Below are 144,179 nucleotides of genomic sequence, written 5' to 3'. Positions count from 1 at the left end.
CACTTGGAGCGTTGTCTGCATTTCCGGTTCCCAAATATGGGGAGGATGTCATTACACTGGACAGGAGGCTTCAGGAGGATGTTACCAGGCCTGGGGGCTTGGGTTAAAAGCAGAGAGTGGATAAGATAGATAGATAGATAGATACTTTATTCATCCCCATGGGGAAATTCAACATTTTTTCCAATGTCTCATACACTTATTGTAGCAAAACTAATTACATACAATACTTAACTTAGTAAAAATATGATATGCATCTAAAATCACCCTCTCAAGAAGCATTAATAATAGCTTTTAAAAAGTTCTTAAGTAGTTTACTTAAATACATTGAGTCCTAACCCCGGCACTTTAACATATCTTACTCCTGGCAGTTGAATTGTAAAGCCAAATGGCATTGGGGAGTATTGACCTCTTCATCCTGTCTGAGGAGCATTGCATCGATAGTAACCTGTCACTGAAACTGCTTCTCTGTCTCTGGATGGTGGTATGTAGAGGATGTTCAGGGTTTTCCATAATTGACCGTAGCCTACTCAGCGCCCTTCGCTCTGCTACCGATGTTATACTCTCCAGTACTTTGCCCATGACAGAGCCCGCCGTCCTTACCAGCTTATTAAGACGTGAGGCGTCCCTCTTCTTAATGCTGACTCCCCAACACGCCACCACAAAGAAGAGGGCGCTCTCCACAACTGACCTATAGAACATCTTCAGCATCTCACTACAAACATTGAATGACGCCAACCTTCTAAGGAAGTACAGTCGACTCTGTGCCTTCCTGCACAAGGCATCTGTGTTGGCAGACCAGTCTAGCTTCTCATCTAACTGTACTCCCAGATATTTGTAGGTCTTAACCTGCTCCACACATTCTCCATTAATGATCACAGGCTCCATATGAGGCCTAGATCTCCTAAAGTCCACCACCATCTCCTTGGTCTTGGTGATATTGAGACGCAGGTAGTTTGAGTTGCACCATATCACAAAGTCCTGTATCAGTTTCCTATACTCTTCCTCCTGTCCATTCCTGACACACCCCACTATGACCGTGTCATCAGCGAACTTCTGCACATGGCAGGCTATTCAGCTGTACTGTAGGATGTTCAGGTGTGACCCGTTATCGAGGTAAATAATTCATAAGGAGCTTAAATAACGTTTGTTTTTCCAAGAAATGGGAGTACAGATCCAGAGGCCTCAGATTGAAAGTGAGATGGGAAATTTTTCTGAGTGGTCTATCGGGTAATATTCTCATGGAGAGGGAGGTTGGTAAATGGAATTTGACCTCAGACGCTGTAGAAACAGGTAAAAATAAAATATTTTAAAATAAATTTGGGCAGGTGCACAGAAGGGAAATAGTTAAAGGTTAAACACACACAAGAACTTTTTAAAAGCTATTATTAATACTTTTTGAGAGAGTGATTTAGATGCATATCATATTTTGACTGAGTTAAGTATTGGTTGTAATTAGTTTTGCTACAATAAGTGTATGGGACATTGGAAAAAAATGTTGAATTTCCCCATGGGGATGAATAAAGTATCTATCTATCTATCTATCTAAAAATGGGCCATGCTCAAGAAGACATCTTAGTCTTGCAGATTGATGAAGTGGGCCGTGAGTTCAACATCCATCAAACCCTCCCAGATCATCCTCCTGAGGAATCTCACCCCGGAGTCTGTCTGTGAAGTGTTGATGTGACGTCACGTCAGAGGGCAGCTCAGTGCCACAGAACAGACAGACTGGGTAAGGACGGCAGATTTCAATCCTAAATGGGAATTTGTGCCTGTTTCTGTGGCCGTGTGTCACTCTCTGATAGTATATTGTCTGTGTGTGTGTGTGTGTGTGTGTGTGTGTGTGTGTGTGTGTGTGTGTGTGTGTGTGTGTGTGTGTGTGTGTGTGTGTGTGTGTGTGTGTGTGTGTGTGTGTGTTGATTGTGGTAAATATTCGTCTGGTGTGTATACACATTGAAGGAGAGTGTGCATATTGAAGAATTTGTATGTTACAGTGTGTCATCACATGTCTGGTGTGTGTTGACAATGTGTCACATGTGATTGAGTTGTTTAAATGAATAAATGACTGTCTCTGAAGAGACTGGTTTCCAGGTTACTGAGGGAAATGACAACGTACATTGCTGAGGCTCTGACTACAATCTACCAGTCCTTCCTGTGTATGTGTGTGAGGGAGCTTTGCCAGGCCGGTTATGCTGTGTGTGCTTCTCCCGAGATGAAATCTTGACCCATGTCAATGCTTGTTGGTGTGTCCGAGCTCATTCTCACAATGCTTTGATGTAGTGGTCTGATCACCATAAGACATAGGAGCAGAATTAGGCCATTTGCCCATCGAGTCTGCTCCGCCATTCAATCATGGCTGATCCTTTTGTTCCCTCCTCAGCCCCACTCCCTTCTCCCCGAAACCTTTGATGCTGTGTCCAATCTAGAACCTATCAAGCTCTGCCTTAAATGCACACAATAAGTTCCACAAATTCACCAGCTGCTGGCTCAAAATTGTTCACATGTGCTTTAAATAGATGCCCCTCTAATTTTAGGCTGTGCCCTGTTGTCCTAAACTCCACCACCATGGGAAACATCCTTTCCACATCTACTTTGTCTAGGACTTTCAACATTCAAAATGTTTCAATGAGATCCCCCCTCATCTTTCTAAATTCTATCAAGTACAGACACAAAACTATCAAACGTTCCTCGTATGATAACCCTTTCATTCCCGGATACATCCTTATGAAATGAACCTTCTGCAATGCCAACACATCTTTTCTTAGAAAACTGTTCACAATACTCAAGGTGAGGCCTCACCAGTGCCTTATCAAGCCTCAGCATCACATCCCTGCTCTTGGATTGAATGCTATCTAAACCCCTTGAATTGAATACTAACGTTGGATTTGCCTTCCTCACCATTGACTCTACCTGCAAGTTAACCTATAGGGTGTTCTGCAGAATGACTGCTAAGTCCATTTTCATCTCAGCATTTTGGGTTTTCTCCCCATTTGAAAAAAAAATCCGCACATTATTTCTACGACCAAAGTGCATGACAATGCATTTTCCAACATTGTATATCATTTGCCACTTTCTTTCCCATTCTCCTCATTCAAGTCCTTGTCCAGCCTAACTGTTTCCTCAACACTACCGGCCCCTCCACCAATCTTTGTATCATATGCAAACTTGGAAACAAAGCCATCTACTCCAGGACAACAGGGTATGACTTCAGGATTGAAGGACTTCCTTTTAGAACTGAGATGCGGAGAAATTACTTTAGTCAGTGTGTGGAAAATCTGTGGAATTTGTTGCCACAGGTGGCTGTTAAGGCCAAGTCATATTTAAGTCAGAGAGGATAGGGTCTTGATTAGCCAGGGCATCAAAGGGTATAGGGTGAAAGCAGGGGAGTGGGGATGACTGGAAGAATTGGATCTGCCCATGACTGAATGGTGGAGCAGACTCGATGGGCTGAATGACCTACTTCTGCTCCTATATCTTATGGTCTATTTCATCTGCTAAATCTTGATATACAGCCTAAAATGAAGGTGTCCTAACACTGACCCCTGTGGAGCACAAGTCACTGGCAGCCAACCAGAAAAGAATCCCTTTACTCTCATTCGCTGTTTCCTACCAATCAGCCAATGTCCTAACCATGCCTGTAACTTTTCGGTAATACAATGGCCTCTTAACCTGGTTACCACCTTCATGTGTGGCACCTTGTCAAAGGCCTTCTGAGATTCCAAATATACAACATCCACTGCATCCCCTTTATCTATCCTGCTTGTAATCTCCTCAAAGAATCCAACAGGTTTGTCAAGCAGGATATTCCCTTAATGAAGCCATGCTGACTTGCCCTGTCTTGTCTAGTGTCACCAAGTATTCTATAACCTCATACTTAACAACTGATTCCAATTTCTTCCCAACCACAGAGGTGAGGCTAACTGGTCTGTAATTTCCTTTGTGTTACCTTCCCTCTTACTTAAAGAGTAATTTTCCAGCCCTCTGGCACCATGCCAGGGTCCAATAATTTTTGGGAGATCATTTCAAATGCCTCCACAATGTCAAAACCTCTTTCAGGACACTAGGGTGCAGTTCATCTGGTCCGGGTGACTTATGTACCTTTAGGTCTTTCAGCTTTTTGAGCACCTTCTCCCTTGTAACAGTAACTGCACTCACTTCTCTTCCCTCGCACCCTTCAACACCGGGCACAGTGCTAGTGTCTTCCACGGTGAAGACTGGTGCAAAATATTTGGTTTATCTGCCATCTCTTTATCCCGCGTTATTATATATCCGGCCTCATTTTCCAGCGGTCCTATATCCACTCTCATCTCTGTTTTATTTTTTTACAATACTTGAAAAACAATTTGGTATTGTTTGCTAACTTGTTTTACAAAGACAGGTGTGTAAAAAGGGCCTGAAGGATCATTGGAGACCAGAGTCACCCCAACCACAAACTGTACCAGTTGCTACCATCCGGGATACGGTACCACAGCATAAAAGCCAGGAGCAGCAGGCTCGGGGACAGCTTCTTCAACCAGGCCATCAGACTGATTAACTCGTGCTGACACAACTGTATTTCTATGTTATATTAACCAGCCTGTTATAGATATAATTCATCATAAATTACTATAAATTGCACATTGCATATTTAGATGGAGACGTAACGTAAAGATTTTAATCCTCATGTATATGAAGATGTAAGTAATAAAGTCAATTTAAATCAATTTCTTGTTTATTTTTCCCATCCAATCATCCTTTCAGTTCCTCTCTGTAGATATTTACAAGCTTCCCAATCCTCTGTCTTCCTACTAATTTTTGTTTAGTTGTATGCCCTCTCATTTGCCTTTACTATAACTTGTCTTCCCTTATCAGCCACGGTTTTACTATTTTGCCATTTGAGTATTTATTTATTTTTGGAATACATCTATCCTTCACCTCTCACATTCTCCCAGAAACTGACACCATTTCTGCTCTTCTCTCATCCCTGCCAGCATCTCCTTCCAATTTACTTTGGCCAACTCCTCTCTCAGACCACTGTAATTTCTTTCACTCCTCTGAAATACTACAATGTCAGACTTTACTTTCTCCGTACCAAATTTCAAGTTGAACTCTGTCATGTTGTGAGCATTGCTTCCTAAGGTTTCTTTTAACTACTCACCTCTGGTTCAATACATAACACCCAATCCAGTAGAGCTGTTCCTCGAGTAGGCTCAACGACAAACTGCTGTAGAAAGCCATCACATTGCATTCAACAAACTCACTCTCTTGAGATCCTTTACCAACCTGATTTTCCCAATTGACCTGCATGTTGAAATCTCCCATGATTATCATAACATTGTCCTTTTCATCAACCTTTTCTATTTCCAGTTGTAATCTGTGGGCCTCAACCCACTGACTGTTGGGAGGCCTGTATATGACTGCTGTCAGTGTCATTTTTACTTTTGCAGTTTCTTACCTCAATCCACAAAATTCAACATCTTCCAATCCTATGTCACATCTTGCTGCCGATTTACCAGCAGAGCCACGTCACCCCCTCACCCGACCTTCCTATACCACCGATACATTGTGTAACCTTGGACATTCAGCTCCCAACTACAACCATCCTTCAGCCACGATTCCGTGATACCTGACAATCGGTAATATTGCAACAAGATCATCCACCTTATTTCTCATACTCCATGCATTGAGATATAACACTTTGTGTACTGTATCTGCTACCCTTTTTAATTCTGCATCCCTAATGCACTGATACTCACCTTGCTGGCTGCAATTTTCTCCTCTCATCTGTCCGCCATATCTGACAGTCTGACTGCACGCTATCTTTGCATTTTTACCATCAGTCCTATCTCTTCACTCCAGTTCCCGAGCACCCCCGCCCCCACCAAATTAGTTTAAATCCTACCCAACAGCTCTATCAAACCTCTCTGTGAGAATATTGTTCTCCCTCGGGTCGAGGTGCAACCCATCACTTTTGAGCAGGTCATTCCTCCACCAGAACAGATCCCGATGATCCAAGAACCTGAATCCCTGTCCCCAGCACCACCTTCTCAGCCATGCTTATCTGTCAAATTATCCTGTTTCTACCCTCACCAGCACGTGGCACAGGCAGCAATCCAGAAATTACAACCCTGGGGGTACTGCTTCTGAGCTTTCTACCAAGCTAGCCAGATTCTTTTCAGGACCTCTTTGTTTTTACTTCCAATGTAATTGGTCCCAAAATGCAACAAGTTATCTGGCTGTTTTCCCTCCCTCTCTAAAATGCTGCAGACACGATCGGAGACATCCCTGACCTTGGCACATTCGGGTGTCCAATTCCCGTCCATACATTCTCCTGTCTGTCTCCTGACAATTGAGTCCCCTGTCCCTACTGCTCCCCTCTTCTGCCTCTAACAACAGTGAGAGTTGTGGTTCCAGAAGGGGGAAGACCTGTGTCAGTCAGAGTCTGCACTCACAGGGCACAGAGGACAATCCCTGTCACCACACTGATACTCGCTTTTATTCCCTACAATATCATCAAGTCAGTATTAAATTCCCAGCTCCTGTGGTAGATTCAAACTCATGTCCTGGTGTGTTAGTGCAGTGTGTCTGGGATCAGGACACAGTGGTTCATCTGCCAGTCCTGTGTATTGGTTGTATTGTGACCCTGTGCTGGTGTGTTCAGGGGTCTGACATCTCCAGCTGACCATGTGACAGTGATGCCTCCCAGTCGGTGGGGTTGATGTGGAATAAACTTCAGTTCCCCTTCAGTCCATTATCACAGCCAATCTTTGCTTCAGCTTATAAATTAATTGTGTTTCATGAATAAGTAAAAATGAATCTTTGTAAGTTTTACCTCGGTTAATGGCATCAAGTGTTTCTCTCAGCACTGTGTTCAACAAATAGAAGCGATCGAATTTTTCAACCGGTAGGGCCTCATCTGTCACTGACAATTCCTGGACATCGTCACTGATTCTGTAAATATTAAACTGCTGGTGATAAACTGGAATTTTGAAGTATTTTACAAAACCATACAGGGTTTCAGTAAAGAGCATGTCCTACCTCCTGTTCCGATGAGCTTCCTCCTGAAATAAATAAAAGCACAAATCTGATTAGACTTGGACTTAATGTCCACGTCCTGAATTTCATCCAAATCATTATAAGGTGTTGAAAATTCCCACTCCCACAGTCACAAACACACACCAGCAATACAGAACCATGGGGTAAATTACAGGGAAAGTTTCTGAAAGTTAGACAATTACTAAAAGGATGAATTTACAGGAAAGACAGGACAGGCTGAGCATTACCATCTGGATAAGATGTCAGAATGATAAAATGGAACAATTTAAGTTTAGTGATGGATTTGATTGTGTGCTGTTGGAAAATGTACCTCGATTTATGGCGAACACGAGAGGACACAGGTGCTTGGAAGTAGTACGGAGGAGATGTCGGGTAAGTGTTTTGGAATGGGTGGAATGAGCTGCCGGCAACGAAGGTGGAGGCGGATGCGATAGGGTCTCTCACGAGACTCCCACACAGGTACATGGAGCTTGGAAAAATAGAGAGCTATGGGTAACTCGAGGTAATTTCTAAAGTGAGTAGATGTTTGGCACAGCATTGTGGGCCAAGGAGACTGTATTGTGCTGTAGGTTTTCTTTGTTTCTATTTATAGGGAGACTTACACTCAAAGATAAAATGCCAGGTTCTTAATAAATCCCACAAGAAATTTAGTGATGAGAATGTGGAACTCAGTGCCACAGGAGTGGTTGAAATGGAACATCAGAATTGAATGTAATGGGGAGGCTGGATAAACACGTGAGGGACCAGGGACTTTGAGGCACTGTTGCTGGGTGCGGTGAGTAGGTGTCAGGAGGCTTGTGCAGAGGGGAAATTGATAGAAGATGTACCGAATGGCCTGCTCATGACGGAGAATGGGACACAATCCCATGTAAAACTTATCCGAAAAAGTAGAGCAGTAAAAGTTTCTGTAATCTGATAGAAACCGGATATGGAGGATAAGTCTGATGTGTGGGTCACATTCTTTGTTCTCACTGATTGACAGACAGACCCTCACACCCACCGCACCAGACACACTCACAGCCTGTGACTGGAAATGGGAGTTAATGTGAGTTTTAAAGGATATTTAATGCAGTAATTAAGGGAACAATCAGTAGCTCTGTGTTATGATCAGAGTAAATCATTTCAGAAAAGATTGCATTCTGTCCTGGGATGTACAGAAGTTGTGGAAATCCAGTTTTAGGACAACAACAACTCTGAATAGTTGCATCAATTGTCTGGTGAGAAACAGTTTACTGCTATTTGTAAATGCTGTGTGTAGGAGCAATACGTCTGTTTTCTGTCCGCATTGTATTCTGTGTTATGTGCTTATTACGATAAACAGTCACGTGAGTGGGGACCTGGTGAAAGCGAAGGGAATAAGTTACATATTCGTACTTTGTTCTGGGCTGTTTTGAGCCTGGGACTGGCAGATAACATATCTTTTGTTAACCGATTCATTGCAGTTTAATTTATGATTAATTATGCTGAAATTTCATCGCTTAAATATTGTATGTTGCTGATAAAGGATCAGATATATGTCTCCGACATTTTAGAATGTCATTAGCGGAGTGATTGGAGGTTTGTCATGCAAGGTGAACACTCTGTGTGAGGTCGCCAGCAGCGGCAATTGATTTGGTAGAATTGGCCGCTGTGCTGTGTTTATTTCAAATATACCACTGTTCATTTAGTTCAATTATACAGAAATAAATTGAAATATAATCCCTCACCTTGAGAAATATCACACCGTCTTTCTGATCCATCTGTTCCTTTAACTTAGGGATTTCCTCCTGAATAATCTTTATATTCTCTTGAAACTTAAGAAGATTTTTCTCCATTGGATTGAGAATCCTCTTCTCTTCTTCCCTGAGATCCCTGAGTAAGCTCTGCTCTTTCTCAGTGATAATCTGGCGCAGTTCAGCAAACTGGGATGTGATGTGGGATTGAAGGCTGTGTGACTGTTTCTGTCAAATGAAAGGTGAAGATTAGTTTACTGCATTGCTGTGTTGTATTTCCTGATGACATTAAGGTGACCATTCAGCCCACTGGTGTCCATACTACTTCTGAGACATTCACGTCAACCCCATTCCCTCACGTTTTCCTCAAACGTATTCTGCCTCATTGACCCATTAACTCCCACCTGATTCACATACACCCTCCCCCACATTCACAGGGTTAATTGTCATTAAACATTTATGTTCTTGAGATGTGTCTGTTCACAGGGAGAGCATGCAAACTCCACACAGACAGCAGCAGAAGTCAGGATCGAACCCAGGTCACTGGAGCTGCGATACTCGGCTATTCTGCATTAAATGGAGCAAAACTCGACAGTAATATCAGAAATTCCGCTCAGGAAGCCTCACCCGAACTCCGGAAATCTTCTCTTTCTGTTGCTGCTGCTTTTCCTGGAAGTCTGATTTCTTTTTTGTGAGAGTGTCTAAGGAAGATTTTAGCTGATCCTGGAAGTCAGAGAGTGAAGGAAATAGAAACAAAGATGCATCAAAAGAAACAGGTGATCAAACCCGATTATCACACAAAATGCCGGAGGAACTCAGTGAGTCAGGAAGCATTTATTCAGGGGAAATAAACAGTCGGTGTTTTGGGATGAGACCCTTCATTAGGACTGGGAAGGAATGGGACTGAAGCCAGAATAAAAAGGTTGGGGATGAGAACCAGCTGACAGGTGAGACAACGTGAGGGGGAACGTGGGGGAGGGTGATGAAGCTGGGAGGGGACAGGTGGAAGAGGTAAAGGTTTGGAGAAGAAGGAATCTAATTCAAGAGGACAATCGACCATGGAAGAAACGTGAGGAACTGGGCTGTTTGCAGCCCTGAATGGTGATGAGGGTGGAGGTTAGGAGTCAGGTGTAGCACTTGTCCCGTTTTCAGGTATCAGTGTCAGGAGGGAGATCAGTGGGGAGGAGCGGGTGGATCAGGGCGATACAGGACGTAAAGCGCGATCCATATCGAGAGCGGTGAGTTGCGGGGTGCGGAGGTGGGCTGTGGGATGGAGAGATGCTAGAATCCCAACGGAGATGACGGAAGTTGCAAAGAATGATGTGCTGGTTATGGAGGATCGTGTGATGGTATGTAGGAGAAAGGAAATGTGTTAAGTGTTAAATTAATGTTAGTTTTACCGTGTAGATTTTAACAGCTTCTTTAATCGGCTTGAAACGGTGCTCTCTGTGTTCCTGCGCGTCTCTACAGATCAGACAGATCAGTGTCTTGTCCGTTTCACAAAACAGCTTCAGTTCTTCCTCATGTTCCTCGCAGTGACGTTTACTTTCCTTCCCTTTCGGATTCAGGTTTAGGTTTCGAGCTTTTTCTGCCAGATTTGCTAAGGCCCGATTCACCCTGAGGGTGCGGTCAGCAAACACCGCTCTACATTCCGGGCAGGAGTTTCTCTGCTCCCTTTCCCAACACCGTGTGATACAAGAGCGACAGAAGCTGTGTCCACAGTCCTGTATAACCGGATCGGTGAAGAAATCCAGGCAGACGGGACAAATTACCTCCTCGGTCCAACTCTCGACCTGTCCTTTCGAAGCCATGTTAACTCCCGGCACTTCCTGATTCAGAATGCTTTCACTTTCGGCGAGCTGCTGATCCCCTGCAGTACCGAGATTGTCCACTACGCGCGCTGCAGTCTCAGGGAATGAACATCATGTTGCTGTCTGTGGGAAGGAATTGTGGTATCTATATCAATGAGGGATCAGAAACAGATTAAGCAGGTCAGAACAGAATGAAAACCGCCATGGACTGCCTAAGCCCGGCAATGAAAGGAGGAGTGTTGGGGATGTGGCTAGCAAACCCATCGTGTAAAAACCCAGTGTGACAGAAACGTCAACTGAATCTCCACAGGCCTCATTCCTGGGATCAGAAGGACCTTCCCCTGGAAGACGATTGAAGTCGTGTGGTGAAAGCAGAGGCCACAGGGCCGATCAACCCCCAGAGAGCTGCTGGTGGCCGCCTGTGTCCCGATCGGAGTGATGGGCTAAAGAAGAAGCAGAACAGAAATGAAGATGGAGAGAAGAGCCTGGTTCAGTCTGAGGCCGGACTGAAAGATAGATAGATAGATAGATAGATAGATAGATAGATACTTTATTCATCCCCATGGGGAAATTCAACCTTTTTTCCAATGTCCCATACACTTGTTGTAGCAAAAACTAATTACATACAATACTTAACTCAGTAATAATATGATATGCATCTAAATCACTAACTCAAAAAGCATTAATAATAGCATTAAAAAAAAGTTCTTAAGTCCTGGCAGTTGATTGTAAAGCCTAATGGCATTGGGGAGTATTGACCTCTGCATCCTGTCTGAGGAGCATTGCATCGATAGTAACCTGTCGCTGAAACTGCTTCTCTGTCTCTGGATGGTGCTATGTAGAGGATGTTCAGGGTTTTCCATAATTGACCGTAGCCTACTCAGCGCCCTTCGCTCAGCTACTGATGTTAAACTCCCCAGTACTTTGCCCACGACAGAGCCCGCCTTCCTTACCAGCTTATTAAGACGTGAGGCGTCCCTCTTCTTAATGCTTCCTCCCCAACACGCCACCACAAAGAAGAGGGCGCTCTCAACAACTGACCTATAGAACATCTTCAGCATCTCACTGCAGACATTGAATGACGCCAACCTCCTAAGGAAGTACAGTCGACTCTGTGCCTTCCTGCACAAGGCAGCTGTGTTGGCAGTCCAGTCTAGCTTCTCGTCTAACTGTACTCCCAGATACTTGTAGGTCTTAACCTGCTCCACACATTCTCCATTAATGATCACTGGCTCCATATGAGGCCTAGATCTCCTAAAGTCCACCACCATCTCCTTGGTCTTGGTGATATTGAGACGCAGGTAGTTTGAGTTGTACCATATCACAAAGTCCTGTATCAGTGTCCTATACTCCTCCTCCTGTCCATTCCTGATACACCCCACTATGGCCGTGTCATCAGCGAACTTCTGCACATGGCAGGACTCCGAGTTATATTGGAAGTCTGATGTGTACAGGGTGAACAGGACCGGAGAGATTACGGTTCCCTGCGGCGCTCCTGTGCTGCTGACCACCGTGTCAGACCTACAGTCTCCCAACCGCACATACTGAGGTCTATCTGTCAAGTAGTCCACTATCCAATCCACCATGTGAGAGTCTACTCCCATCTCCGTTAGTTTGTGCCTTAAGATCTTGGGCTGGATGGTGTTCTGAAAAGAGACTGCAGATGCTGGAATCTCGAGTAAGAAACATGAGGCTGGAAGAACTGAGTGGGTCCGGCAGCAACTGCGGAGAGAAATGTACAATCAACTTTCCGGGTCGAGATCCTTCATCTGGACTGTCTCAACCCGAAATGTGAATTTTCTATTTCCCTCCACAGACGCTGCCTGACGAGCTGTGTAACACCAGCAGCTCGTTTTTACTTTTCTCCAGGTATAAAGAGAGTCAGGCTGGGGGGTGACACGATTGTTCAGTAAATATTTAAAACGATTATTAAATTAGTTCATACCATGCGATTGGGGATGTGGAGGATATTGTGCAGTGAGGAGACAGATGCAGTGGTGCACTGAGATGCTCCCACAACGAATGCTCACACTGGGCCTGTCTCCGAATGAGAGAAATAAGAGACAGACACAGTCTCGCAGGGCTGGGCCTGGAATGATGATTCCTCCGGCTGGAGTGTGTAGCCAAGCGCCACAGACTCAAAACCCGACGTCATATTTGGGGGCTCGGCAGGAAAATAGTGATTCTGAGTGAATAACAGAATCAGAGTGAGGGGCCGAATGGCCACGTCAGCGCCTGCTGCTTATTTTCCAAATCACGAGTTGACCTTTGCGCCTTGTTCTCCCTTGGCCTTCAGCCTGTCGGATTGCACAGGGGAGCGGTGAGAGCTCCGGAGATCCATCAGCAGCCGCTGCGGTTATTTCATGCTCTTGTTATTTATCCTGTTTCTCCATATTTGCATTTCCACAGTTTGTTACCTTCAGCACTCTGGCTGATCTGTCATGACGCTGTTATAGTTACTACTCTACAGAATTATTTTTAGTATGTGCGCAGGAAAATGAATCTCGGTGCTGTATGCGGTGATTTATTTGTACTCCGATAATAAAATTTACTTTGAACTTTGAGCCTCGGGGAACTTGCTTTGATTCTGAGAACAAAACTGTGACTGACATCTCCAGCTCCCAGTAGCAGCCCGACCTCAGACAAACTCACAGCCAATCAGAGAACAGCGCTGGAACAAACATGCTCTCATTGGCGGAGCGTGTCAGTGGGCGGGACGCCGAGCACTCAGAATGGAAGCGGAAACGACTGGACCCGGTGAGAAGTCGGAGATCGGGAGCGGCACTTCGGGGAAAGTCTGCAACACCGGCCGGGGTCTTAATTCCTTCAGGTGGCAGAGGTGAGGAGACTGGGTGAGATTCCGAGAGATGTTTCAGCAACACGGAGGGTGCCTGGTCTTTCCCCGCCGTGGATCGGAGCCGGTTGTCCGAAGCTGCCTCCCAGACCCGTCCCCTGTTGCTGGGAGACGGGAGATGCCCCGCAGTGGCTGCCGATGGATCTCCGGAACTCTCACCGCGTCTCTGTGCAATCCGACAGGCTGAAGCCCAAAGGGAAAGACTGCACAGGTAAACTTGTGCTTTAGGAAATAAACATGATCGGTGTGGCCATTCGGCCCCTTGTGCCTTCTCTGCCCTTCATTCAGCGCCACTTTCCCGCAGTCTTTCCGTCACCGCTGTGGCCCTAAATTTGCCTTTTGAACTTAGAAACCTTGTGGAGAAAATTGCAAAAATTCACTGCAGTCTGGGTGGGGAAATTCGTGTGAGACTGTCTCAGTCAGACCACCTCTTATTTCTCTACTTTTGAGACAGTCCCAGCCTGTGTAATATCTCCGTGGACACAGCCACCCCCACCCCATCAGTCAATGTGGGAAACCTTCTCTTCATTCCCCGCATCCCAGAGGCTGACTCCGGGAGGGAGACCAGACCTGCACACAGTGTTCCATGTCCGCTCTCACCAGGACCCCATGTACAGTATCGTCAGCATCAATGACAGAATGAATGGCTTCCCGCTTGCAGAACAGGTGGAGCATCTCACTGTGGTGTGAACATGCTGATGTATCTTCAGGCTGGATGACTGAGTAGTTCCCCTCCCTCACACAGAGCAGGTGAATGGCCTCTCCCCACTGTGAACTCACTGGCCTGTCTGTGGGTAGGCTGTGAGTGAATCCCTTCCCACACTGAGAGAAGGAGAATGATATCTCCCCACGGTGAACTCACTGGTGTGTCTGTGGGTAGGCTGTGAGTGAATCCCTTCCCACACTGAGAGAAAGAGAATGGTATCTCACTGCGATCAATTCTCTGGCAATTCAGAAAGGTGAATAAGATAATGAGGGATAGAGGCTTTTTCCCAAGACTGAAATGGCTCACAGGAGGGGGCATAGTTTTAAGGTGCTTGGAGGTCGGTACGAGGGGGATGTCAGAGGTAAGTTTTTCACACAGAGTGGTGAGTGTGTGGAACACACTGCGAAGGTGGGAGAGGTGGATACAATAGGGTATTTCAAGAGACTCTCAGATAGATACATGGGGCTAGGATGAGTAGAGGGCGATGTGGTAGGGAAATTCTAGGCAGTTTCTCAGTTAGATTGCATGATCTGCACAACATTCTGGGATGAAGGGTGTGTAATGAAATGTAGATTTCTATGTTTCTGTATGAACTCCTCACCTTCTAACAAGGCAAGGATCAGGCATCTAGAGTGACCATCGAATTCTCTGACTGTATTCCTGTCTGCATGAAAATGGGCTATTTCTGCCTTCAATTAACCTGTGACTTGGCTCAGTTTGTTCTTTGGTGTCATTTCAGTTCTGGTCATGTCCCACAACACTGCAAAGAGCACTTGTTACTACATGTCTGATCCTGGAGATTTTCTGATTCCTTGGATTCCCTCCCCCCAGCTGATTGACAGTGATGAACCCCATTGATGGCAATGGCAATGACATGAAAGTAGTTATTCTCATTGGAATGTGGCACTTTTGTGATGTGAAAGCCATAACTCAGTTGGCATTCAGGACAAAGCTGTTTTGTATCCTTCTTTACCCAGAGAGAACTAAATCTGACGGAAGGATTTTTTTTGCCATACAGCACTAAATGACATTTTTACTGATTGGAAGGTAGACTTTTCATTCAAGATTAACTCGGAAATATATTTTTGTTCCGAGTTACTAATCCTTGCATTTATACAGCTGGGCCTCGGCAGTGTTTGAGAGGTACATTCGCTCACATTTCCTCCGACTGTACCGGGACAACGCTGGCAGAGTCAGGCATGGCTGCCTCTTTACCCAGAAGGCCGCACGAACGATGCGCATGCGCCGCAGAGATGGCGGCTCCAGCGCTCATCAGCTGAAAACTCCCCGGGGCCCGGGTACGGATCGTGGGGCTGAGAAAGAGGGAACGGACCGGGGCTGTCCTGAGACGCAGGACCAGTGCGGCAGGATCTCACAGTAATAACCCTTCAATCGCGTTTCAGACACCGGAGATTAATTCCCTCCCGGAGACCCTCCTACCTGCAGCCGGTCCTTGTGTGTCTCTCGTCTACTGAGCGCATGCGCGATATTCGGGACGACCTCCGACCCCCCGCGCATGCGCATGCGGGTAAACAGGAGATAAACTGCAGATGTGGAAATCCAAAGCAACGGACGGGAAATGCTGGAGGAAATTCAGAGGGGCCGGCAGCAACTATGCAGAGGAGAGAACAGTCGGCGTTTCAGACCGAGACCCTTCTTCGGGACTGGAAAGGAAGGGAGGTAGTAAGAATGTGAAGAGAGGTGAGATAATAGTATGAACAGAAACGTGGACAGGACAGTTCTTTGTGGGTCTCCAGTACCACTCATTACCACTTCCGGCAGAGAACCACCGGCAGTGCAAACTGGGGTCTGTCTGTCAGGAAGGCAGTAATCCAGGAGTCAGTGAGTTTGTCTACGCCCATCCTTTGCAGGTTGTTGCACTGAAGACGTGACTGGATTGTATTGAAGGCACTAGCAAAATAAAAAAAAAGCGATTTTCACAATGCCAATGGGAGTGAGCTCGCTGCAACAGGTAGATTATGTATCCACACCCTCATGAGGTTGGTAGGCAAACTCCAGAGCGTCTAGGGTAAGTCAGGACCAGCCTCTCGGTCACCTTCATCGCATGAGATGTGAGGGCAATTAGTCTGTTGTCATTAAGTTCAGATGGAGTCGCCTTATTGAGCAAAGGAACCAAGCAGGAAGTCTTCCACAGCACCGTATCTTTTCCCGACTCAGTCTCAGATTGTAAAGGTGAGACAAAATACCAGAGAGCAGGATCACACAGGCCTTCAGTGTCCTGGGGCTGATACCGACAGGGTCAGCAGATGTAGTCTCTCCGGCTGTCTCCTACCTTGACCAGCCACAGTCAGACGGGTCAGCAGATGTAGTCTCTCCGGCTGTCTCCTACCCTGACCAGTCACTGTCAGACAGGTCAGCAGATGTAGTCTCTCCGGCTGTCTCCTACCCTGACCTGCAGTCACTGTCAGACGGGACAGCAGATGTAGTCTCTCCGGCTGTCTCCTACCTTGACCAGCCACAGTCAGACGGGTCAGCAGATGTAGTCTCTCCGGCTGTCTCCTACCCTGACCTGCAGTCACTGTCAGACGGGACAGCAGATGTAGTCTCTCCGGCTGTCTCCTACCCTGACCTGCAGTCACTGTCAGACGGGTCAGCAGATGTAGTCTCTCCGGCTGTGTCCTACCCTGACCAGTCACTGTCAGACGGGACAGCAGATGTAGTCTCTCCGGCTGTGTCCTACCCTGACCTGCAGTCACTGTCAGACGGGACAGCAGATGTAGTCTCTCCGGCTGTCTCCTACCCTGACCTGCGGTCACTGTCAGACGGGACAGCAGATGTAGTCTCTCCGGCTGTCTCCTACCCTGACCTGCAGTCACTGTCAGACGGGTCAGCAGATGTAGTCTCTCCGGCTGTCTCCTACCCTGACCAGTCACTGTCAGACGGGTCAGCAGATGTAGTCTCTCCGGCTGTCTCCTACCCTGACCTGCGGTCACTGTCAGACGGGACACTCCCAGCTACTCACACTCTTAGATGATGCTGCGCTTGTGACAGCTTGTTGCTGCAGCTCCTACGTTTTGCCATTTTTTTCTGTGTTTTGTGTGTCATTCTGTATCACTGTTGTCAGGAGTGGACAATCCCATGTGCTGGAGCTTTCGGAAAGCATCTGTTGGATAAGTCACCGGCACCCAATGGGATGTACCCCAGGACATTGTGGGAAGTGAGGGAGGAGATTGCTGAGCCTCTGGCAATGATCTTTGCATCATCAATGGGGATGGGGGAAGTTCCAGAGGATTGGAGGATTGCTGTTCCCTTTTTCAAGAAAGAGAGTAGAGATAGCCCCGGAATATCAGAGGTTACAGTGGGACATTGATCGGATGCAAAACTGGGCTGAGTAGAGGCAGGTGGAGTTCATCCCAGATAAGTGTGAGGTAGTTCATCTGGTAGGTCAAATATGATAGCAGAACGTAGTATTAATGGCAAGACTCTAGGCAGTGTGGAGGATCAGAGGGATCTTAGGGTCTGAGTCCATAGGAAACTCAAAGCTGCTATGCAGGTTGAATTTGTGGTTAAGAATGCTCGCGGTGCATGAGTTTATGAGCTGAGAGGTAATGTTGCAGCTATATATGACCCTGGTCAGACCTCACTCTGATTACTGTGCTCATTTCTGGTCGCCTCACTACAGGAAGGACGCGGAAACCATAGAAAGCGTGCAGAGGAGATTTACAAGGATGCTGCCTGGATTGAGGAGCATGCCTTCTGAGAATCGGTTGAGTGAACCCGGCTTTTCTCCTTGGAACGACGGAGGATGGGAGGTGACCTGATAGAGGTGTACAAGATAATGACAGGCATTGATCATGTGGATAGTCAGAGGCTTTTCCCCAGGGCTGAACTGGCGAGCACGAGTGGAGATATTTTGCAGGTGCTTGGAAGTAGATACAGAGGAGATGTCAGGGGCCTGTGTTTTTTACGCAGAGTGTGGTGAGTGCGTGGAACGGGCTGCCGGCGACCGTGGTGGAGGTGAAAACGGTAGGGTCTTTTCAGAGACTCCTGGACAGGTACATGGAGCTGTGGGCAAGCCTAGGCAGTTCTACAATAAGGACATGTGGGGCTCAGCTTTGTGGGCCGGAGGGCCTGTGTTGTGCTGCAGATTTTCTTTGCTTCTGTGTTCTATCATCCAGCTGTTGCAGTGAGCTCACTCCCACCGGAATGATGCTGGTGGCATTGTGAGAATCATAATTTTAGATCGCTCTAGTCCCTTCAGTGCAATCCATCCGCGTCTTCTGAGCAAGAGATTGCAAAGAATGGGTGTAGACAAATCCACTCTCTCCTGGATCACTGCCTTCCTGACTGATAGAGCCCAGTTTGTACCGCTGGGTGGTTCTGTGCCTGAGGTGGAGGTGAGTGTCACTGGAGCCCCACCAGGGACTGTCCTGTCTCCGTTTCTGTTCACACTGTACACCTCAGACTTTCAATACCACTCTGAGTCTGGCCACTTGCAGAAGTTCTCTGATGACTCTGCGGTAGTTGGGTGCATCAGAGATGGGCAGGAGTCAGAGTGCAGAGTGCAGAGAACAGGTGGACAGGATTGTGGAATAGTGAGGGAGGAATCACCTGCTCCTGAATGTGGACGAAACCAGGGAAATGTGATTGATTTTAGGAGGAAGAGGACAGTGACGAGTCCTGTATACATTCTGGGAGAAGAAGTCACTGTGGTGGAGGAGTACAATTAGCTGGGTGTTCACCTCGGCAATAGATATGACTGGAAAAGCAACAGAAAGGTTGTTTTCAAGAAGGGGATGAGTAGACTCTATCTTCTATGAAGCCGAGATGCTTGAATGTGTGAGGCGGGTTGGTGCAGATCGTTTACCAGTCTGTTGTAGCGAGTGCGGTCTTCTTTGCTGCTTTCTGTTGGGGGAGCAGCATTGGTGCAAAAAGACAAAATAAACTCATCAGAAAACATGGATCCATCCTTTGACAGAACCCGGACTCTTTCGAGTTAGTGGTGGGGAGGGGGTCACTGAACAAACTGTTAGTGATTATGGACAATCTGTCATATCCTCTCCATGACCTACCCGACAGGCAGCAGAGTCCCCATCCCTCTTTCCAACAGACTCACTCATCCCCGCCGTCACAAGCGTAGTTACAGAGATTGTTTCTTACCAAATGCAAGAGTTCATCTTTCTGCGATAGGTGAACACACATCTTAGTTCAATAATCCCTGCATTATTAGTTTATTCAATATTATTCCACATTGGTACAGTATTACTGTATATATTATTATACTCTACTTTCTTATTAGTAAAGTCTGCACACTGCTAAGTGTGTTTCTAAATGTTGCTGCTGTAACGGAATGAATTTCCCACTCAGGATGAATAAAATATTATTATTCTCCAGCCCTTCATCTCTCTCATACATTAACTTCTCAGCTCTTTACACTCCCCGTCTGCCGGTTTACCCTATCACTTCATCTCCCCCCACATTCTTACTCCCTCCCTTCCTTTCCAGTCCTGAAGAAGGGTGTGGGTCTGAAACGCCGACTGTTCTCTCCTCTCCGTAGTTGCTTTCTGCCCCCCTGAGTTCCTCCAGGTGTTGCTTTGGATTTCCGCGTCTGCAGATCTTTTATCCTGTTTAAACCAATGCGCATGCGTGGACGGCACAGCCGATCGTGAACAATGCGCATGCGCTCAGCAGACGAGAGGCTCTCGGGGATCGGACGCAGGTAGGAGCGGGGCCGCGGGCGGGAACTTAATCACCGGCGTCTGAACCGCGATTAAAGGAAAATTACTATGAGCTCCGTCCACAGTGATCCCGCACATCAGGACAGTCCCAGTCCTTTCCGTCTCTCTCAGCCCCACGATTTACCCGAGCCACGGGGAGTTTACGGCGGTTGAGAACTGGCGGCGCCGCCATTTCTCCGGCGCATGCGCAGCGCTGGGTCCTTGGATGGCGGATAGACAGGTTTCTCCTCCGAGGTGTCTGCTGGGTAAGGTGGCAGCCATGGTTGACGCGCCAGCGTTGTCCCCATAGAGAATGTCCCTAACGCAGCGACCTCCAGCCATGTAAATCCGAGGATCAGTCCGTCGGAACAAAAATGTAGTGTCCAGTTACTCTCGGATGAAGTCTACCTCCCAGTCAGTGAAAATGTCAAATAGTACTGTATAGCATAAAAATATCTGCTGGTCAGCTTTAGTTCTTTCTGGGTAAATAACGATATGAAACACGTTTGTCCTCGATGACAGGTGACTTGTAGCTTTCACATCACAAAAGTGCCACACTCCAATGAGAATAACTACTGCCTACCCCTTCATAGTCATTGGCATTGCCATCGATGGGTTCATCACTGTCAATCAGCTGGGGGGAGCGGATCCCAGTAATTAGAAAATCTCCAGGATCAGACATGTAGTAACAAGTTCACTTTGTAGTGTTGTGGAACATGACCTGAACTTGAAATAATACCAAAGGACAGAGACAGATTGAGCCAAGTTACAGGTTGATTGAAGGCAGAAGCAGAGCCCCTTCTCATACAGACAAGAATACAGTCAGAGATTTTGTTGGTCAGTCAGGATGCCTGATCCGTGCCTTGTTAGAAGATGGGGAGTTCACATATAAACACAGAAACATAAGTCTGCAATTCATTACAGGATGACAACCTCATGCCGACCATATAACCTACTCTAGAATCTGCCTAGAGTTTCACTACCAAATAGCCCTCTATTATTCTAAGTTCCACGTAGCTGGCATTGCATTCCATGTTCCTGCCACTCTCTGTGTGAAAAACTTACCTCTGGTAGCCCCCTTGTACCTACTTCCAAGCACCTTAAAACTATGCCCCCTCATGTTAGCTAATTCAGCCCTGGGAAAAAAACCTCTGGCTATCCACACGATCAATGCCTCTCATCATCTTATACAACTCTCTCAGGTCACCTCTCATCCTCCATCGCTCTTACTCAGCCTATTATTGTAAGGCATGCTCTCCAATCCAAGCAACATCCTTGTCAATCTCCTCTGCACCCTATTTAAAGTATTTTTTCCTGTAGTGAGGTGATCAGAATTGAACACAGTGCTAAAAGTAGGGTCTAACGAAGGCCTTTTATATCTGTAGTAGTACCTCACCGCTTTGAAGGCCTTCTTAAAAACATTGTCCAGCTGCGTAGCAGCTCTGCATGAACTATTGACACAGATCCCAAGATCTCGCTGCTCCTCCAAACTGCCCAGAGTCCTATCATTAATATTGTATTCTGTCTTCAAATTGGACCTACCGAAATGAACCACCAGGTTGATCTCCATCTGCTTCCCACAGTCACCTGTGGTATATCTCAACTTGAGATGAACTGGGTGATATTCTGATGCCAGAGCTCACATTGAGAGAAGATCTTACAGAAACATGCAAAATTATGATTCAGATAGATAAGATAGAGGCAGGAAAGTTGTTTCCACTGGTAGGTGAGAGTAGAACTAGAGGACATCACTTTAACATTCGGGGCATTTGGGATGGAGAAGAAGATCTGCTTTACCCCGAGAGTTGGGAATTTGTAGATTTCTCTGCCCAATGAAGCAGTGGAGGCTACCTCAGTAAATGCATTTGAGACGAGGTTGGATAGATGTTTGCAAAGTAGGGGAATGAAGGGCGATGGGGAAAAGGCAGGTTGGTGGAGACGGGCCAGATGATTATCATTCTCACCACAGACTAAAATCTCACCTGAAAAACTGTCCTTCACCTATTGATGTCCTTTCAAATATTTTTACAGGTTTGAAATGGCAGAACACTTGTGCATGGGCTGTCTCTTTCCGGATATATAAGGATTGGCCAAATATTTTCTTTGCAAGACCGACACATCTGTTGTCAATCCTTGGAGATGAAGACTTATCTCATCCCAGCTGGAAATGTGTTTTGTGTCTGAAATGAAGTTTTCTATTGTAACTCAGTGTTATCCACAGGAACCGGGGTGCTGAGAACACACCAGCATTTGTTCACTGGAGATCAGTTCTTCAACTGCATTGATTGTACAAGGGATTCAAACATCTGACTTTCTGAATTGCCAGATGATTGATCGCAGTGAGATATCATTCTCCTTCTCTCAGTGTGGGAAGGGATTCACTCACAGCCTACCCACAGACAGGCCAGTGAGTTCACAGTGGGGAGAGGCCATTCACCTACTCTGTGTGAGGGAGGGGAACTAATCCGTCATCCAGTCTGAAGATACATCAGCAAGTTCACACCACAGTGAGATGCTCCACCTGTTCTGACAGCGGGAAGCAATTCATTCTCTCGTTGGTGCTAAATATACATCTGAAAATTCCCCAGTGAGAGGACGGTAACCTGTTTACATGGTGGGAAGGCATTCACACACTCAACCATGCCACAGTGACACCAACGAGTTCACACCGGGGAGAGGACAATCACCTGCTCTGTGTGGGAAAGGATTCACTCAATCATCTCAACTGAATGAACACCAGTGAGTTCACACTGAAAAGTTGCCGTTCACCTGCTTAGACTGTGGGAAGGGATTCACTCGTTCATCCACACTACAGAGACACCAGCGAGTTCACACCGGGGAGAGGCCATTCACTTGCTCTGAATGTGGGAAGGGATTCACTGACTCATCCAAACTTGTGAGGCACTACCGAGTCCACACTGGGGAGAGGCCGTTCACTTGCTCTAAATGTGGGAAAGGATTTGCTCGGTCATCTCAACTGACTGAACATCGGCGAGTTCACACTGGGGAGAAACCGTTCAGCTGCTTTCAATGTGGCAAGGGGTTCACTCAGTCATCTCATCTGAAAGTACATCAGCGAATTCACACTGGGGAGAAACCTTTCAGCTGCTCTGAATGTGGGAAGGGATTCGCTGATTCATACTCCCTTGTGAAGCACTGCCGAATTCACACTGGGGAGAAGCCATTCACGTGCTCTGAATGTGGGAGGGGATTCACTGACTCATCCCACCTTGTGAAGCACAGCCGAATTCACACTGGGGAGAAGCCATTCACATGCTCTGAATGTGGGAAGGGATTCACTCAGTCATCTCATCTGAATGTACATCAACTAATTCACACTGGGGAGAAACTGTTCAGCTGCTCTGAATGTGGGAAGGGATTCGCTGATTCATACTCCCTTGTGAAGCACTACCGAGTTCACACTAGGGAGAAGCCATTCATGTGCTCTGAATGTGGGAAGGGATTCACTGACTCATCCAACCTGGTGAGGCACAGCCGAATTCACACTGGGGAGAAGCTATTCACCTGCTCTGAATGTGGGAAGGGATTCACTGACTCATCCAACCTGGTGAGGCACAGCCGAATTCACACTGGGGAGAAGCTATTCACGTGCTGTGAATGTGGGAAGGGATTCACTGCGTCATCCAACCTGGTGAGGCACAGCCGAATTCACACTGGGGAGAAACCGTTCAGCTGCTCAGATTGTGGAAAGGGATTCACTCGGTCATCAGGCTTGAAAGTCCATCAGCGAGTTCACACTGGGTGATGCCAGTCACCTGTTCTGATTGTGGGAATGAATTCGCTCAGACATCTCAACTGACTGAACATCAACTGCTCAGACTGTGGGAAGGCATTCACACACTTATCCATGCTGCAGAGACAGTGGTGGATTCACCTGCTCAAACTGGGATGGGTTTCCATCAGTCATTCATCCTTGTGTCGCCATATCAAGCTTTGACCCATCGTGAATCGGAGACATCAGTAGCTTGAGAGGATGTAATTCACTCAGGTTCGCCAATGGAGTATTAAAGGCAGTGGTTCAGGGCAGGTTATTTTTGAGCTTTCAGCAGTGGCCACTCCACAGTCAGGATGGATTATCAAGAAAACCTTCATTAGCAGGAGCAAGTGGAGCGGTCGTTGTTGGAGTGGACAGAGTTGGAGCGGAGACTTTGAGGCTTTAATTCTTTGAGGTTTCAGTGGGGAGAGCAGTCAGTAAGAGAAGGCAAAATCATGATGGAGGTAGAATTTTTTTTGCCCCTCTTTACATTTTCTCAGTTGTAACAGTGGAGATGCCAGGCGGGATAGTGGAAAGCTCCTTTGCGGGATGTGGGAAGGCAGGGGACCCTCCTGTGTCCCTGATAACTACACCTGTGAGAAGGGCTTCCAGCTTCAGCTCCGAACAATCCACATTACGGAGTTGGAGCTGGAACTGGATGAACTCCAGATCATTCGGGAGGCTGAAGGGGTGATAGGTAGGACATTTGAGAGGTCGTTGCACCCGAGGTGCACGGCTCAGGGAACTGGGTGACTGTCAGGAAGGGGAAGGGGGAAACAGAGAGTGCAGTTTACCCCTGTGTCCATCCCTCTGAACAACACAGGTATCACTTTAGGTACAGTCGGGGATGGTGGGATGACCTGGCAAAGGAAAGTCACAGCAACAGGGTCTCTGGCACTTAGTCTGGCTCTGAGACTGAGAAGGGAAGGGTGGAGACGAGGTGAGCTGTGGTCAGAGTTGATTCAGCAACAGGGTCTCTGGCACTTAGTCTGGCTCCGAGACTGAGAGGGGAAGGGAGGAGACGAGGTGAGCTGTGGTCAGAGGTGATTCAGCAACAGGGTCTCTGGCACTTAGTCTGGCTCTGAGACTGAGAAGGGAAGGGAGGAGACGAGGTGAGCTGTGGTCAGAGGTGATTCAGCAACAGGGTCTCTGGCACTTAGTCTGGCTCTGAGACTGAGAAGGGAAGGGAGGAGACGAGGTGAGCTGTGGTCAGAGGTGATTCAGCAACAGGGTCTCTGGCACTTAGTCTGGCTCTGAGACTGAGAAGGGAAGGGAGGAGACGAGGTGAGCTGTGGTCAGAGGTGATTCAGCAACAGGGTCTCTGGCACTTAGTCTGGCTCCGAGACTGAGAAGGGAAGGGAGGAGACGAGGTGAGCTGTGGTCAGAGGTGATTCAGCAACAGGGTCTCTGGCACTTAGTCTGGCTCCGAGACTGAGAAGGGAAGGGAGGAGACGAGGTGAGCTGTGGTCAGAGGTGATTCAGCAACAGGGTCTCTGGCACTTAGTCTGGCTCTGAGACTGAGAAGGGAAGGGAGGAGACGAGGTGAGCTGTGGTCAGAGGTGATTCAGCAACAGGGTCTCTGGCACTTAGTCTGGCTCTGAGACTGAGAAGGGAAGGGAGGAGACGAGGTGAGCTGTGGTGATACGTGGCTTGTTAGCTCAGGGAACTGACAGGATGTTCAGTAGGTGAGAATGAAATTCCAGGATGGTGTGTTCCCTCCTGCATGCTGGCATCTGGGTCATCTCAGGTCGAGTGCTCAGCATTCTTCAGGAGGGTGGACAGTGAAGGTCGTGGTCCATGTGGGTGCCAATGATATGGGCTGGTAGAGTAACGAGGTTCTGTAAAGGGAGTTCAGGGAGTGAGGTGCTAATTTAAAGGGCAGCTCCTCCAGTCCTGTGATCTCAGGACTGCCATCTGTGTGATGTGGCAGGAATCAGAAGATTATACAGTTTAACATGTGGCTAAAGACTTGGTGCAGGAGGGAGGGTATAAGATTTTTGGATCATTGGAGCTGGTGAGGATTGCTGTGTAGAGAGGAATGTGAGTGTGTTGGTGGGGAGAGCACGTCGTTGATGCAGTGTGACTGGGCACACAGGTCTCTCTCTCACGCTGTCTCTCTTTTTCTCTGTCTCTCACACACACACAAACACATCAGTGGAGTGGGAGGGACGGGAGTGAGAAGGGAAAAGCGGAATGAAGAGGATGGAGTTAGGACTTCTTCACAAAGTCCCAGACTCACGCAACCCTCCCCCTCTGGAATTGGTCCCATTCCCTCCCCCAGGCTGGGGGTGAGCGTTAAGTTGCCTTGTCAACAAGAAAAGGAATTGTTCGATAACATCTGGTTAACACACTTTGATAATAAATTTACTTTGAACTTGAACATTGAAATGTACTGTTTGTGAAACGTGTACTGATGAGAAATGGTCTCAGTGAAGGTCCGAGAGTGGAAATCGAACCGGTGTTCAGTCCCACTGCTCCGTGCCAGACAAGAACCCCTATCGGAGTCTGTCTCATCTGTCTGTGCTTGACACGTCTCACTCTAATGTTTCCTTTTTCTGTACCTGTCCCAGTGTCTTTTATTTTTCTCCTCAACCCCATTCCCTGCCTTCTCCCCATGACCTTTGACACCTTTACTGATCAAGCACTGATCAGCCTCTGTTTTAAATAAACCCGATGACTTGGCCTCTGAGCCGTCCGTGGCAATGAATTCCACAGCTCCCTCATCTCTCCAAATGCATGCTGTCCGGGATTAGACATTGTAACGCAGAAGGTTAAAAATGGCACCTGTCTACTCTCTCTATCCCTCTTGTAATCTGATCCAGCTCTTTCCGGTCACACTGAGCCTCCTCCACTCCAGGGAAAACAGCCCAGGTTTGTCCGAACTCTCCTTACACAGTAGCTCAGACAACATCCTGGTGAACCTCTTCGTTGGTGCCCTGAACACCAGCGGAGTAACGGGCTTTGAGTAGTACATGGTGGGTTGTTGATTAGTAACAGTGTCGAAGCTGACGTGGAGAAAGCAGCAGTCTGGAGTTTAGAGGGAAATTCGAGTGGTGGAGAAGACTCAATGTACGGAATGAGTATTTCATTTCCTACGACGAGCGGTGTAGTGGTGAGATGGCGAAGCGATGCGGAGGAAGCTGCGGGTGCAGGTAAGAGTGAGTGTCCAGGTAGGAGATGGTGTTCAGCAGCTTTTCACTCCGTCTTCCAAACCAACAACAACTAACACCGAGTGGATCGATCATAAGCGCTTTTATATTTACTGGCAGAAGGGACGATGAGCAATGCACAAGAGCTGGTACTAGCTTTGTCCGAAAACAAAACACAGACAGTGCGGTCACCCCGATGGACACAAGTTCACGGACAGGGTGCACTCCGTTGTCTGCTGAATCACAGCTGCGGGTCTGAACTCAAGTGCTCAGGTACCATGTTGCACGAACATTATTAGCAAAGCTCTCTGACACAACACAGGTTCCAGCTGGTTACAGGCCATTTTGGTGCGACAAGTGAAGTACATTTCCACAGTAGTGGAGAAGCATACCTGAACCCCTCGCCCCCTGTGAAAACCCTTCCAACCCTCACACCACTCCCCATTTCTGTTAACACCCTCTGAAAACCATTCCAACCCTCACACCACTCCCTATTTCTGTTAACACCCTCTGTGAAAACCCTTCCAACCCCTACACCACTCCCCATTTCTGTTAACACCCTCTGTGAAAACCCTTCCAACCCTCACACCACTCCCCATTTCTGTTAACACCCTCTGTGAAAACCCTTCCAACCCCTACACTACTCCCCATTTCCATTAACACCCCCTGTGAAAACCCTTCCAACCCTCACACCACTCCCCATTTCTGTTAACACCCTCTGTGAAAACCCTTCCAACCCTCACACCACTCCCCATTTCTGTTAACACCCTCTGTGAAAACCCTTCCAACCCCTACACCACTCCCCATTTCTGTTAACACCCTCTGTGAAAACCCTTCCAACCCCTACACCACTCCCCATTTCTGTTAACATCATCTGTGAAAACCCTTCCAACCCTCACAACACTCCCCATTTCTGTTAACACCCTCTGTGAAAACCCTTCCAACCCTTACACCACTCCCCATTTCTGTTAACACCCTCTGTGAAAACCCTTCCAACCCCTACACCACTCCCCATTTCTGTTAACACCCTCTGTGAAAACCATTCCAACCCCTACACCACTCCCCATTTCTGTTAACACCCCCTGTGAAAACCCTTCCAACCCCTACACCACTCCCCATTTCTGTTAACACCCCCTGTGAAAACCCTTCCAACCCCTACACCACTCCCCATTTCTGTTAACATCCTCTGTGAAAACCATTCCAACCCTCACACCACTCCCTATTTCTGTTAACACCCTCTGTGAAAACCCTTCCAACCCCTACACCACTCCCCATTTCTGTTAACACCCTCTGTGAAAACCCTTCCAACCCCTACACCACTCCCCATTTCTGTTAACACACTCTGTGAAAACCCTTCCAACCCCTACACCACTCCCCATTTCCGTTAACACCCACTGTGAAAACCCTTCCAACCCCTACACCACTCCCCATTTCCGTTAACACCCACTGTGAAAACCCTTCCAACCCCTACACCACTCCCCATTTCCGTTAACACCCTCTGTGAAAACCCTTCCAACCCCTACACCACTCCCCATTTCTGTTAACACCCTCTGTGAAAACCCTTCCAACCCTCACACCACTCCCCATTTCTGTTAACACCCTCTGTGAAAACCCTTCCAACCCCTACACCACTCCCCATTTCCATTAACACCCCCTGTGAAAACCCTTCCAACCCTCACACCACTCCCCATTTCTGTTAACACCCTCTGTGAAAACCCTTCCAACCCCTACACCACTCCCCATTTCTGTTAACACCATCTGTGAAAACCCTTCCAACCCTCACAACACTCCCCATTTCTGTTAACACCCTCTGTGAAAACCCTTCCAACCCTTACACCACTCCCCATTTCTGTTAAAACCCTCTGTGAAAACGCTTCCAACCCCTACACCACTCCCCATTTCTGTTAACACCCCCTGTGAAAACCCTTCCAACCCCTACACCACTCCCCATTTCTGTTAACACCCCCTGTGAAAACCCTTCCAACCCCTACACCACTCCCCATTTCTGTTAACATCCTCTGTGAAAACCATTCCAACCCTCACACCACTCCCTATTTCTGTTAACACCCTCTGTGAAAACCCTTCCAACCCCTACACCACTCCCCATTTCTGTTAACACCCTCTGTGAAAAGCCTTCCAACCCCTACACCACTCCCCATTTCTGTTAACACACTCTGTGAAAACCATTCCAACTCCTACACCACTCCCCATGTCTGTTAACACCCCCTGTGAAAACCCTTCCAACCCCTACACCACTCCCCATTTCTGTTAACACCCTCTGTGAAAACCCTTCCAACACTCACACCACTCCCCATTTCTGTTAACACCCTCTGTGAAAACCCTTCCAACCCCTACACCATTCCCCATTTCCGTTAACACCCTCTGTGAAAATGCTTCAAACCCCTACACCACTCCCCATTGCTGTTAACACCCTCTGTGAAAACCCTTCCAACCCCTACACCACTCCCCATTTCTGTTAACACCCTCTGTGAAAACCCTTCCAACTCGTACACCACTCCCCATTTCTGATAACACCCTCTGTGAAAACCCTTCCAACCCTTACACCACTCCCCGTTTCTGTTAACACCCTCTGTGAAAACCCTTCCAACCCCTACACCACTCCCCATTTCTGTTGACACCCTCTGTGAAAACCCTTCCAACTCCTACACCACTCCCCATTTCTGTTAACACCCTCTGTGAAAACCCTTCCAACCCCTACACCACCCCCCATTTCTGTTAACACCCCCTGTGAAAACCCTTCCAATCCCTACACCACTCCCCATTTCTGTTAACACCCCCTGTGAAAACCCTTCCAACCCCTACACCACTCCCCATTTCTGTTAACACCCTCTGTGAAAACCCTTCCAACCCCTACACCACTCCCCATTTCCGTTAACACCCTCTGTGAAAACCCTTCCAACCCCTACACCACCCCCCATTTCTGTTAACACCCCCTGTGAAAACCCTTCCAACCCCTACACCACTCCCCATTTCTGTTAACACCCCCTGTGAAAACCCTTCCAACCCCTACACCACTCCCCATTTCTGTTAACACCCTCTGTGAAAACCCTTCCAACCCCTACACCACTCCCCATTTCTGTTACCACCCTCTGTGAAAACCCTTCGAACCCCTACACCACTCCCCATTGCTGTTAACACCCTCTGTGAAAACCCTTCCAACCGCTACACCACTCCCCATTTCTGTTAACACCCTCTGTGAAAACCGTTCCAACCCCGACACCACTCCCCATTTCTGTTAACACCTCCGATCCTTGCAGCCCTCACGATCTGTGAAAACCCTTCTGACCCTACACCCATCACCATTCTGTAAACCCGCCTCACCCCTCCGCCACTCGCCATCTCTGTAAAACCCTCCACCATCCACCCTGGTGCATTCAGGTGACAGCTGACCCGAGAAAGACACCGACTGTGGCAGGTGGCAGGGGATCACAAAACACATTCACACTGGCTGATTTAGTAAACCTACCGATTTGCATGGTGATCTTCACTAAACCTCTTCCTACCTTCCCATCTTTACTTTCCCCCTCCACTTTCTGCTTTCCACAAGGATTCCATTCGTCTCTTCCCACTAATCTCCCTACTGGAACATATCCTTGCAAGCGAGGGAAGTTCTACACACTCCCATTTTCTTTCCCTCTCAGCTCCATTCGTCCTTCCAGGTGAGTCAACACTTCACCTGTGAGTCTGTCAGGTTGATCTACTCTACCTGATACTGCTGGTTCAGCCTCCGCTATGTCAGTGAGGCCCAATGTAGATAGGGAGTCCACTTTGTCAATTACCTTTGCTCTGTCCACAACAAACGGAATTTCCCGGTCACAAACAGGCGAAAATCTGCAGATGCTGGAAATCCAAGAAACACAGGAGAAATTTTTTTGACGATTTCAATTTCCCTGGCTATGATCATCTTACTGTCACTGTGGATACCCCGTTCATGTACACCTCCCCCTCCCACCAGGAATGTCACAGAGCTCTCCGTTTCCTTCTGGACATCAGACCCAACGAGTTCCCCTCCACCACCACTGTCCTGCTCTTTGTTTCGCTTGTCTTCTTTGTTTGAGCTGAGCTCTACTCTCACTTCTTTCTGTCTCCTTGCAGTGAACTGGTGCTGGTCACGTGTGTGAATGATTTGGAGGGGAATGCAGATCGAACAATTAGTGAGATTGTGGATGACACCAGAACTGGTGTGTGGGGGAAATGGGGGTTGTCTGAGGTTACAGTGGGATGGAGACCAGCTGGGGAAGTGAGGGTTGTCTGAGGTTACAGTGGGATGGAGACCAGCTGGGGAAGTGGGCATAGGAGAGCAGCGGAACATTACTGTTACTCAAAAACAGGTCTTCAGGAGGTCAAAAAGACCATCATTCAGATGGAGAGACAGCTTCCCTTGGGGCTCTGGATTCACCAGACAAGACTGGTGCTGTGGTTCAGCTCATCAGGTTGGAGGGAACCAGGAATATAAGGTGTTGCTCCTCCCTCCTGAGCATCAGCTCATCAATTAGGGGAACAATTCGTGGAGCAGCTTCACACCATCCGTCCCAAGCAGAACCTCCCAGTGCCAAACATTTCAATACTGATTCCCATCCCTGTTCTGACATGTCGATCGATGGCCTCCTCTTGTGCCGGGATGAATTCCCCCGTCTGGGTGGAGATGCAACATTTTATATTCGGTCTGAGTACTCCAACCTGATGCGTGAATATTGATCTCGCCTTCTGATAGACCAAACCCACCCCCACCCCCGTCTTCCTCTATTCCACACTCTTACTTCTCACCTGCCTATTACATCCGCCGGGTCCCCTCCTCCTTCTCTCTCCCCTCTGGTGCACTCTCCTCACCTACCAGATTATTTCTTCTCCAACCCTTGACCTTTCCCATTCACCTGCCACCTTCCAGCTAGCCTCTTTCCCCTCCCCATATTTTATTCTGGCTTCTTCTGGGTACATCCAGCACCCAGGGCATGTCCTTTTCTTACTGTTACTATCAGGTAGGAGGTACAGGAGCCTGAAGGCACACACTAGGCGATTCAGGAACAGCTTCTTCCCCTCTGCCATCCGATTCCTGAATGGACATTACCTCACTTTTTTAATATAATGTATTTCTGTTTTTGCGTTTTTAAAATCTATTCAATATAAGCATATTGTAATTGGTTTATTTATTCATTACTATTATTTTTATTTCATTTATTATTATTACTTTAACAAAAAGAATGTTACTCCTCATGTATGAGAAGGATGTCAGAAATAAAGTCAATACATTCATCTGGATCGTGGGGCCGAGAGAGAGGGAAAGGACCCGGACTGTCCCGGGATGCGGATCCATGGTGTGTCGGCATCTCACAGTAATTGTCCCTCAGTCCCGGGAAATCTCCGCCCGTGGCGCCGCTCCGACATGCTGCCGTGTCAATGAGCCTTTCGTTTACCGAGCGCAGGCGTGATTTTCGGGAAGGTTTCGACCCTTACGCTTGCCTATGTGATCTCCTGGTCACGGCGAATCCTGGAGCGAACACGGGAGAGTCTGTGAATGTTGGAAATCCAAAGCCACTCACTCAAAACGCTGAAGGAACTCAGCAGCTCAGGCAGCATCTGTGCAAAAGAATAAACTGCCGGCGGTTCGGGACGAGTCCCTTCTTCAGCACTGAGAAGGACGGGGGAAACGCCAGAATCAAAAGGTGTGCAGTATAATCAGAGGGGAAAGGGATTAGCTAGAATGTGATAGTTGAAGCCAGGCGGGTGGGAAAGGTCAAGGGCTGGAGAAGGAAAATCTGATAGCAGCGGAGAGTGACCATAGAACATAGTAATCCACAGCACATTACAGGCGCTTCTGCCCACAATGTTGTGTCGACCATGGATCCTAATTCAGAATTTCCCTGCCGTATAGCCCTCTATTTTTAAGCTCCGTGTACGGTACCTATATAAGAGTCTCTTAACAGACCCTGTTGTATCCGCCTCTACCACCTTCACTGGAAATGCGTTCCATGCTCCCTTCTGTGTGTAAAACACACCTCTGACATCTCCCCTTGTACCTATTTCCAAGCACCTTAAAACGATGCCCCCTCGTGTTACCCATTTCAACACTGGGATAAAGCCTCTGGCTATCCACACTATCAAACCCCTCGGCATCTTATACACCTCTGTCAAGTAACCTCTCGTCCTCCGTCACTCCAAGAAGGAAAGGCCAAGTTCACTCAATCTATTCTCACAAGACATGCTCTCCAATGCAGGCAAGATCTTTGTAACGCTGCTCTGCACTCTCTCTGTAGTATCCACATCCTTCCTGTAGTGAGGCGACCAGAAATGAACAGAGTGCTCCAAGTGGTGTGGAACTAAGGGTTTATATCCCTGTAACATTGCCTCATGGCTCTTGAATTCAATCCCACAGTTGATGAAGTCCAACACACCATACGCCTTTCTAACAACACGGTCAACCTGCGGAGCAGCTTTGAGCTCCTATCGGACACAGATCCTCGACACTGCCAAGAGTTACACCATCGATATTTGGTTGGTCAAATTTGAAGACAGAATTTGCTAACTTGCAGTCCTCTGGTACTTCTCCCGTCCTGGTTGATAATGCAAAGATCATCGCCAGAGGCTCTGCAATTTTCTCCCTCTCTTCCCACAGTAGCCTGTGGTAGATCTCACCTGGCCCCAGTGACTGGTCTAACTTAATATCTTTCCAGTGCTCCAGCACGTCCTCCTTCTTAATGTCTATATACTCAAGCATTTCAATCCGCTGTAAGTCATCCCCACAATTGTGAAGGTCCCCTTCCCTGGTGAATACTGAAACAAACTATTCATTAAGTACCTCTGCTACCTGATCTAACTCAGGTATCGCACTCTATTGGTCCTATGATCACATTGCTCATCCTCTTGCTCTTCACAAACTTGGAGAATGCCTTGGTGTTTTCCTTAATCCTGCTCACCAAGGGCTTCTCATGGCCCCTTCTGGCTCTCCTAATTCACACTTACGCTCCTTCCAAGTAACCTCGTAATTCTCTAGAAATCCATCTGTACTCAGTTTATTGGAGCTTTCATAAGCTTTTCTGTTCTTCTCAACTAGATTTTCTACATCCTTTGTACACTATGGTACTTCTACCCCACCGTGTGCTCCCTGCCTCAATGGAACATACCTGTGCAGAACGCCATGCCAGTGTTCCCTGAACATTTGCGACATTTCTGCCGTGCATTTCCCTGAAAACACCTGCCCACAATGATTTGCAGGTAGTGATCCTGTGAAATTCATTGTCATGGCCGGCTCGGAGGCCGAGTCATCGGTTTGTCACGTACCCCGTCACCGGGTTACCGAACCAGCAGAAATGAAACACACTTTGGAGTCTGGTATTACTGTAGCTAATAGTGTTTATTAGTAAACTAAGCAATACAGTACTATAAAAATGCAAATATGTGAAACAGGTTAGCAATGATATGTACAGAAGTGTGGAAATAGGAATCAAAACCAAGCTCTTTCAAAGTCTAGGGGTAAATGGATAGTCTTACGATGGTGAAGAGTTCAGTTCAGTTTAGGTGGAGGGAGAGAGGGAGGGAGGGAGGGAGGGAGAGAGAGAGAGAGACACACACGTTACCATCGAACTGTCCGTTGGCTTCCTGTCCTGTTGTGGTCATCGACTATGACCATGTACGACCTTTCTTCAGTGGTGGACCTGTCACCCAGGCAAGGGTGGACACACAAACAAGCCCCCACCGGTCGCACCTTTCACACACTGTGAGCCCCTGATCCATCCTCCAAACCCCCACCTTCACATGGGTGCACAACGCTCTTTCAGTGTCCCGTGGTGTGTCTGCCTGCGTCTCAGCAGAGCTGCTTTTTATCATCACTTGCTGGACACCGGCTGTCCATCAAACCGGCTCCGCCTTGCTGACTGTGCAAGAATCTTACAAGCAGGCAAAAGTGTCCTTGGAGCAAAGGTAAACAATCAGCCAAGGAGCCATAATATTAAATCATGTCTCTCTGCCTCTCATCTGTGCCGGGCGCCTCCCCCCCCCCCCCTCTTCTCTCTCTCTCTCTCTCTCTCATTAGCAGCATAGTTCACAGGGGGGTCAACTTTCGACCCCATTTCAGCTTGGTTTGCTCATCACAGGTTTTATTTAAAACATAAGTTAATCAGTGCTTGATTATTAAGGATGTCAAAGGTTATGGGGAGAAGACAGGAGAAAGGGGTTGAAAAGGGAAATAAAATACTCTGGGACAAGTACAGAGAGAGGAAACATTAGAGGGAGATGTGTCAAGCACAGACAGATGGGACAGACTCAGATAGGGGTTCTTGTCCGGCACGGAGCAGTGGGGCTGAACACCGGTTCATTTTCCACTCTCGGACCTTCACTGAGACCATTTCTCATCAGTACATGTTTTACAAACAGTACATTTCAATAATCAAGCTCAACGTAAATCTATTATCAAAGTGTGTTAACCAGATGTTGTTGAACCATTCATTTTCTGGTTGGCAAGGCAACTCAATGCTCACCCCCAGCCTGGGGTACGGAATGGGACCAATTCCAGAGGGGGAGGGGTGGGTGAGTCTGGGTCTTTGAGAAGGAGACCTAACCTCATCCTCCTCATTCCCCTTCTCACTCTTCTCCCACTCAACCCGCTCTTCCTTACGCTCCATACCCACACTGCGTATGTTTGTGTGAGAGAGGGAGAGAACTGCCTGCTCCACCCTCCATCAACGATGCCACCCTCTCCCCCAATGCAGTCATATTATGCAACACCGCAAGCCTCGCTGGCTCAAATAATCTGAAAATCTTACACCTTCCCTCCTGCACCGATTCCTTAGTCTTCCTGTTTCTGGCACGTGGCACAGTGGCAATCCTAAGATTACAACCCTTGAACTTAGCACCCCACTCCCCGAACCCCTTTTGTTGAACCTCAATACTCCACCTGCCCATATCATTGGTAACCACATGGACCACCACGTTCACTGTTCCCCTTCCTTAAGAATGCTGAACACTCGACCAGAGATGTCCCGGACCCACGGCACAGGACCATCCTGAAATCTCGTTCTCACCCACAGAATCCAGTCCGTTTCCTTAATGGATGCATCACCTATCACACAGCTCGACTCTTCTCCCCTCTTCCCTTCTGAGTCACAGAGACAGAGACCCAGTGACTGTGACTTTCCCTGGCTGGATCACCCCCACACCCCGCAACCGTATCCAGAACGATACCCCAGTTGTTGAGGGGATGACCACAGGGGTACTCTGTATGGCTGTTTCACCCCTTTCCTTTCCCTGGCTGGATCACCCCCACACCCCGCAACAGTATCCAGAACGATACCCCAGTTGTTGAGGGGATGACCACAGGGGTACTCTGTATGGCTGTTTCACCCCTTTCCTTTCCCTGGCTGTCACCCAGTTTCCTGTGTCCTGCACTTTGGGTGTAACCACCTCTCTAAACATCCCATCTATCACCCCTGAAGCCTCCAGAATGATCTGGTGTTCATCCGGTTCCAGCCTCTTAATGCAGGTTGTTAGAAGCTGCAGCCGGATCCACTTCTCGAAGGTGTACTGATCGGGGGCACTGGAGGTGTCCCTGGTTTCCCACATCCCACAAGAGGAGCTTTCCACTACCCCGTCCGTAATCTCTATTGTTCTCATTGAGAAACTGAAAAGAAGGGGGCAAAAAATCTCTACCTTCAGCTTAACTATACCTTCTGTGACTGAAGGCTCCCATCACTGACAGCTAAAGCCTCAGAATCTCCACTCGGACTCCATTCACTCTGACACTGACCGCTCCACTCGGAATCCATTCACTCTGACACTGACCGCTCCACTCGGACTCCATTCACTCTGACACTGACCGCTCCACTCGGACTCCATTCACTCTGACACTGACCGCTCCACTCGGACTCCATTCACTCTGACACTGACCGCTCCACTCGGACTCCATTCACTCTGACACTGACCGCTCCACTCGGACTCCATTCACTCTGACACTGACCGCTCCACTCGGACTCCATTCACTCTGACACGGACCGCTCCACTCGGACTCCATTCACTCTGACACTGACCGCTCCACTCGGACTCCATTCACTCTGACACTGACCGCTCCACTCGGACTCCATCCACTCTGACACTGACCGCTCCACTCGGACTCCATTCACTCTGACACTGACCGCTCCACTCGGACTCCATTCACTCTGACACTGACCGCTCCACTCGGACTCCATTCACTCTGACACTGACCGCTCCACTCGGACTCCGTTCACTCTGACACTGACCGCTCCACTCGGACTCCGTTCACTCTGACACTGACCGCTCCACTCGGACTCCGTTCACTCTGACACTGACCGCTCCACTCGGACTCCATTCACTCTGACACTGACCGCTCCACTCGGACTCCATTCACTCTGACACTGACCGCTCCACTCGGACTCCATTCACTCTGACACTGACCGCTCCACTCGGACTCCATTCACTCTGACACTGACCGCTCCACTCGGACTCCATTCACTCTGACACTGACCGCTCCACTCGGACTCCATTCACTCTGACACTGACCGCTCCACTCGGACTCCATTCACTCTGACACTGACCGCTCCACTCGGACTCCATTCACTCTGACACTGACCGCTCCACTCGGACTCCATTCACTCTGACACTGACCGCTCCACTCGGACTCCATTCACTCTGACACGGACCGCTCCACTCGGACTCCATTCACTCTGACACTGACCGCTCCACTCGGACTCCATTCACTCTGACACTGACCGCTCCACTCGGACTCCATTCACTCTGACACTGACCGCTCCACTCGGACTCCATTCACTCTGACACTGACCGCTCCACTCGGACTCCATTCACTCTGACACTGACCGCTCCACTCGGACTCCATTCACTCTGACACTGACCGCTCCACTCGGACTCCATTCACTCTGACACTGACCGCTCCACTCGGACTCCATTCACTCTGACACTGACCGCTCCACTCGGACTCCATTCACTCTGACACTGACCGCTCCACTCGGACTCCATTCACTCTGACACTGACCGCTCCACTCGGACTCCATTCACTCTGACACTGACCGCTCCACTCGCTCCTGCCCAACTTTCAGTTCTTGCTGAGCAAACCCAAATGCTGACTGGCCGCTGCTCAAAGGTCCAACGGAAAAAAACTGCTGCAAGGCTCCGCCTTTAATCTTCGACTGAAGACCATATGCCATAGAAACATAGAAAACCTACAGCACAATACAGGCTGTGCCGAACATGCCCTTACCTCAGAAATTGCCTAGGGTTACCCATAGCCCTCTGTTTGTCTTCGAGCCTTCTATTGCTCTAACGTCAGCAAAGTTTCCTCAAGGGGAAATCTTGCCTGACAAATCTGTTGGCATTCTTGGAAGAAGCAACAAGCAGGATCGACAAAGGAGAATTTGTTTCCTCAAGTGAAACTCCTGCTGGAAAAGCAACCCGAATGAAGAAATAGATGTTGTATACTTGGATTTTCAGAAGGCCTTTGACAAGGTGCAACACACTAGGCTGCTGAATAAACCCACGGTATTACAGTGGAGACTCTAGCATGGATTAAACAGTGGCTGTGCCATAAGGTGGGCGTTGGGAACGGACCCAAATGCAAGACACAGACACTGAAGTACTAGGGAGAGGACTAGGTGTATCAGGAAAGTGGGGAAGAAACGACACTGGACATGACACAGGCCCTGGACAAGACTAGGTGACAGGGCATGGGCTAGGACTAGAGTAGGAAGGTGATACCTAGATGAGGAACTAAGAACTGGGAACTAGGAACCTGGACAAGGATTCCGAGCCGGAGACTGGACGGGGACCTGGAACCTGGGTCTTGACTCGGGCTCGGACTCCGGATCCAGACGAGGACTGGACGTGGCAAGGTAACAGGACTGGGACCCTCCTCGGAGCCTTGAACATGGACTGGAAACCTCCTCGGAGACTTTGACCTGGACTGGACTTGACTCGAAGCCTGAGACTTGGACTGGACTTGGACACGGAGCAACAAACAACGACAGTCCACTCGAGTAGCGGCAAACAGTCTTCCTACTGAGCCTTGGACTCGAGCATGGGAACACAGAACACAGAGCCAGGACCCCTCCTTGGAGCCAGGACGTAGGGCCGGGGCTTTACATAGAGTCAGGACCCCTCCTTGGAGATAGGATGTAGGGCTGGGGCTTTACATAGAGCCAGGACCCCTCCTTGGGGACAGGACGTAGGGCCGGGGCTTTACATAGAGTCAGGACCCCTCCTTGGGGACAGGACGTAGGGCCGGGACTCATACACGGACACTAAACACGGGGACACAAAGAGACAGTTCCAAGCTCCTAGATAGATAGTTTCTTCTGTTGGCGGGGCAAGGCTCCAGTCTCACTCCAGCGGTTAAACTTGACAGTGATAACAGGGGAGGACGCAGGTGAGGTTGCAGGCAAGGCTTCAGGCGTGGGTTGCTGATAGAAGGGGAAGGGAAGGGAACAGTCCAGCCTCAGGCCTGTCTTACCCAACGGAGGCAAGGCGAGCATACTGTCAAGACGAACCCCACAGAGGAGAGAACAGGATACTGACAAGATGAACCAGCAACCACACTTGAACCCAGGGCCACTTATATTCCAGCCCCAATTTGAGAATCAGGTGCCTGTGATTAAGCCCAAATGAAACAATGGACAGCCAGAAGACCCGGAGTCCAGAGTCCACGGACCGGACCGTGAACCGGAACGCAGACGTCACGGACTGGACCATGACAAGCTGAATGGTAGGAGGCAAAGACTGGGGATAAAGGGTGCCATCTCTGGTCGGCTGCCAGTTACTAGTGGCATTCCTCAGGGCTCTGTGTTCGGACTGGTGATTTGTGTTATATTCCAATAGTTTGGAAGACGGAATTGCTGGCTTTGTCACAAGGTTTGCAGACGATATGAAGACATGAGGAGGGGCAGGTAGTTTTCGGTAGAGAGGGTACAGAAGGACTGAGATAGATTTAGAGAATGGGAAAAAAACAGCAGATGGAATACAGTGCTGGGAAGTGTATGTTCATGCATTTTGGTAGAAGAAATGAAAGTGTTAACTTCTTCGAATTGGGCAGAAAATACCAAACAACTGAGGTGCAAAGGGACACGGGGAGTCCATGTTCAGGATTCCCTAACAGCTAATTTGCAGGTTGAGTCTGTGGTCTGGAAGGCAAATGCAACGTCAGCATTCATTTCCAGAGATCTACAATATATAAGCAAGGATGTAATTTGGGAAGTTGGTAATCACTGGTGAGGCCTCACTTGGAGTACAGGTTTGGGCCGCTTATCTTGGAAAGGATGTGCTGAAACTGGAGAAGGTTCAAAGTATGTTCACAAAAACAGATTCCAGGATTGAATGGATTGTCATATGAAGAGCGTTCAATGGGCCTGAGCCTGTATCAGCAGAGGAATCAGGGCTGATCTCATTGAAACTTATCAAACTGTGGAAGGGCTTGATCGAGTGGATGTGGAAAGGATGTTTCCTGTGGTGGAAGAGTCTACGACCAGGGAACAGAGCATCAGAATAGAGGGGTGTCCTTTCAGAACGGAGATGACAGAGAACGGACAGAGTGGTGAATCTGCGGAATTCCGTGCCACAGGCAGCTGTGTGTGGAGGCCAATTCTTTATGTACATTTAGGGCAGAGGTGGATAGAATCTTGATTGATCCGGGCATGAAGGGATACGGGGGCAAGACAGGTGATTGGAGCAGAGGGGAAATTTGGATCAGCCACGATAAAATGACAGAACAGACTCGATGGGGTAAACAGCCTCATTCTGGTCTTATATCTTATGGTCTGACGGTCTGTCCCCAGTGTGAACTCGCTGATGCAGCTTCAAGTCAGATGACCAAGTGAATCCCTTCCCACAATCTGAGAAAGTGAATGGTTTCTCCCCGGTATGAACTAACTGGTGTCTCTGCAGCTTGGATGACCGAGTGAATCCCTTCCCACATTCAGGGCAGGTGAATGGCCTCTCCCCAGTGTGGATTCGCTGATGTGTCAAAAGGGTGGATGAGTGAGCGAATGCCTTCCCACAATCTGAGCAGGTGAACGGCCTCTCCCCAGTGTGGATACGCTGATGTGACAAAAGGTTGGATGACTGAGTGAATCCCTTCCCACATTGAGAGCAGGTGAATGGCCTCTCCCCAGTGTGAACCAGCTGGTGTCTCTGTAGGGTGGATGAGTGAGTGAATCCCTTCCCACACACAGAGCAGGTGAACGGCCTCTCCCCAATGTGAACTCGCAGATGTATTTTCAAGTCCGATGACCCAGCAAACTCCTTCCCACAGTCTGAGCAGGTGAACGGCCTCTCCCCAGTGTGAACTCGCTGATGCACTTTCAAGCCAGATGATCGAGCGAACTCCTTTCCACAGTCTGAGCAGATGAACGGTTTCTCCCCAGTGTGAACTAACTGGTGCCTCAGTAGACGAAATGACAGAGTGAATCTTTTCCCACAGTCTGAGCAAATGAATGGTTTCTCCCCAGTGTGAAAGCACTGATGTGTGTTCAGTTCAGATGACCGAATGAATCGCTTCCCACAGTCCGAGCAGGTGAACTGCCTCTCCCCAGTATGAACTCGCTGATGTATTTTCATGTCAGATGACAGAGTGAATCTCTTCCCACATTCAGAGCAGCTGAATGGTTTCTCCCCAGTGTGAAATCGTTGATGTACGCTCAGCTGAGCTGCACGAGCGAACTCCTTCCCACAGTCTGAGCAAGTGAACGGTTTCTCCCCAGTGTGAATTCGCTGATGTTCCTTCAGTTGAGATGAACGTGTGAATCCTTTCTCACATACGGAGCAGGCAAACGGTTTCTCCCCGGTGTGAACCAGCCAGTGTGTCTGTAGTTTGGATGACTGAGTGAATCCCTTCCCACATTCAGAGCAGGTGAATGGCCTCTCCCCAGTGTGAACCAGCAAGTGTCTCTGTAGTTTGGATGAGTGAGTGAATCCTTTCCCACATTCAGAGCAGGTGAACGGACTCACCCCAGTATGAACTCGCTGATGTACCTTCAGGTCAGATGACCGAGTGAATCCCTTCCCACATTCTGAGCAGCTGAACGGTTTCTCCCCAGTGTGAACCAGCTGGTGTTCCTGTAGTTGAGATGACCGAGTGAATCCCTTCCCACATTCTGAGCAGATGAACGGTTTCTCCCCAGTGTGAACCAGCTGGTGTCTCAGTAGGTGAGATGACCGAGTGAATCGCTTCCCACATTCAAAGCAGGTGAACGGCCTCTCCCCAGTGTGAACTCGCCCGTGTACCTTCAGTTGAGATGACGAAGTGAACTCCTTCCCACAGTCTGAGCAGGTGAACGGCATCTTCTCAGTGTGAACTGGTGACGTTTGTTCAGTTGAGATGACTAAATGAATCCGTTTCGCCATTCAGAGGTGGGGAAAGGCCATGGCACCGTGTGAACTTGCTGGTGTCTCTGTAGTGTGGTTGATTGTGTCAGTGCCTTCCCACAGTCTGAGAAACGTCTCCTCACTGGTGAATTTTTGGATATATCTTCAGCATCGATGACAGAATGAATTGCTTCCCACAGTCAGAACAGGCAGAGCATCTCACTGTGGTGTGAACTTGCTGATGTATCTTCAGGCTGGATGACTGAGTAGTTCCCCTCCCTCAAACAGAGCAGGTGGATGGTCTCTCCCCACGGTGAACTCACTGGCGTGTCTGTGGGTAGGCTGTGAGTGAATCCCTTCCCACACTGAGAGAAGGAGAATGATATCCCACTACGATCAATCATCTGGCTATTCAGACAGTCAGACGTTTGAATCCCTTGTACACTCAATGCAGTTGAAGAACTGATCTCCAGTGAACAAATGCTGGTGTGTTCTCAGTACCCCGGTTCCTGTGGATAACACGGAGTTACAACAGAAAACTTCATTTCAGACACAGATACAATTCCAACTGGAATGAGGTTCATCTTTATCTCCTAAGATCAACAACAATGCAAAATACATCAATGGGTGAAGGAGAATATTTCAGGTGGGATTTTAGTCTGTGGTGAAAACACAGCCGGTCCAGCCTGCTCAGACATTTAATTAGATCATGGCAGATCTGGCCATGGACTCATCTCCATCGACCTGCCGTTTTGCCATAACCCTTAATTCCCCTACGATGCAAAAATCTATAAAACGTTGTCTCACATACATTTACTGAGGTCGCCTCCACTGCTTCATTAGGCAGAGAAACCCACAGACTCACCACTCTCTGGGAAAAACAGTTCCTCCTCCTCTCCATCCCACATCCCCCAATCTTGAGGCAATGTCCTCTTGTAATAGCCTCACCTACCAGTGGAAGCAACTTCCCTGCCTCTGGCTTATCTACCCCTTTCATAATTTTACATGTTTCTGTAAGATCTCCTGTCAATGTGAGCTGTGGCATCACAATTTTACCCAGATCAACTCAAGCTGGAGCAACTCAACCTGAGATATACCCCGGGCTACTGTGGGAAGCGAGGTAGGAGATTGCTGAGCCTCTGGCAATGACCTTTGTATTACCACTCAGGAAGGGAGATGTAGCAGAGGATTGGAAGACATTGTTCCCTTGTTAAGGGAATGGAGTAGAGGGAACCCAGAAATTATAGACCAGTGAGTGGAGAGTGCCCCAGTGGCCATCTCCCTCAGTAATCGTTACCTCGCTTTGGATGTGGTTGAGGGGGATGACCTGACAGAGGACGACCATGACGATCGGGTCTCTGGCACTGAGCCTGGTTCCGTGGTGTAGAAGGGAAAGAGGAAGATGAGGAATGCGGTAGTCACAGGATTCAATAGTGAGGGGAACGGACAGGAGGTTCTGCAAGCCTGACAGAGATACACGCATGGTGTGTTGCCTCCCAGGTGCCAGGGTACGGGATCTCTCAGATCGAGTGCAGTGTATTCTGAAGGGAGAGGGTGACCAACCAGAAGTCTCGGTACACGTTGGTATAAATGACACAGGTAGACAAAAGGAGGAGGGCGTGAGGAGAGAATTCAGGGAGTTCGGTAGGAAGCTGAAAGGCAGGACCTCTAGGGTAGTAACCTCGGGATTGCTGCCTGTGCCACGTGCTAGCGAGAGCAAGAATAGCATGATCAGGGGTATTAACGTGTGGCTGAGAGACTGGTGTAAGGGGCAGGGCTTCAAATTCCTGGATCACTGGGGCCTCTTCTGGGCGAGGTACGACCTGTACAAAGAGGACGGGTTACACCTGAACCCGAAGGGGTCCAATATCCTAGCCAGCACATTTAATAGAGCTGTTAGGGAGGGTTTAAACTGATTTGGCTTGGGGATGGGAATCGGAGTGATGGGGCTGAGGAAAAGGGAAACAGAAATAAATCGAAGATCGCGTACAACAGAGATTGTAGAAAGAACAGTCAGGAGATGAGGCTTAATCAAAGCCAGTGGCATGAGGAACAGGGCAATAGAGATGTGGGGCAGTTAAAACAGAAAGCAACAAATCCTGGGCTGAGAGTGTTATTTGAATGTACAGAGAATGAGGATTAAAATGGACGATCTTGAAATTCAGCTGCAGATTGGCAAATTGGACAATCTCTGAAACTTGGATAAAAGGTGGCTGCCGTTGGGAGTTGAACGTCCAAGATTACACGGTGTATCATAATGATAGGTTACTGGGCAGAGAGGGTGGTGTGGCTCTATGGATAAAAATAATATTAAATCATTGGAAAGAGATGACATAGGATTGTAAGGTGTAACCGTCTAACCATATAACAATTACAGCACGGAAACAGGCCATCTCAGCCCTTCTAGTCCATGCGGACGCTTACACTCACCTAGTCCCACCGTCCCACACTCAGCCCATAACCCTCCATTCCTTTCCTGTCCATGTACCTATCCAATTTTACTTTAAATGACAATACCAAACCTGCCTCTACCACTTCTACTGGATGCTCCTTTCACACAGCTACCATTCTCTGAGTAATGACATTCCCCCTCGTGTTACCCTTAAACTTTTGCCCCCTAACTCTCAACTCAGGTCCTCTTGTTTGAATCTCCCCTACTCTCAATGGAAAAAGTCTATCCACGTCAACTCGATCTATCCCCCTCATTATTCTAAATACCTCTATCAAGTTCCCCCTCAACCTTCTACGCTCCAAAGAATAAAGACCTAACTTGTTCAGCATTTCCCTGTAACTTACGTGCTGAAACCCAGGTAACATTCTGATAAATCTTCTCTGTACTCTCTATATTTTGTTGATATCTTTCCTAAAATTCGGTGACCAGAACTGTACACAATACTCCAAATTCGACCTCACCAATGCCTTGTACAGTTTTAACATTACATCCCAATTCCTGTACTCAATGCTCTGATTTATAAAGGCCAGCAGACCAAAAACTTTCCTCACCATCTTATCCACATGATAGGGTCATGAGTCTCTATGGGTTGAGTTAAATGGCAAGGGTAAAAGGACCCTAATGGCAGTTGTCTAAACAGCAGTCGGGATGTGGATTACAGGAGATAGAAAAGGCCTGTCAGAAAGGCAATGTCATGATAATCATTGGCGATTTTAACATGAAAGTGAATTAGGAGGACCTCAAGAGAAAGAATTTGTAGAATGTCTGAGGGATGGTTTTTAAGAACAGCTGGTTGTTGAGCCCACTAGGGGATAGGCTGTGCTGGACTGGGTCATGTGCAATGATCTGGAGGTGATAAGACAGCTTAAGGTTAAGGAACCCTTAGGGAACAGTGATCACAATATGATCAAATTCACGTTTAAAATTTGAGAGGGAAAAAATAAAATCCAATTTGTCAGTATTTCAGTGGAATAAAGGAAATTACAATGGACGAGAGGGGAACTGGCTGCAGTTGACTGAAAAGGGACATTTGCAGGAAGGACAGCACAGTAGAAATGGGTGGAGTCTCTGCGAAAAAGGAGGGAAATGCAAGGCAGATATATTCCAAATAAGAAGAAACTTTCAAAGGGAAGAAGGACACTACTGTGGCTGACAAGTGAAGTCAGAGCCAAAGTAAAAGCAAAAGAGGACATACAAGGAAGCTTGAGCTAATGGGAAGATAGAAGATAGGGAAGCTTTTAAAAACTTGCAGAAGAAAACAGAAGGTCATTCGGAAGGAAAAGATGAATTATGAGAAGAAGCTGGTGACTAATATAAAAGAAGATATGGAAAGCATTTTTTAAGTATATAAAGGGTAAAAGAAAGTCGAGGGTAGATATAGGACCAATACAAAATATCGCTGGAGTTACTGTAATGAGAGTTGCTGAGAAGTAAGAGGAACTGAATGCGTACCAGACATTCAAGAGTATCAGGGAAGTGAAGTTTGTGCAGTGCAAATTACGACTCAGAAGGTGCTCTGGAAGTTTAATGGTCTGAGGGTGGATAAATTTCCAGGACATGATGGAATGCACCCTCGGGTTCTGATGAAAATAGCTGGAGAGATTGCGGAGGCATTAACAACGATCTTTCAAGAATCGATAAATTTTGGCATTATACCAGATGACTGGAAAATCGCAAATGTTACTCCGCTATTTAAGAAGGGTCAGAGGCAACAGAAAGGGAACTATAGACCTGCTAGCATGACATCAATGGCTGGCAGTTGATGGAATCGATTGTTAGGGATGAGATTATGGAGTACCTGGAGGCGTATGACAAGATAGGCCAAAGCCAGCATGGTTTCCTGAAAGGAAAATCCTGCCTGACAAACCTACTGCAATTCTTTGAGGAAATTACAAGCAGGGTAGACAAAGGAGATGCAGTAGACGTGGTGTACTTGGATGTTCAGAAGGCCTTTGACAATGTGCTGCACACGAGGCTGCTTAGCAAGATAAAAGCCCATGGTATGACAGGGAAGTTATTAAAGTGGGTGGTGCATTGGCTGGTCGGCAGAAAACAGAGAGTGGGAATAAAGGATCCTATTCTGGCTGGCTTCCTGTTACCAGTGGAGTTCCACAGCGGTCAGAGTCGGGACCGCTGCTTTTTACGATACATGTCAATGATTTTGACTATGGTATTAAAGGATTTATGGCTACATTTCCTGATAGTGTTGAGGAAACAGAGAGCCTGCAAAGAGACTTAGATAGTTTAGGGGAATAACAAAGAAGGAGTAAGTGAAATACAATGTTGGAAAGTGTGTGGTCATGCACTTTGGTAGAAGAAATAAATGGGCAGACTATGATTTAGATGGGGAGAGAATTCAAAATGCAGAGATGCAAAGAGACTTGGGAGTCCTTGTGCTAGATACACTAAAGGTGAACCTCCAGGTTGAGCCGGTTGTGAATAAGGCAAAATTCTAGAGGTATAGAATATAAGAGCAGTGATGTGATGTTGTGGCTTTATAAGGCACTCGGGAGACCACACTTGGGAGTATTGCGTACAGGATTGGGCTCCTCATTTTGGAAAGGATATATTGACATTGGTGATGGCTCAGAGAAGATTCACGAGAATGATTCCAGGTATGAAATGGTTACTGCAATGAAATCTTAAGTTTTATTCATTATGGACTGTGCCTTTAAGAATCATGCCTGTAAGAGAGAGAGAGACGTACAGCGCAAGTAGAGGGAGAGGGTGGAGAGAGGGGGAGAGAGGGAGGAGAGAGGGGGAGGGAGGGAGGAGAGAGGGGAGGGAGGGGGAAGAGAGGGGGAGAGAGAGAGGGAGAGAGAGAGAGAGAGAGAGAGAGAGAAAGAACGAGAACGCTACATGATGGACAGCTGCTGTTCAGCACACCAGCATTTAAACAAGCGTCACTGTCTCTTTCGTGGGACACGCAGATGCACAAAGGCTGGTGGCGGAATTGCCACTGAACTTTTCAGTGCCCACAAGGGTGGGGCTGAGGATCGATTAAGAGGAATCGATCCATGACTATTAGGGCGTTTGAGGGCAACCCTGTGGAATCTACCGGTGTGTCTAACCCTTGCCTGGGTTGGTAGATTATCACTTGAAGATGGCGCTCTTAAGCTGGTCACGTTTGGCTAACTTAGAAGATTTGGAGGACATCGAGGAGGATTGACAACATCTGTTTACTTGGATTACACATCTCTCTCTCTCTCTCTCTCACTTCAATCCCGTGGACCGAATTGAATTTCCTTACCACACCATCGTAAGACTGTATCATTTACCACCTAAGCTTGAAGAAGTCCGGGGATTTATACATTTACACCTGTATATGCATAACAGCGTTAACTCTTGATTTACCTGGTTTAAGTTACTAAATGATGTGGTTACTAATAAAACAGTGTTTTGTTAACAGCAAAACCAGACTCCAGGCGTTCCACTGCTGCTGAGACTTTTGTGTTCGTAACAGTTACCGCATGAGGAACGTCCGGCAGCTCTTGAGCTGTAATCCCTGGAGTTCAGGAGAATGAGGGAGTTCTCACAGAAACACTCTGAACATTAAAAGGCCTGAACAGATTAGATATGGAAAAGTTATTTCCCATGGTAGGGGAGTCTAGGACAAGAGGGCACGACTTCAGCATTGAAGGACGACCTTTCAGAACTGAGATGCAGAGAAATTACTTTAGTCTGAGGGTTGTAAATCTGTGGAATTTGTTGCCACGAGCGGCTGTGGAGGCCAAGTCATTGGGTGTATTTAAGGCAGAGATAGATAGTTTCTTGATTAGCCAGGGCATCGAAGGGTATTGGGTGAAAGCAGGGGAATGCGGATGACTGGAAGAATTGGATCAGCCCATGATTGAGTGACGGTGCAGTCTCGATGGGCCAAATGGCCTACTTCTGCTCCTGTATCTTATGGTCTTATGGAGTCTTGCTTCAGTGGTGGGCAAGTGGTTGGAGAAGATCCTGGGAGGCAGGACTTGAGACAATTGGAGAGACATAATCTGATCAGGGATAGTCAGCATGGCTTTGTTAAGGGCAGGTCATGCCTTACGAACCAGATTGAATTCTTTGAAGATGCAACAAAGCACAGTGATGAAGGTAGAGCATTGGATGTAGTGGGCATGGCTTTCAGTAAGACTTTTGATAAGGTTCCTCAAGCAAAGCTCATTGAGAAATTAATGAGGCAAGGATCCAAGGTGACCTTGCTTTGTGGATCCAGAATTGGCTTGCCCACAGAAGGCAAAGGGTGGATGTAGATGCTGTATGAAGGACGGTGACCAGTGCTGTTCAGCAGGGATCTTTTCTGGGACCCCTCCTCTTTGTAATTTTTACAAATGACCTTGATGAGGAAGTAGTGTTTAAGATGATGAGAGGCATGATCATGTGGATAGTCAGAGGCTTTTTCCCAGGTCGGAAATGGTTGCCACAAGAGGACACAGGTTTCATGTGCTGGGGAGTAGGTACAGAGGAGATGTCAGTCGCAAGTCTTTTAATCAGAGAGTGGTGAGTGTGTGGGATGGGCTGCTGGCAACGGTGGTGGAGGCAAATATGATAGTGTCTTTGAAGAGACTTTTGGATAGGTACATGGAGCTTAGTAAAATAGAGGGCTAACTGGGCCGAAGGGCCTGTATCGTGCTGTAGGTTTCCTATGTTTCTAAAAGGGTGGGTTTGTAAGTTTGTCGATGACACAAATGTTGGGGTTGTTGTGGATAGTCTGGAGGTTACAGCCGGACATCAATAGGATGCAGAACTGGGCTGAGAAGTGACAGATGGGGTTCAATCCAGTGGTTCCTTTCAGTAGGTCACATTTGAAGAAAGAATACAACATTAATGTTAGGACTCTTGGCAGGGTGGAGGATCAGTGAGATCTTGGGGTCCGTGTCAATCGTGCACACAAAGCTGCTGGGCAGGTTGACAGTGTTGTTAAGAAGGCCTTCATCAACAATGGGACCTAGTTCAAATGCCAGAGGTAACTTTACAGATATAAGGCCTTCGTTAGACCTCACTTTTGGCACTGTGTTCAGTTCTGGTCCCCTCAATACAGGAAGGACGTGGATACTATATACAGAGGATAGAGGAGATTTACAGATATAAGGACTTAGTTAGACCTCTCTTTTGGTACTGTGTTCAGTTCTGGTCTCCTCAATACAGGAAGGTCGTGGATACTATAGACAGAGGGCAGAGGAGATTTACAGATATAAGGCCTTAGTTAGACCTCACTTTTGGTACTGTGTTCAGTTCTGGTCCCCTCAATACAGGAAGGACATGGATACTATCGACAGGGCAGAGGAGATTCACAGATATACGGCCTTAGTTAGACCTCACTTTTGGCACTGTGTTCAGTTCTGGTCCCCTCAATACAGGAAGGACGTGGATACTATAGACAGAGGGCAGAGGAGGTTTACAAGGATGTTGTATGGATTGGAGAGCATGCCTCATGTGAATAGGTTGAGTGAACGTCGGAGCGACGGAAGATGAGAGGCGACCTGATAGAGGCGAATAAGACGATGAGGGGCATTGATCGTGTGGATAGCAAGAGGCTTTTTCCCAAGATTGATATGGCTAACATGGGGGGGGGGGGAGGGAGGGTGGGCATAGTTTTATGGTGCTTGGAAGTAGGTACAAGGGTGATGTCAGAGGTATGTTTTTCACACAAAGGGTGGGTACAATAGGACCTTTTAAGAGACTTTTAGATAGGTACATGGAGCTTAGAAAAATAGAGGGCTATGTGGTAGAGAAATTGTAATTACACTGTGGATTTCCGTCTCTCTATGAACTCCTCATCTTCTAACAAGGCACGGATCAGTCATCCTGGCTGACCATCAAATTCTCTGACTGTATTCCTGTCTGGATGAGGATGTTTCTGCATTCAATCAACCTGTGACTTGGCTCAATTTGTCTCTGTCCTTTGGGATTATTTCAAGTTCTGGCCATGCTCCACAACACTACAAAGAGCAATTGTCACAACATATAGAATCCCGGAGATTTTCTAATTACTCGGATCCCCACCCCAGCTGATTGACAGTGATGAATCCATTAATGTCAATGCCAGCAATCTTGAATGGGAGGGCAGCAGTTATTCTCATTGGAGTGTGGCACTTTTGTGATGTGAAAGCCACAAGTCATTTGTCCTGGAGGATAAAGGAGTTATTTACCCAGCGGTAACTAAATCTGACGGAAGGATTTTTTTTTTTGCCATACAGCACTAATTGACAATTTAATTGATTGGAAGGTAGACTTTTCATCCAAGATTAACTAGGAAATACATTTTTGTTCCGAATTACTAATCCTTGCATGTATACAGCTGGACCTCGGCAGTGTTTGAGAGAGAGATTCGCTCACATTTCCTCCCGACTGTACCGGGACAACGCTGGCAGAGTCACGCATGGCTGCCTCTTTACCCAAAAGGCCGCACGAGCGAGAAACCTGTCTGTCAGCCACCGAACGATCTAGCGATGCGCATGCGCCACAGAAATGGCGGAGGCTCCAGCGCTCGTCAGCTGAAAGCTCCCCGGGGCCCGGGTACGGATCGTGGGGCAGAGGAAGAGGGAACCGACCGGGACTGTCCTGGGGTGCAGGACCAGTGCGGCAGGAGCTCACAGTAATAGCCCTTCAATCGCGTTTCAGACACCGGAGATTAATGCCCTCCCGGAGACCCTCCTACCTGCAGCCAGTCCTTGTGAGCCTCTCGTCTACTGAGCGCATGCGCAATAGTTCGGACCGCCTCAGACCTCTGCGCATGCGCATGTGAGCAAACGAGGAAAATCTGCAGATGCGGAAATCCAAAGCAACACACGGGAAATGCTGGAGGAAAATCAGAGGGGCCGGCAGCAACTATGGAGAGGAGACAACAGTCGGCGTTTAAGACCGAGACCCTTCTTCAGGACTGGATAGGAAGGGAGGGAGTAAGAATCTGGGGGAAGGTGAGGTGATAGGGTAAACGGAGACGGGGAGGAGTGAAGAGCTGAGAAGTTCATTGGTGAGAGTGATAAAGAGGTGGAGAATTATTATTATTAAATACTATTAATCCCGAGTGGGGAATTCTTTCGTTACAGCAGCAACATTTAAAAACATACTTAGCACTGTGCAGACTTTACTAAAAATAAAGATTAACAATATACACAATAATTATATATTAAATAATAACGCAGAGACTATTGAACTACTATGTGTGTTCTCCTGTGTCCTGGGGCTGATACCGACAGGGTCAGCAGATGTAGTCTGTCCGGCTGTCTCCTACCCTGACCAGTCACTGTCAGACGGGTCAGCAGATGTAGTCTCTCCGGCTGTCTCATACCCTGACCAGTCACTGTCAGACGGGTCAGCAGATGTAGTCTCTCCGGCTGTCTCCTACCCTGACCAGTCACTGTCAGACGGGTCAGCAGATGTAGTCTCTCCGGCTGTCTCCTACCCTGACCTGCGGTAACTGTCAGACGGGTCAGCAGATGTAGTCTCTCCGGCTGTGTCCTACGCTGACCTGCAGTCACTGTAAGACGGGTCAGCAGATGTAGTCTCTCCGGCTGTCTCCTACCCTGACCTGCACTCACAGTCAGATGGGTCAGCAGATGTAGTCTCTCCGGCTGTCTCCTACCCTGACCAGTCACTGTCAGACGGGACAGCAGATGTAGTCTCTCCGGCTGTCTCCTACCCTGACCAGTCACTGTCAGACGGGATAGCAGATGTAGTCTCTCCGGCTGTCTCCAACCCTGACCTGCGGTCACTGTCAGACGGGTCAGCAGATGTAGTCTCTCCGGCTGTCTCCTACCCTGACCTGCAGTCACTGTCAGACGGGTCAGCAGATGTAGTCTCTCCGGCTGTCTCCTACCCTGACCAGTCACTGTCAGACGGGACAGCAGATGTAGTCTCTCCGGCTGTCTCCTACCCTGACCAGTCACTGTCAGACGGGACAGCAGATGTAGTCTCTCCGGCTGTCTCCTACCCTGACCAGTCACTGTCAGACGGGTCAGCAGATGTAGTCTCTCCGGCTGTCTCCTACCCTGACCAGTCACTGTCAGACGGGTCAGCAGATGTAGTCTCTCCGGCTGTCTCCTACCCTGACCAGTCACTGTCAGACGGGACAGCAGATGTAGTCTCTCCGGCTGTCTCCTACCCTGACCAGTCACTGTCAGACGGGTCAGCAGATGTAGTCTCTCCGGCTGTCTCCTACCCTGACCAGTCACTGTCAGACGGGTCAGCAGATGTAGTCTCTCCGGCTGTCTCCTACCCTGACCAGTCACTGTCAGACGGGTCAGCATATGTAGTCTCTCCGGCTGTCTCCTACCCTGACCAGTCACTGTCAGACGGGTCAGCAGATGTAGTCTCTCCGGCTGTCTCCTACCCTGACCTGCGGTCACTGTCAGACGGGTCAGCAGATGTAGTCTCTCCGGCTGTCTCCTACCCTGACCTGCAGTCACTGTCAGACGGGACAGCAGATGTAGTCTCTCCGGCTGTCTCCTACCCTGACCAGTCACTGTCAGACGGATCAGCAGATGTAATCTGTCCGGCTGTCTCCGACCCTGCGGTCACTGTCAGACGGGACAGCAGATGTAGTCTCTCCGGATGTCTCCTACCCTGACCAGTCACTGTCAGACGGGACAGCAGATGTATTCTCTCCGGCTGTCTCCTACCCTGACCAGTCACTGTCAGACGGATCAGCAGATGTAATCTGTCCGGCTGTCTCCGACCCTGCGGTCACTGTCAGACGGGACAGCAGATGTAGTCTCTCCGGATGTCTCCTATCCTGACCAGTCACTGTCAGACGGGACAGCAGATGTAGTCTCTCCGGCTGTCTCCTACCCTGACCAGTCACTGTCAGACGGGACAGCAGATGTAGTCTCTCCGGCTGTCACCTACCCTGACCAGTCACTGTCAGACGGGACAGCAGATGTAGTCTCTCCGGCTGTCTCCTACCCTGACCAGTCACTGTCAGACGGCTCAGCAGATGTAGTCTCTCCGGCTGTCTCCTACCCTGACCTGCAGTCACTGTCAGACGGGACAGCAGATGTAGTCTCTCCGGCTGTCTCCTACCCTGACCTGCGGTCACTGTCAGACGAGTCAGCAGATGTAGTCTCTCCGGCTGTCTCCTACCCTGACCAGTCACTGTCAGACGGGTCAGCAGATGTAGTCTCTCCGGCTGTCTCCTACCCTGACCTGCAGTCACTGTCAGACGGGTCAGCAGATGTAGTCTCTCCGGCTGTCTCCTACCCTGACCAGTCACTGTCAGACGGATCAGCAGATGTAATCTGTCCGGCTGTCTCCGACCCTGCGGTCACTGTCAAACGGGACAACAGATGTAGTCTCTGCGGATGTCTCCTATTCTGACCAGTCACTGTCAGACGGGACAGCAGATGTAGTCTCTCCGGCTGTCTCCTATCCTGACCAGTCACTGTCAGACGGGACAGCAGATGCAGTCTCTCCGGCTGTCTGCTACCCTGACCTGCGGTCACTGTCAGACGGGACAGCAGATGTAGTCTCTCCGGCTGTCTCCTACCCTGACCAGTCACTGTCAGACGGGTCAGCAGATGTAGTCTCTCCGGCTGTCTCCTACCCTGACCAGTCACTGTCAGACGGGACAGCAGATGTAGTCTCTCCGGCTGTCTCCTACCCTGACCTGCAGTCACTGTCAGACGGGTCAGCAGATGTAGTCTCTCCGGCTGTCTCCGACCCTGCGGTCACTGTCAGACGGGACAGCAGATGTAGTCTCTCCGGCTGTCTCCTACCCTGACCTACAGTCACTGTCAGACGGGTCAGCAGATGTAGTCTCTCCCGCTGTCTCCTACCCTGACTAGTCACTGTCAGACGGGACAGCAGATGTAGTCTCTCCGGCTGTCTCCGACCCTGCGGTCACTGTCAGACGGGACAGCAGATGTAGTCTCTCCGGCTGTCTCCTACCCTGACCTGCGGTCACTGTCAGACGGGTCAGCAGATGTAGTCTCTCCGGCTGTCTCCTACCCTGACCAGTCACTGTCAGACGGGTCAGCAGATGTAATCTGTCCGGCTGTCTCCTACCCTGACCTGCAGTCACTGTCAGACGGGTCAGCAGATGTAGTCTCTCCGGCTGTCTCCTACCCTGACCGGTCACTGTCAGACGGGTCAGCAGATGTAGTCTCAACGGCTGTCTCCTACCCTGACCAGTCACTGTCAGACGGGTCAGCAGATGTAGTCTCTCCGGCTGTCTCCTTCCCTGACCTGCAGTCACTGTCAGACGGTTCAGCAGATGTAGTCTCTCCGGCTGTCTCCAACCCTGACCAGTCACTGTCAGACGGGTCAGCAGATGTAGTCTCTCCGGCTGTCTCCTACCCTGACCTGCGGTCAATGTCAGACGGGTCAGCAGATGTAGTCTCTCCGGCTGTCTCCTACCCTGACCAGTCACTGTCAGACGGGTCAGCAGATGTAGTCTCTCCGGCTGTCTCCTACCCTGACCAGTCACTGTCAGACGGGACAGCAGATGTAGTCTCTCCGGCTGTCTCCTACCCTTACCTGCGGTCACTGTCAGACGGGACACTCCCAGCTACTCACACTCTAAGATGGTGCTGTGCTTGTGACAGCTTGTTGCTGCAGCTCCTACGTTTTGCCGTTTTTTTCAGTGTTCTGTGTGTCATTCTGTATCACTCTGTGTCAGGAGTGGACAATCCCATGTGCTAGAGCTTTTGGAAAGCATCTGTTGGATAAGTCACCGGCACCCAATGGGATGTACCCCAGGACACTGTGGGAAGTGAGGGAGGAGATTGCTGAGCCTCTGGCGATGATCTTTGCATCATCAATGAGGACGGGAGAGGTTCCAGAGGATTGGATGGATGCAGATGCTGTTCCCTTTTTCAAGAGAGAGAGTAGAGAGAGCCCCGGAATATCAGAGGTTACAGCGGGACATTGATCGGATGCAAAACTGGGCTGAGAAGCGGCAGATGGAGTTCAACCCAGATAAGTGTGAGGTAGTTCATCTGGTAGGTCATATATGATAGCGGAACGTAGTATTAATGGCAAGACTCTAGGCAGTGTGGAGGATCAGAGGGATCTTAGGGTCTGGGTCCATAGGTCACTCAAAGCTGCTACGCAGGTTGAATTTGTGGTTAAGAAGGCACGCGGTGCATGAGTTTATGAGCTGAGAGGTAATGTTGCAGCTATATATGACCCTGGTCAGACCTCACTCTGATTACTCTGCTCATTTCTGGTCGCCTCACTACAGGAAGGACGTGGAAACCATAGAAAGGGTGCAGAGGAGATTTACAAGGATGCTGCCTGGATTGGGGGGAGCATGCCTTCTGAGAATCGGTTGAGTGAACCCGGCTTTTCACGATGGAGGATGAGAGGTGACCTGATGGAGGTGTACAAGATAATGAGAGGCATTGATCATGTGGGTAGTCAGAGGCTTTTCCCCAGGGCTGAACTGGCGAGCACGAGTGGAGATATTTTGCAGGTGCTTGGAAGTAGATACAGAGGAGATGTCAGGGGCCTGTGTTTTTTACGCAGAGAGTGGTGAGTGCGTGGAACGGGCTGCCGGCGACCGTGGTGGAAGTGGAAACGGTAGGGTCTTTTCAGAGACTCCTGGACAGGTACATGGAGCTGTGGGCAAGCCTAGGCAGTTCTACGATAAGGACATGTTGGGCTCAGCTTTGTGGGCCGGAGGGCCTGTGTTGTGCTGCAGATTTTCTTTGTTTCCGGGTTCTATCATCCACCTGTTGCAGTGAGCTCACTCCCACCGGAATGATGCTGGTGGCATTGTGAGAATCATAATTTTAGATCGCTCTAGTGCCTTCAGTGCAATCCATCCGCGTCTTCCGAGCAAGAAATTGCAAAGAATGGGTGTAGACAAATCCACGATCTCCTGAATCACTGCCTTCCTGACTGATAGAGCCCAGTTTGTACCGCTGGGTGGTTCTCTGCCTGAGGTGGAGGTGAGTGTCACTGGAGCCCCATAAGGGACTGTCCTGTCTCCGTTTCTGTTCACACTGTACACCTCAGACTTTCAGTACAACTCTGAGTCTGGCCACTTGCAGAAGTTCTCTGATGACTCTGCGGTAGTTGGTTGCATCAGAGATGGGCAGGAGTCGGGGTACAGAGGACTGGTGGGCAGGGTTGTGGAATAGTGAGGGAGGAATCACCTGCTCCTGAATGTGGCCGAAACCAGGGAAATGGTGATTGATTTTAGGAGGAAGAGGACATTGATGAGTCCTGTATACATTCTGGGAGAAGAGGTTACTGTGGTGGAGGAGTACAATTAGCTGGGTGTTTACCTCGGCAATAGATATGACTGGAAAACCAACAGAAAGGTTGTTTTCAAGAAGGGGATGAGTAGACTCTATCTTCTATGAAGCCGAGATGCTTGAATGTGTGAGGCGGGTTGGTGCAGATTGTTTACCAGTCTGTTGTAGCGAGTGCGGTCTTCTTTGCTGCTTTCTGTTGGGGGAGCAGCATCGGTGCAAAACGACAAAATAAACTCACCAGAAAACATGGATCCATCCTTGGACAGAACCGGACTCTTTCGAGTTAGTGGTGGGGAGGGGGTCACTGAACAAACTGTTAGCGATTATGGACAATCTGTCATATCCTCTCCATGACCTACCCGACAGGCAGCAGAGTCCCCATCCCTCTTTCCAACATCCCCGCCGTCTCAAGCATTGTTACACAGATTGTTTCTTACCAAATGCAAGAGTTCATCTTTCTGCGATAGGTGAACACACATCTTAGTTCAATAACCCCTGCATTATTATTTCATGCAATATTATTCCACATTGGTACAGTATTACTGTATATATTATTATTGTCTACTTTCTTTTTAGTAAAGTCTGCACACTGCTAAGTGTGTTTTTAAATGTTGCTGCTGTAACGGAATGAATTTCCCACTCAGGATCAATAAAATATTATTATTCTCCAGCCGTTTATCTTTCTCACTTATTAACTTCTCAGCTCTTAACTCTCCCCGTCTCCCGGTTTACCCTATCACCTCATCTCCCCCCACATTCTTACTCCCTCCCTTCCTTTCCAGTCCTGAAGAAGGGTGTGGGTCTGAAACGCCGACTGTTCTCTCCTCTCCATTGTTGCTTTCTGCCCCCCCGAGTTCCTCCAGCATTTTGTGGGTGTTGCTTTGGATTTCCGCGTCTGCAGATTTTTTTAAATCCTGTTTTATCCAATGCACATGCGTGGGCGGCACAGCCAATCGTGAACATTGCGCATGCGCTCAGCAGACGAGAGGCTCTCGGTGATCGGACGCAGGTAGGAGCGGGGCCGCGGGTGGGAACTTAATCACCGGCGTCTGAACCGCGATTAAAGGAAAATTACTATGAGCTCCGTCCACACTGCTCCCGCACCTCAGGACAGTCCCAGTCCTTTCCGTCTCTCTCAGCCCCACGATTTACCCGAGCCACGGGGAGTTTGCGGCGCCGCCATTTCTCCGGCGCATACGCATCGCTGTTTCCTTTGATGGCGGATAGACAGGTTTCTCCACCGTGGTGTCTTCTGGGTAAGGAGGCAGCCATGGTTGACGCGCCAGCGTTGTCCCCATAGAGAATGTCCCTAACGCAGCGACCTCCAGCCATGTAAATCCGAGGATCAGTACGTCGGAACAAAAATGTAGTGTCCAGTTATTCTCGGATGAAGTCTACCTCCCAGTCAGTGAAAATGTCAATTAGTACTGTATAGCATAAAAAAATCTGCCGGTCAGCTTTAGTTTTCTGGGTAAATAACGATATGAAACACCTTTGTCCTCGATGACAGGTGACTTGTAGCTTTCACATCACAAAAGTGCCACACTCCAATGAGAATAACTACTGCTTACCCCTTCGTAGTCATTGGCATTGCCATCGATGGGTTCATCACTCAATCAGCTGGGGGGGGAGGGAATCCCAGTAATTAGAAAATCTCAAGGATCAGACATGTAGTAACAAGTTCACTTTGTGGAACATGACCTGAACTTGAAATATACCAAAGGACAGAGACAGATTGAGCCAAGTCACAGGTTGATTGAAGGCTGAAATAGCCCATTCTCATACAGACAGGAATACAGTCAGAGATTTTGTTGGTCAGTCAGGATGCCTGATCCGTGCCTTGTTAGAAGATGGGGAGTTCACATATAATCACAGAAACATAAGTCTGCAATTCATTACAGGCCCTTCGGACAACATCATGCCGACCATATAACCTACTCTAGAATCTGCCTAGAGTTTCACTACCAAATAGCCCTCTATTATTCCCAGCTCCACGTACGTACCTAACAGTGTCTGAAAAGACCCTTATTGTATCCACCTTTACCACCGTCGCTGGCAGTACCTGCCACTCTCTGTGTGAAAAACATACCTCTGGTAGCCCCCTTGTACCTACTTCCAAGCACCTTAAAACTATGCCCCCTCATGTTGGCTAGTTCAGCCCTGGGAAAAAACCTCTGCCTATCCACACGATCAATGCCTCTCATCATCTTATACAGCTCTCTCAGGTCACCTCTCATCTTCCATCGCTCCAAAGTTTACTCAACCTACTCTTGTAAGGCATGCTCTCCAATCCAAGCAACATCCTTGTCAATCTCCTCTGCACCCTATTTAGAGTATTTTTTCCTGTAGTGAGTTGATCAGAATTGAACACAGTGCTAAAAGTAGGGTCTAACAAAGGCCTTTTATATCTGTAATAGTACCTCACCGCTTTTGAACTCAGTCCCGTGGCTGATGAAGGCCTTCTTAAAAACATTGTCCAGCTGCATAGCAGCTCTGCATGAACTATTGACACAGATCCCAAGATCTCACTGATCCTCCAAACTGCCAAGAGTCCTATCATTAATATTGTATTCTGTCTTCAAATTGGACCTACCAAAATGAACCACCAGGTTGAACTCCATCTGCTTCCCACAGTCACCTGTGGTATATCACAACTTGAGATGAACTGGGTGATATTCTGATGCCAGAGCTCACATTGAGAGAAGATCTTATAGAAACATGCAAAATTATGATTCAGATAGATAAGATAGAGGCAGGAAAGTTGTTTCCACTGGTAGGTGAGAGTAGAACTAGAGGACATCACTTTAACATTCAGGGCATTTGGGATGGAGATGAAGAACTGCTTTACCCCGAGAGTTGGGAATCTGTAGATTTTTCTGCCCAATGAAGCAGTGGAGGCTACCTCAGTAAATGCATTTGAGACGAGGTTGGATAGATGTTTGCAAAGTAGGGGAATGAAGGGCGATGGGGAAAAGGCAGGTTGGTGGAGACGGGCCAGGTGATGTTCTCCTACTCCTCTTTTTTTATGTTCTCATCACAGACTAAAATCTCACCTGAAAAACTGTCCTTCACCTATTGATGTCCTTTCAAATATTTGTACAGGTTTGAAATGCCAGAACACTTGTGCATGGGCTGTCTCTTTCCGGATATATAAGGAGTGGCCAAATATTTTCTTTGCAACACCGAAGCATCTGTTGTCAATCCTTGGAGATGAAGACTTATCTCATCCCAGCTGGAAATGTGTTTTGTGTCTGAAATGAAGTTTTCTGTTGTAACTCAGTGTTATCCACAGGAACCGGGTGCTGAGAACACACCAGCATTTGTTCACTGGAGATCAGTTCTTCAACTGCATTGATTGTACAAGGGATTCAAACATCTGACTTTCTGAATTGCCAGATGATTGATTGCAGTGAGATATCATTCTCCTTCTCTCAGTGTGGGAAGGGATTCACTCACAGGCTACCCACAGACACACCAGTGCGTTCACAGTGGGGAGAGGCCATTCACCTGCTCTGTGTGAGGGAGGGGAACCACTCAGTCATCCAGTCTGAAGATACATCAGCAAGTTCACACCACAGTGAGATGTTCCACCTGTTCTGACAGCGGGAAGTAATTCATTCTGTCGTCGGTGCTAAATACACATCTGAAAATTCCCCAGTGAGAAGACAGTAACCTGTTTACATGGTGGGAAGGCATTCACACACTCAACCATGCCACAGTGACACCAGCAAGTTCACACCGGGGAGAGGCCAATCACCTGCTCTGTGTGGGAAAGGATTCACTCAATCATCTCAACTGAATGAACACCAGTGAGTTCACACTGAAAAGATGCCGTTCACCTGCTTAGTCTGTGGGAAGGGATTCACTCGTTCATCCACACTACAGAGACACCAGCGAGTTCACACCGGGGAGAGGCCATTCACTTGCTCTGAATGTGGGAAGGGATTCACTGACTCATCCAAACTTGTGAGGCACTACCGAGTTCACACTGGGGAGAGGCCGTTCACTTGCTCTGAATGTGGGAAAGGATTTGCTCGGTCATCTCAACTGACTGAACATCGGCGAGTTCACACTGGGGAGAAACCGTTCAGCTGCTTTCAATGTGGCAAGGGGTTCACTCAGTCATCTCATCTGAAAGTACATCAGCGAATTCACACTGGGGAGAAACCGTTCAGCTGCTCTGAATGTGGGAAGGGATTCGCTGATTCATACTCCCTTGTGAAGCACAGCCGAATTCACACTGGGGAGAAGCCATTCACATGCTGTGAATGTGGGAAGGGATTCACTCAGTCATCTCATCTGAATGTACATCAACTAATTCACACTGGGGAGAAACCGTTCAGCTGCTCTGAATGTGGGAAGGGATTCACTGATTCATACTCCCTTGTGAAGCACAGCCGAATTCACACTGGGGAGAAGCCATTCACATGCTCTGAATGTGGGAAGGGATTCACTGACTCATCCCACCTTGTGAAGCACAGCCGAATTCACACTGGGGAGAAGCCATTCACGTGCTCTGAATGTGGGAAGGGATTCACTGCGTCATCCAACCTGGTGAGGCACAGCCGAATTCACACTGGGGAGAAACCGTTCACCTGCTCAGATTGTGGAAAGGGATTCACTCGGTCATCAGGCTCGAAAGTTCATCAGCGAGTTCACACTGGGCGATGCCAGTCACCTGTTCTGATTGTGGGAATGAATTCACTCAGACATCTCAACTGACTGAACATCAACTGCTGAGATGGAAACGAATTCACTCAGACATCACTGAGCGAACATCAGCGAGTTCACGCTGTATAGAAGCTGTTCATCTGCTCTGACTGTGGGAATTAATGCATACATTCATCTCGGCTGACGACACACCGGACTGATTTCAGCAGTGAGAGGATGTTGACCTGCTCAGACTGTGGGAAGGCATTCACACACTGATCCACACTGCAGAGACAGTGGTGGGTTCACACTGTGGGGAGGGTGGTCACCTGCTCAGATTGTGGGAAGGCATTCACACACTGATCCACACTGCAGAGACAGTGGTGGGGTCACACTGTGGGGAGGGTGGTCACCTGCACAGACTGTGGGAAGGCATTCACACACTGATCCACACTGCAGAGACGGTGGTGGGTTCACACTGTGGGGAGGGTGGTCACCTGCTCAGACTGTGGGAAGGCATTCACACACTGATCCACACTGCAGAGACGGTGGTGGGTTCACACTGTGGGGAGGGTGGTCACCTGCTCAGTCTGTGGGAAGGGATTCACACACTGATCCACACTGCAGAGACAGTGGTGGGTTCACACTGTGGGGAGGGTGGTCACCTGCTCAGACTTTGGGAAGGGATTCACACACTGATCCACACTGCAGAGTCAGTGGTGGGATCATACTGTGGGGAGGGTGGTCACCTGCTCAGACTGTGGGAAGGCATTCACACACTGATCCACACTGCAGAGACAGTGGTGGGTTCACACTGTGGGGAGGGTGGTCACCTGCTCTGAATGTGGGATGGGTTTCAATCAGTCCTTCATCCTTGTGTCCCCCTACCGAGCTTTGATCCATCGTGAATCGGAGAGGTCAGTAGCTTGAGAGGACGTAATTCACTCAGGTTCGCCAATGGGGTATTAAAGGCAGTGGTTCAGGGCAGGTTATTTTTGAGCTTTCAGCAGTGGCCACTCCACAGTCAGGATGGATTATCAAGAAAAACTTCATTAGCAGGAGAAAGTGGAGTGGTCGTTGTTGGAGTGGACAGAGTTGGAGCGGAGACTTTGAGGCTTTAATTCTTTGAGGTTTCAGTGGGGAGAGCAGTCAGTCAGAGAAGGCAAATCCTGATGGAGGTAGAATTTTTTTTGCCCCTTCTTTACATTTTCTCAGTTAGAACAATGGAGATGTCAGGCAGGATAGTGGAGAGCTGCTTTGCGGGATGTGGGAAGGCAGGGGACCCTCCTGTGGCCCTGATAACTACACCTGTGAGAAGGGCATCCAGCTTCAGCTCCGAACAATCCACATTACGGAGTTGGAGCTGGAACTGGATGAACTCCAGATCATTCGGGAGGCTGAAGGGGTGATAGGTAGGACATTTGAGAGGTCGTTGCACCCAAGGGGCACGGCACAGGAAACTGGGTGACAGTGAGGAAGGAGAAAGGTGGAAATAGAGAGTGCAGTTTATCCCTGTGTTCATCTCCCTGAGCATCACATATATCACTTCAGATACTGTCTGTCATGGTCTGGTCCGTTAAGTCCGCATTCCGGATCACAGTCTGGTCCATGCTCCTTATTCCAGGTTTTCCGGGTTTCCCCAGTTTCTATTGAGGCAGTTGATTCTGGTTTGGCTGGTCTCATAAATAGCGTGAGGATTCAGCCTCTGGCTGCTGGATTGTTCCTGTCCAAACCCCCGTCTGTATCCCTTCCCTTCACCTTCCTCCTGGAACCTAGCCTAGCCTAGCTTTGCCTTGCCTCACCTCTGTCTGGAGCCTTGCCTCGCCTCATCTCTGCCTAGGGCCTTGCCTCGCCTCTGCCTAGTGCATCGCCTCGTCTCTGCCTAGGGCCTTGCCTCGCCTCTGCCTAGTGCCTCGACTCGCCTCTGCCTGAAATCTTGCCTTGCCTCTGCCTGAAGCTATGCCTCGCCTGAGCTGTCTCGTCGTGTTCAGCGTTCTGTGTTATGAGTCCCGGCCCTACGTTCTGTACCCAAGGAGGGGTCCCAGCATTGTGTTCTGCGTTCCTGTCCTTCCCCAACTTAGGCTGTGGGTTCTCGTTATGTCCATGTGCCTTGCCCAGTACAGGAGTACCTTGTCCAGCCCGGTGCTGGGATTCCCTTGTCCTGCGCTGGGGTTCCCTCGTCCAGGACACTCACGTCCAGTCCTGTTGGCTCTCCCTCGACTAAGGCTCTGGGTTCTCGTCATGTCCCAGTGCCTCGCCCAGCAGAGGAATACCTTGTCCAGCCCGGTGCTGGGATTCCCTCGTCCTGTGCTGGGGTTTCCTTGTCCCGTCCAGGAGTCTCTCGTTCCATCCTGTGCCTTTCCTCGTCCTGTAGACTCGTCTTGTCCTCGCCTGGTTCTTGAGTCCGAGCCCGAGTCAAGACCCAGGTTCTGGGTCCTTGTCCAGTCTCTGGCTCGGAGTCCAAGCCCAGGCTTCTAGTTCCCAGTTCCATGTCCTGGTTCCGCTGTCCTGGTCAATTCCTAGCCCAGACCCAGAATACTTGTCTTGTCCAGGGCCAGTGTCATGTCCAATGTCCTTTCTTCCCCATTTTCGTTGCTTCCTTCGCATGCCTAGTTCTGTTCCTGGTAGTTCAGTGTCTGTGTCTTGCTTTTGGGTCCACTCCCAACGCTCTTATGACACTGTCCGGGATGGTGGGATGACCTGGCAAAGAAAAGTCACAGCACCAGGGTCTCTGGCACTTAGTCTGGCTCCGAGACTGAGAAGGGAAGGGAGGAGACGAGGTGAGCTGTGGTCAGAGGTGATTCAGCAACAGGGTCTCTGGCACTTAGTCTGGCTCTGAGACTGAGAAGGGAAGGGAGGAGACGAGGTGAGCTGTGGTCAGAGGTGATTCAGCAACAGGGTCTCTGGCACTTAGTCTGGCTCCGAGACTGAGAAGGGAAGGGAGGAGACGAGGTGAGCTGTGGTCAGAGGTGATTCAGCAACAGGGTCTCTGGCACTTAGTCTGGCTCTGAGACTGAGAAGGGAAGGGAGGAGACGAGCTGAGCTGTGATCAGAGGTGATTCAGCAACAGGGTCTCTGGCACTTAGTGTGGCTCCGAGACTGAGAAGGGAAGGGAGGAGACGAGGTGAGCTGTGGTCAGAGGTGATTCAGCAACAGGGTCTCTGGCACTTAGTCTGGCTCTGAGACTGAGAAGGGAAGGGAGGAGACGAGGTGAGCTGTGATCAGAGGTGATTCAGCAACAGGGTCTCTGGCACTTAGTGTGGCTCCGAGACTGAGAAGGGAAGGGAGGAGACGAGGTGAGCTGTGGTCAGAGGTGATTCAGCAACAGGGTCTCTGGCACTTAGTCTGGCTCCGAGACTGAGAAGGGAAGGGAGGCGACGAGGTGAGCTGTGGTCAGAGGTGATTCAGCAACAGGGTCTCTGGCACTTAGTCTGGCTCTGAGACTGAGAAGGGAAGGGAGGAGACGAGGTGAGCTGTGGTCAGAGGTGATTCAGCAACAGGGTCTCTGGCACTTAGTCTGGCTCTGAGACTGAGAAGGGAAGGGAGGAGACGAGGTGAGCTGTGGTCAGAGGTGATTCAGCAACAGGGTCTCTGGCACTTAGTCTGGCTCTGAGACTGAGAAGGGAAGGGAGGAGACGAGGTGAGCTGTGGTCAGAGGTGATTCAGCAACAGGGTCTCTGGCACTTAGTCTGGCTCTGAGACTGAGAAGGGAAGGGAGGAGACGAGGTGAGCTGTGGTCAGAGGTGATTCAGCAACAGGGTCTCTGGCACTTAGTCTGGCTCCGAGACTGAGAAGGGAAGGGAGGAGACGAGGTGAGCTGTGGTCAGAGGTGATTCAGCAACAGGGTCTCTGGCACTTAGTCTGGCTCTGAGACTGAGAAGGGAAGGGAGGAGACGAGGTGAGCTGTGGTCAGAGGTGATTCAGCAACAGGGTCTCTGGCACTTAGTGTGGCTCCGAGACTGAGAAGGGAAGGGAGGAGACGAGGTGAGCTGTGGTCAGAGGTGATTCAGCAACAGGGTCTCTGGCACTTAGTCTGGCTCCGAGACTGAGAAGGGAAGGGAGGAGACGAGGTGAGCTGTGGTCAGAGGTGATTCAGCAACAGGGTCTCTGGCACTTAGTGTGGCTCCGAGACTGAGAAGGGAAGGGAGGAGACGAGGTGAGCTGTGGTCAGAGGTGATTCAGCAACAGGGTCTCTGGCACTTAGTCTGGCTCCGAGACTGAGAAGGGAAGGGAGGAGACGAGGTGAGCTGTGGTCAGAGGTGATTCAGCAACAGGGTCTCTGGCACTTAGTCTGGCTCCGAGACTGAGAAGGGAAAAGAGGAGACGAGGTGAGCTGTGGTCAGAGGTGATTCAGCAACGGGGTCTCTGGCACTTAGTCTGGCTCCGAGACTGAGAAGGGAAGGGAGGAGACTAGGTGAGCTGTGGTCAGAGGTGATTCAGCAACAGGGTCTCTGGCACTTAGTCTGGCTTCGAGACTGAGAAGGGAAGGGAGGAGACGAGGTGAGCTGTGGTCAGAGGTGATTCAGCAACAGGGTCTCTGGCACTTAGTGTGGCTCCGAGACTGAGAAGGGAAGGGAGGAGACGAGGTGAGCTGTGGTCAGAGGTGATTCAGCAACAGGGTCTCTGGCACTTAGTCTGGCTCTGAGACTGAGAAGGGAAGGGAGGAGACGAGGTGAGCTGTGGTCAGAGGTGATTCAGCAACAGGGTCTCTGGCACTTAGTGTGGCTCCGAGACTGAGAAGGGAAGGGAGGAGACGAGGTGAGCTGTGGTCAGAGGTGATTCAGCAACAGGGTCTCTGGCACTTAGTCTGGCTCTGAGACTGAGAAGGGAAGGGAGGAGACGAGGTGAGCTGTGGTCAGAGGTGATTCAGCAACAGGGTCTCTGGCACTTAGTGTGGCTCCGAGACTGAGAAGGGAAGGGAGGAGACGAGGTGAGCTGTGGTCAGAGGTGATTCAGCAACAGGGTCTCTGGCACTTAGTCTGGCTCCGAGACTGAGAAGGGAAGGGAGGAGACGAGGTGAGCTGTGGTCAGAGGTGATTCAGCAACAGGGTCTCTGGCACTTAGTCTGGCTCTGAGACTGAGAAGGGAAGGGTGGAGACGAGGTGAGCTGTGGTCAGAGGTGATTCAGCAACAGGGTCTCTGGCACTTAGTCTGGCTCTGAGACTGAGAAGGGAAGGGAGGAGACGAGGTGAGCTGTGGTCAGAGGTGATTCAGCAACAGGGTCTCTGGCACTTAGTCTGGCTCCGAGACTGAGAAGGGAAGGGAGGAGACGAGGTGAGCTGTGGTCAGAGGTGATTCAGCAACAGGGTCTCTGGCACTTAGTCTGGCTCTGAGACTGAGAAGGGAAGGGAGGAGACGAGGTGAGCTGTGGTCAGAGGTGATTCAGCAACACGGTCTCTGGCACTTAGTCTGGCTCTGAGACTGAGAAGGGAAGGGAGGAGACGAGGTGAGCTGTGGTCAGAGGTGATTCAGCAACAGGGTCTCTGGCACTTAGTCTGGCTCTGAGACTGAGAAGGGAAGGGAGGAGACGAGGTGAGCTGTGGTCAGAGGTGATTCAGCAACAGGGTCTCTGGCACTTAGTCTGGCTCTGAGACTGAGAAGGGAAGGGAGGAGACGAGGTGAGCTGTGGTCAGAGGTGATTCAGCAACAGGGTCTCATTCACTTAGTCTGGCTCCGAGACTGAGAAGGGAAGGGAGGAGACGAGGTGAGCTGTGATCAGAGGTGATTCAGCAACAGGGTCTCTGGCACTTAGTCTGGCTCTGAGACTGAGAAGGGAAGGGTGGAGACGAGGTGAGCTGTGGTCAGAGGTGATTCAGCAACAGGGTCTCTGGCACTTAGTCTGGCTCTGAGACTGAGAAGGGAAGGGGGGAGACGAGGTGAGCTGTGGTCAGAGGTGATTCAGCAACAGGGTCTCTGGCACTTAGTCTGGCTCCGAGACTGAGAAGGGAAGGGAGGAGACGAGGTGAGCTGTGGTCAGAGGTGATTCAGCAACAGGGTCTCTGGCACTTAGTCTGGCTCCGAGACTGAGAAGGGAAGGGAGGAGACGAGGTGAGCTGTGGTCAGAGGTGATTCAGCAACAGGGTCTCTGGCACTTAGTCTGGCTCTGAGACTGAGAAGGGAAGGGAGGAGACGAGGTGAGCTGTGGTCAGAGGTGATTCAGCAACAGGGTCTCGGGCACTTAGTCTGGCTCCGAGACTGAGAAGGGAAGGGAGGAGACGAGGTGAGCTGTGGTCAGAGGTGATTCAGCAACAGGGTCTCTGGCACTTAGTCTGGCTCTGAGACTGAGACGGGAAGGTCGGAGACGAGGTGAGCTGTGGTCAGAGGTGATTCAGCAACAGGGTCTCTGGCACTTAGTCTGGCTCTGAGACTGAGAAGGGAAGGGAGGAGACGAGGTGAGCTGTGGTCAGAGGTGATTCAGCAACAGGGTCTCTGGCACTTAGTCTGGCTCTGAGACTGAGAAGGGAAGGGAGGAGACGAGGTGAGCTGTGGTGATACGTGGCTTGTTAGCTCAGGGAACTGACAGGATGTTCTGTAGGTGAGAATGAAATTCCAGGATGGTGTGTTCCCTCCTGCATGCTGGCATCTGGGTCATCTCAGGTCGAGTGCTCAGCATTCCTCAGGAGGGTGGACAGTGAAGGTCGTGGTCCATGTGGGTAACAATGAGATGGGCTGGTAGAGTGACGAGGTTCTGTAAAGGGAGTTCAGGGAGTGAGGTGCTAATTGAAAGGGCATCTCCTCCAGTCCTGTGATCTCAGGACTGTCATCTGTGCCGCGGGCCAGGATAATAGGAAGATTACACAGTTTAACACGTGGCTAAGGAGTTGGTGCAGGAGGGAGCGTATAAGATTTTTGGATCGTTTGAGCTGGTGAGGATTGCTATGTACAGAGGAGTGTGAGTGTGTTGGCGGAGACACATCGTTAATGGAGTGTGAATAGGCAGACAGGGCTCTCTCTCTCTCACTCTCACACACACACACACACACACACACACACACACATAGACACACACACAGATGCAGTGGGATGTGAGGGAGGGGAATGAGAAGGGAAAAGGGGAATGAGGAGGATGGAGTTAGGGCTCCTTCAGTAAGTCCGAGACTGCCTACCCTCCCCCTCTGGAATTGGTCCCATTCCCTACCCCTACTTCTTGCCTTTTCAAAAAGAAAAGGAATTGTTTGATAGCATCTGGTTAACACACTTTGATAATAAATTCATGCTGAACTTCAACATTGAAATTCATTGTTTGTAAAACATGTACTGATGAGAAATGGTCTGAGTGAAGGTCCGAGAGTGGTAAACGAACCGGTGTTCGGCCCCACTGCTCCGTGCCGGACAGGAACCCCTATCGGAGTCTGCCCCATCTGTCTGAGCTTGATACGTCGCACTGTTGTTTCCTCTTTCCGTACCTGTCCCAGTGTCTTTTATTTCCCTTCTCAACCCCATTCCCTGCCTTCTCCCCATGATCTTTGATACCTTTATTAATCAAGCACTGATCAGCCTCTGTTTTAAATACACCCGATGACTTGGCCTCTGAGCTGTGGCAATGAATTTCACAGTTCCTCATCTCTCTAAATGCATGCTCTCTGCTATTGGACATCTTGACGCACAATGTTAAAAGCGGCAGCTATCTACTTTGTCTATACCTGTCGTAATCTGGTCAAGCTCTTTTAGGTCACCCTGAGCCTCCTGCACTGCAGATAAAGCAGCCCAAGTTTGTCCGAACTCTCCTTACACAGTAGCTCATATCCCTATTCCAGACAACATCCCGGTGAACCTCTTCGTTGCTGCCCTAAACACCAGAGGCGTAACGGGCTTTAAGTAGTAAATAGTGGATTGTTAATTAATAAGTGTGTGAAAGGTGACGGGTAGAAAGCAGCAGTATGGAGTTTTAAGGGAAAATCTTATTACCAACAATTAACTCAGAGTGGATCAATCATAAGGGCGTTTATTTTTACTTGTGGCAAGGGAAGACTAGCACTGCACAAGAGCTGGTAATAGCTGTTCTCCAAAAAGAAACACAAGCCAGCAGGTTCACTCCTTCAGACACAAATTCAAGGACAGGGTGCATTATGTTTGTCTGCTGAATCGGTATATTTGGCATTCTTTCACACAGTGTCACGTGGTCCGTGGATTCCTGATTCCAGTTATTTCTAGGTAGAGGAGAAAATGGCGGTGCGACGCAGCGCGCGCGGCCTCTCCGGAGAATGGATATCCGTTACGTGTTAAGTAGGGATCCGTGCACAATCCTGATTTGATGGAGACAGACGTGAGAGCGTGGAGGAACATCTGGAGAAACGTCTGAAATGCCCGCTTCGCTGCCGCTGCTGTTGTGCGGTCCGGAATCTCCGGAGGAGAAGGCCTCCGAGACCTCGGCTTTGATTATTTTGGCGGCCGGGACGAGGTCGAGGGCGCTTGGCAGAGGATGGCGCTCGGGAGGCAGCCCGGTTGGAGGCTCGAATTTTTCGGAGGGACTCGGAGTCTGCTGTCGTCCTGTACTTCCGAGGCATTAGTAGTCAGTCCCTGGAACTTTATGGCAGAGAGAGATTCTCCTTTTGCTGCCTGATGTCGAGACTATTGGAGTCGATCGGGACTTGAGACTTTTTTTTAAACCATGCCCATGGACTGCCTTCATCAAATTATGGTAATGCTTTGCACTGCTGTAACTATATGCTATAATTATGTGGTTTGTCAGTGTGAGTCTTTGGTTTGTCCTTTTTAAATTTTGTGACATCACTCTGGAGGAACATTGTATCATTTCTTAATGCATGCATTTCTAAATGACAATAAACGAGGACTGAGTGTCCTCATATTCTAATCTAATCTAATCTATAATACACTCGATTGAATGGGGTAAGAAAAACACACTTTTGAATCCTAACAAGTTTTGAGCGCATGTTGTTACATGAAGTACAATAGCATTGGTAAAGCAGTGGCTGATTTGCAGGAATCAAAGAGCAGGAACACAGGGAGAATTTCTGGCTGATGCCGACAGGGGTTTGTGTTGGGATCGTTTCTTTTTACATTATATGTCAATAATGTGGCTGAAGTCACTGATGGCTTTGTGACCAAGTAGGGAGACTTTAGAAAGATAGAAGGAGGACCAGGTAAGTTTGAGGAAGCAGAAAGCCGCAGAAGGACGGATACCGATGAGGAGAATGGACAAAGAAGTGACGGATGAAATATATTGTTGGGAAGTGTATGGTCAAAAAAAACCCAACAACATCGGAGGTGTTGAGGGACTTGGAAGTCCGAGTGCAGGATTCTCTAAAGCAGTGGTTCCCAACCTTTTTTTGTCCATGCCCCACCTAATCACCTCTAAAATCCTGATGCCCCCTATGGTGATATATAATTCTTATTTTTCAAAAAGTGAACTCCTATTCACCTGGAGGAAGCCTAAAAGACCATTAACTTGGTTTAAACAAGCTTCCAAAGAACATGGCATTCATGAAAGAGAAAAATAAAAGAACCAAAGGACTGTTAAAGTTCTGAGGAAGAAATTACTAAGAAATTGTAAAAAAAAGAACATTGGTATAAATAATAATAATAATAATAATAATAATAATAATAATAATAATAATAATAAATAAAACAATGCCGATTCGTTTCTACAGCATACAAAGACAGATACACCGTTTAAAAGAGATGACGCAATGTACACACCTTCACACCACCAAGAACCGAAAGCTACTGCAAAAAGCAGCATTGGCGCGACCTCGTACGAGTTTCTTACGCGTTTGGACTTGTTCATTCGTTCCTTCCTACATCAGTCAATTCATTAATTTAATTCTGAAAGCCATTTGATGGTTGTAATTATGGTGATACACTATATATACAGTACATACGCAATTACACATGTACATACCCACAAGTATTTTTATGTATGCATACTGTATATACACATATGTATTAACTCGCACACACACTCATACTCACACAGACTTACTAGAAAAAAAATCACTGTTAATAACTCATTCTCGAATTGCCCCCCTTAAAAATCAAATTACCCCCCTGTGGGGCTTACGCCCCACGTTGGGAACCAGTGCTCTAAAGCTTTGTTGCAGGTTGATTCAGTCGTGACGATGGCAAACGCGATGCTTCCATTAATTTCAGGAGGACTAGAATATAAAAGCAATAATTTAATGTGGAGGCTTTATAAAACACTGCTGAGATTTCACGTCAAGCGTTGTGAACCGTTTCGATCCAGTCAACTCCGAAAGGTTGTGCTGAAACAGGAGAAAGTTCAAAGGCCATTCCCGAAAATGATTCCGGGACTGAATGACTTGTCATATGAAGAGCTGGATGGCAATGTCAGTGGGGAAAAGGTTGCAATGGATATTTGGTGGTTGTTGGCAGGGTAATTGGATGGGTGAAGACGGGGCAGATGGAAGAGAACGGACGAAAATGTGAGATCATCCATTCCGGGCAGATAAGTGGAAAAGAAGTGCACATTTAACATGTCAGAGTGAAAAGTTCAGAGAGACCTGGGTGTCCTTGTGAACACATCGCTGCGATTTAACATCTGTTATCGATACAGACCACCTCGTGTCCACCAACATTTCACATTGCAGGATGCCTAATGAACGTCTTGAGTACATCCGGGGATGAGCAGCACTGTCAACAGAGGCAGCCGTCAGCCGTTTGTATGACCACACAGACTAATCCCCTCAGCACATAACTTCCTCTGCCTTGCCTATTCAAGCTTCCGTTTGGAAAGGCTCGTAATCACCCTCTGATATCTGGTTTAACCATATCCACTGGCAGCAAATGCCGGATATTATCCACTGAAGGAAAGCACCCTGCAGGAAATCATCTACTCCAGAAGATCTAATTGAAGTTTAAACATAGGGAGAGCGAAATGTTTACGTTCTATGCCTGTCAGACACGCAAATATTTCGGGCAGGATGCTCGCCCCTGGAAGCGTAAAGGTTGGGCAGAATTTCCAGTACTGCGCGGTGCTGTTCTATAAGTGGTCTATACTCTATTTGGGGCCTACAACTGCTCAGACCACTCTAAATGCGGTTATGTTTCAGAAAAGCTGTTGCATCGAGAACAGAGAATGCAGTCAAGTGCACATAACCTCTCTGGAGATCTCTGACTTGCATTGAGACATGGGTAATTCTGTCATCACGAAGGGTCTCGGCCCGAAACTCCCACTGTTTTCTTTTTTTCCGCAGATTCTGCCCGGCTGCTGAGTTCCTGCAGCAGTTTCTGTGTGTTGCATTGGATTTACAGCATCTGCATATTCTCTTGTATCGTGTGTGTGGGCGCAATTCTAGGTTTGTGGATCATACAAATGTTGGTGTTATAGTGGATGGTTTAGACAAAATACAGCAGGATATATTCCTTTGTGAGAAGAGCATCACCAGATGGAGTCTAATCAAGACAGGTATCCATCATTGCAACTTGGAGAGCAAAGGATGCGGAATACAACACTGCCAATGAGACGGCTCTGAAAAGATGGACGGAGAGAGAAACCCAGGGGTCCATGTCTGTAGGAAAGCTGAGGAAAGAGCTGAGGAAACAGGAAACAGGAAACAGTCATGCAACTGCTTCATAAATCTCTGTGAGGTTGTATCAGAAATATTATAACCGGTTCTGGGCGCCCGATATAGCACAGACGCTATATCGGGTTTGGTGAGGGTGCAGCAGTGGTTTGATAGGATGCTGCGGGATGAGAGGGGATGTGCTCATTTGTTAAACCGGTTTATTACTGTCACAGCCACTGATGTACCCTGAAGGAACTTGACTGTTTTCACTGGAGCAGTGAAGACTGAGGAAGATAACCGATCCGTTTGTAAGATTATGTGAGTCACAGATAGGGTCGCGAACAGCTGACATTTTCCGAGGACTAAGAGGCATAATATCAGAGGGTATGAGATTAAGGTTAGAGGGGTAAAGTAAAAGGACATGTGTGGGGCTCAAATGGAGCCCTAGGGAAAAGAAAATACGCCGCTGCAGCCACTCTGTTGCATTTGTCTTTCCATGCACTGCCTACTTCATGTTCCCGTACCTCTTGTCAGCATTTGGGAGGCCTCTAGTCAAAGTCATGACTTACGGCTCATTAAGCCGCTGTCACTTAGCGAAGGAATGAACATCCTCCATCTTTGTCTGACCTTGCTCGTACACAGGGAAGAAGGAATCTTAATCACTGTGTCCCTATTTTTGACCAGTCATGGTTCTTAGCCCTGAGGTGAACACCTAAGGCAGGAGAACCGCTGGACCACACTTAGTCTGGTCTCCACCGTTTGGCCTGTTTAGCATTGAAGCGCGCAAGCCTCCAGAGCCGAGAACATGGTTGTGTTCCTCTTGAAGGATCACAGACATTGTATCCTCCCTATCTCTAAACACCCAGGATGGGACCAACACCTGGGCTGGATCATCCTGATGCGGGTTTCGGACGAAACATTTCCTATTTATGCCTCTCCATAGAACTGCGTGAACCTGCTGAACAGCTCCAACTTTATCCGTCTGTTCCGTTCCGTATTCAAGTGCTCCACCTCACCGTGCCTCATTGTATGAACCATCCAACCTGTTCACAGCAGCGCACAGGAGGCCACGAATGATCCCTGTTGCGCTCCACAAGCTACATCTCTCCAGCTGGATAATTTGTTCCAATTCTCTTCTTTTCGAAAGTAGGATCGGTTTCAATCGATGCTAAAACACAAGCGATTTATTTGGCTGTTTATTATAACCATGTGGAGACTGTCATGTGGAGTCTCGAGATATGCCTTTGTTGTGAACTTGATGTGATGTCGGAGGTTCCACTTTATGAGGCCTCTCCGTATATCCTAAAATACACAAAGTGGGAGTGAGATGATCGCTCGTATCGATGAATTGCAGTCCAGCGTCTGTGCTTTTCCTACAATTTCCTATCATTGAAGCGCTGGAGATGTACCCGGTTGCAACTGTGCACTACATTGCTGAGTGCGAGCAGGTCTGAGTGCTCGCTGCAGATTGCGTTCAGTTATGCACAGTCTGTGTGTGTCCCATTCGTGCAGGACTGGCTTAGTACAGCACATTTCCCTAATGGGGAGCACCTGACTAGTTCTACACAGCGTCGTGTGTGTCCCTCGGGGATGGGGGTGGTTGCGGTGGGGAGGTTTAGGTGCTGGGGTGTTGGGGGCGCTGGTAGTAGGGGCTGGCCTCGAGATTATAGCTGAGATATATCTGCAAAATCCGCAGCTTATTGATGTTGTGGAAGTCTGTGTCCCCGCAACACCGTGTTTGCTGTCTGCATGTCCATTTCCTGCTGCGTGTTGGAATTGTGCTGGGCCGAGTCTGTGCATCCAAGATCTGGTTTGTGCAGCAGTGCCTTCCTCGTGTTGAAACGGGCTAGCGAAGCTCCCTGTCTACACCGGACTGAGTGTGGTCATTTTTGGGCTGCGACTTCACAATGTGGATTGGTTTCTCTATGTCTTATCTGTACAGCGGTGTGTTTGATTTTGTAACTCCACTCTGTGCTCTATCACGTCATCAGTCAATTAATATTACATCGTCTCTGTCCCACCATTGTCCTTGCCAGAACGGGACTTCCTTTCAACATTGCTCGACCTTCCCCCTACCGTCCGTGGAATGATATCTGCTGATTCCCACCATCATGCCACATGATTTAAAACTCTCCCAGGCACTGCCAGAGAAACAACGTTATCTTAGGTGTAGCCTGTTGCCATGACACCGGTCTTACCTGCCAGTGAAGGGAGCTCAATGATCCCGACATCTGAAACTACCCCGCTGCACCAACTGCTTCGCTGCAAGTTTAACTGTACTGCCTTCACAGTTCTTAGCCAGGTTGCACGTGGCACAGGACGTAAGCCTGAAATCAACATAATAAAGGGCCTTCCACTGACTGTGCATCATATAGACCTAGTTCATTATTAAATGTGGATGCTAAAATTCTTTGAAAAATAATGGCTAATCGGCTGGAGAATTTTGAAGCTAAAATTCTCTCTCAAGACCAAACAGTTTTTGTAAAAGGCTGTTATTCCTTCTCTAATGTTCGGAGACTGTTAAATGTTATATATTCATCCTTTCCTAACACTCCCCAATGTGTTGTCTTTCTCGATGCTGAACAGGCATTTGACAGAGTTTAATGGAAACACTTTTTTAAATGTTTTAGAGAAATTCGGCTTTGGTATTAATTTTAAGAAGTGGATCAGAATGATATATAAAACTCTACTGCTACTGTTATTTCTAATAATTGCAGATCTCCCTTTTTTCGGCTTTCTCAGGGTACGAGACAAGAATGGCCATTAAGTCCCTTGTTATTTAATTTGGTGCTGGGAACCTTGGCTATTGCACTTCGTGAAGCTAAAGATATTCATTGAATTTTCATAAATGGGGCTATTCATAAGATCTGCCTTTATGCTGACGATCTCTTAGTTTATATTTCGAATCCTGAAGAATCCATTCCTAGTTTATTGAAACTATTAAACAAATTTGGCAAGTTTTCTGGATATAAACTAAACCTTCATAAAAGTGGATTATTTTCCCTAAATGATTCTGCTTCTATATATGATCACATTCCTTTTAGAGTTACGGACTCATTTAAATATTTAGGTATTAATATTACTAAAAATCATAAAGACATTTATTAAGCTAATTTGATTCCTTTAGTGGATTTTATGAAGCAATTACTTTGTAGATGGTATCCACTTACACTTTCATTAGCCGGCCGAATTCATGCAGTTAAAATGAAGAGTTTACCAAAAATTTTATAGGTATTTCAAAATATCCCTGTTTTTTAACTAAGAATTTTTTTTGATCAAGTTGACTCTGTTATTTCATCTTTTGTTTGGAATAATACAAGACCAAGAATATCATTTACAAAAATTAAAAAAGGATGGAGCTCCGAATTTAAGAATGTATTATTGGGCTGTTAATAGACGTCATATGTGTTTTTGTTTATATTGGGCTGATAAATTGAACGACCACCTTGGGCTGATTTGGAATTGAATGCTGTGAAACACCTTTACGTAACCTCTTTACTAGGAGCTTCTCTACCTGTACAACTGGACAAAACTACTAATTTAAATTTATACCCTGTGATTAAGCAGTCATTACGAATTTGATTCCAGCTTCGTATTTGTTTTTAATCTTAAAAAGATTAAAGTTTGTGGTTTAAGTTATCGAAATTATTTATTTAAACCTTCATTAAGTGATCCTACCTTTCTTCTTTGGAGGAATAAAGGAGTTTATTTCTTTATTGGTCTGTTCATGACTTTTTGTCGATGTAATTATATACTAAGCTCATTATAATGTAAGGCAATAAAATAAACTATTTTAAAGAAACTTAATTACGACATATCATCTGATTTTAAAGCCAACCTCTCCATTACCTGTGACGTCTCCGTAAGATGCCAGCCTATTCGGGCCAACACTTCATAACCTCGGGGGACGTCACGTGATGACGTAGGGTCGAGACGCTGGAACCTAGCTCTCCCGTAAAAAGTTAATAAATTAATGTCTAAATGAAGAAAAGTTAGTCAGTACCTTCTAAAAGTTACTTATAAACTACTCCGGATTGTGTCAAGCTATGCCTCAAAGAAGGAAGATGAAGAAAACAAATACCGGGAAGATTACGCAAGTTGAAACAAGAGGAACTTGTCTGCCGAGGAACCGCGGTCTCAGGTACGTGATGCCACCGGCGAGGCGGAACAAGAGACCGCGGCAACAATGGCCATTCCTAAAGGGAAGGGTCATCGTGAATTGCACAAACGCGAAGGACGGAGCATGCGCAAACGGGAGCAACAAGAACTACAAAGCCCAGCTACCACTGCAACTGAAAGTGATAGTGAATCGGAGGGAGAGTCAAGTGTCCCGGAAGGATCAGATGAAGAGGGAGTTAAAAGTCCTTCTAGAAATATAGAAAAGACTTTGAGGCAAATAATGCGTAAATTAGACACATTAAAAATAATTTAAAATAATCAAAAAATACTCGAAAAAAATGACCAAAATGGAGATTATGCTTGATAAAATGACAAAGAGACAGGAAAAAATGGAAAAAAAGAATTACGGACTTGGAAACTACAACGGAGGACATGGTTGAAAGAATGGACAAAATAGAAAATGAAAATGCTGCTTGGGCATCAGAAAGAAAACAATTTATGGAACAAATTGATAAGCTTGAAAATTTCAGTAGACGAAATAATATTAAAATTGTTGGACTTAAAGAAGATATAGAAGGAGAAGATCCAACAAATTTTTTTCAAAAATGGATCCCTGAAAAGTTGGAAATGGAAGTTCAAATCTCAATTGAGATCGAAAGGGCTCATAGATCCTTAAGGCGAAGACCTCGTGCTGATCAAAACCCACGATCAATTTTGATAAAATGCTTACGATACCAAGACAAAGAAAAGATCCTGAAGGCCGCTGCCCAAAGTGCCAAAAATAGAAACGGGCCATTGATGATAGCAGGAAAACCAGTTCTCTTTTATCCTGATATAAGTTACAACCTGTTGAAGAGAAAGAAGGAATTTAACCCAGTGAAAAAAGCCTTATGGGTAAAGGGTTACAAATTTACAATGCGTCATCCAGCAACACTGATAATTTTTTTGGAGGAAGGAAAAATTTTTTTTCCCGATTATGGAAAAGCGGAGCGATTAACTTCCATCTACTCGCTAATTACGCATAGAGACTTCCAAACGTAATGGATTAAAGATGAAGATAGACCCAACGAACAGAAGTGATGGACATTTATGGATATTATAGAAGAGAAAAGCAAAATTTTAGAAATACTAAATGAGAATGGTATTTCTTTTCTTTTTCTCTTCTTATACATATACGTTTTTGTGTTGCGGGGGGGCTGGGGAGCTTTGGATCGGTTACTGCGGGATTCACGTGTGTAATCATGGCGGTTGCCATGACCCGTACAGCAGAGGGGGGTAATGTTGTGTTTTTTTTCCACAACATTATTAGGGGGGTATTTTGTTTTTTTCTTTATATTTTAATTTTCTTCTATCTTTTAGCCTGGATGATTGGTGGGGACACACATAGCAACACGGAGATTTTTATAAAGATTTCCCAAGATACCACGAAAGTGGAAAGATTAGGTATTATTATAGATTGGAATAATATAATAAAAAAAATAATGACTAATCTACTAAACTTTTTAAGTTTTAATGTTAATGGGCTTAATGGGCCAGTAAAAAGAAAAAGAATTTTAACATATATTAAAAAAATGAAAACAGATATAGCTTTTTTACAAGAAACTCATTTAACAGACATAGAACATCAGAAATTAAAAAGAGACTGGGTTGGAAATGTTATTGCAGCTTCATTTAATTCAAAGGCGAGAGGAGTTGCAATTTTGGTTAACAAAAATCTACCAATTAAAATACAAAACGTATTAATTGATTCGGCGGGGAGATATCTAATTATACACTGTCAATTTTTTTCAGAACTATGGACCCTTATGAACATTTATGTACCAAATGAAAATGATGTAAAATTCATACAGGAGGTCTTTTTGAATTTGGCCAACGCACATGATAAAATATTAATAGGTGGAGATTTTAATTTTTGTCTAGATCCAGCTTTAGATAGATCAACAAAGGTTGTTACAAAATCAAAAGCAGTAAAATTAACTCTATCATTGATGAAAGACTTAAATCTGATTGATACATGGAGAAGAATTAATCCAAAAGAAAGAGATTATTCATTTTATTCAAATAGACATAAAACATATTCAAGGATAGACTTTTTCCTATTATCAACAAATATTCAAGATAGAGTGAAAAATGTGGAATATAAAGCAAGAATATTGTCAGATCATTCGCCTTTAATAATGACAATGATAATGATAGATAAAGAGGAATCAGTTTATAGGTAGAGATTTAATTCAATATTATTAAAACGTCAAGACTTTTGTGATTTTATGAAAAAACAGATTCAGTTCTTTTTAGATATAAATTCACATTCAGTTGATGATAAATTTATAGTGTGGGAAGCAATGAAGGCATACTTGAGAGGTCAGATAATAAGTTATACTTCTAAAATTAAGAAGGAATATATGATAGAAATAGATCAATTGGAAAAAGAGATTACAAAATTAGAAAAAGAATCCCAAAGAAATATGACAGAAGAAAAACAAAGACAACTTATTAACAAGAAGTTACAATATAATACGCTCCAAACATATCGAACGGAAAAAAGCAATTATGAGAACTAAACAAAGATATTATGAACTAGGTGAAAGATCACATAAAGTTCTTGCATGGCAGCTAAAAACAGACCAGACTTCTAAAACAATAAATGCAATTCGAACAAGAGTAAATAAAATTACTTATAAACCTTTAGAAATTAATGAAGCTTTTAAGAATTTTTACTCTGAGTTGTACAAATCAGAATCACAAAATGACAATGTCAAGATAGAAAGGTTTCTATCACAAATAACTCTTCCAAAATTAAATACGGAAGAACAGAAGGGATTAGATATGCCTTTTACATTGAAAGAGGTCGAAGAAGCCCTAGGATCACGTCAAAGTAATAAATCTCCAGGAGAAGATGGTTTTCCGCCTGAATTCTATAAAAAGTTTAAAGATTTATCAATTCCTCCTCTTATGGAGTTAATACGCCAAGCGGAAAGAACGCATAAACTTCCAGAATCCTTTTCGACAGCCATTTTAATAGTATTGCCAAAAAAAGATAGAGATCCTTTAAAGCCATCATCATATAGACCGATTTCTTTATTAAATACTGATTATAAAATAATAGCAAAAACCTTATCTAATAGATTATCTAAATGCTTACCAAAATTAGTACATATGGATCAAACAGGATTTATTAAAAATAGACAATCAGCAGATAATGTAACTCGCTTATTTAGTATAATTCATTTAGCACAGAAGAGGGACGAAATGAGCGTGGCAGTTGCTTTAGATGCAGAAAAAGCATTTGATAGATTGGAGTGGGATTTTTTATTTAAGGTATTGGAAAAATACGGATTAGGAGTATCTTTTATAAAATGGATCAAAACCTTAAATACTAATCCCAAAGCTAAAGTAGTGACAAATGGTCAAATTTCAACACCATTTCAGTTAACAAGGTCAACTAAGCAAGGTTGTCCATTATCACCTGCTTTATTTGTATTGGCGATAGAGCCATTAGCTGAATTGATCAGAATGGACCCAGATATTAAGGGTTTTAGAGTTAACCAGGAAGAATACAAGATTAACTTATTTGCTGATGATGTTCTACTTTATCTAACAAACCCATTGCAATCGTTGCGTAAATTATCCTATAGATTAGAAGAATATGGGAAAGTATCAGGTTACAAAATAAATTGGGATAAAAGTGAAATTTTACCTCTTACTAAAGGAGACTATAATCAATGTCGATCAATAACCCAATTTAGATGGCCGGCAAATGGTATAAAATATTTAGGTATAAGAGTCGATAATGATATAAAGAACATATACAAATTAAATTATTTACCACTCTTGAAAAAAATTCAAGAAGATCTTCATAAATGGATGGTATTACCAATAACATTAGTAGGTAGAGTAAATACCATAAAAATGAATATATTCCCTAGATTAAAATACTTATTTCAATCACTACCAATACAATTACCCCAGAAGTTTTTTCAAGAGCTGTATAAATATGTGAGGAAGTTTCTTTGGAAAGGTAAGATGTCAAGAATATCGCTGGAAAAATTGACATGGAAATTTGAGTTAGGAGGGTTACAACTTCCAAATTTTAAGAATTATTATAAAGCAAATCAACTTAGATTTATTGCATCCTTTTTTGAGAAAGACAAACCGGCATGGATCAGAATAGAACTAGATAAAATAGAAGAAAATATACCAGAAGACTTTATATATAAATGGGAATCTAAATGGATACGGGAAAAGAAAGAATCTCCTATATTAAAACATTTGATTGATTTATGGAATAAGATAAATGTTGACGATGAGACAAAGAAATCCTTATTAGCAAAGAGATCTTTAATCCAAAATAGACTTATTCCTTTTACAATGGATAATCAACTTTTATACAATTGGTTTCAAAAAGGGATTAGATATATAGGAGATTGTTTTGAAGGAGGTATATTAATGTCATTTGATCAATTAAAGAATAAATATAAAGTATCAAACAACACTCTTTTTTGTTACTTTCAACTAAGGGCTTATTTAAGAGAAAAGCTAGGTCAAACAATGTTACTACCGAAACCCAATGAAATAGAAACTTTAATTCAAAAAGGAAAGATTAAAAAATTTATCTCTTGTATGTATAATTTGATTCAAAAACAGGCAATTAAACAAGGAGTCCATAAGTCAAGACAAAAATGGGAAAGTGATTTGAATATCAAAATTGAAGAAAAAAACTGGTCAAGACTATGTCTTGAGAGTATGACAAATACAATAAACTGTGGCGACCCAATTACTAGCACACTCGAGCCGGCTGACAATTAGCCAGAGCCAGAGACAAAGATACATAGCCTCAGGGAGTTTCTCTCCAAGTATCACGTCGGGGTCACCAATGTAGCGGCGGGCTACGCGCAGCACTGAAATTACGACACGGAGTCGGTAAACTGCAACCACGGAATGAGTTTATTTCACAAACACAGTCTTGCTTAAAAGCCTGTCTCCCCCCACTGCGGCGGACACCTCGTCCCAGGTAATGTCCTTGCCCGGACCGGACAGCAAGGCGAACAGGGGGCGCATGATCCGGGCAGCTGAAGGGAGGAAGCGGTGGTAGAAATTGACCATACCTACGAATTCCTGGAGGCCTTTGACCGTGGTGGGTCGGGGGAAATGACGGACCGCATCTACCTTAGCGGGCAGAGGGGTTGCCCCGTTTTCATTCAAACGAAGGATGCCTTGGCGAATGCCACGATGCTAGTGCACCCCAGAATGGACGTCCCTACCGCCCTCACGGTGGACGCCTCTAACACGGCAGTCGGTGGGGTACTGGAGCAGCTCATCGCGGACCGCTGGCAACCCCTGGCGTTTTTCAGCAAACACCTGCGGCCACCCGAGCTCAAGTACAGTGCTTTCGACCGGGAGCTGTTGGCGCTATACCTGGCAATCCGGCATTTCAGGTACTTCTTAGAAGGTAGGCCCTTCACCGCGTTCACGGACCACAAACCGCTTACCTTTACATTCACAAAGGTGTCCGATCCCTGGTCGTCCCGCCAGCAGCGCCATCTGTCCTACATCTCTGAATACACGACGGACGTCCGGCACGTCTCGGGTAAGGACAATGTCGTGGCGGATGCGCTCTCTCGCCCTAACATTCACGCCCTTTCCCAAGGGGTAGACTTTGAGGCACTGGCTGAGGCACAGTTGGCTGATGAGGAGATCCCGTATTACAGAACCGCAGTCTCCGGTTTGCAGCTCCAGGACCTCCCCGTAGGCCCAGGTGAGAGGACCCTACTCTGTGAAGTCGCCACCGGCCAGCCCCGTCCCGTCGTCCCAGAACCTTGGCGACGACGCGTGTTCGACTCCATTCATAACTTGGCCCACCCCTCCATCCGCACTACCGTCTGGATGGTCTCCAGCAGGTTCGTTTGGCACGGACTCCGCAAGCAGGTCCGTGACTGGGCCAGAACGTGCCTGCACTGCCAGACGGCCAAGGTGCAGCGACACACCAAGGCCCCGCCGCAGCAGTTCCACCCCACCCACCGGCGTTTCGACCACATTCATGTGGATATTGTGGGCCCCCTGCCTGTGTCACGCGGGGCGCGGCACCTCCTGACTATCGTGGACAGGTTCACAAGATGGCCAGGGGCGGTCCCGCTCACCGACACCACCTCCGAATCTTGCGCCCGGGCGCTGATCGCCACCTGGGTGTCCCGCTTTGGTGTCCCGGCCCACATTACCTCCGACAGAGGCGCCCAGTTCACCTCCAGCCTCTGGTCAGCGATGGCCAACCTGTTGGGGACTCAGCTGCACCACACCACTGCCTACCACCCACAGTCGAACGGACTGGTGGAGCGTTTCCACCGCCACCTGAAGTCGGCTCTCATGGCCCGCCTGCGAGGAGCTAACTGGGCGGACGAGCTTCCCTGGGTCCTGCTCGGCGTCCGCACGGCGCCCAAAGACGATCTGCACGCTTCGTCAGCCGAGTTGGTGTACGGCGCGCCCCTGGTCGTTCCTGGGGAGTTCATACCAGCCCCAAGGGGGTGAGAGGAAGAACCCGCAGCGGTCCTGGGCAGACTACGCGAGAGACTCGGTGCCCTGGCCCCCATACCCACTTCGCAGCATGGACAGCACCCGACCTGCGTACCCAAAGATCTGCAGAACTGTAAGTTTGTGTTTGTACGCCGGGGCGGGCATCGGCCACCGCTGCAACGGCCCTACGAGGGGCCGTTTACGGTGATCAGAAACGACGGGTCCACGTTCGTGCTGGACGTTGGGGGGAGAGAGGAGGTTTTCACGGTGGACCGACTCAAACCGGCCCACGTGGACTTGGCGCAACCGGTCGAGTTTCCGGCACCGCGGCGCAGAGGCCGACCTCCCAAACAGGGCCCGGCCCAGACTGTGGACATTGGGGGGTGTACCGCCGGTTCTGGGGGGGGGGGTTATGTGGCGACCCAATTACTAGCACACTCGAACCGGCTGACAATTAGCCAGAGCCAGAGACAAAGATACATAGCCTCAGGGAGTTTCAGTTACGTGCCTCTCCAAGTTTCGAGTGGGGGGAGACAGGCTTTTAAGCAAGACTGTGTTTGTGAAATAAACTTATTCCGTGGTTGCAGTTTACCGACTCCGTGTCGTAATTTCAGCGCTGCGCGTAGCACACCGCTACAATACTATCATTGCTACAGCTGACTTCCAGCACATCAGGATATTCACTGAAAAACATATCCCGACAATGTTTAACTTCTTCGCTTAAATTATCCTGATTATGAATCTCAGCAAATGACCCAGCCAGTAACACAATCTTCCCTGTTTTAGTAACAATCATTTTGCCCACATTAATCAACACTGGAATATGATGATCCCCACAAATCCCCCCATTTTCTAAATCATATCCCGAACAATTCCAAGTTTGATATCCCTTCCAATATTATATCCATTAAATCTCCAGTAAATCACCTACTTCCTCTCCACAGCCTTTGCACTTTTATTGTTAATAATGTAACTCGGAGACTGATGCACCATCACATAAAAACTCACATTTCTCCCAATTTGCTTCCTGTCCCGTTATAAATCCAAATCCAAACTCATAAAGACAGGAAGTCTGACTGACATTCACATAAACTAATCACCCTCCGAGTTCCCATTTGAGCGACATGTACTACAGCCAATGACAGCAGGGGTCAGTGTTACGTCTGAGCTACGATAGGCTGGAGGAAATCGGCCCATGATGAGACCCTCCTCTTCCGCTCCATCGCCATGGAGGAGATCAGCGATGCGCTTCTGTCGGTGTCGCCGGCCTCGGCGCCCACAAGGACGGGTGTGATTCCCCTTCGCGCCTCGGTGGGTCTGTTTCGGTGACGTCTGTGGTGGCTGACGAAAGAAGCCTTGACAGGGAGCGAGCGAGGACCAATGACTGCAACTCCCAGAATCCCCCACTGATGACGTTGTGGTGTTGTTTAGGGGTCAGGTATCAAAGCAAAATGGAGGAAAATGTAATGCATTACGTTTTCTGTACTGTGTTGTGCCTTGAATGAAAAATTAAATTAAAAGAGAGATTCCAGCGAGAAATAGATAGAACATAGGACAATACAGCACAGTACAGGCCCTTCGGCCCACAATGTTGTGCCGACCCTTAAACTCTGCCTCCCTAAGGTTAAATTCCATCATATATCTGTCTAGTAGACTCTTAAACTTCACTAGTGGATCTGCCTCCACCACTGACTCGGGCAGTGTATTCCACGCACCTACCACTCTCCAAGTATAAAATCTTCCTCTAATATCCCCTTGATCTTCCCTCCCCTTACCTTAAAGCCATGTTCTCTTGTATTGAGCAGTGGTGCCCTGGGGAAGAGGCGCTCGATGTTCACTCTATCTATTCCCCTTAATATCAACTATACTTCTATCATTTCTTCTCTCAGCATCCTTCTCTCCAGAGAGTAAAGCCCTAGCTCCCTTAATCTCTGATCATAATCCATACTCTCTAAACCTGGCAGCATTCTGGTAAATCTCCTCTGTACCCTTTCCAATGCTTCCACGTCCTTCTTATAGTGAGGTGACCAGAACTGGACAGAGTACTCCCAAGTCTGGCCCAACCAGAGTTTTATAGAGCTGCATCATTACATTGCGACTCTTAAACTCTATCCCTCGACTTATGAAAGCTAACACCCCATAAGCTTTCTTAACTACTCTGTTTACCAGTGAGACAACTTTCAGGGATCTGTGGACATGTAGCCCCAGATCCCTCTGCTTCTCCACACTTCCAAGTATCCTGCCATTTACTTTGTACTCTGCCTTGGAGTTTGTCCTTCCAAAGTGTACCACCTCACACTTCTCCAGGTTGAACTCCTTCTGTCACTTCTCAGCCCACTTCTGCATCCTATCAATGTCTCTCTGCAATCTTTGACAGTCCTCTGCACTATCCACAACACCACCAACCTTTGTGTCTTCTGCAAACTTGCCAACCCATCCTTCTACCCCCACATCCAGGTCGTTAATAAAAATAACGAGAAGTATGGGTCCCAGAACTGATCCTTGTGGGACACCGCTAGACACAACCCTCCAATCCGAATGTACTCCCTCCACCACAACTCTCTGCTTTCTGCAGGCAAACCAATACTGAATCCACCTGGTCAAACATCCCTGGATCCCATGCCTACTGACTTTCTGAATAAGCCTACCGTGTGGAACCTTATCAAATGCATTACTAAAATCCATGTAGATCACATCCACTGCACAACCCTCATCTATATGCCTGGTCACCTCCTACGAGAACTCCATCAGGCTTGTTAGATATGATCTGCCCTTCAGAAAGCCATGCTGACTGTCACTGATCAGACCATGATTCTCTAAATGCCAATAGATCCTATCTTTGTGAATCTTTTCCAACAGCTTTCCCACCACAGATGTAAGGCTCAATGGTCTATAATTATCCGGACTATCCCTACTACCCTTTTTTAACAAGGGGGCAACATTCGCCTCCCTCCAATCCTCCGGGACCATTCCCGTGGACAATGAGGACATAATGATCCTAGCCAGAGGCTCAGCAATCTATTTCCTTGCCTCGTATGCAGAACTGGGAAGTGGCAGATGGAGTTCAACACAAATGAAGAGATTAATTTCTGCAGGTCAAATTTGAACACAGAATATAATATTAATGGTAAGACTCTTGGCAGTGTGGAGGGTCAGAGAGATCTTGGGGTCCATGTCCATACGACATTCAAAGCTGCTGTGGAAGTTGGCAGTGTTGTTAGGAAGGCGTCTGGTATGATGGCCTTCATCAACCGTGGGATTGAGTTCAAGAGCTGTGAGGTGATGGTGAAGCTATATTTCTCCTAACCTGTACATAAGTAATTGTACCCCAACACGGCAGGGTTGTGGGCTTAGTTGGACCCCACTTGGGAGTCCTGTGTTCAGTTGTGGTGATCTCACTACAGGAAGGATGTGGATGCAATCGAGAGTGTAGAGTAGATTTACAAGGATGTTGCTCTTGGATTGGAGAGCATGCCTAATGAGAAAAGATTGAGTGAACTTGGCCTTTCCTTCCTGGAGCGACGGAGGATGAGAGGTGACCTGATGGACCTTATAGAGGTGTATAAGATGATGAGAGGCTTTGACCATGCGGATAGCCAGAGGCATTTTCCCAGGCTTGAAGTGACTAACACGAGGGGACGTAGTTTTAAGCTGCTTGGAAGTCCGTACTGAGGGAATGTCAGGGGTAAGTTTCTTACACAGAGCGTGGTGGGTGCATGGAATGTACTGCCTGCAGCGATGGTGGAGGTGGATACAATAGGATATTTTAAGAGATTCTTAGATAGGTTCATGGAGCTTAGAAACATAGAGGGATATAGGATCAGGAAATCCTAGGCAGTCTCTAGAGTAGGTTACATGGTCGGTACAACATTGTGGGCTGAAGAGCCTGTAATGTGCTGTAGATTTCTGTGTGCTGTGTCAAAGACAGGCAGAGGGATTAGTTTAAATGGACAGGAGGACAGCGTGGAAAGGTTGGGCCGAAGGGCCTGTGTTAGTGCCGTAAGGGAGGGGTTCTGTCCCAACCATCGACTCTATTCCCCTCAACAGATGCTGCCTGACTTGACAACGTTATTGAAAAGTTGCATTCTGTTCCGCTTAGCATTCTGTACAAAGGATGTTTTGTGCTGGAAGAGTGCAGAGGAGATTCATCATGATTGACGGGGCTTGTTTTCATAAATCCATAAGGCATAGGAACAGAATTAGGCCACTCAGCCCATTGAGTCAGCCACCTTTCCATCATGGCTGATCCCAGATCGCACTCAATTCCAGATATCTGACCTCCCGCCATACCCTTTGATGCCCTGACTGATCAGGAAACGATCAACTTCCGCCTTGAATATACCCACACACTCGGCCTCCACCGCAGTCTCCGGCAGAGCATTCCACAGATCCAATACACCTTGGCTAATAAAAAAAAATAAGCTGCTTACCTCTGTTTGAAAAGGTGGCCCCTCAACTTTGTGGCTGTGCCCCACCACAGGAAATACCTTCTCCACATCCACCTTATCCAGTCCTTTCAACATTCGGTAGGTTTCAATGAGATGCCCCACATTTTTCTGAGTCCCAGTGGGCACAGGGTCAAAGCTGCCAAGTGCTCCTCATATTTTAACCCCTTCATTCCCGAAATCGTCTTTCTGAACCTCCTCTGGACTCTCTCCAATGACAACACATCCTGTCTGAGATGTGGGGCCCAACACTGTTGAAAATACTCCAAGTGCGGCCTGACTAGTGTCTTATAAAGCCTCAGCATTATCTCGTTGCTGTTGTATTCATGGGGCGAGATTGGACTGTGTTGATCTACAGGGGGATCTTGGAATCCGAGTTCATAACTCCCAGATAGTGGTTCCATTGTCAGGCAGTTATGTTGCAGTTGTATAAATCTCTAGTTTAACCACATCTGGAGAATTGCATTCGAATGCAGGAATAATGCAGAGGTCTTGGATGGTGAGTGGAAGAGGCTTAACAGGATGCTGCCTGGATAAAGTGAGACTGGACAATGTTGGGGAATTTTCTCTGGAGTGGCAGAGGCTGAGGGAGGTCTGACAGATGTTTACAGGAATGTGAGAGACACAGACAGAGTGGACAGCGGGATTTTTTCTGTTAAGCAGGAAATCTCTAATGCGAAAGGGCATGCACTTCAGGAGAAAGGGGGAACACATCCTCATTGGTCCTTTTTGCACTATTGAAGTATTTTGTAATTTAGTGCATTTTGTACCTTTTCTCTGCATAGCTGCTGTTGAAAAACAAAACAATTATTAAAAGACAGTGATGTTAAAAACCTGACTCAGGATGTTTAAAGGAGATTTGCATTTCAAGTTTTGTTTTTCATTCCCATCGTGGTGGGTGTCTGGAGTGAATATCGGGTGGTGGTGGAGGCAGATGCGAAAGAGGCTATTAGATACCACGTGGATGTGAGGAGAATGGAGGGATGTGTTCCTTGTGTAGGCAGAAGGGATTGGTTTAGTAAGGCATGAAGTGACGAGTTTGATTGGTTCAGAACAACCCAGTGAGCAGAAGGGCCTGTTCAAGGACAAGTACAGCAAGCAGAGCAGGTAAACTGGATAAAGTGATCCCAGTCAGAGAACAGACTGTGAGATCAGTGGATATATGTCATCATCACAGTTCTCTCACCAAAGATACTTCACTGCTGGATAAAATGAAGTTTGTGATGTTTATAACCGATGTGGTGAATTGTACTGCTCAGATATCTCATCTTGCTGAGGAAATTAAAATTATTGTGAAAGCTGCAGAAAGGTATCTTGGTGTAACTGGTGTTTTGTGGGAAGCCTTAAATGAAGTTTTGTTGGGTGGGGTATCTGTATCCCAGTCTACTTGTGAACATACATAATAGTATTAAAATATTGCAATGAAATGCGAGAACTCTGATTTATAATGATCAAGACTTTAAGAAGTTCATTTCTGATTTTCAGTTTCTTCGGATGTTATATCTATTCAGGAAACCTGCACATTTTAGGTTATTTTTCCTGTACTGGAATATATTGTCGTTAGGCTTGACAGGTAAGTTGGTAGAGGGGTGGTGTGGCCAGTTTTATAAGGAAAGGGGCAGGGTATAGAGTTGTGAATGGGTGTAAAATGTATGACGCACTTGTAGTAGAAATTCTTGATTCAACAGGTATGTATATAATTTTCTTGTGTGCAAATATTAACGTTTTGAAGCATATTTGGAGGTTTGGCCATGCACTTTGCTCATGGAAAATGGTTGTTGTAGTATCCATTCTAATACCTGGAGCTCCCTGTCTGATCCTCCTTGTTATAGGTCAATATCATTGACGTCTCATTTATGTAAAGTTCTGGAATGTATGGTAATCAAGCATTTGAATTATATTTTCTATAAAAGAGGTGATTTCACATTTTATCAGATGGGAATTCAGAAGGGTAGAATAACATTTGAATCAGTTTTGGGTTTGGAAGATCATATTAGGAAAGTACCATTAAATAAAGACGCTGTAATGGCATTATTTTTTGATATTGAAGGATGGACTTTTGATTAATTTTGGAAATGCAATTGAGGGGGCTATTGTGCAAATTTTTCTGACTGTTTTTACTTGGACAAGACGTAAAGGTATGGGTGGGCAAGTATGACATTGGATCAATTTTTATGTTTGGAAGATGATATTAGGAAAGCACAGTTAAATATAGATGTTGTAACAGCAGTACTTTTACTATTCAAAAAGGCAGATGGTATTTATAGAAGGAAAGAATTTTTAAGAAATTGTGGAAATGAGGATGGAGGGGGTGATTTTCGAACTTACCCTGAGATTTTTTTTTAATTGGACGTATTGTGTCAGTATGAGTGTGCAAGTTATAGTCAGGTCGTTATGAGATAGAGATTTGGATCCCACGTGGCAGTATTTATTCCTGCATATTATAAGTAATGATACTTTTTCTGAAATAGGTTTTGGAGTGTGTTAATCACTAGGTGCAGATGATGGTTTATGGATTAGAGATAGAAATTTTGTTTTTGCTGTCCTTGTATAAAGGATGTATTCTGTTATGTACATGTGGGTATCTGGTACTTGTCACGTGACAGTGGTGTTGAAGATATGCTGGACCTAAGGTAGTGGTCATGTGATGGTGGAGTGACGTCATTTTCCCGCCAGTAGAGGTCATGTGACAGTTTATTTTTTACGGGGTATAAAAGGAGGACCCCTCCCTGTGAGGAGGGTCAGTTCGTGGCTGTATTTGCCACTTTGATTCCATGCCACTGCATGGTCCAATATTATGACACAGTTTGGTTGAAAGGTGGAGTTTTATTTAATGCCTAAAGTTTAAAAGGTCATTGCTGGAAGTTTCTTTATAATACTGCCAGTTAAAAATCTGTGGAGAGTAAAGATTGGAGTTCGGGAGCTAAAAGATTGAGGAAAGTCGAATTCAACGGTGAAACAGGTTCAACTGTGTTTGATCCCCATTTGGAAGGAATTCGTTGGCTGTGCCCGTGTTAACCCCTGCAAATAATAGCAAAAAGGGTTGGGTGACTGGAAATAATCTGGTCAAGCTCCTTAAAAGGTGTCGGTGGTAAGATTTCCAGGCATGTGGATGGATAATAAGCTGACATGGAAGCACCCGATCAGAAAATAATTGATAAATATAAAGAAACATTAAATATTCTCGGTTATCTCTGTGGGTATTCTGGGGTGTTACATGAAAATATTTGTTGACCAATCTCGTTTGTTTAATTGGATCTGTTCTTGATTATGGTTGTGGTTTATAGATCAGCTTCAGCTTCAACTTTATTGTGTTTGGGTGTGATACAAGTACAGGCTTTGAGATTGTGTTGTGGTGCAGTCAGGTCGTCCCGTTTCAGCTTTACTGGTTTAAATTGTGGAGTTTAAATTTAATGTTAACATACTGGATTAATTTAAGGGGGAAGAGATGATTAATCTGTTCAAGGTGTGTTGGAGGACTGTTGGGAACTTCACAAGAAGAGTGTTTTTAGTTTTGTGTGCCTGGGTTTTTATCACACTGGGAATATGGGTTGGTTCACTATATATTAAGGAAGTTACTGAGATAGTAAAGTAAAGTTGTCATTTGTTCAGATTCCCTTTCGGTTTTCAAAAGTCTCAAAACAGGTCATTCTCACAGCAAGTGAGATTTACTCATCAAACATTATTTCACATACAGAGGATTGGACTCGGGGTTTGAGGGACTACAGAAGGACTTAGACAGCTTCGGAGACTGAACAATGAAGTGGCAGATGGAACACACTGTCGGGAAATGTACGCTCATGCTCTTTGGTCTCAGAAATAAAAGGGTTGGTTATTTTCTAAATGGAGAAAAATGCAGAAACTGAGATGCAAAGGGAAGTGGGAGTCCGTGTGCAGGGTGAGTTTGCAGGAGTGGGGAAAGCAAATGTGATCTCACTATTCATTAGAAGAGGATGAGAATATAAAGACACAGATGTAATGCTGAGTCTTTATAAAGCATTGGTGAAGCCTCACCTGGAGTACTGAAGCAGTGTTGGGCCCTTATCCTGGAAAGATGTGCTGAAACTGGAAAGGGTTCTATGGCTCATGAAAATGATTCCAGGATTAAACGGCTTGTAATGTGAAGATCGTCTGATGGCTCTGGGCCAGTTTTCACTGGAACTCAGAAGACTGACGGGTAACCTAATTGAATGTTGAAAGACCCTGACAGAGTGGATGTGGAGAGGATGTTTTCTCTGGTGAGCGGGTCTAAGATCAGAGAACATAGCCTCAGAATAGAGGGTTCTCCGTTTGGAACCGAAATGAGGAGGAATTTCTGTGGCAGAGAGGACTGAATCTGTGGAAATTGTTGCCCCAGGCAGCTATGGAGGCCAAGTCATTATGTATATTTAAGACAGAGGTGGATAAGACCCTTGATCGGTCAGGGCATGAAGGGATATGGGGCGGTGTGGAGGGGGTGAGGCAGGAGACTGCGAAAGAGGGGTAAAATGGATCAGCCACGATGAAATGACGGATCAGACGTGATCGGCAAAATGGTCCTACGGTGTCTAATACAAGAATGACGAACTCCTCTGAAGTTATCCGGGGTCCTGGTGAGAGAGTACACAGGTCTGCTCTCCTCTCAGAGTCAGTCTGTGGGATAAAAGGAATGAAGAGGTTTCCCAGATTGATTCCGGGGTTGTGCTGGTGTCCTCAAGAGAGATTACACTGACTGGGCCTGTCTCAAAATGAGAGAAATAAGAGGTGGTCAGATTGAGACAGACACAGTCTCACAGGGTACTGACAGGGTCGGGGCAGGAATGATGTTTCCCCTGGCTGGGATGTGGAACCAGGGGTCACAGACTCAAAATTCGAGGCCAGCTCATCAGGATGAGGGGAATTTTTCTCACCCAGAGTGTGGTGAATCTTTGGAATTTTCTCCACTAGGTTTATGAATTTAAAGAAAAATTTAGGGGCCCAGCGATTATGGGAACGTTGCAGGAAAGTGCAGTTGATGTCAAAGATCGGGCGTAATCGCAGGAAAGGACAGAACAAGCACAAAGGCCGAATGGCCACGACTACTCCTGTTTCTTATTTTCTAAAGCACGGGTTTACCTTTGCGCTTTGTTCTCCCTTGGTTTTCAGCCATTCGGATTGCACAGGGGAGCGGTGAGAGCTCCGGAGATCCATCGGCAGCCGCTGCGGGGCAGCTCTCGTCTCCCAGCAGGAAGGGACGGGTCTGGGAGACAACTGCAGACAGCAGGCCCCGATCCTCGGCGGGGAAAGGCCGGGCGCCCTCCGTGTAGCTGAAACATCTCAGGATCTCTTCACCTCTGCTATCGGAAGGATTCAAATCCCCGGCCGGTGTTCAGCCTTTACCCGAGATACAACTCGCGATCTGCCGCCTCTCCCCGGATCCACTCGCTCCCGGTTCCATGTTCGGCCCGCTCTGAGCTCAAGGTCCCGCCCACCTACACTCCTCCGCCAATCAGAACATGCGTATCCCAGAGTTCAGCGTCCCGCCCACCTACTATCCTCCGCCAATGAGAACATACCTGTCTCAGCGCTCAGCTTGCCGCCCACCTGCACGCCCCCGCCAATGCGTCTCCCAATTCTGTTCACTGATTGGCTGAGAGTGTGTCTGATGACGCTTCGTGAGCTGGAGATATCAGTCTCCGTTTGTTTTCAGAATACTCAGAAAATCCATAGAATGGTGACTATAACAGCATCAGTGAAATATCAACCAGAAGACAGCAAACTGTGCAAATGCAAATATAAATAAATGGCAATAAATAACGGGAGATGAAATAACAAGATATAAATTCGCTAAAGTGCGATCATTGGTTGTGGGAGCATCTCAATGGATGGACAAGGCAGTGTAATTATCCTCTGTTGTTCACGATCCTGATCACTGGGGAAGGCCGCTGTCCCTGAACTTGGTGGTGCGAGTCCCGAGGTTCTTGTACCGTCCATGTGATTGCAGCAGAGAGACAAGAGCTTGGACATCGATGGGTTCACCACCGTCAGTCAGCTGGAGTGGGTGGGTCAGAGTAATTGGAAAGTCTCCGGGATTAGCCATGTAATATCACGGGCTCTTTGTGGCGTTGTGGAACATGGCCACTGATCTGGGCAGGAATCTTTCTGCATGGCCTGAACACTGCACGGCACTTCCAATGAAAGGAAATTCCATCAGCGCCGCACCGACTGCGATCTACGTGGGAGTGTTTCAGATACTGTGCAACCGCGCACACGCGCAGCACAGCGACAACAGGGAGTAACACCAATGAGAGAATGAAATTGTGTTACGTCACAGGCTGACGTTTACGGTCAGTCCAGAGGCCACAAATCCCACAGATTCGCGACTCTCTTGGTAAAGAAATTCCTCCTTATCTCCACTCTAAAAGGACGTCGCTCTATTCTGAGCCTCTGTCCTCTGGGTCACCACAGGAAACATCCTCTCCACATCGATTCTATCGAGACATTTCAACACCTGATAGGTTTTCAATGAGGTCCGCCTCATTCTTCGGAATTCCAGTGAGGGAGGCCCAGAGTCATCGAATCTCCTCATATGACAAGACTTTCATTCCCGGAATCATTTTTGTGACCAACACACACAAAATGCCGGAGGAACTCAGCAGGCCAGGAAGCATCTGTGGAGAAAAAGAACTGTCGACCTTTCGGGTCGAAACCCTTCGGCAGGACTGGAGATTAAAAAAAATCTCAGAATAGATTGAAGGAGCGGAGAGCGAAACGGCGTGTACAGTATTACCAGCTCCCGTTTCATTAACTGTGAGTGTCCCTTAAGACATTGGACTGAGTGACGTCAAAAAAGGCGGAGCTGGGTTCTGAGTGACACCCAGGAAGGGAGAGAGAGAGAATATAGGAACTGTTTGTGCTCGAAAAGCCAGTGTGACTTGTGAGGGGCGGGGTAACTGGAAGAAGCCAGACATGAAGACTGGCTGAAGACTCCCCTGAAGACTGTTACCATCTTAAAAAGCATCGCACCACGAGCTGGCACGGCTCGTTGCAAAATACGGACAACTTTGATAATTCTCCCTGCCCGGAGAATTACTGAAACAGCGACGCAGTGCCTGTGGCTAAAGTAACTGTCACGTTGATTCATCCATGTGTGGGTCTCTGAAGTATTGGTGCCGATCGCATTTTCGTTTCCCTTGTACAAGGAGTCGAGGGGTGTTGTCACGACCACTCGTGTCAAACGATACTGCTCTGGATACACTTCTGCGTGGATTCGTGGGATTCCGACGACTTCAAACGGCGGTGCCTGTCACTCAGTTACTCAGTCTTACAATCCTCTCGTAAATACTTCTCCGCGTTGTCTTACAAGTTGACGTTTCGACACTGGATTCCAGAGACTGATTTGGGGAAAAGACTTTTCAGACCTGTTCCTAAGCTTAATTGATTGGGACACACACACACACACACACACACACACACACACACACACACACACACACACACACACACACACACACACACACACACACTCGCACTCGCACTCGCACACGCACACACACACAACACACACATACACACGCACGCACACACACACACACACACACACACTTTTGTTTGCTGTGACTAATGCCTTACATTATAAGTAGTTACTAATAAAAACAGTGGATTTAGAATGTCTGCTGTGATCCGCAGTTGCTGGTATTTTGTTAAGATCGTAACAAGTGATCGGTGAAATCGGGAGGGGGGGGGGATGAAGGAATACACTCAGAAGTTGATTGGTGAAGACGATGGGAGAAAAAAATCGGGAGTGGAGCACCAGAGGGAGGCAAGGAGGTAACATGCGAGAGGAAAAAGGGAATGGGAAATGGTGAATGAGGGACATTACCGGAACTTTGAGTTCCGTTGTTAAATCGTTGTTCATGCCATCAGGTTGCAGTCTGTCCAAACGGAATATAAGGTGTTGGTTCTCCAATGTAAATGTGGCGGGGTTATGACAGTGGAGGAGACCATAGATGGACACATCAGAATGGGAATGGGAAGTGAAATTAAAATGGGTGGCTACTGGGAGATCCCACGTTTTCTGGCGGCCGGAGCTTAGATGCTTGTCGAAGCGGTCTCTCAATCTAACTCGGATCTCACCGATATACAGGAGGCCACAGCGGGAACACTGGACACAGACTCACAGGTGCCGCCTCATCTGAAAGGATTGTTTAGGGACCTGAATGGTAGTGAGGGAGGAGGTGTACGGGCAGCCACCCATTTTAATTTGTTCCACTTGCCAGGATAATTGCCAGGAGGGATATCAGTGGGGAGGGATGAATGGACAACGGGGTTGCGTAAGGATCCCTGCAGAAAGCACACATTTGGGAGTGGGGGATTGTGCGGGGGAGGGAATGATGTGCTTGGAGGTGGGAAACCGTTGGAGGTGCCAGAAGTGTCGGAGATTTATCTGGGGTGGTAGGTGAGGACAAAATGAATCCTATCCCAGGTAAGGTTGCGGGAATACGGGGTAGGAGCAGATGTGCGTGAAGTGGTAGAGATGCGGTTGAGGGCAACGTTGATGGTGGGGGAAGGAAAGTCCCTTTCTTTGAAAAAGGAGGACATCTCCTTCGTTCTAGAAAGGAAAGCCTCATCTTGAGAGCAGATGCGGCGGAGACGGGGGAGTTGAGAAGTGGGGTGGCGCTTTTACAAGCAGCACGGTGAGACGAGATCTCGTCCAGAGAGATACGAGAGTCCGTGGATTTGCAATGGACACAGGTGGATAAGCTGTCTCTGGTGATAGGGTCATTGAGATGGAGAAAGGGAAGGGAAGTGTCAGAAATGGACCAGGTGAATTTGAGGGCAGGGTGGAAGTTTGAGGCGAAGTAGATGAAGTTGACGAGTTGCAGGAAGCAGCACCAATTCGGTCATCGATGTAGCGTAAGAAAAGTGCGGGACGCTCACCAGTGTGGGCTTAGAATACAGACTGTTCCACGTAGCCGACAAACAGGCAGGCTCAGCTGGGACCCATGCGAGTGCCCGTGGCTACCTTCCTGTTTGAAGGAAGCGGGAGAAGCCAAAGGAGAAATTATTGTGAGTGAGGACAAGTTACGCGAGGCGGAGGAGAGTGGAAGGGAAATGGTTGGGTCTGGTGTCCAGAAATAAACGAGAGCTTTGAGAGCTTCCTGGTGGGGGTGGGGTGGAGATGTGTATGGACTGGACATCCATAGTACTAATAAGGTGATGGGGCAGGGAACCTGAAGTCCTTGAACAGATTTACAGCGGGTGACTTGTCAAGGATGTAGGTAGGGAGGGACTGAACCATGGGGGATAAAACAGAGTCGTGGTATGCTATATGTTAAGTGGGGGGAACAAGCTGAAACAATGGGTCTACCTGGACAAGATTTAGCGGAGGAGGTAGAAACAGGAGCCGCGGGGTCCGGGAAGTTTGAGGTTGGTGGTGGTGTTGGGAGATCCCCAGAGTCAGAATGGTTGGTGATGGTGTGGGAGACGATGTCCTGGTGTTGCTTACTGGGGTCCTGTTCGAGGGGTAAGTAAGAGGAGGTGTCCGAGATTTGGCGATAGGCCTCAGCAAGGTAGGGGTCAGTCCGACAGACTACTACAGCACCTCCCCTATCTGCGGGTTTGATGGTGAGGTTAGGATTAATGCAGTGGGAGTGGAGAGCTCGACGTTCGGAAGGAGTGAGTCTGGAATTGGAGAGAGGACTGTTAAAGTCTAGACGGTCAGTGTCCCGTCAGCAGACTCAGTGGGGTCTTGTTCAAATTCCTGATGCTCCTTTGAGCCCCTTCCGAGGTCAGCACATCTTTTCTTGGATATGGGGCCGGAAACTGCTCACAATGCTCCAAGTGAGGCCTCTTTGTAAAGCCTCACCAATGCATCCTTGCTTTTATGTTGTCGTCCTCTCGAATTGATTGCCAACATCACATTGGACTTCCTCACCATCGACTCAATCATCGATACTTCCTCACCATCGACTCAATCATCGACTCAATCATCGATACTTCCTCATCATCAACTCAATCATCGACACTTCCTCATTATCGACTCAATCATCGATACTTTCTCATCATCGACATCCTTCAGGGAATCCTACACGATGATTCAGAATACCCTTCATTTTTTTTTGTTTTTTATTTTTTTTTCCCAGTTACAAAATAGTCTGCCGTTACATTTCTTCCATCAAAGTACATGACCATGCCGTCTCCGAAATTTCAATTCACATGCCGGTGATAATAAACCTGATTCTGACTGCACTGGTGTTGCCTTCTGCACCAAAGCTAAGCAAGTCGACTTCATCAATTTTGCCTGTAAGTTTCTCTCTGACCTCAAATTCACCTTGTCCATTACTCCCTTCCCCTTCCCCATTTCACTGTCTCTGGCTCTGGTGACAGTTTATCCACTAATGTCCATTTCAAACCTACTGAACTGGACTCTACCTCTTTTACAAGTTGTTACTTATAAAATTGCCATCCCCTTCTCTCAATTCCTCCGTCTCCGCCGCATCTGCTCTCCGGATGCTGCTTTTCATTACAGAACGAAGGCGATGCTTTCCTTCCTCAAAGTGAGGGGCTTCCCTTCCTCCATCATCAACGCTGCCCTCAACCGCATCTCTCCCATCTTGCACACATCTGCCCTCACCCCATCCTCATACTACCCCACCAGGGATACAGATAGAGGATTCCTCATCTTCACCTACCACCCCACTATCATCTGTGTCCAGCACATAATTCTCTGCAACATCCGCCATCTCAGGCAGGACCCAGAATCAAGCACACTTGTAAATCAGCAAGAAGAACAATTGGAGTCAACATGTTGGACATCTGTTCCACTGCTACAACTGTACATGTAAGGAAGCTCCCGGGTACCCGCCATATTATCTCATGTTTGGGCGCGAGGCGATGTGACCCATGACCTTTATTCTGGGACTGAGGAGAAGGACCGGCCACCGAACACTGATCTAAAGTGTGTGTCTGATATGAGAAGGGAGCCGGGAAAAGTCTTCCGAACCAGCAGAATCAAGGAAATAAGAGGAGCTGTGATCAAAACGTTAGGATCTCCCAACTCATGCCGGGAGACAGACTCCTATCAGGAATTTGGGGCTACCTGGGAAGAATAATTTGTCTGGACACTGGGTGGCTACGCCCTGTGTAGTGGAGAGTCAGATGCCAAACGTACCAGTTTTCCGGGTGAAACCAGAGGATGGGAACGGGCCTGTCAAGATTTTCCATCGGAACCACCTTCTGCCTCTGGGACAAGAGGAGCAGGTTGACCCGGAGCCCGAACTGGAACCGACACCTAGTGAGAGGATTCCGTGGCGACGTGGAGCGACTGGAGGAGAGATTATACCGGCCCGTCCCTGAATGGGACACTGATCCGACAAGGGCCGGGGTGATATAAGGAGGAGCAGCGAGGGGAAACCGGGATCTCCAACTTGTGCACATTCGACTGTCTCATTAATACAGGCCCTTTTTTCTTTTGCTTTGTCTTTACTAACCCTTTAGTCACATGTAGAATTACACAGCTCAGTCGTTTCATTGTGTCTGGTGTACAGTCTGTTGTTTCGTGGGATTGATTTGTATCAGGGAAACAAATCACGCAGCATCCACTCAAACCGGGGGTCTCGGGTGAGCTCACACCTCAATCTCACACGTTTGGTGGGGCCAGAGATGCTCTTCCCTAGACTTAGGTAGCCGAACAGAACCTGGGTGTTCCACTATCATCTACCTATTACAGCGAGCTCACTCCGACCTGGGTGTTCCACTATCATCTACCTATTGCAACGTGCTCACTCCGACCTGGGTGTTCCACTATCATCTACCTATCGCAGCGTGCTCACTCCGACCTGGGTGTTCCACTATCATCTACCTATCGCAGCGAGCTCACTCCGACCTGGGTGTTCCACTATCATCTACCTATCGCAGCGAGCTCACTCCGACCTGGGTGTTCCACTATCATCTACCTATCGCAGCGAGCTCACTCCGACCTGGGTGTTCCACTATCATCTACCTATCGCAGCGAGCTCACTCCGACCTGGGTGTTCCACTATCATCTACCTATTGCAGCGAGCTCACTCCGACCTGGGTGTTCCACTATCATCTACCTATCGCAGCGAACTCACTCCAACCTGGGTGTTCCACTATCATCTACCTATCGCAGCGAGATCACTCCGACCTGGGTGTTCCACTATCATCTACCTATCGCAGCGAGCTCACTCCGACCTGGGTGTTCCACTATCGTCTACCTATCGCAGCGAGCTCACTCCGACCTGGGTGTTCCACTATCATCTACCTATTGCAGCGAGCTCACTCCGACCTGGGTGTTCCACTATCATCTACCTATCGCAGCGAACTCACTCCAACCTGGGTGTTCCACTATCATCTACCTATCGCAGCGAGATCACTCCGACCTGGGTGTTCCACTATCATCTACCTATCGCAGCGAGCTCACTCCGACCTGGGTGTTCCACTATCGTCTACCTATCGCAGCGAGCTCACTCCGACCTGGGTGTTCCACTATCATCTACCTATCGCAGCGAGCTCACTCCGACCTGCGTGTTCCACTATCATCTAGCTATCGCAGCGAGCTCACTCCGACCTGGGTGTTCCACTATCATCTACCTATTGCAGCGAGCTCACTCCGACCTGGGTGTTCCACTATCATCTACCTATCGCAGCGAGCTCACTCCGACCTGGGTGTTCCACTATCATCTACCTATCGCAGCGAGCTCACTCCGAACTGGGTGTTCCACTATCATCTACCTATTGCAGCGAGCTCACTCCGACCTGGGTGTTCCACTGTCATCTACCTATCGCAGCGAGCTCACTCCGACCTGGGTGTTCCACTATCATCTACCTATCGCAGCGAGCTCACTCCGACCTGGGTGTTCCACTATCATCTACCTATTACAGCGAGCTCACTCCGACCTGGGTGTTCCACTATCATCTACCTATCGCAGCGAGCTCACTCCGACCTGGGTGTTCCACTGTCATCTACCTATTGCAGCGAGATCACTCCGACCTGGGTGTTCCACTATCATCTACCTATCGCAGCGAGCTCACTCCGACCTGGGTGTTCCACTATCATCTACCTATCGCAGCGAACCACTCCGACCTGGGTGTTCCACTATCATCTACCTATTGCAGCGAGCTCACTCCGACCTGGGTGTTCCACTATCATCTACCTATCGCAGCGAGCTCACTCCGACCTGGGTGTTCCACTATCATCTACCTATCGCAGCGAGCTCACTCCGACCTGGGTGTTCCACTATCATCTACCTATCGCAGCGAGCTCACTCCGACCTGGGTGTTCCACTATCATCTACCTATCGCAGCGAGCTCACTCCGACCTGGGTGTTCCACTATCATCTACCTATCGCAGCGAGCTCACTCCGACCTGTGTGTTCCACTGTCATCTACCTATCGCAGCGAGCTCACTCCGACCTGGGTGTTCCACTATCATCTACCTATCGCAGCGTGCTCACTCCGACCTGGGTGTTCCACTATCATCTACCTATCGCAGCGAGCTCACTCCGACCTGGGTGTTCCACTATCATCTACCTATCGCAGCGAGCTCACTCCGACCTGGGTTTTCCACTATCATCTACCTATCGCAGCGAGCTCACTCCGACCTGGGTGTTCCACTATCATCTACCTATCGCAGCGTGCTCACTCCGACCTGGGTGTTCCACTATCATCTACCTATCGCAGCGTGCTCACTCCGACCTGGGTGTTCCACTATCATCTACCTATCGCAGCGAGCTCACTCCGACCTGGGTGTTCCACTATCATCTACCTATCGCAGCGAGCTCACTCCGACCTGGGTGTTCCACTATCATCTACCTATTGCAGCGAGCTCACTCCGACCTGGGTGTTCCACTATCATCTACCTATCGCAGCGAGCTCACTCCGACCTGGGTGTTCCACTATCATCTACCTATCGCAGCGAGCTCACTCCGACCTGGCTGTTCCACTATCATCTACCTATTGCATCGTGCTCACTCCGACCTGGGTGTTCCACTATCATCTACCTATCGCAGCGTGCTCACTCCGACCTGGGTGTTCCACTATCATCTACCTATCGCAGCGAGCTCACTCCGACCTGGGTGTTCCACTATCATCTACCTATCGCAGCGAGCACACTCCGACCTGGGTGTTGAACTATCATCTACCTATCGCAGCTAGCTCACTCCGACCTGGGTGTTCCACTATCATCTACCTATCGCAGCGAGCTCACTCCGACCTGGGTGTTCCACTCTCATCTACCTATCGCAGCGAGCTCACTCCGACCTGGGTGTTCCACTATCATGTACCTATTGCAGCGTGCTCACTCCGACCTGGGTGTTCCACTATCATCTACCTATCGCAGCGTGCTCACTCCGACCTGGGTGTTCCACTGTCATCTACCTATCGCAGCGAGCTCACTCCGACCTGGGTGTTCCACTATCATCTACCTATCGCAGCGAGCTCACTCCGACCTGGGTGTTCCACTATCATGTACCTATTGCAGCGTGCTCACTCCGACCTGGGTGTTCCACTATCATCTACCTATCGCAGCGAGCTCACTCCGACCTGGGTGTTCCACTATCATCTACCTATCGCAGCGAGCTCACTCCGACCTGGGTGTTCCACTATCATCTACCTATCGCAGCGAGCTCACTCCGACCTGGGTGTTCCACTATCATCTACCTATCGCAGCGTGCTCACTCCGACCTGGGTGTTCCACTATCATCTACCTATCGCAGCGTGCTCACTCCGACCTGGGTGTTCCACTATCATCTACCTATCGCAGCGAGCTCACTCCGACCTGGGTGTTCCACTATCATCTACCTATCGCAGCGAGCTCACTCCGACCTGGGTGTTCCACTATCATCTACCTATCGCAGCGAGCTCACTCCGACCTGGGTGTTCCACTATCATCTACCTATCGCAGCGAGCTCACTCCGACCTGGGTGTTCCACTATCATCTACCTATTGCAGCGAGCTCACTCCGACCTGGGTGTTCCACTATCATCTACCTATCGCAGCGAGCTCACTCCGACCTGGGTGTTCCACTATCATCTACCTATCGCAGCGAGCTCACTCCGACCTGGCTGTTCCACTATCATCTACCTATTGCATCGTGCTCACTCCGACCTGGGTGTTCCACTATCATCTACCTATCGCAGCGAGCTCACTCCGACCTGGGTGTTCCACTATCATCTACCTATCGCAGCGAGCTCACTCCGACCTGGGTGTTCCACTATCATCTACCTATCGCAGCGAGCTCACTCCGACCTGGGTGTTCCACTATCATCTACCTATCGCAGCGAGCTCACTCCGACCTGGGTGTTCCACTATCATCTACCTATTGCAGCGTGCTCACTCCGACCTGGGTGTTCCACTATCATCTACCTATCGCAGCGTGCTCACTCCGACCTGGGTGTTCCACTGTCATCTACCTATCGCAGCGAGCTCACTCCGACCTGGGTGTTCCACTATCATCTACCTATTGCAGCGAGCTCACTCCGACCTGGGTGTTCCACTATCATCTACCTATCGCAGCGTGCTCACTCCGACCTGGGTGTTCCACTATCATCTACCTATCGCAGCGAGGTCACTCCGACCTGGGTGTTCCACTATCATCTACCTATCGCAGCGAGCTCACTCCGACCTGGGTGTTCCACTATCATCTACCTATCGCAGCGTGCTCACTCCGACCTGGGTGTTCCACTATCATCTACCTATCGCAGCGAGGTCACTCCGACCTGGGTGTTCCACTATCATCTACCTATCGCAGCGAGCTCACTCCGACCTGGGTGTTCCACTATCATCTACCTATCGCAGCGAGCTCACTCCGACCTGGGTGTTCCACTATCATCTACCTATTGCAGCGAGCTCACTCCGACCTGGGTGTTCCACTATCATCTACCGATTGCAGCGAGCTCACTCCGACCTGGGTGTTCCACTATCATCTACCTATCGCAGCGAGCTCACTCTGACCTGGGTGTTCCACTATCATCTACCTATTGCAGCGAGCTCACTCCGACCTGGGTGTTCCACTATCATCTACCGATTGCAGCGAGCTCACTCCGACCTGGGTGTTCCACTATCATCTAGCTATCGCAGCGAGCTCACTCCGACCTGGGTGTTCCACTATCATCTACCTATTGCAGCGAGCTCACTCCGACCTGGGTGTTCCACTATCATCTACCTATCGCAGCGAGCTCACTCCGACCTGGGTGTTCCACTATCATCTACCTATCGCAGCGAGCTCACTCCGACCTGGGTGTTCCACTATCATCTACCTATCGCAGCGAGCTCACTCCGACCTGGGTGTTCCACTATCATCTACCTATCGCAGCGAGCTCACTCCGACCTGGGTGTTCCACTATCATCTACCTATCGCAGCGAGCTCACTCCGACCTGGGTGTTCCACTATCATCTACCTATCGCAGCGAGCTCACTCCGACCTGGGTGTTCCACTATCATCTACCTATCGCAGCGAGCTCACTCCGACCTGGGTGTTCCACTATCATCTACCTATCGCAGCGAGCTCACTCCGACCTGGGTGTTCCACTATCATCTACCTATCGCAGCGAGCTCACTCCGACCTGGGTGTTCCACTATCATCTACCTATCGCAGCGAGCTCACTCCGACCTGGATGTTCCACTATCATCTACCTATCGCAGCGAGCTCACTCCGACCTGGGTGTTTCACTATCATCTACCTATCGCAGCGAGCTCACTCCGACCTGGGTGTTCCACTATCATCTACCTATCGCAGCGAGCTCACTCCGACCTGGGTGTTCCACTATCATCTACCTATTGCAGCGAGCTCACTCCGACCTGGGTGTTCCACTATCATCTACCTATCGCAGCGAGCTCACTCCGACCTGGGTGTTCCACTATCATCTGTCTATCACTGCGAGCTCACTCCGACCTGGGTGTTCCACTATCATCTACCTATTGCAGCGAGCTCACTCCGACCTGGGTGTTCCACTATCATCTACCTATCGCAGCGAGCTCACTCCGACCTGGGTGTTTCACTATCATCTACCTATCGCAGCGAGCTCACTCCGACCTGGGTGTTCCACTATCATCTACCTATCGCAGCGAGCTCACTCCGACCTGGGTGTTCCACTATCATCTACCTATTGCAGCGAGCTCACTCCGACCTGGGTGTTCCACTATCATCTACCTATCGCAGCGAGCTCACTCCGACCTGGGTGTTCCACTATCATCTGCCTATCACTGCGAGCTCACTCCGACATGGGTGTTCCACTATCATCTACCTATTGCAGCGAGCTCACTCCGACCTGGGTGTTCCACTATCATCTACCTATTGCAGCGTGCTCACTCCGACCTGGGTGTTCCACTATCATCTACCTATTGCAGCGTGCTCACTCCGACCTGGGTGTTCCACTATCATCTACCTATCGCAGCGAGCTCACTCCGACCTGGGTGATGGTGGTGGCATTCTGAGAATCACAGTTGTTTTTATTTCTCTATTGCCTTCAGTTCAATCCAGCCACGTCATCTGAGCAGGAAGCTGCAAAGGATGGGCGTAGACAAATCCACTCTCTCCTGGATCACTGCCTTCCTGACTGATAGAGCCCAGTTTGTACCGCTGGGTGGTTCTGTGCCTGAGGTGGAGGTGAGTGTCACTGGAGCCCCACAAGGGACTGTCCTGTCTCCGTTTCTGTTCACACTGTGCACCTCAGACTTTCAGTACAACTCTGAGTCAGGCCACTTGCAGAAGTTCTCTGATGACTCTGCGGTAGTTGGGTGCATCAGAGATGGGCAGGAGTCGGGGTACAGAGGACTGGTGGACAGGATTGTGGAATAGTGAGGGAGGAATCACCTGCTCCTGAATGTGGCCGAAACCAGGGAAATGTTGATTGATTTAGGAAGAAGAGGTCATGACGAGTCCTGTACACGTTCTGGAGAAGCCGTTCGGAGGTTGAGGAATACAAATACTTGGGGGTTCACCTCGGCAATAGACATGACTGGAAAACCAACAGTAATGTTGTTTACAAGAAGGGAATGAGCGGGCTCCATTTTCTAAGTAAGCCGAGACGCATGAATGTGTGAGGCAGGATTGCGGCTTTACGTTGGGGGAGCAGCATCGATGCAAAGTAAACTCATCAGAAAGGTTGGAACCGTCCTTGGCCACAACCGGGGCTCTTTCGAGTGAGTGGTGGAGAGGAGTGGTGTCACTGAACAAATGGACACCCATTACGGACAATCGGGCACATCCTCTCCATGACCGACTGCATAGGCAGCGGAGCACCCTTTCGAACAGACTCACTCAGCACCGCTGTCACAAGGATCGTTACAGAAGCTCTTTCCTATCAGATGTAATAACCACATACAACAGTCCATCTGCTAACCGGCCACCCACAGCTCCAATCTCTTCATTAAATTTGCCGACAGCACCACATTGATTGGCCTAATCTCAAACAATAATGAGGTGGCCTGCAAGGAAGAAGTCATCTCTCTGACACAATGGTGTCGAGAAAACAACCTCTCCTTCAATGTCGGAAAATCAAGGGAGCTGGTTGTGGATTACAGGAGGAATGGAGACGGGCTAACCCCTATTGACAACAATGGATCTGGGGTTGAGAGGGTAAACAGCTTTATGTTCCTCGGGATCCTCATCACTGAGGACCTCACGTGGTCTGTACACAGCGCCTCTTTCACCTCAGACCGTTGAGGAAGTTTGGTATGGGCCCCCCAGATCCTAAGGACTTTCTACAGGGCCACAACTGAGAGCATCCTGACTGGCTGCATCACTGCCTGGTATGGGATCTTTACCTACTTTAATCGAAGGATTCTGCAGAGAGTGGTGCGGACAGCCCTGTGCATCTGTAGTTGTGAACTTCCCATGATTCAGGAAATTTTTAGAGACAGGTGTGTAAAAAGGGTCCGCAGGATCATGGGGCACCCGAGTCACGGTAATCATGATCTATTCCAGCTGCTACCATCGGGGCAACGCTACCGCAGCAGAAAAGCCAGGACCAACAGGCTCCGGGACAGCTTCTTCCACCAGGAATCAGACTGCTTCACTCCCGCTGATTTGAGTGCATTTCTATGTTACCTTGACTGTTCTGTTTATTATAAATTACTATGAAATACTACGATTGCACATTGCACATTTAGACGGAGGCATAACGTAAACAGTTTTACTCCACATGTATGGGAAGGATGTAAAAAATAAAGTCAATTCAATACATCTTTCTGCGACAGATCATAGTTCAATAGTCTCTGCAATATTGTTTCATACATTATTATTGCACATTGGTACAGTAATACTGTGTATGTTATTATTCTCTATTTTTAGTAAAGTCTTCACACTGCTAAGTGCGATTTTAAATATTGCTGCTGTAACGAAAGAATTGAACTTGGGATCAATAAAGTATTATTATTATTATTATTATTATTATTATTATTATTATTATTATTATTATTCTCCAGCCCTATATCTCTTTCAGCGACTTCACCGCTCTTGACTTTACGCCTCCCCCTTTCCCGTTTTCACCTATCACCTCATGTCGCCCCACAATCTGACTCCCTCCCTTCCTTTCCAGTCCTGAAGAAGTGTCTCGGTCTGAAACGCCGACTGTTCACTCCTCTCCATAGTCGCCGCCTGCCCCCCTGAGTTCCTCCAGCATCTTGTCTGTGTTGCTTTGGGTTTCCGTATCTGCACATTCTCGCCTGATAAATCATTGCGCATGCGTGGTCGGGGCACCAATCCCGAGTATCGCGCATGCGCTGAGTAGCCCGGAGGCCGAAAACGAGCGGACAAAGGTAAGAGCGGGTTCCGGGCGGGTTCTAATTCACCGGCGTCTGAAACGCGACCGAAGGACAATTACTGTGATTTCCAGCAACACTGGTGCTGCACCCCACGGCGGTCCTGGTCCTCTTCCCTCTCTCTCAGCCCCATGATCCGTACCCGGCCCCAGATCCTGCGTACCGGCGCATGCGCATTCTCGGGCCTTTCGATGCGACCAGGGAGGTCTCTCTCTCCCTCTCCCTCTCCCCCTCCCTCTCCCCCTCCCCCTCCCCCTCCCCTCCCTCTCCCTCTTCCCCTCCCCCCCTCTCTCCCCCTCCCTCTCTTGTTTTACAGCGGTTGGCACCCAGCTTAATGGTGCATTATCGTCACCTTCTGCTCCGGAGTATGCGATGGACTCACATTCTAAATCCCTTCATCCAATCGGACACATACACATAACCTAACCTGCACTTTATCCTCCCCATCCTAGTACCCTATTTCTGTTTATCCATCATATCCTATAAAAAAACCCTGTACCCCTTAAGAAAGCTAAAAATACCCTGACCTGTGTTCTCTCACCCATGCCCAGCAACTCTTTTAATGTGAATTCCTGCACCCCCAATTCCCTTAGATTAATTCTCATCACCTCTCTCTGTATCCCATACTTCCTGCAACTCAGAACTACATGCTCTATTGACTCCTCTTCCTGACATTCCTCACACGGTCCTGTCTGGTGTTTCCCTATCAATTTCAGTGTTTGGTTTAGTGCACAGTGCCCCAGCCTTAACCTAGTCCACACAATTTCCTCTATTCTGTATCTACTTCCTACCCTAGTACCTGCAACACTTTTTTGTATTTGATATAAATGCCTTCCTTTCCCCTCCCTGTCCCATCTTTCTTGCCACATTTGGTTATTTGTTCCCCCAGATTACACACTTAACATCTGCTTTACTAATACTAATGTGCATTTCTATATTTTCTTTCTTTACTGCCCTCTTTGCCAACTCATCCACCCTTTCATTGCCCTTCACCCCTACATGAGGTGGAACCCATAGAAATTTAACCTGACCTCCCTGATTTGCAACTCTTGTGACTGACTGAAGGACTTCATGAAGTACATCTTGCCGGCTGTTTGAGTGAGAAGACCTTAAACTTGCTAGTACTGAAGATGAATCTGAGCATATCAACACTTTGACTAGTTTAGTTTTCTCCACCCAACGCAACACAACCAACACTGCCATCATCTCCACTGTACACACCGCTAACTTATCAGATGTTCTTCTGCTGATTGCAATTGCTTTTGCTGGTATTGCCACCCTAAACCTTGTCACTCCTGTCTCAGGTTCCTTAGCACCATCTGTATAGACCTGAGTATAATCACTATACATTTCCATCACATAACAGTTAAATGCACTTACCAAATCAGTTTTATACTTTCCTTTCCTTTTTACCTCTATCAAATGCCAGGCTACGTCAGGCCATACCAGCTTCCATGGAGCTACAACCAGATAAACTACTGAAGGACTTATCCTTAGATCAAACACTCCACATGATCTAGCAATATCATTCCCTACCCGACTAAAGTTTTCCCTCTGAAACCTCCCATTTTCCCAGGACTCCTGCAACACTCCTTTAGCAGGGTGGGAATCATTGTGTCCCTGCAAATTAACCCAGTAGTTTGTCATCAATTGCATCCTTCTTAATTCCAAAGGCATTGTACCCATTTCTACCTGCAGGGCTGATACTGGTGATGTTTTAAAAGCCCCACTGCACACTCTCAAAACCTGAGCCTGAATCACATCCAGTTTCCTTATAAGAGACCTAGCTGCTGATCCATATGCTACACTTCCATAATCCAACACAGATCTTACTAAAGCCACATACATTCTCTTTAATGCTGAACAACTTGCTCCCATTACCTACCAGTCAAATATCTCATCACGTTTATTACTTTTTTACATTTCTCCTCAACTTTCCTGATATGGTCTGCCCATGTTAATTGTGAATCAAATATAACTCCCAGAAATTTAAATGATCCAACCCTTTCTAAATCAATCCCATACATCCTTAACTTCTTCCCTACTTCAATTCTTTTCCTAGTGGAAAATACAGTTTGAGTTTTTTCCACTGAAAATCTACATCCCCAATCATAACCCCACTCTACCACTTCATCAATTGCTCCTTGTAGTTTCCTGATTATATGCTCCGTGTTCCTGCCTCTTTTCCACAAGGCCCCATCATCCGCAAACAGTGACCTACCTATATCCACTGGTACCTTTATGAAGACATCATTGATCATAATGATGAAAAGTAAGGGGCTAATCACACTACCCTGAGGTGTGCCATATCCCACTATGTACTGTTTTGATAATTCTGATCCAATCCGAACTTGAATTTGTCTACCAAACAAAAAATCTTTAATCCAATTAAAAACTCTCCCCCCAACCCCCATCTTGTGCAGTTTAATTAATAATCCTTCCTTCCACATCATATCATAGGCTTTTTCAATTTTCATAGGCTACTGCTTCTATATTTGCCTGGGCCTTTCTTATTTCAGTCTCTAACCTTATCACTGAGTCCATGGAATTCCTTCCCTTCCTAAAACCACTCTGATAACTTGCCAGCATTCCTCTCTTCTCAAGATCATATGATAACCTTTCAGTTATCATCCTTTCCATTACCTTACATATATTTGATGTTAGTGCTATTGGCCTATAGCTAGTGGGTTTTGACGGATCCTTTCCAGGTTTCCTTATTGGAATTACTACTGCTTCTTTCCATGCACTTGGCAATCTTCCCTCCTCTCACACTGTTGTAAAAATGCAGTAACTTCAAGAGCGCTCCTTCTCCTGGATTTTTTAGCATAAAGTAGCATATTAGATCTTTCCCTGGTCTCGATCTCTTTATTGCTCTCACCATTTCTGCCAAAGTAAATGGATCATCAATTATATCATATGTTTCTTCCCTCCTGTTTAACACACCTGGGTATTGACTCATTGTTCTTTCCCTTCTCCTTCTCCCTTCTTCAGACAAATTTTCTGAACTATATATCTTTACAAATGACTTGGCCATGATCTCAGCCTTTTCCCTGCTGGAAACTGCTGTTTCCTCCTCAGACATCATTATTGGATACTCCCAATCCTTTCTATCTCCCCGCATCCTCTTAATCATTCCCCATACCTCTCCCACAGGCGTTGTTCTTCCTATTTTGTTGCAAAAACTCCTCCAACTTGCCCTTTTAGCTTGACGTATAGTTCTTCTCACCACTGCCTGTGCCTTCTCATATTGAATCAAATGCTGCATATTATGGGTTCTTTTAACTAGCCTGATTGCTCTATTTCTGGTTTTTACAGCCTGACAACATTCCTCTGACCACCATGGCACTATTTTTCTATTCATCCTATTTTTACTCCTGGGTATAGATCCTTCTGCTGCCATAATAATTGCTGAAGTCACCTGACTGTTTAATTCATCTGAATCTTCAGAAATGTCAATCTTTGTCAATGCTTCATCACTTAACTTCTGGAACTTACCCCAATCTGCTTTTCCAAACACCCACTTTGGGACTCCCGCACCTGGTCTTATTTCAACTCTTTCACCCACTGAACATAAAACTGGGTAGTGATCACTGCCTACTGTTGAAGCAGTCCAAACTCCCCAGTTACTGATGCCAGCCAAGACATTAGACACTAACGTAATATCTAATACCGACTCAGTTCCTGTTGTTATGTTTATCCTTGTTCCTCTACCATCACTCATACATACCAAATCCCTTTCTTCCATCAAATCTTCAATTACCGTTCCATTTGAATCTGTAATCGGATGCCCCCATATTGTGCTGTGAGCTTTGAAATCTGAACACCACACTACTTTGTGTCTATTTTGTCCTTGTATCCTTAGTAGGCTGTCCAAATCCAACCTTTTACATGGATTGTAGTAGTTAATTATAACCACTCCCTTCCCTCTCTCCCATATTTCCACCACTATGTATTCCTGATCGACTCCTTTTTCCAGTACTCTATACGGTGTACTTTGCTTGATTAACATAGCACAACCTCCTCCTCCCCCTAGATTTCTATCTTTCCTTATCATTGTATACCCATGTACCACAAAGTCTAAAACTGGTTTCAATCAAGTTTCCTGAATACACACTACATCCGGTTTTACAACCATTTCCTTAATAAATTCCTTCAATTCCTGGCCATTGGCCAGTAAACTCCTTGCATTCCATTGCAAAAGAATCACCATAATGAGTACTAACAAACCTATGACACTTCCTGGCTTGACTGATTAGTGAGGTTCTCCCTCACTTCTTCCCATGTCAGTCCTGCTAACCCTAAATGGTTTACTGCTGCTTTGACCACCAGCTGAATTTTGTCACTTTTTGACTTTACCTGCCGTACTAATAATGACTCCTGCAATGAATGTTACTACAGCTTTTTTTTCCACATAAATCCTGTCATTTACTCTTCGCTGCATCTCTTGCATCCGAATTGCTCTCTGATCATTAGGAGCATTTTTCTGTTCTCTTGACATTCTTACAGCTTCTGCATAACGGATCTTTCTTTTCACTCTTATTTCTTGAATTTTATTCTCCCGTCTCATAACCTCACACCCACTATACGCCACATTATGAGCTCCTCCACAATTACAGCATTTTGGTTGCACTCTTGTTCCGCACTTTCCATATTCATGATCATCCCCACATCTAGCACATCTCCTCTGCCTTTTACAGTTTTTAGCTAAGTGTCCAAACCTTTGACAATTATAGCACCTCAATGGCTTTGGCACATACACCCTTACTTGGTAACTCATGAAACCCAGGAAAACTTTCCTTGGCACTCTTTCTTCTTCAAATTCAATCAATACTGTTTCACTTTCCTTTCTCATTCCCTCCTTTGTTGTTTTCAGTCTTAGAACATTAATTACTTTCCCCCCTTTGATATTCCTCTTCAACTCCTCCATGTTTATACTCATTGGTACCCCGTGATCACTCTTTTACAACCGCCATTTCATTCTCCCACCCTCCCTGTATATTCCACCTTGCATTTTCCTATCTCTTTTTAGCTTGAGTGCTTTCTCAAGTTGTTCCTCATTCGCACATCTTACTAATAGATTGCCATCATTAAGAACTTTTGCAAATACTATTTCCCCTATCTTATTTGCCAGAGTTGTTGTTAGCACAAACGGGTTAATTTTCTTCATGTGTCCTTGCGCCTTCTCATTAAACCTAATTATGACAACACCTCCTCTCTGAACTTCTTCATCTTCCTCACTTTCAGAACTCTCTCCACTGTCATTTCTTATTCTTTTATTCCCTTTGTCTCGGTTTTCATTCATCCATCCCCTCACTATCTCCTTATTCCCTTTATTTCTCCCTTCACAATAATCCATTTCTCCCCAGCTGCCTACCTCTGATCCCAAATCCCTGTCCCGCTCCTTCTCCACTCTTTCCCTCAGCCCCTCCTCTCACCTTGTCTGCCATTACCAGACCCAGGCAACCCCCTCCCAGCAATTCCTGCTCCTTCCCCACTCTCTTTCCCTCAACAAGTTCCAAACCACATTCACACATGCACCACCACCTTTCAAACTCTCAGCCCAGCCCACGACCAGCCCAACAATACCGGGAGGTTTCTCTTCGTGAGGGTTTCTGGGTAAGGAGGCAGCCATGGGTGGTAGTACCGGTGTTGTTCCGTACAGTCGAAGGAAGTGAGAGCGGATGTATCTCCCAAACATTGCCGAGCTCCACTATGTAAATCCGAGCATTATGAATCAGAATGAAAATATAATTCCCAGTTAAGCTCGGTTGAAGAGTTTACCCTCCAGTCAGTGAAAATGTCAATTAGTGCTGTATGGAAATAAAACCTTCCATCAGATTTAGTTCTCTCCGGGTTAATAACGATATGAAACAGCTTTGCCTCGATGACAAGTGACTTCTGGCTTTCACATCAAAAAGGTGCCGCACTCCAATGAGAATAACCACTGCCCTCCATTGGCCTTGCCATCCATGGGTTCATCACTGTCAATCAGCAGATGGGGGGCGATCCAAGTAATTGGTAAATCTCCAGGATCGTACATGCAGTAACAAGTGATCTTTGTAGTATTGTGGAACATGACCAGAACTTGAAATAATACCAAAGGACAGAGACAGATTGAGCCAAGTCACAGGTTGATTGAAGTCAGAAACAGCCCATTCTCATAAAGACAGGGATATAGTCAGATAATTTGATGGTCAGTCAGAATGTCTGATCCGTGCCTTGTTAGAAGATGAGTGCATATGGAAAAATAGAAATCTACAATATAGTACAGGCCCTTCGGCCCACAGTGTTGTGACGTCCATGTAACCTATTCTAGAAACTGCCTCGTATTTCCCAACTGCATTGCACTCGGTGTATTCTAAGCTCCATGAAATTATTTGAGTCTCTCAAAAGACTGTATGGTATCTGCCTGTACTGTCATCGCTGGCTGTGTATTCCATACACCTGCTGCTCTCTGTGTCAGAAACCTACCTCTGACATCCCCATCGACCCTACTTCCAGGCACCTTAAAACAATGCCCCTTGTGTTTGCCAATTCAGCCCCAGGAAAAAGCCTCTGGCTGTCCACACGATCAATGCCTCTCATCATCTTATACACATCTATCAGGTCACCTCTCATCCTCCGTCACTCTAAAGTTCACTCAACCTATTCTCATAAGGCATGTTCTCCAATCCATGCAACATCCTTGTAAATCTCCTCTGCACTCTTTCTATAGTATCCACATCCTTCCTGTAATGAGGTAATAGAATGCTCTAAGTGGGGTATAAATCAGGTCTTATATAGCTGCAACATTACCTCACCACTCTTGGACTCAGTTCCATGGTTGATGAAGGCCTTCTTAACAACAATGTCAATCAGTGCTGCAGCTTTAAGTGTAAAATTGACATGGACCCCAAGATCTAGCTGATCCTCCACACTGCCAAGAGTCCTAACATAATATTACATTCTGTCTTCAAATCTGATGTACTGAAATAAACCACAGCACACTTATCTGGGTTGAACTCCATCTGCCAGTTCTGCATCCTATCGATGTCCTGCTGTAACCTCTGGAGAACTGTCCAGACTGCTCACAACACCCTCAGCTTTTGTGTCATCAGCAAACTTACTGACTCACCCTTCTACTTCCTCATCAAGATCATTTATAAAGATCACAAAGAGAAGGAGTCTCAGAACACATCCCTGTGGAACACCACTGGTCACCGTCCTCCATGCAGAATACGAACCATCTACAGCCACCTTTTGGCTTCTGTGGGCAAGCCAATTCTGGATCCACAAAGCAAGGTGTACTTGGATCCTTGCCTCATTACTTTCTGAATGAGCCTTGCATGAGGAATCTTATCAAAAGTCTCACTGAAAGCCATGCATACTACATCCAATGCTCTACCTTCATCGGTGTGTTTTGTTACATCCTCAAAGAAATCAATCAGGTTCATATGGCACGATCTGCCCTAGACAGAGCCACGCTGACTATCCCACATCAGATTATGCTTCTCCAAATGCTCAGAAATGCTGCCTCTCAGGAGCTTCTCCAACAGCGTGCCCTCCTCTGAAGTAAGAACCACTGGTCTGTAATTTCCTGGCTTATCTGACATACCTGAAAAGGGAACATTGTCTCCTCATCCTCTGGTACCTTTCCCCTCCCTACTGATGGTGCAAAGATCATCACCAGACGTCCAGCATTTTCCTCCCTCACTTCCCACGGTAGCCTGGGGTATATCTCAAGATGAGTACCCCCAACTTGAGTTGAAATTGGTAAAATTGTGATGCCAGAGCTCTCATTCAAAGGAGAACATATCGAAGCGTGTAAAATTATGAAAGGAATAGATAAGATAGAGGTAGGAAAGTTGTTTCCACTGGTGGATGAGGCTAGAACTAGAGGATGTCGCCTCAAGATTTGGGCGAAATTGGGATGGAGATGAGGAGGAACTGTTTTTCCCAGAGGGTGGTGAATCTGTGGATTTCTCTGCTCAATGAAGGAGTGGAGACTACCTCAGTGAATATATTTAAGACCAGGTTGGATAGATTTTGGCATAGTAGGGGAATTAAGGGTTATGGGGAAAAGGCAGGTAGGTGGAGATGTCCATCGCCAGATCAGCCATGTTCTCATTAAATGGCAGAGCAGGCTCCTATTTCTTATGTTCTTATGTTCTCACCACAGACTATAATCTCTCCTGAAATACTGTCCTTCACCCATTGATGTATTTTGCAAATATTTTTACAGGTTTGAAATGACAGCACACTTGTGCATGGGAATCTCAAACACAACAACACATCAGTTTTGCTGACTCTGGATATTTAAGGAGTGACCAAATATTTTCTTTGCATCACCAACACATCTGTTGTCAATCCATGGAGATGAAGCATTATCTCATACCATCTGGTACCATCTCATACCATCTGGTAATGTGTTTTGTCTCTGAAATCAAGTTTTCTGTTGTAACTCAGTGAAATCCACTGGAACCGGGGTGCTGTGAACACACCAGCATTTGTTCACTGGATATCAGTTCTTCAACTGCATTCAAAACTTCAAAACTACAAGGGATTCAAAACTTCTGACTTTCTGAATTGCCAGAGAATTGATCGTAGTCAGGTATCATTCTCCTTCTCTCAGTGTGGTAAGGGATTCACTCACAGCCTCCCCGCAAACACGCCAGTGAGTTCACCGTGGGGAGATATCATTCTCCTTCTCTCAGTGTGGGAAGGGATTCACTCACAGCCTACCCACAGACACACCAGTGAGTTCACCGTGGGGAGAGGCCATTCACCTGCTCTGTGTGAGGGAGGGGAACTACTCAGTCATCCAGCCTGAAGATACATCAGCAAGTTCACACCAGAGTGAGATGCTCCACCTATTCTGCAAGTGGGAAGCAATTCGTTCCATTGTCGATGCTGAAGATATATCCTAAAGTTCACCAGTGAGAGGACATTGACCTGCTTGGATGGTGGGAAGACATTCACACGCTCAAACAGACCACAGTGACACCAATGAGTTCACACCAGGGAGAAGCCATTCACCTGCTCCGAATAGGGGAACGGGTTCACTCAATCATCTCAACTGAATGAACAGCAGCGAGTTCACACTGAGAAGAGGCCGTTCACCTGCTCAGACTGTGGGAAGAGATTCACTCACTCGTCCACACTACATAGACACCAGCGAGTTCACACTGGGGAGAGGCCATTCACCTGCTCAGACTGTGGGAAGAGATTCACTCACTCGTCCAATCTACATAGACACCAGCGAGTTCACACTGGGGAGAGGCCATTCACCTGCTCAGACTGTGGGAAGGGATTCACTCACTCATCCAACCTACATAGACACCAGCGAGTTCACACTGGGGAGAGGCCATTCACCTGCTCAGACTGTGGGAAGGCATTCACTCAGTCAAATCACCTGCTGCAACATCAGTTAGTTCACACTAGGGAGATGCCATTCACAAGCTCAGACTGTGAGAAGGGATTCACCCAGTCATCTCAACTGAAGTCACATCAGCGAGTCCACACTGGGGAGAAGCTGTTCAGTTGCTCTGAATGTGTGAAAGGATTCGCTCGGTCATCTGTACTGAAGGTACATCAGCGAGTTCACACTGGGGGGAGGCCGTTCACCTGCTCAGACTGTGGGAAGGGATTTGCTCACTCGTCCAACCTGCACAGACACCGGCGAATTCACACTGGGGAGAAGCCGTTCACTTGCTCTGAATGTGGGAAGGTATTTGCTCAGTCATCTGAACTGAAGTCTCATCAGCGAGTTCATACTGGGGAGAAGCCGTTCACCTGCTCTGAATGTGGGAAAGGATTCGTTCGGTCATTTGAACTGAAGTTACATCAGCGAGTTCACACTAGTGAGAGGCCGTGCACCTGCTCTGAGTGTGGGAAGGGATTCACTCACTTGTCCAACCTACACAGACACCAGCGAGTCCACACTGGGGAGAAGCCGTTCACTTGCTCTGAATGTGGGAAAGGATTTGCTCGGTCATCTCAATTGAAGTCACATCAGCGAGTTCATACTGGGGAGAAGCCATTCACCTGCTCTGAATGTGGGAAAGGATTTGTTCGGTCATCTGAACTGAAGGTACATCAGCGAGTTCACACTGGGGAGAGGCCGTTCACCTGCTCTGAGTGTGGGAAGGGATTTGTTCGGTCATCTGAACTGAAGTCCCATCAGCGAGTTCATACTGGGGAGAAGCCGTTCACCTGCTCTGAATGTGGGAAAGGATTTGTTCGGTCATCTGAACTGAAGGTACATCAGCGAGTTCACACTGGGGAGAGGCCGTTCACCTGCTCTGACTGTGGGAAGGGATTCACTCACTCGTCCAACCTACACAGCCACCAGCGAATTCACACTGGGGAGAAGCCGTTCACATGCTCTGAATGTGGGAAACGATTCGCCCAGTCAGCTCAACTGAAGGAGCATCAGCGAATCCACACTGGAGAGAAGCCGTTCACATGCTCTGAATGTGGGAAAGGATTCACCCAGTCAGCTCAACTGAAGTTACATCAGAGAGTCCACACCGGGGAGAAGCCGTTCACTTGCTCAGAATGTGGGAAAGGATTCATTCGTTCATCTCAACTCCTGAGACACCAGCAAATTCACACTGGGGAGAAACCATTCACTTGCTCAGAATGTGGGAAAGGATTCATTCGTTCATCTCAACTCCTGAGACACCAGCAAATTCACACTGGGGAGAAACCATTCATCTGCTCAGAATGTGGGAAGGGATTCACTCACTCGTCCAACCTACACAGCCACCAGCGAGTTCACACTGGGGAGAAGCCGTTCACATGCTCTGAATGTGGGAAACGATTCGCCCAGTCAGCTCAACTGAAGGTACATCAGCGAATCCACACTGGAGAGAAGCCGTTCACATGCTCTGAATGTGGGAAAGGATTCACCCAGTCAGCTCAACTGAAGTTACATCAGAGAGTCCACACCGGGGAGAAGCCGTTCATATGCTCTGAATGTGGGAAGGGATTTGCTCAGTCAGCTCAACTGAAGTTACATCAGAGAGTCCACACCGGGGAGAAGCCATTCACTTGCTCAGAATGTGGGAAAGGATTCATTCGTTCATCTCAACTCTTGAGACACCAGCAAATTCACACTGGGGAGAAACCATTCATCTGCTCAGAATGTGGGAAGGGATTCACTGATTCAGTTCATCTGAAAGAACATCAGTTTGTTCACACTGTGGAGAGGCCGTTCACCTGCTCAGACTGTGGGAAAGGATTCACTCGGCGTTTTAGTCTATTATCGCACCAGTTAGATCACAGTGAGGAGAAACCATTCACATGCTCTGAATGTGGGAAGGGATTCGCTCAGTCATCTCAACTGAAGTTACATCAGCGAGTCCACACTGGGGAGAGGCCATTCATCTGCTCTGAATGTGGGAAAGGATTCAGTCATTCTTCTCAGCTCTTGAGACACCAGCGAATTCACACTGGGGAGAAGCCATTCATCTGCCCAGAATGTGGGAAGGGATTCACTGATTCAGCTCAGCTGAAAGAACATCAGCTTGTTCACACTGGGGAGAAATCATTCTGAGGAAATGCGGATATATAAAAAATCATTTTGAACCCAAGTAACCTCTAGCTAAAAGAATAATTGGGACTGAACAGGAATTTTTGAACAAAAGTAAACTCTGTCTTCAGCAGTTAAGAAAGTAAACGGCTTATACTGGTTTCCATTTAATTGTCAGAGGGACATTGAGAATTTGATAATGTATATTGTACCCGTGTTTGAGTAAGCACTCATCGATAAGGACAGCAATGACCATCTGTCTGGAATGAAGTCAGGACCTTGCAAAGGGAATAGCTGATAAGGACTGGACTGTATATCCATCTATATTCAAGCCTTGAGTTAGTGCACTCTGTTATCTAAGACCTTAAGTTTTGCACTAACAGACTTGGTTCTAATAGCAGCTTGCAACAGTGATGTATGGGACTTACTATGTATAAATATACTGCTGTAACCTGACTGAGAGAGTCCACTTGTCAGATGGTTGGCAGCACTGACATGCCTTCCCTTTGATAACTGGGTCTCAAACTCTTGCAAGAGAATCCAATAAACTGTGGTGCCTAGAGGAAACTGGTCTCCCGAGTTTTATTCAGATTCGACTTTAACATTGGGCGTCACGAACAGGATGCCAATACAGAGAGTGCGAAGCAGACAGACTGAGTAAGCGGCCGGACCACTCCGGGGACTGCGGAGACCGACCGGGCGCCCAACGGGTATTTCACATTTTGTCGCTCTCCGTCAGTTCCTTTGGAGGCACGGTTCCTCGCCGAGGGCTGCTTGCATACCTTGACAGGATCGGGAAAGTATCTGTCGGAAGACTTGTAGAAAATAGGCAAATTTTATTAATTGAGCAGGAGGCGGTACCGGGTTAATTTCACTAACTGGGCAGGAGACAGACGTGCTGGGTAAATTTATCAATTCAGCAGGCGGTGCCTGTTGGGTAAATTTATCTGATTGTTAATTGAGCAGGAGGCTTTGTGCCGGTTAAATTACTTAGAGGGCATGGAGTCGAGTGATACGAGTGAGCCGAGAGCAGCCCTACACAAAGCGTGTGAGAGTTTTCCAGACAAGGAAAACGATTTGTGAATGTTGACCGCAGCGCTGAATAAAAAGATTGGGGGAAAAATGTGGCCACTGAGCGGGAGCCTGCGATATCACCTCTTGAGAACAAGCAGTAAATTTGATATCGAAGAAGAAGTGGAAATTGTTGAAAAGGCAATGGAAGGATAAGGCAGATGCAAAGTGGAACAGTACATGATGAGCAAGTTGGAGGGGTGATGCGTGTGACAAAGGGAGAGAGGTACGTACTGCAGAAGGTTGAGAGACGCTAAAGGCGGAGTGTGAATGGGTGAATGGGCGTCGAAAGCGAGAGCAGGAAAAACAACGTCAGCAAACCAAGGCCGGCCTAGATAGGAGAGAAGGGCAGGAACGTCAGTCTAAAGTTCGAACTGACAGGGAAACAAGGGATCCCGAACCCATGTCTGGGATACCGATCCTGTTTGAGGATGGTGACCGTGATGAGGAGTGGGCACCCACCGTACTCCCCGCACCTTACCAGGGGCCGAGTGCACCCAGTGCTCCCGAACCCCAATCCTCCCAGTACTCAGATACGGTGGCCGCTCGGGTAAAACAGCGGCAGCGGGGAAGGGGAGGCTGTCTATATCCTCAGATTCAGAAAGGGAATACAGAGGATTATTCCGAGACAGGGAGGGAAGAATCCACTGAAACCCCAGAGTTAATGGCTCCACAGAGACAATTGCCCACCCGAATGCTGCCTAATCCATGTGCAGCGGAGGAGGGACAGCTCTCAGTGATTCCTGTGTATGCACCCTGGAAGACTCAAAAGATGACTGGAGAGGCTAAAGGAAAAGAGGGCAGTACATTACTGGCCGAAGTTCCAGGTTTCCTTCGGTGACAGACAGGATTGGTGCTTCCCCATACCACCATTAGGGCTTGTCCTGGGTTCAAGCTAAAGAGCATGGGTTTCTTGCCTACACCCTGACGAAACAAGCCTCTAGCACCAAGGGAGACTGGCAAGACTTGGCCGTGGGCCAACTCCGATACTGGAAGGAGTCAGAGGTGAAGACGGGACATCTTGTAAGACACTCTTAATATTGACCGAACCCAAGACGTTGTACCACATCTCCGGATAATTTCGGTCCATGAAGTCGGCCGCACCAAATTCACCCCCCTGTTTGGATCACCGTGAACGAAGGACAGACTCTCCCACCCCTTCCGCATTACCCCCTCAAGCCCGAGGCAACATTTTGTGAGGATGGAAGGTCTCTGGTAATCCAGTGAGGAAACGATGTTCTGGCTAGGTGATAATGACGGACAGTGACGTCAGCCTCTTTCGAAACAGCTGTTTCCGCCCAGAAGGCTGGGCTGTTCACTCTGACTTGTGCCTGTATCCTAGCAACAGCTTTAAATGAGAATTTTTACACAGACTCCCGTTATGCACGGACTACGGAGCTTTGAGGGATTCCTGACTTGTTTTGGCTACCCCATTTTAACCTACCTTTGCAAACAACTTACTCAGCACTCTACAGCTACCTCGAGTTCTGGCTATTACGGAATGTGCAGCCCATACTGGGGAATCTGATGAGATATCTATTGGTAATGCCAGGGCTGATGCAGCAGCTAGACAGACAGCCTTCAATCCCACACGTTTAGACCCCTCGGGAACCCAGCAAGCTCCTATTAGACACAATCGAAGGACGGGCATGCCAGACATGGAGGAGATACGTACGTTTCAGGAGGACGCCCCTGAAGGAGAGCGCGAACTATGGTCCCACATGGTTTGCCACCTTGAACCTCGGACCAATTTATGGGTGACCTCTGCAGGTCAGGCCTGTGTTCCCTCTGTGTTCTTACCTATTTTGATAGATTACGTACATAATTGTACACGCCTGGGCAAGGAGGGAATGGTTGAATGGTTAATACATTGTTACAATCTTGCCGGCGCCCTGATTTCCAGAAAGCAGCTGCAAAGCGTGCACACGCCCAGCTAATCCACAGCCACTTCCAGGACAGCGGCGATACGAGGCGCATGTGGAAGGGCATCCAGGACATCACCAATTACAGGACAACATCACCTGCAGACCAGCTAGCAGATGTTCTCACTGACATCTTCAACATCTCCCTGAGCAGCGCCACCGTTCCAACGTGCTTCAAGGCCGCCACCATCGTCCCTGTGCCGAAGAAGTCTTCAGTGTCCTGCCTGAATGACTACCGTCCCGTTGCACTCACATCCATCATCATGAAGTGTTTCGAGAGGCTCGTCATGAGGCATATCAAGACCCTGCTGCCCCACTCACTGGACCCCCTGCAGTTTGCGTGCCGTCCCAACCGCTCAACAGATGCTGCCATTGCTACCTCCCTCCACCTGGCCCTAACCCACCTGGACAGAAAAGACACATGCGTTCAGATGCTGTTCATAGACATCAGTTCAGCATTCAACACAATCATCCCTCAGAAACTGATTGGAAAGCTGAGCCTACTGGGCCTGACCACCTCCCTCTGCAACTGGATCCTAGACTTCCTGACTGGGAGACCTCAGTCAGTCCGGATCGGGAACAGCATCTCCAACACCATCACACTGAGCACGGGGGTCCCCCAGGGTTGCGTGCTCATTCCACTGCTGTTCACTCTGCTGACCCACGACTGTGCTGCAACACACAGCTCGAACCATTTCATCAAGTTCGCCGATGACACCATCGTGGTGGGTCTCATCAGCAAGAACAACGAGTCAGCTTACAGAGAGGAGGTGCAGCAGCTAACGGACTGGTGCAGAGCCAACAACCTGTCTCTTAATGTGAACAAAAACAAAAGAGATGCTTGTTGACTTCAGGAGGGCACAGAGCGACCACTCTCCGCTGAACATCGACGGCTCCTCGGTAGAGATCGTAAAGAGCACCAAATTTCTTGGTGTTCACCTGACGGAGAATCTCACCGGATCCCTCAACACCGGCTCCATAGCAAAGAGGCCCGGCAACGTCTCTACTTTCTGCGAAGGCTGAGTAAAGTCCGTCTCCCACCCCCATCCTCATCACATTCTACAGGGGTTGTATTGAGAGCATCCTGAGCAGCTGCATCACTGCCTGGTTCGGAAATTGCACCATCTCGGATCGCAAGACCCTGCAGCGGATAGTGAGATCAGCTGAGAGGATCATCGGCTCTCTCTTCCCGCAATCACCGATATTTACACTACACGCTGCATCCGCAAAGGAAACAACATTATGAAGGACCCCTCATACAATCTCTCCTCCCTCCTGCCGTCTGGGAAAAGGCTCCGAAGCATTCGGGCTCTCACGACCTGACGATGTAGCAGTTTCTTTCTCCAAGCCTATTGTCCTGTTTATTATTTATTGTAATGCCTGCACTGTTTTTGTGCTCTTTATGCAGTCCTGTGTAGGTCTGTAGTCTAGTGTAGCTTTCCCTGTGTTGTTTTTTACATAGTTCAGTCTAGTTTTTGTACTGTGTGATGTAACACCATGGTCCTGAAAAACGTTGCTCATTTTAACTATGCACTGTACTAGCAGTTATGGTCGAAATGACAATAAAAGTGACTTGACTTGTCTTGAAGAGCGAGCCAAAGCATGTTTAATTTGTAAAAGGATGAATGTTGGAAAACAAGTGCCTTGTGTTTCCGGATCTACCCCCTTGTCTGGCAGGCCTTTTTTCTTGTTTACAGCTTGGTTTTATAGAATTTCCTAGAGTACATTGTTATCAGTATTGCTTAGTGACAGTAGATTGATTTAACAGATGAATTGACGCTGTTCCTACAACTAATAATACCACTATGACTGTTGTGAAAATATTTCTAAAATAAGTAATTCCTCGCTGTGGACTTCCAGAAATGATAAACTCGGTCAATGGGCCACATTTTGTAGCCAAAATAAATGAGGAAGTCTGTAAAGAACTTGCTATAAAACAGCAGTTCCACTGCACCTGCCTTCCGAAAGCAGCCGGCATAGTGGAACCAGCCAATAGTACCGTGAATGATCAGCTGGCCAAACTTACACCAGAAACTGGACTGACCTGGTTGAAGGTTTTACCCTTAGCCCGAGGTTGCCGACATCATGCCCCACAATGTGACGTCATTGATCTATGTTCCCACCTTTGTCTGTTGAAGTTTTACTGATAAAGCTAGAATTTGTCTGTAAGTAAAGCCTGTGATTTAGTGTACACTCTTATCTAATTAATTAAGTTTTGCTGTAACTGATTTGGTGGGAATATCCATGGAACCGACTGTTTTTTGTTCCGCCAGTTCTATAAATTGTCATGTTTCTGAGTGTTAGACAGAAAGCTCGTTGCGAGCTGCCGGGGAGAGAGAGAGAGAGAGATACTCAGTCTTCCTGATGATCGGCTCCGAGTCCTTTCTCGCCGGCTGAATTCGAACAAATAAACGGGTGAAAGATTAAATAAAGACTTGTTTGTGGTGTAGTTATTTGTTCTGGTAAATTTCAGTTTACACTCACATCCAAGACTTCCATCCGGACCATCGGGACAAGCCTGGAGGATCGCCTGGAGGCTCCCGCTGAATGGGGGGGGGGGGGGTTCGGTACTATCATGGACCCGTCTGGCAATTCCCCATCTTGCTATTACCTCCTTAATTGGGCATTAATCCCCTCGTCTGATTTCCGATCATTCTCAGTTCCACTAATTACAGAACACATGGTTCTCATTAGCGAAAATAGGGTAAAACTCGGGCATCACGGCCACGCTTTGCCAGTTCGTTGGTCGACTCTAGTGTGAGTAAACCTCGTTTCCTGATTCCTTAGGACTGCCAGTTCTAAGCTCCGCATCATTTCCTGGATACTCTACGTAAACACTGTCTCCGTGTAAAGACTCTGCTGGATACCGGTTCCCCGTTCGCCACGGTGCTAACGCCTCACAACTCTGCCTCCGCGCCTCTGTCCTGCGCTAGGGTTCATCCTCAGCCTCGTCCTTGCAACCATAGCAGGGAGATGAAATAAACAACAACACTAAAATAAACACAATAACAACGTTACCCAAGGAGCTGATTATTGGTTTCAGGAGGAAGAAACCAGAGTTTCAGACACCAGACTGCATCGGAGGTGAAGAAAGTCAGGAACTTTCTGTGCATCTGGTTTTCGGTGCGGTGTATTTGGTAGAATCAAGAGCTTCGATTAGATCAATCACTTCTCCCACCCCCGAGAATACAACGTTATTTAGCGATGCTTGATTGTACAGAGAAGCTTCACTCACCAACTTAATTTCTGATAAAAACTCCACGGAGTCAGACTGCTAAACATGTCCATTTACAGGTCAAATGAGAGTTTCGTTTGCCAGACATTTTAAACAGGTTTTCGTAAAGAGCCGCGCGCTTCCTAAGCGAAGCAACATTACAAATATTATTTACATCAATAGAATCAAACCAATCGGGAATAAAGCTGTAGTGATAGCCATTAAATGTTCTTTATTTGATAAGCCATTCAATCCTGGAATCATTTTAGTAACCGCCTTTGAATCGTCTCCAGTTTCAGCACATCCTTCCAAAGATAAGCGGCTCTTATCTTAGAATTACCATGGTTCTAGATTGGGTATAAGCACCAAACCTCAGTGAAAGACAAGCCGGCTTGCATTTACACACCGCAGCTGCATAACAACCCATCGAAGTCAGCTGCTAAGCATGTCCATTTATGGGTCAGACGATAGTATCGTTATTAAATTCCCGTTTTTGTAAAGGACCGCGCGTTTCCAGAACGAAAGGGCATTCGAAAAGCACCAATGCAATGGATGTTACAATCATTCTAGCTCACTTTAACCGTCACGGGCTTTCCATGTTCTCGACATATTGCTCAGGTTCTCAACGAGAAAGTCCACTCGTGTGCCAGAAACCGCTAATCTGTGAATTGTAATGGACCTGTAGCAATGGAAGAAAAATCACACCGGCATCACGTGGGTGGTTGGCATTTTTCAATGCAGTCTCTGCTCACGTGAAGATCTCATTAGCGAGTCTTCATTCGTTGGCACATCTGCCCAAGTTAATTGAGTTAATTTTGCTGAACGAACCGGTAATGACAGGTTATTTACGTTCTCCCACCAGGCTACATGAAAATATGGTTAACTTCCCGGAAATCTAAATGATATCACCATTTATTTGAACTCCCAACAAACTTTACAATCGGACATGCGTTTTATCTACAGAGCCGACCACTTAATCTGAGCAGATGTTTGAGTCCATACGTCAATTGCTCCCTGAATTTCCTCTGTGATAGAGTATAGATACACGTGTTGGTGCAGGTACAGAGAAATTGCAACATCAACCCAAACTGTTGCAGGATATACGTCGGGGTGATCAAATATCTGTCAGTGTAAGAGTAAATCTGGCCTTGCCAGTTCATAGTTTATACAATATTATTCCCACAACAATATGAAATTGGCTGACAGAGCGAACAACAAAATTATTGACTTTCTCCGGTTCTCCACCTCTGGATCATTCTTTTTCTCTCCGCTGCTCCTGAGCCCCCGGCGAACTCTGTTTGCCGCGATAATATGACTGACCGTTAAAGCATTAAAAAGTAGAATCAAACCGACCGGCAATAAAGGTGTAGTTATAGTGTTAAACAACTGGAATGCTTTCAACGCTGGTAATGTTAGGTAATCCATTGTCAAAATGCATCGCCAGGGAGAACGGAAAATCGGAAGGGTCAGTATTACAGTTGAACATAGGGGACTATGGAGCCTTGAGGGAGGAACTGGCCAAAGTTGACTGGAAGGATACCCTAGCAGGGATGACAATGGAACAACAATGGCAGCTATTTCTGGGAATAATACAGAAGCTGCAGGATCCGTTCATTCCAAAAGAGGAAGAAAGATTCTAAGGGGAGTAAGGGGCGAACGTGGCTGACAAGGGAAGTCAAGAACAGTATAAAATTAAAAGAGAATAAGTATAACATAGCAAAGATGAGTGGGAAGCCAGAAAATTGGGAAACTTTTAAAGAGCAACAGAGGATAACCAAAAAGGCAATGCAGGTAGCAAACTTGAGGTACGAAGGTAAGCTGGCCAAGAATATAAAGGAGGATAGTAAAAGCTTCTTTAGTTATATGAAGAGGAAAAACAATAGTTAAGACCAAAGTTGGGCCCTTGAAGACAGAAATGGGTGAATATATGCTGGGGAACAAGGAAATGGCAGACGAGTTGAACAGGTACTTTGGATCTGTCTTCACTAGGGAAGACACAGACAGTTCTAACAGCGGTCAGAGGACCTAGGGTAACGGAGGTACTGAAAGAAATACAGATTGGGCAGAAAATGGTGCTGGGTACACTGATGGGACTGAAGGCTGATAAATTCCCAGGGCCTGGTGGTACTTCAGTTCCCAGGGTACTTAAAGAGATGGATCTGGAAATCGTGGTCGCATGGGTAATCATTTCCCAATGTTCTATAGATTTAGGATCAGTTCCTGAGGATTGGAGGGTAGCTAATTTTATCCCAGTTTTTAAGAAAGGATAGAGAGGGAAAACAAGGAATTATAGACCAGTTAGCCTGACATCAATGGTGGGGAAGATACAGGAGACAATTATAAAAGATGAAATAGCGGTACATTTGGATAGCAGTAAATGTACATTCGGTCCGAGTTAGCATGGATTCACATTGGGTTAGTAAATGTGCATCTGACTGGCCCCGCGCCGCCTTGTGGGAAAGTATGCCGCTGAATTTGGTGACCGGAATGGGAATAGATGGACATATCCGCAGACGAATGTGCGGGCTGCATTCCGGAGGTGTTCTTTAGCATCTGGCGGGAAGAATGAAGTACTGACTGTCTTGGACGGTGCTTTGCCCCTCCCCACGCACACTGTCTTATCGCCCCGGACTGCCGGTCGATGGGACAATCCGCTCGGGAATAACACCTGGGAGTTCAGGCTGTGAATCTGCAGAGCTGGAGCCCGGTCTGGAAACTCTGCCGCCGCCTCCGACGACTACTCAGGATGCGGCGCCGTTAATGAACTGAAGCATCGAAGTGACGGGATATTTCACCGCGCTGATCGCCTGCTCCCTGAATTTCGACTGAGTCACCGCGTAAATAAATGAGTTCGTGCAGCAGCTGAAATCCATCAGGAAAAAACCAGACGAAGTGAAAGATCCATTCAGAATCATTGAAATCGATTCCTGTTTCTGGTATATAATAATATATGAAATTTACAACCATTGTCATCCACAGGAGGATGAAGCTGCCGGAAACGGTGAAGAGTAAAATCACAGACCTCCTCCTGCTCTCCATCTCCGGGTCACTGCGGTTCTCCCTCTTGCTCTGACCCTTCAGCCCCTTACGGACCCGACTGGCCACTAAAATGTGTCTGACTGTCAGAGCGTTGAGCAGCAGGATCACAGCGAAAGGGAGGAACGGGGTTAAAACCGTATCCAGCCAGTCATATCCAATCCACCAGGGGTCAGTGAAATAATGGTCCTTGGTAATACAGGACCACGGTACATTGTCGATGATCACTCCGGGTTCCCATGTGAAGTATCGGGGAACGTTTCTCAGACAGGTCAGTACGCCGGTTGCTGTTAGAACCACAGTCGCAGTTTTCCCGGTGCAATATTTTGTTTTCAGCTTCTGGCAGCAAATGGCGACAAACCGGTCAAAGGTGAAAGTGACGGTGAACCAGACAGAACAGTGTGTGGCTGCGAAGCTCAGTACATCGATAACAATGCACACAGGGGTGATGCCCAGAAAACTCCACCGGAAGTAAATCACTCTGAGTCGTTTCAAAATGACGCTGGTGACAATGGTCAGTAGATCCGCCGCTGCCATGGCCACCAGGTAGCGAGTGATGCAGGTAGAGAGGCCGCACTTTCCCCGGGACAGGATCACAATCGCCACTACATTCACTGGAGAGAGAGAACAAGACACTGGGCATTACTGAAAACATTCTCCGGAAATTAACATGGGATCGGGCTTTAGCTAAAAATCGGTAGTGCGAGAGTGTGTAAACGGCTGCTAATCTAACACCAGAAACGGGTCGCCTGTCTTCTTCAGTGTGGAGATAAGACGATATGTGGGGAATCGTTGGCGATAAAAACGATCTGTATGAACAACAACGATCGGTGCTGATCCCCATTCCAGTCGCTGATGGGGCCGGTTTCACTGAATTAACTGTGACTGACCAGGACTCTGGAAAATCAGCATCTGATGAGGCCGAGAAGGGATACAGAGAGGAGCAACATACACAAAACTGCAGGAACTCAGCAGGTCAGGCAGCATCCATGGAATCGAATAATCTTTCGTTTCGGATCGAGACCTTCTTCAGGACGAAGCGCTGCCCCGATTTATGACGGGTTTCAGAGGGAAAGAAGGAAACACTTAGTGACCTGTGGCTGAGTTGCTCCGTTAATGGATTAATTCTACAGCGCAGTTTAATTCGATAACACACGGCAACAGATCCGCGAACACTGGTTCAGGCGATCAGACCCAATAATTGACCAACAGACAGTGGGAGCGATCCACAGGGAGACGTGAAGCGCAGGACTAGGGGTTCCCACTGATCAATAACTTAGGAAAAGTGTGCTTCAGAATGCAAACATCTCCTAGTCACAACTTCCCGGAGAGATCCCTGGCCCCAGCACTGGGACATCTCTGGACAAGGAGTCATTCAAGGCAAGAACAGCGTTCTCTTCGATCCCGTGAGTTAGAGGAGAAACACACTTGTTATTAAATCGGAACATTCAGAATGTGAAATTGACAGGATCGATATCTCTGATGGATATTTGTGCAGTGATGATCAGGTTGTAAGCTTGTAACATTATCTTAAACAGGTTCACACCGATTACCACACAGAAATACCGAACATGAAGTGCTCTGCTCACTCACCAGGAACTCCAATGACGGCAATGAACATGTACAATATGTTCTCCACACTGATATACCTATAGAACATTGCAGGCATTTTCTCTGGCCGGTGATTTGTCTCTTTGTGCGACAGGCGATCTCTCGGAATGAAATGTTAAGGCAGCACATGCCTGCGGGTTTTAAAGCCATTTAGCAATTCTGCAGGGACAGATTTCAACAGATTTAAAAATAAAGGTTTTTAAATTACTTACAAACCAATTACGTCAGACAGGTACAATCCCCGCGATGACAGACTGTGATTAAATTAATGAATAATATTTAGATCATTTGCGGGGTTAGTTTGTTACAACAAAGGTGACTGAGACGTTCAAGGTGTCTTATCAATTTAATGTGCTTCCGCTGTAAATATGTAAATATGTAAAGTTACCAGTTGTCAGACACAGAATATTGAAGTAAATTATGTCATTGTGCCTGTGAAATTGTTCTCAATCACCTCCTGTTCTATTCTCCTCAAGAGTATAAACTCTTGATGTAGTTTGTGCTTGTGGGACTCTACTGAGAGGGCCTCGAGGAAAATGTCTGTTTGTGTCACGCAGATCATTTGGGGACTCATCCGTGACCCATCCCTAACCCGAACACATGCCATGAAATTGAGCCGTCTTGTTATTAATGTAAATAGAAATGAAACAACCTTGAGACTCGTCACAGCTCCATTTCAGCAGACACCCCCACATGCACATTAGATTATCCCGGAGCAAGAATCATTTCAGACAGTTCACAAAATAGCTGTCTCCATATAAAAAACAAGAACAGCGGTCAAAGTTCATCTTGAATTAATTATTATCGCATTAAAAACGGAACAACCCTGAGTTCTGACACACCTCCAAATCCACCGGATCCCCCAAGCCAGTGCTCACCGCCGAATCCGCCAACACCCCTAACTCTGTGCAAATTAGTGTGCACCCACAAATCTGTGCTCACTGGCAAAACCTCATTCAACCCTCAAAGCTGCGTGCACCCCAAAATCAACCGACACCCGACAATTCCAGTGCAATCACACGTCCTCTGACATACCCCGAAATCTGTGCAGATCCTCAAAGCAACATTCGCTGCCAAATCCGCATGCACCCCCAGATTCACCGACAGGTCCCGAAATGTGCGCACATCCGCAAATCCATGGGCACCCCAAATCCGTGCGCACACCGACACATTACACTCTCACCCAGCAGTGATTCACTTCAACTACTTTACAAAATAGCTGCTTCCGCCTTAAAAATAACAAGAACAAAGTTTAAATAGCAAACACACACCCACATGCATATTCCTCGTATAATCATTGACATCGCCTTAAATCTGCGTACCTCACCAAACTTATCTTTATCCCCTCATCAGTGGGTTTCACAAATCCACCGAGACCCATATTCGCTGACAAATCCCGATGTCTGCTCACATCCACAAATCCCTGTGCACCCCCATATTCACCAGAACATCCCTAATCAGCACAATCCTCATATCTGTGTACAGACCCATCTCCGTGCCTACGCCGAACCGGCAGACACCCCTAAATACACCGACATACCCAGACCGGTGCACACACCATGCCTGCTGAATCCTCCACATGCAAGTAACATTATCTCAGAGGAAGAATTATTTCAAGCAGTTCTCGAAATATCCGCCTCCACCCTAAAAAATAGCAAGAACTGAGGTCAAGGTCAAATTGCATTCATTATTAAAGTTTGTATCAATGAAACAAACTTGAGATTCGACAACCTCCGAATCCACCGGGATTCCCAAATCTGCGCTAATCTGCAAACCTGTGTTCTCCTAAAACTGTGTACACCCGCAAAGCCGCTTGCAAACCACAACTCAGTGTTCGCTCCCAAATCAGCGTGTGTCCCGAAATCCGTGCGCACCCCAAACCTGCCGACACTCCCAAATCCACCTACATACCCAGATCCGTGCGCACCCCAAACCTGCCGACACTCCCAAATCCACCTACATACCCAGATCCGTGCGCACCCCAAGGCTGCTGACAACTCCACATGCTCGTCAAATTATCCCAGAGCAAGAATCATTTCAAACAAATCACAAAAAAACTGCCGCCACCTTAAATCAAATAGCAAGAACAAAGTTCAAAGTGCATTTGTTATTAAAGTGTCTATAAGTGAAACAATCTTGAGATTCACATCACACCCCTAAATCCAAGGTTACCGCAATCTGTGTGCATCCTCAAATCCGCCGACACACCCAATTCTGTGCGGTGCCTCAGATAGATCTGCACACCCTGTGCACCCTCACATGTCAAAACTGTGGGCACCCCGAAATTCACTGACACTCCGAAATCAGTGTGCACACCCGTATTCGCCAACATGCCCTGAAACGTCCGGACATCCGCAAATCAATGTACAGCCCTATTTCCATGTGTACCCCCAAACCCGCTGACATCGATACAGACACATTAGATTTTCCTAGAGCAAAACTCATTTCAAACAGTTCGTGAAATAGTTGCCTCCATCTTAAACAGTTCAAAGTTCTGAATGTGTTCATTATTAATGTATCTTTGTGTGTCTGCATCTCTGAGTGTTTATATGAGTTTCCGTGTGTGTCTTTGTGTCAGAGAGTAGCTAGCAGGCAGCTATGGCGCTTTTTCATGTCGGCTTGGCTACTGAGAACTTGGCGAGGGCAAAAGAGAGATGTGTGTACACTGGTTCGGGGGAACTATATAACATTGCATTGTTTGTCAGGGATACAGCAATATCATGGGCTTAACTCTGAGGAGGTTGAACAGGGAATGAAAGAGTGAACCTTTGACGCGCGTTTGATGGTTCTGGGCGAAAAATGAGGGAGAAATCAGTTTGAAAGCTGTCGAATATTGAATGCACACGGAACGGGACACAGTGGAGACCCGGGGAGGCAGAAGTGATTCGGCGGCTGATCTTGCTTTACGGATGTGCTAAGATTTAGGGGTATGGAAGCGAATGGGTGGGTGCACATGGATTTTGAGGTGTCCGTTGCTTTCGGGATGCACTCTAATTTAAGGGTGGAATGCGCGTTTACCGGTGAGCACAGATTTGTGGGCTCACAGCGATTTGCACAAATTTGAGTGTGTTGCCGGATTCGGGAGTGCACACTGCCTTGTGGGAGCCGTTGGATTTTGATTAGTTTCGAATCTCAAAGTTGTTCCGTTTATACAGACTTCAATATGCAATATGAACTTTGACTTCTTTTCTTGTTTCATTTAAAAGGAGACAGCCGATCTGTGAATTATTTGAAATTAATCTTGCTCTGTGCATGTGGGAGTGTCCGCTGATCTGGGCAGGTTATGAGCCTCAAACCTCAGAAAATAATAATAAATGAAATTTGAATTTTGCCCTCAGTTCTTGATTATTGGGCAGAATGGCCTACTTCTGCTCCTAAGTCTTTTGGTCTTATGGGCTTATAACAGATTCCTGAGGCACAGCTCTGGTCAACGGCCTCCGTGCGGAATATGACCCGTCTGCAACCACTCTTTGCCTACTGTGGGCAAGCCAGTTCTGGATCCACAAAGCAATGTACCCTTGGATCCTATGCCTCCTTACTTTCACAATAAGCCTTGCATAGGGCAACTTATCAAATGCCTAGTGAGATTATATTAGGGGCACGAACGAAGGGGGATAAACTGAATTGGAGTAAGAGACGCGAAAAGTCATGCGGGGTCAGGCAGAGACAATGGGTCTTCACACACACACACACACACACACACACACACACACACACACACACACACACACACACTATATTACCTCCCCTTCGGCTCTTATCCGTGTTCTTTACAACATACAGGGTGCCCTGATTAAAGCATCCTACCCAACACTAGAGTGGTGAGTTTGATGGCGATATGTCAGGTTTATGGATGGGTCCTGGACGAGCCCCCAAATGTTCTGAGTATGACTGAGTCGCTGAATTCGTTGACGTTTCATGGACAGGAAAGCCTTTATTCATCACCACAGACAGACATTATTTTGGAGACCCCCTCGGTGGAGACCCCTAAACATAGCCTTCATCAAGAGTTCATGCTCTTGAGGAGATTGGTAAGAGTCGGTGATTCGGTGATTCAATACAGTTTCACAAGCTACTATGCCTTAAATTACTGCCATATTCTATGTCTGACAGATTGTGCATATGTACAGTGGGAGCACCTTTAGCTGATAAGACACCTCGGAAGGTTCAGTCACCATTGTTGGGACAAACTAACTCCCACAAATGGTCTAAATATAAAATTATCAGTTTATTCTGAATCTGTCACAGCGACGATTACACCTGCTTGACGTAATTGGTTTGTAAATAAATTAAAAATCTTTTCTTTTAAATCTGTTGAAATCTGTCTCCGTGTAGTCGCTAAATGATATTTAAAGCCTCAGGCATGTGTAATCTCAACATCTCATTCCGAGAGATCGTCTGTAGCACAGGAGGACAAACCACTGGACAGAGAAAATGTCTGCAATGTTGGATAGGTACTTGAGTGTGGGGAAAATGTTGTACGTGTTCATTGCGGTCATTGGAGTTCCTGGTGAGAGAGCAGAGCAATTCATGTTTGCTATTTCTGTCAAGGCTCTGGAGCAGGGATCCAATCGCAGACCCAGTACAGTGCACACAGTGATATATACTGAGTCACAAATCCCGAGGTACAAACAAAGTCAACGTCAAAGTTCAGGTAGAGATTAAAACATCCAGAGAAATCCAAACACCAGAATCGGGAAACAGGCAGAGTCGATATTCAGACGGATAGGGTACAAATACGAATGCTGGAAACGCTCAGGAAAATTCCCTGGCACAATCTGGCAACAAACCGGTGGAAGCACCGGACTGAAATACACTGAGCAATAAACAGAGCGGCAGGTGATTGGTGGAGCACAATGAGACACAGGTGGCAGCAATACAGGTAATAATGAGAAACAGATGAGAGACGGAGTACTCAGTAACACAGGGGCCGGAGTAGAGCAGGAGCGGGGACAGGAACACATGGCAATGCTAAACCACAGAGTGACAGCTGGAGGAAACACACAAAAAGACAGAGTTCAACAGGAGGTACTGACAGTACCCCCGCCCCCGCCACACACACACTACGGACGCCTCCTGGCGTCACGGCAGGTGGAGCTGGGTGCTGGCGATGGAAGTCCCTGAAGAGAGAGGCCTCCAGGATGTAACGAGCGGGGATCCGGCACCGCTACTCAGGTCCGTAGCGCTCCTAGTCCTCAAGCTACTGGAGGCCACGCTCCCCGCGACGAACGTCCAGCAGTCGACGCACCGTGAACACCTCTGACCCATCGATGAGCCGTGAGGGAGGGAGGTGTTGGGTACAGGACGCAGGGGTGTCTCTTGATACACTTTATGCGGGACAGATGGAATATGAGATGAATGTGGCGGAGAGTGGCGGGAGGTAGAGACGTACGGCAGCAGGGCCTGTGACTTTAGAAATGGGAAAGGGGCCGATGAAGGGGGGGGGGTCGAGTTTGTGGGAATCCACCTTGTGGGGTAGGTCTCCGGTTGAAAGCCACACACGCTGTCATTGGCGGTAATGTGGGACATTGGAGCGATGGCCGTCAGCTTGTCGCTTGATCCTAGCAGAGGCACGGAGAAGGGCATTGAGGTCAAAAGTCAGGGGATTAACCTGCACTTTTTAAAAATTCTGGGTCAGCCACATCTGGAGTATTTCATACAGTTCTGGTCATCCCACTATAGGAAGAATGCTGATGTTTTGGAAAGGGTGCGGAAGAGAAGGAAGTCTGAGAATCAGAACGGGAGTGCTGCGGGAGCCATTTTGATATTTTTCTTCTCATCGGGAGTTAAGAGAGACGGGACTGCGCAGGCGTGTGACGTCGGTAGTGTAGCGCTGAAGATTTAAAAGGAGCACAGCCTTATACAGTGGACATCGTCGTTTGGGGGCGGAGGAGTGAGCCGGGAGCAGAGTGAAGGCGTAAGGGCTTTGTCTCAACGGGCTTGGGCGGAAATGGGCGAGGCACGGTAGGTTTAGTTTTCAATTTTCCTGTCCACAATACCACCAACCTTTGTGTCGTCTGCAAACTCGCCAACACACCCTTCTACCCCCACATCCAGGTCGTTAATAAAAATCACGAAAACTAAAGGTCCCAGAACCGATCGTTGTGGGACTCCACTAGTCACAACCCTCCGATCCGAATATACTCCCTCCACTACAACTCTCTGCTTTCTGCAGGCAAGCCAATTCTGAATCCACCTGGTCAAACATCCCTGGATCCCATGCCTTCTGACTTTCTGAATAAGCCTACCTTGTGGAACCTTGTCAAATGCCTTACTAAAATCCATGTAGATCACATCTTCTGCACTACCCTAATCTATAAGCCTGGTCACCTCCTCAAAGATCCCCATCAGGCTTGTTCGACACGATCTGCCCTACACAAAGCCATGCTGACTGTCCCTGATCAGACGATGATTCTCTAAATGCCAATAGATCCTATCTCTAAAAATCTTTTCAAACAGCACAGACTGGTCTATAATTACCCGGAATATCCCTACTAGCTTTTCTGAACAAGGGGACAACATCCGCCTCCTCCACACCTCTTGTACTATCCCGTGGACAACAAGGACATAAAGATCATAGCCAGAGGCTCAGCAATCTCTTCCCTCGACTTGTGGAGCAGCCTGGGGAATATTCCGTCATGTCCCGGGGACTTAACCGTCCTAATGTATTTTAACAACTCCAACACCTCCTCTCCCTTAATATCCGCATGCTACAGATCATCAACCTCACTCATATTGTCCTCATCGTCATCAAGTTCCCTCTCATTGGTGAATACGGAATAGACGTTTTCATTGAGGACCTCGCTCACTTCCAAAGCCTCCAGGCACATATTCCCACCTTTATCTCTAGTCGGTCCTAACTTCACTCCTGTCATCCTTTTGTTCTTCACATAATTGAAGAATGCCTTGGGGTTTTCCTTTACCCTTTTCGCCAGGGCCTTCTCATGCCCCATTCTTGCTCTCCTCATCTCCTTCTTAAGCTCTTTTCTTGCTACCCTATTTTCCTCAATAGACCTATCTGATCCTTGTTTCCTAAACCTCATATATGCTGGTTTCTTCCACCTGACTAGATTTTCCACCTCACGTATCACCCATGGTTCCTTCACCCTAACATTCTTTATCTTCCTCACATGGACAAATTTATCCCTAACATCCCTAAGAAGGGTTTCCTCCGGTTCCATACACACTTTCGCACTGTCACACTTGATAAGTCCTATTCTTTCACGTTTTATCCTTTTGCTCTTCACATGCTTGTAGAATGCCTTAGCGTTTTCTTTATTTCTGCCCGCCAAGGACTTTTCATGGCCCCTTCTGGCTCCCCTAATTTCCTTCTTAAGCTCCTTGCTTTATGTCTTATAATCTTCTACATCTCTAAAATTATCTAGATCTCTGAAACTTTTGTAAGCTTTTCTTTTCTTCTTGACGAGATGCATTACAGCCTTTGAACACCACGGTTCCAGTACCCTACCATAAATTCCTAGTCTCATTGGAACGTACCTATGCAGAACTCCACACAAATATCCCCTGAAGATTTGGCGCATTTCTTCCGTACATTTCTCTGAGAACACCTGTTCCCAAATTAAGCTTCCAAATTCCTGCCTGATAGTCTCTTAATTCCCCTTACTCCAATTAAACGCTTTTCGAACTTCTCTGCTCCTATCTCTCTCCAATGCTATTGTAAAGGAGATAGATTTATGATCATTATCTCCAAAATGCTCTCCCACTGAGAGATCTGACACCTGATCAGGTTCATTTCCCAATACCAAATCGACCCGTTTGAAATGATTATTGCTCAGCGATAATCTAACGTGCTTTTGGGATGCCAGTCTGTTTGGATGCGCACGGATCTGGGTTTGTGAACAGATCTGGGAACGTCAGTGGATTTGGTGTTACCCTCTGAATTTGGGAGTTGGTGCATTTAGAGGTGCTCACGGATTTGGGATGCAGACGTATTTCATGTTTTTCCAGTGCATGTTTGGCGAATATCAAAGCTGTTTCATCTATAGATACTTTTATAATAAATAGTTTAACCTTTGAACTTTGATCTTGCTGTATTTTTAAGGTGCTGGTTGCTATGTCTGAAGTGAGTCTTCCTCTGTGATGCTCTAATGTACATGAGGAGGTGGCTGTGGATTTGGGGTGAGCACAGATCTGGGTTGTGCACATATTTAGGAATGTGGGTCGATTTGGGAGTGTCGGCAGGCTTGGGAGTGCACATGAATTGGGGGGCTTTTAGATTTGAGGGGGTGCGCAGGTTTGGGAGGGTTTGTGGATTTGGGGGCACATATATTTGCGAGTAGAAACATACAAAAAGCTACAACGCAATACAGGCTCTTCGGCCCACGATGTTGTGACGAACATGTACTTACTCTAGAAATTACCCTCCAATACCCTCTATTTTTCTAAGTTCCATGTACCTATCCAGCAGCCTCTTAAATGACCCTATCGTATCCGCCTCCAACACTGTCACCGGCAGCCCATTCCACGCACTCACCACTCTCTGCATATATCTTTTTTAAAAAATCCTTCTCTGTGCCTTCTTTCAGGCACCTTAAAACTGTGCCCTCTCGTGTTAGCCATTTTAGCCCTGGGAAAAGGCCTCTGACTGTCCACACAATCAATGTCGCTCATCATCTTATACACCTCTATCAGGTTACTCGCATCCTCCGCGGCTCCAAGGAGATAAGGCCAAGTTCACTCAAGCTAGTCTCACAGGGCATGCTGCCTAATCCAGGCAACATCCATGTAAATCTCCTCTGCACCCTTTCTGTACTTTCCACATTCTTACTGTAGTGAAGTGATGCGAACTGAGTCCAGTACTCCAAGTGGTGTCTGACCAGCGTCCTATATAGCTGTAACATTACCTTTCAGCTCTTCAGCTCAATACCACGGTGGATGGAAACCGTACGCCTTCTTAACCACACAGTCAACTTGCGCAGCAGCTTTGAGTGCTCTATGGACTCGGGCATCAAGATCCCTCTGATCCACCACACTGTCATTAATAGTATAGTCTTACCATTAATAATATATTCTGCCATCATATTTGACCTTCCAAAATGAAACACCTCACATTGATCTGGGTTGAACTCCATCTGCCACCTCTCAGCCCAGGTTTGTATCCAATTGATGTCCCGGTGTAACCTTGGACAGCCAGTCACACTATCCACAACACCCACATCCTTTGTGTCATCAGCAAATTTATTAACCCATCCCTCCACTTCCTCATTTCATGTAATTTTTAAAAATCACGAAATGAAGGTGGTCCCAGAACAGATCCCTGAAGCACACTGCTGGTCACCGACCTCTCGGCAAAATGTGACCCGTCTACAGCCACTCTTTGTCTTCTCTGTGCAAGCCAATTCTGGATCCACAAAGTAAGGTCGCTTTGGATTCGTGTGTTCTTGGGTCCCTTTGGGTCTTGGATTTGCGTAAACATACCGATTTGTGGCTGAATGTACATCTCGGGATGTGTCGGCAAACATGGGGTTCGATGACTCAAGGGTTTGCAGATGGATTTGGGGGTGCACACAGATTTGGGAGCTTTGCTAAATTTGGAGCTGCACACAGATTTGGAGCTGTCAGTAGATTTGGGTGTTCCCTGCAAGTGCATAGTATTTTGGTGTACACACCGATTTGCGGTTGTACACAGTTTTGTTTTTATTGGTATATTTCTGGGTGCACTTGGGTTTGGGCGTCCCTAAATTTGAACTGAGTCTTGCACTTTAAGGGACTGCGCATGGATTTGGGGATGTTCACTGATTAAGGAAGAATCAAAGAATATGGGGTTGCACAAGGAGTTGAGTATGTTTGAGCTTTTGGTGTGTCGACAGATTCGGGATGTCATTGAACTTTGAACGTTTTTCTTCCTATTTGTTTTAAGGGAAAAACATTTATTTTGTAAGCTGTTTGAAATTATTCTTCCTCTGGGATACTGATGTGCATGTTTTGGCGTCATCGGTTTTAGGTTGTCCTCGGAATTGGGGTTCGCAATGATTTGGGATCATGCACTGATTTGCGGGTGCACACGGATTTAGCAGTCAGTACGGATTTGGGGATGCGCTCTGAATGTCGGGGGATGTTAAGAGTATGCCAATGAAATTGAATTCAGCGGTAAATGCAGATTTGGTGAAGTTTAGGTGTATTGGGGGGTACAGACCAGTTTGGTGATGTCAGCCGATAGGGCAGTGTCTGTGGATTTGGAGATAAACACGGATTTTTTAAAAAATGTACTGATTTAGTGGTGTGTCGGCGAATATATTCGCTGAAGAAGTTGGTGGGCTTCATGTATTTGTAAGTGTTTATTCATGTCGTCACGCACAAGTATCTTACAAAGGGCCCTCTTGGTAGAATCTGCAAAAACACCAACTGCATCAAGAGTTTATACCATTGAGGAGAATGGCAACAATAGGCGATTCAATACAATTTCACAGACTTTATTTCAATATTCTGTATTTGAGAAATGATTCCTCTGAAGTAGATATTTACAGTGGAAGCAAATGTTATTGAGAAAACACCGCGAAGGTTCTGGTACGGTTATTGGGACAAACCAACTCACACAACTGGTCTAAAAATTAATTCACTAAATTAATCACAATCTATCACCGCGGGAATGCCACCTGCCTGATGTAATAGGTTTCTATATAAGTTAAGCAGTTTTATTTTAAAACATGTTGAAATCTGTCCCTGTGGAGTCGCTAGATGGTATTTATAAACCCGAGGCATGTGGTGCTTCAACATTTCATTCCAATAGACCGCCTGTGGCACAGGGGGGCACATTGCGGCACAGAGAAAATGTCTGCAATGTTGAAAAGGTACCGGAGTGTGCAGAAAATATTGTACGTGTTCATTGCCGTCACTGGAGTTCCCGGTGAGTGAGCAGAGCGATTCATGTTTGGTATTTCCGTGTGTTAACCGGTGGGAAACTGCTTATGATCAACCGACAAGATTCCAAGTTGATGATCCTTGGACCGATATCCGTCAGAGGAGAAGGCAGGTCAAAGACAGAGTGACCCGTGTCTGATGTTAGATTAGCAGCCGTTCACAGGCTCTAGCTCTCCTGATTTTTAGCTGAAGCGCGGTCCTGTGTTTAGTGAATGTGTTCAGTAATGCCAGTGTCTGCCCTCTCCCCACGACACCCACCCCCCCTCCTCTCTCTCTCCAGTGAATGTCGCGGCGATTCTGATCCTGTCCCGGGGAAAGTGCGGCCTCTCTACCTGCACCACTCGCTACCTGGTGGCCATGGCAGCGGCGGATCTACTGACCATTGTCACCGAGGTCATTTTGTCTCGAATCAATTGGTATTACTTTCCGTGGAATTTTCTGGACATCACCCCTGTGTGCAGTGTCCGCGAATCACTAACGTACATAGTCACAGACTGTTCTGTCTGGTTCACCGTCGCTTTCACCTTTGATCGGTTTGTCGCCATTTGCTGCCAGAAGCTGAAAACAAAATATTGCACCGGGAAAATTGCGACTGTGGTTCTAACAGCAACCTGCGTACTGTTCTGTCTGAAAAACGTACCCCGATACTTCACGTTTGAACACAGCGTGATCATCGACAATGTACCGTGGTTTTGTAGAACCATGGACAGTTATTTCACTGACCCTGGATGGACAGGGTATGACTGGCTCGATACGGTTTTAACTCCGTTCCTCCCTTCGCTGGGATCCTGCTGCTCAACGCTCTGACAGTCAGACACATTTTAGTGGCCAGTCGGGTCCGTAAGGGGCTGAAGGGTCAGAGCAAGGGGGAGAACCGCAGTGACCCGGAGATGGAGAGCAGGAGGAGGTCTATGGTTTTACTCTTCACCCTCTCCGGCAGCTTCATCCTTCTGTGGATGACATACGTTGTAAATGTGATATATTATCAGGTCGCAGGAAAAGGATCTGATTTCGATTATTCTGAATGGATCTTTCACTACGTCGGAGTTTTGCTGAGGAATTTCAGCTGCTGCACGAACACATTTATTTACGCGGTGACTCAATCGAAATTCAGGGAGCAGCTGATCAGCGCGGTGAAATATCCGGTCATCTCGGTGCTTCAGTTCATCAATAAAGCCGCGTTCTGAACACTAGCCAATGCGGCCGCTGAGTCTCGAGCCCGGGCTCTGGTTCCTCTCATTCACTGCCTAATGGCCAAGGTGTTATTCCCGGGCCAATTTTCCCAGTGAACGGCAGCTCCGGGGCATTAGGGTATTTTGTGTGGTGGAGGGAGGGGGCGTGGACGTGAGGGAGTAAAACACCGTCAAGGTGGCTCAGAAACTCAGTAGCCCGTCATAGAACATAGAACATTGAATAGTACAGACACTTCCGCCCACAATGTTGTGCCGACCCTAAACTCTGCCTCCCACCTACCCTCCAACTTAAATGCCTCCATATACCTGTCTAGTAGTCTCTTAAACTTCACTGGTGTATCGGCCTCCACCACTGACTCAGGCAGTGCATTCCACGCACCAACAACACTAATAAAAAAGAAACCTCTAATATCCCCATTGAACTTTAAACCCATTAACTTATAGCCATGTCCTCTTGTATTGAGCAGCGGTGCCCTGGGGAAAGGGCGTTGGCTGTCCACCTCTATCTATTCCTCTTAATATCTTGTATACCTCTATCATGTCTCCTCTCATCCTCCTTCTCTCCAGAGAATCAAGCACCAGCTCCCTTAATATCTGATAACAATGCATGCTGTCTAAACCAGCCAGAATTCTGGTAGATCTCCTCTGTACCCTTTCCAAAGTTTCCACATTCTTCCTATAGTGAGGCGACCAGAACTGGACAGAGTACTCCAAGTGTGGCCTAACCAGAGTTTTAATGAGCTGCATCATTACCCTGCGACTCTTAAATGCTATCCGTAGACTTATGAAAGCTAACACCCCAGAAGCTTTCTTAACTACCCCATCTACCAGTGAGGGAATTTTCAGGGATCTGTGGACATGTACCCACAGATCCCTCTGCTCCTCCACACTTCCATGTATCCTGCCATTTACTTTGTAACCTGCCTTGGAGTTTGTGCTTCCATAGTGTACCACCTCACACTTCTCTAGGTTGAAATCTATCTGCCACTTCTCAGCCCATTCCTGCATCCTATCAATGTCTCTCTGCAATGTTCGACAATCCTCAACACTAACCACAACACCACCAACCTTTGTGTCGTCTGCAAAATTGTCAACCCGCCCTGCTACACCCATATCTAGGTCGTTAAGAAAAATCACGAAATCAGCAGTATCACGAAAAGAACCGATCCTTGTGGGACAACACTAGTCACAACCCTCCAATCCGAATGTACTCCCTCCACCACGACCCTCTGCTTTCTGCAGGCAAGCCAATTCTGAATCTACTTGGCCAAACTTCCCTGTATCCCATGCTTTCTGACTTTCTGAATAAGCCTACCAAGTGGTACCTTGTCAAATGCCTTACTAAAATCCATGTAGATCACATCCACTGCATGGCCCTCATCTATATCCCTGTTCTCCTCTTCAAGGAACCCTATTAGGCTTGTTAGACACGATCTGCCCTGCAATAAAACATGCTGACTGTCCCTCATCAGACGACAATTCTCTAAATGTCAATAGATTCTAACACTAAGAATCTTTTTCAACAGCTTTCTCAGCACAGACGTAAGGCTCACTGGTGTATAATTACACGGACTATCCCTACTAACTTTTTTGAACAAGGGCACAACATTCTCCTCCCTTCAATCCTCCGGTACCATTTCCCTGGACAACGAGGAAATAAAGATCATAGCCAGAAGCTTAGCAATCTCACCCCTCGCCACGTGGAGCAGCCTGAGAAATATTCCGTCAGTCCCCGGGGACTTATCTGTCCTAATGCATTTTAACAACACCAACACCTCTTCTCCCTGAATATGAACATTCTCCAGCACATCAACCTCACCGTCATCAAGTTCGCTGTCATTGGTGAATACCGAAAAGAAGTATTCACTGAGGACATGGCTCACTTTCAAAGCCCCCAGGCACATCTTCCCACCTTTATCTCTAATCGGTACTACCTTCACTCCTGTCATCCTTTTGTTCTTCGCATAATTGAACAATGTCTTGGGGTTTTCCTTTATACCACTCGCTAATGCATTCTCATGCCCCTTTTTTGTTCTTCTCAGCCCCTTATAAAGCTCTTTTCTTGCTACCCTATATTCCTTAATAGA

The 144,179-nt window shown here is 47.4% G+C and overlaps 3 protein-coding genes across 4 annotated transcripts; 1 reads left to right on the top strand and 2 right to left on the bottom strand.

The window, feature by feature from the left end:
• Positions 1–679: 679 nt before the first annotated feature.
• On the bottom strand, positions 680–15,592 carry LOC140720223 (nuclear factor 7, brain-like). The gene is made up of 7 exons (XM_073035108.1): positions 15,556–15,592; positions 10,145–10,678; positions 9,372–9,467; positions 8,739–8,972; positions 7,015–7,037; positions 6,809–6,927; positions 680–1,278 (listed from the first exon to the last, which is right to left on the bottom strand). Exons 2-7 carry the CDS (start codon positions 10,553–10,555, stop codon positions 1,106–1,108), a joined length of 1,056 nt encoding a protein of 351 aa, XP_072891209.1. The 5' UTR covers positions 10,556–10,678; positions 15,556–15,592; the 3' UTR covers positions 680–1,105.
• Positions 15,593–32,002: 16,410 nt separating this feature from the next.
• On the bottom strand, positions 32,003–51,197 carry LOC140720222 (uncharacterized). 2 transcript variants are annotated; one of them, XR_012097130.1, is made up of 2 exons: positions 51,164–51,197; positions 32,003–32,226 (listed from the first exon to the last, which is right to left on the bottom strand). XR_012097130.1 is itself a non-coding variant. In XM_073035106.1 (2 exons), exon 2 carries the CDS (start codon positions 42,090–42,092, stop codon positions 40,494–40,496), a length of 1,599 nt encoding a protein of 532 aa, XP_072891207.1. In that variant the 5' UTR covers positions 42,093–42,562; positions 51,164–51,190; the 3' UTR covers positions 38,915–40,493. The 2 variants fall into 2 exon arrangements, 1 of the variants encoding a protein (XP_072891207.1); XM_073035106.1 differs by lacking the exon at positions 32,003–32,226 and adding an exon at positions 38,915–42,562 and having other exon boundaries at positions 51,164–51,190.
• A 6,486-nt stretch (positions 51,198–57,683) lies between these two features.
• On the top strand, positions 57,684–119,731 carry LOC140720215 (uncharacterized). Its single transcript, XM_073035102.1, has 5 exons — positions 57,684–57,711; positions 59,805–61,140; positions 61,336–61,391; positions 116,681–117,162; positions 117,247–119,731. The coding sequence occupies exons 2-5, from the start codon at positions 60,531–60,533 to the stop codon at positions 119,186–119,188; spliced, it is 3,090 nt and encodes a 1,029-aa protein (XP_072891203.1). The 5' UTR covers positions 57,684–57,711; positions 59,805–60,530; the 3' UTR covers positions 119,189–119,731.
• Positions 119,732–144,179: the final 24,448 nt, after the last annotated feature.

Source organism: Hemitrygon akajei, unplaced genomic scaffold (assembly GCF_048418815.1).
Source record: "Hemitrygon akajei unplaced genomic scaffold, sHemAka1.3 Scf000038, whole genome shotgun sequence".
NCBI classification, from domain to species: Eukaryota; Metazoa; Chordata; class Chondrichthyes; order Myliobatiformes; family Dasyatidae; genus Hemitrygon; species Hemitrygon akajei.
The sequence above is the reverse complement of the archived record's forward strand: the minus strand, read 5'-3'. Positions and strand labels throughout refer to the sequence as shown.

Bases quoted from the DNA above. Each gene is read 5' to 3' on its own strand.
- LOC140720223 (XM_073035108.1), bottom strand. From the start codon at position 10,555: ATGGCTTCGAAAGGACAGGTCGAGAGTTGGACCGAGGAGGTAATTTGT. The intron at 7,038-8,738 runs GTGAGGGATTAT...TATTTATTTCAG, and splicing joins ACGGTGTGATATTTCTCAAG to GAGGAAGCTCATCGGAACAG. The intron at 6,928-7,014 runs GTAGGACATGCT...TAATATTTACAG, and splicing joins GAAGCTCATCGGAACAGGAG to AATCAGTGACGATGTCCAGG.
- LOC140720222 (XM_073035106.1), bottom strand. From the start codon at position 42,092: ATGGCGAAACGGATTCATTTAGTCATCTCAACTGAACAAACGTCACCA.
- LOC140720215 (XM_073035102.1), top strand. From the start codon at position 60,531: ATGCCGTTCACCTGCTTAGTCTGTGGGAAGGGATTCACTCGTTCATCC. The intron at 61,141-61,335 runs GTGGGAAGGGAT...CTCGGTCATCAG, and splicing joins GCCATTCACATGCTCTGAAT to GCTCGAAAGTTCATCAGCGA. The intron at 61,392-116,680 runs GTGGGAATGAAT...TGCTCCGAATAG, and splicing joins GCCAGTCACCTGTTCTGATT to GGGAACGGGTTCACTCAATC.